Genomic DNA, 143,173 nt, shown 5'->3' with positions numbered 1-143,173 from the left:
TAAAAACATGCTTACCACCCTGTTTCTTTAGCAAAAGCAGCTCCCCTGAATTGCAATCTTTCTCTGCTTTCCACACTCACAGCCGCTGTGTGTTTTAAGTTGCAGTGTGATTGATCGATCTGAATCCCATGGCTAGAATCTTGTTCACGTTCCCTGCCCCCAGTATTTAGGCGCTGAGCTTGAAGAAAACACCCGAAATACTGAGCGAGAACCGTTGGTTAATTCATGATCCTAAATTGCTTCAGATGCAGCCCATTCACAAGTTTTCCCTATTGAGCTGAAAATGAAATATTTATTGAATCCCATGGGTCCTTTTCTGCAAAGGTGGCTGTCTCTTTACCACCACCTAGTGCTGAATAATATCATGCTTAAAAGGCAATACATGACCTAAGTAGCATTAATACTTGCTTTGGAAAGCCTCTTATCACCACAGAAGGTTTAATCCTGTTACTCCATCATGTTTACAAATGGTACGTACATTCAAACACCATGTTCACACAGTAAAATGCAGGCCAAATATGCAACGTTTAACAAGAGGCATTGTTAGCCCTATTTGATATTCAGCAAGAATAGAGTACATGGGATGTGAACAACATTTAACTGCTTATTCAGGGCCATATGAGGTGTTGGTGGAAGAGGTTGGGGGGGTTGGCCTGGTTCTCCTGACCCCAGGTCAACGCTGAGCCAGGATCGAAAGGCATTACACAAGGGAATCTTGTATAATGGGAAGGGAAGACCCAGTTAGGCAGCTTAAACAGCTCTCTGAACAGAACAATCTGGCAGACTGATGGAGAAGTGTGAGAAATGAAAGCAATTGGAAGTTTTCCTTGCTGCAACACACCCCAAGTGAAGAAAGCGATTTCACTGAATATATTATGCACTAGCACTATGGGGACTTGTCCATGATTTCACTTTTGCAAAAAGTAGCTCGCACAAGGTGTTTAACTGTGTGTTCAAGGACCTGCCTTGATTTTTTTGTCCCCTTCCTCTCCACCAAATGTATTGCAGGCAAGAACTGCTTTGCAGAATGTGATCATCATTAAGTTTCCTAAGGAAAAGAATGTGATCTTTTGTATTGACACTTCTTCCTTTTTCATGACAGTCAGACATTGGGTTTGGAAAGATCGAAACCTATGTTAAACTGGAGAAGCTAGGGGAGGTAAGAATAAGCTCTGTCATCATTCTACTCCCATGTTGTGTCTTTGTGATAGAATTTTAACTGTTGTCGTCCACTTTGGGAACCAGTCTTGATATGCTAAGAGTTTTATAGATTTAAAATGGGGCTAGGGGACCAGTGGCTCTCCAGGTGTTCCTGGGCCTTGACTCCCATCATCCCTGAACCTTGACCTTGCTTGCTGAGGCTGATGGGAGTTGGAGTCCAATAATATCTGGAGAGACACCAGGTTCCTTGCCTGCATTTAAACTTGCTCCTTGAGTTGTGAATAGAGTTTTTCAAAAGTTTTGCAAGGGATCAACAGCATAAGGAAACAATTTGGTTCTGTTCAGTGTCCTATAGTACGGACTAGGATGTGCTTCCCAAATTGAATGCTTCCTCCGTGCTGAAATAAACTTCTTTTTTAAAACTAATTTCAGATCATTTGATGCAGATTATTAAGCATATATTTACCAGCAAATGCTTCTCAAAGAAGCATGACAAGAAATAAATCTAGTTTGTCAACCCAAAAGAGACAAAGTTTTAAATCAGATGAAGCCCATCCGAAGATATTGTTTGGAAGAAGACTGCAAAGGAGTCCTTTTTAATCCAAATTAAGCAGGGGTGCTACAGAGATCTAATCTAGTTCAGCAGAACCAGAATAATGCTGTTTTGTGTAGGGAGTAATGAGTGGGGTTTGCTGTGGGATTTGTTAGTGAGCTGCTTACTTTTCTTGGCTTCTTCCTCTCAGGGCACCTATGCCACTGTCTTTAAAGGGCGCAGCAAGCTCACCAAGAACCTGGTTGCCCTGAAGGAGATCCGATTAGAGCACGAGGAAGGGGCCCCCTGCACAGCTATAAGGGAAGGTGAGGAGCAGGGTTCATTTTCCAAAATGTAAACAAACGGAGAAACATCAGGCAGTGCTATTTCCACATACACTTGCCTTGCTTATACACAAACATGATAAGGAATGGAAACATCCGATCATGTGAACCTGCAATAGTAGCAATGGAAATACTGACAGTGGGTGCCACATGCCAGTGGGGGGGGGGCTAATCCAGAGGCCAGAGTGGGTGAGGTAACAAGTGTAAATTTTACCTTGTACAATAGGGTTCTTTCTACCCCCACTCACAGACCCCCACCCTCCATCCAGGCAAGCAAGAAACATTATCAGAGTTCAAGGGCACATTCCAGACAGACAGACACACTCACTGAGTATGAGAAACAGGGCTGGTGTGGGGTCTGGCTAGGGAGTTGTGGTCTGGGGGGAGTCTTGAGGGCCACAGAGAGAGGCCTAGTGCAGTGTTTCCCAACCGGTGTTCCGCGGCACACTAGTGTGCCGCGAGACGTTGCCTGGTGTGCCGTGGGAGGGAGGCAGGCGAGTCGGGCGGCGAGAGGCGGGGCGGTGGCGGCGAGGAGAGGCCGCCCAGCGCGGGGCTCTCGCCGTCTGCCTGCCTGGCTGCCTGCGTGGCGCTGACGTCACGGGGCTGTAACGTGCCCCACATAGGCACACGCGGGGCGGCGAGCGAGCTCCCTCCCACATCCCATCGCCGCTCGCTTCGGCCGGCCTACTGGGCTGTCGCAGGCGGAAGGCCTGCGCATGCGCGAGGTTTTCGCGCCTTCGGGATTCCCTTCATGCCTTCCTCCTCCCGGGTCCTTTGAGCGCGGGAAGCGGCAGCGCAAGACCGGCGTTGAGCCTGGTAGGTATTGCGCTTGCCAAGGCAGTCATTTGGGAAATGAAAACTTGCAAAGCAAGCAACCAGTTCAATCTGAAGTATGTGTATGCTTAATATCCTGTATCTGAAACCTGTTCTGCCCCCTCCCCCACACTTGGTGCCATTTTCATCTACACATGCAGCAGAGTAAGTTGACCCAGAATAGTACCAATTCAGATGGCAGATGGGAGAATGACAGTGCTGAATGCTTTCCCATGTAGAACAGTCCCTGCAAATAAAAACCTAGCATATTTGGAAGAGGGATGCTAGCCTAACCATTACCTTCTATGCTGTTACTATTTTTTTATTTTTTTTTACATAAGTAAAAAGTGACCTTTCCCCATCTGGCATGGTGGTGTGCCTCGAGATTTTTTTCATGAAGCAAGTGTGCCTTTGCCCAAAAAAGGTTGGGAAACACTGGCCTAGTGGTCTGCCTTCAGTCCCCAGGCCTGAGATTTTAGTGCAGGGCATACACCCCACCCGCATACCCTTGTGACTGAAGTCTCTCTGCCTTGCAGTTTCCTTGCTGAAGAACCTCAAGCATGCGAACATTGTGACCCTCCATGATATCATTCACACGAAATGCTCCCTAACTCTTGTCTTTGAGTTTCTGGTGAGTCAGGACCTTCTGTCTTACGGAGAGGCTGGCTGGTCCAGGCTTGTCTGCAGCGCAAGTGTTATTTGGGCAGTAAGGGAAGGGCTGTAGTTCAGTGGTAGAGCATCTGGTTCACATGCAGAAGATCACAGGTTGTATCTCTGGCATCTCCAGGTAGGGCCAGCTATGTCCTTAACCTGAATCCCTGGGGAGCTGCTGTCAGTCAATGCAGACAGTACTGAGATAGATTGACCAAAGGTAAAAGGCAGCCTCATGTGTTCAGGGTCAGTGGTAAGTCTGAAGGTTCCCTGCCCCCCAACAGCAGCATCTTGCAGAAAATGTGGTCTCCGTGTAGTACACAGTAAAAAAAAAAAAAGAAATCATGTTCTCCGACCACAATTGCTTACCAATATTCCAGGTGGAACACCATGCAGGTCCAATTGGGTTTGGTGGGCTTGCTCCCAGCTAGGTGTGAATAGGATTTTCCCTAAACAGCAGTAGAAAAATGTGTGTGTTTTCTCAGAACAAAATGTGGTTTGAGTTCAGGGAACCTGGAAATTCTCCACAACATACGTGCCAGTTAAGGGACAAAATACTTGGACTGAATCTGACCTAGCTATGTTGATTAGGATAGTGACTTCGAATCTCTTGCTGTAGCAATCTACTAGTATGCATTCATATAACAAAACAGATACATCTGGAAAGGTTGTGTAGTTTTGATCTGTGTATGAGCCAGAGGAGACAGTTCACTTCAAGCATCTACCTTGCTTCGGAACTGCTGGGAAATACTACAGTGGTGCCCCGCAAGACGAATGCCTCGCAAGACGGAAAACCCGCTAGACGAAAGGGTTTTCCGTTTTTGAGCTGATTCGCTAGACGAATTTCCCTATGGGCTTGCTTCGCAAGACGAAAACGTCTTGCGAGTCTTGCCATTTTTTTCCGCTTCCCCCCCTTTTTCTAAGCTGCTAATAGCCTTTTAGCTGCTAAGCCGTTAAGCCGCTAATAGCCGCTAAGCCGCTAATAGCGCTAATCCGCTAAGCCGCTAATAAGGTTGCTTCGCAAGACGAAAAAACCGCTAGACGAAGAGACTCGCGGAAAGGATTATTTTCGTCTTGCGAGGCACCACTGTATTTAACTTGCATTTTTTTGTTGCCAAATATACTTCAGGGGCCTTGGTCTTCAAGGCAACTGGGGCCTCTCAGGACATGCTTGTCTTTGCAGGACAGTGACCTGAAGCAGTACCTGGATAACTGTGGGAATCTGATGAGCATGCACAATGTGAAGGTGAGTGAACAGGCTGGATAGGTACAGGGATTCCTTTTCTGTAAAATGATTGGTAGGCTTTCAAGTCAGGGCAGGGGTAGGAATCCCAAAGTGGCCAACCCCTCATGGGCCCCATTTGCAAGTGGGTAGGGTTGCCCACCCTTCAGTCACATGGTGACCTATGTCAGGCACAGGAAAGGAACAATTGAGGGTACACAGTTGAGGATGTGTTCTGCTTGTTCCTCTGTAGTCACAGCTTTACCTGTCCCACACCTGATGGCAGGTGAGTGGCAAGTGTGTGTGACTTGCCCAGAATGGCCTTGTGGGTTAGACCGGACTCGGGCAGCCCAAGGTGTTTTGGCACCTCCAGTGAAACACCCTGCTGTCACCCCCATGATGGGGTGCATACTCCATAATGAATCTCCACTGCCAGGTCCTTTCCAGATCCCCCTTCCTGCCCTGCAGTGGAACTTTGCATCAGCTCCTCCCTTAAGCAGAAGCTGGTGCAAAGCCCCCCAACCAGGTGGCAAAGCTGAGTGGCAGAACAGTGGCAGAACACTTCCCCTCTCACTGACTCAGCAGGAGGGGAGGCATTCCACAGAGCTTTGCCACTAGTCCCTCTTGACCCCTAGAGGCTGGGGAGACCAGCAACAAAGCTGGGCAGCAGAACAAAGATGACACCCCAAGAGGGATGCTGCCTGAGGTGGCTGCCTCTCCTAGCCTCATGGGTGAGCCGGCTCTGAGACTGGAGGTCTGGTGGGCCAAATTATGCAGGTTCCCCCACTACCAAGTTAGAGGATTTTCCATCTCTTTCAGGAATGATATCTCATGCCTTAATTCTCCACAGAGCAGAGTCTACCATTAAACTATCTCTAACTGCTTTCTCTCCCCTCTTCTTTCCCTGTGGTTCCAAGATCTTCATGTTCCAGCTGCTGCGTGGTTTGTCCTACTGCCACCAGCTCAAGATCCTACACAGAGATCTCAAACCACAGAATCTGCTCATTAATGGGAAAGGGGAACTGAAACTCGCAGATTTTGGTAAGTTAGGAGATAAGCTGGGGAAATGCCAGCACAAATTTCAGTTCGGTTTTGAATAGGAGGGTACTATGTCAGGGAGCAGAAGGACCAACCTGTGGCCTGCCAGATGTTTTTGGACTGCAGCTTCCATCTGCCCCAGCCAGCATGGCCTATGGTCTTGGGAGGAAGGGAGCTGTGATTCGGCAACCTCTGGAGGACACCAATTTCCTATCCCTGGCTTAGGTGCTCCTACATTTTCAGATTGTGAGGAAATTATTTTGGGGGACTTCTACCACTACTGCCCCCCACCCCACTTCTAATTTACATGCAACAAGTTTTAAACGGAGTGAAGGTGTTTGCCAAACACAGACTTTCAGTTATTTGTTCATGTGGTGCTTTATACATTGTGGCTTAGAGACCATATGAAACTCCACCACCCCACACAAGCATCTTTAGGCTGCAATCCTATACATAGTCACCTCAGAGTAAGCTCAGCTCAACTCAGTGAGACCCACTTTTTATTAGACTTGTCTAGGATTGTGCTACTGGCAACTTGTATTCCAAATATTCTGATCTGTCATGCTTTGCACCTCTGTGCAGCTCTCAACAGCGCTTGTCGAATATATGACCAACATTAGCAAAGCATTACAATTTGTGATGCTCCATGAATCCTGTTGGGCTGCTGGGTTTACTTTCCAAATCCAAGGAACAATTTCCATTATTGCTCTTATAGGTTATACAATTATGCAATGCCTGCTCAGTGAAGCAATCACAAAATTGATTTTTCCTAGCTCAGCCCACTGTATTTTTCTCTTGATTCTTTAATAAAATACTCCCAGCCACTCTCTAGGGCCACTGTTGGAGTCATGGTAGATAGTGTGGTACCTGCTAAAGCCCACGCCTTTTCTGGGGAATCACTGTCCCTCACACATACTGTCAGGATGAAACTGGTAGTCGCAAACCACAGGATTGCATCTCACTGACTTCCCTTCCACCCTCAGGTCTAGCCAGAGCCAAATCTGTCCCAACAAAAACATATTCCAATGAAGTGGTCACATTGTGGTATCGGCCTCCTGATGTCCTACTAGGATCCACAGAATACTCCACTCCCATTGACATGTGGTGAGCCAAGGGGTCTGTGTTTGGGAAAGGGTGGGTACAATAATTCTCTCCATTGTGACTTTTTTTTCTCCCGGTTTGCCTTCTCCATATTGCTTCCAGAGCCCTTTCAGTGTTTAACACTATTCAGGATGAATGTGGGACTTGGTACTTTAGAGATGTTTGGCTGGATGCCAGCACTCATCATTCCTGACCATTGGCCATGCTGGCTGGGTCTGGTGGGAGTTGGGCTCCAGTATCATTTAGAGAGCTATAGGTTCCCCATCCCAGCTACAGGCAGTTTCTCATGGCTTGTTCCTTCATGTTCCTGAAGTCCTTCTTTTCTCTACTGATTAGTTGGGGGGGGGGGAGAAAAACAGTTCCTGCCTCTCACATTGTCTTCTACAAAACATCTTGGTGGTCCTCCTGCTTTTTCTGCAGAGACTGAAGCAATGAAAGGAAGACTTGGCAGAGAATAGGATGTTCTGAAGGACCTGATTGCTTCATGTTCTTGTATCTCTTTTTGGTCTGTGGTAGGGGTGTGGGTTGCATACACTATGAAATGGTCACAGGACGGCCCATGTTCCCAGGATCGACCGTGAAAGAAGAGCTGCATTTAATATTCAGGACATTGGGTGAGTCCTTTGTAATTCTCTACTTCTTGATGTGGACTGGGGAGGAGGGTGGAATGAATAGAAGAATACAGAAAAAACTGGAGCCTTTAACAGCTACGTGTGAACTAGCAGGGTTATTTGGCTGGTGACAGAATGCACAGCCCCCACAGCAAATCTCTGTCAATGACGTTTTCATAATTTAAATATGCACCCAAGGTTTTATTTTGTTTTGTTCTGATTTCGTTTAAGAGCACATCCAGGGAGACCAGGGTTCAGATTTCCACTCAGCCATGAAGCTCACTGGATGACCTTGGTCAAATCACCTCACAAGGTTGTCCTGGTGATAAAATGTGGAGGGGGAGAAGTATGTGAAACACCTTTAGCTCCTAGGAAAGGTGGGGTGTAAATGCCCAAAGTCCCAAGTTTCTTACCCATCATTTTCAGTTTAAAAGGGTCTGAGACAGCAGGGCCAGAGAAGCCCAGTCAGATTACACAACAGTAGGCTAAATAAGTTCAGTGACTCAGCATCAGCCATCCTCCTGTGTTCTAACAGCCCAACACTCCATTTGGTTTCTGAGTCTTTTAACAGCAAGTGTGTTTCTCAGTGTTCCTCTGCCGTGAAAAGGGCTTTGTGTCTGTGGGTGGATGGATTTCCCTCCCTCTGTGTTGAGTTTTTCATGATTCTAAATTCTAAATGCCAGATATTGGATTCCATCTTGTGCAACGCTCCATGTGGATACAGTAAATGTGAAACTAAGCCTATTTCCTGCAGGAACCCCTACAGAAGAATCTTGGCCGGGCATCACATCCAATGAAGAATTCAAGGCATATAATTTCACACAGTATCGAGCCCAGCCATTGATAAACCATGCACCAAGGTAGGACAGTGGCCTTAAAAGGCAGGGCAGACTTCTTAATGGGTTTCTGCTGCTGGAAAATACTAGGGGAAGGAAAGCACCAGTTCTTGTTTTTCACTGGATAAACATGCACACAAAACAAGCAAGGGTGACAGAAGAATCTCTGTTAATTGTGTGGAATAGTATATCAATAATCTGCATTGTGATCAACATATGATCAACAGTTCTTCTTTTTCTCAGTACAGTGGTGCCTCGCAAGACGAAATTAATTCGTTCCGCAAGTTTTTTCTTCTTGCGAGTTTTTCGTCTTGCGAAGCACGGTTTCCCATAGGAACGCATTGAAAATCAATCAATGCGTTCCTATGGAGACCGTCCGGGGACAGAGGGGAAGCGCCGCGCGCCTTCCCCTCTGTCCCCTCTTTTGAAGCAAGGGGCGGAGGGGAGAAGATCGCTTCTCCCCGTTGCCGCCCCTTGGTTCAAAAGGGGTCCGGGGAGAGAGGGGAAGGCGCGAGCCTTCCCCTCTGTCCCCGGAGATTGCGGGGCTGGCAACGGGGAGAAGCGATCTTCTCCCCGCCACCCCTTGCTTCAAAAGAGGTCCGGGGACAGCGGGGAAGACGCACTGCGCTTCCCCGCTATCCCCGGAGCTTGCGAGGCAACCTTCGTTTTGCGAAGCAAGCCCATAGGGAAATTCGTCTTGCGAAGCAACTCGAAAATGAAAAAACCTTTTGTCTTGCGAGTTTTTCGTCTCACGAGGCGTTCGTCTTGCGGGGCACCACTGTATGCACCATCCCCATCTCCTTTTGGTCTTTCTGGGGCTGCCACTAGGTGGCATCAGCATTCTGCAAGCAGCATCTATGTCCAACTTGTTGAGTTGCCTCTTCCCCAGGAAAGAACCTAAATTGCCACTTGTGGTCTAGTATTTTCTAGACATTCCACAGCTTTTCTTCATATGTTCTGGTGTACACGTGTCCCAAGTGTACTGCCCTTGACAATAGCCAATTGCCTCCCAAGCTCCTTTCTTCTCTTGCAGACTGGACACAGAAGGAATCGACCTTTTGAAGAGTCTCCTCCTGGTAGGTGGCTTCAGTTGCTGAGCCAGATACCAAAGATTCCATGCTTCATCCAACATATACTTTGCTGCTGCTGCAGCTGCTTATTGTCCGGGATGGTGGTGATGGCTAAGTACCAATTTTAGTGGTTCTCCCACTTAATGGCTTAACAGGGAGTATCTAGGTGCACAGGGCAGAACCTCCCAGTGACAGCTGCAAATATTCTGCTGAGGGAATCGTTTCAAGTGTCCGTCTTCTTCTACGAGTCTTGATATTTCTGACAAAGGCATCTTTGTGCCTGCTTCTTTTCAAGGGTATAAAAGGTTACATAGGGATGGTTTTTTAAAAGCTTTAAGATACAGATTATGTCCCCTTTCTTACCTCATACAGACAATGGCTTGGAGTGATAAATGAATGAAGTCTCACATCAAAGTGTAGATCTCTTTGCCCGTGTAAATAATATTTTTGATTATTATTGAGAGAGATGTATTTACTTATTTGTTTGTTTATATGGTCATCTGTCATGGATGCTTTAGCTGAGATCCCTGCATTGCAGGGGGTTGGACTACATGACCCTCAGGGTCCCTTCCAATTCTATACTACTTTTATACCATGAGACTCTTAATCTCATGGTCATGGGCTTGAGCCCTGCGTTGGGCAAAATGATTCCTGCATTGCAGGGGCTTAGATGACCCTTTTTGCCCCGTCCAGCTCTATGATTCTTTGATTCTATTATTGTGTCTCATTTGGCATTTAAAACCCAAATGGAAATCCATATATAGTTACATGTTTTATCACAAAATACAATGTGTTTTCTCTCAATGTACACATTTCTAAATGTATTGTATCCTAAATTGGTGTGCATTTTTGGGGCATGAAATCATACTCCAAAATTTGAGCAGGTGCAGAATCATACTCACACACTCAAATGAGCACCTGGGCCCATGATGTAAATGCTGATACTTGCCTGTACATGGACACTTATGTCTAATCATATTTTGATCCGTGTATTGTCCTTAGCTTAAAATGAGGCTGATTAGCTTTAAAATGCTGACAGAACTAAATTCTCCTCCCCCTCCAGGAGAGAAACAAACCCAACTGGTACGCAAAAGCCAAGGAAATACTACAGCCATTGGCAGGACAATTCATAGCACAGAGACCTGGGAATAGTTGGACAGCCCACACCTCATCGAGTTAAAAAATAGAATCATAGAATCATAGAGTTGGAAGAGACCACAAGGGCCATCGAGTCCAACCCCCTGCCAAGCAGGAAACACCATCAGAGCACTCCTGACATATGGTTGTCAAGCCTCTGCTTAAAGACCTCCAAACAAGGAGACTCCACCACACTCCTTGGCAGCAAATTCCACTGTCGAACAGCTCTTACTGTCAGGAAGTTCTTCCTAATGTTTAGGTGTCTTCTAATGTTTAGAAGACCCTGATCAAACCTATCAGACCATTTAAATTACCCCAAACTGGCTGGCGTCACTGAATCAGTTTCAGAGGCTCCCTCTGAGAGACAGGGAGCTGCCTGGTCTTATGATTGCTGGATCCATCAGATATCTAACTTTGCTGCCCACCCACAAGTTAGTTATGGGGGAAGCCTACTGAGGACACCCTGCCCTAGCCACCCTAGAGTCAGGCACTCACAGATCAAAACTATGTCAATACCTGTTATCTGTTAGGTATGACTTACTGCCACTTCACAGACACAGAAATTACCAAAGTGGAAGTTAGTATGTAAGCCAGTCCTCAGAAAAGGATTTGCTCAAGGAAATGCAAGATGTCTGGTCATAATGTGGAACTGAGACAATGGTTCCTCCTTTCTGGACCTGAACTTTGATCTTTCCAAGCTTCCGTAATCGAAATCAATGGAAGTCCAGAGCATTGTTGATTGTTCTGGTGGCTTGGCCCTCCCTCTCCTGCCAAGATTCTTTTGCTCCTGTTCAAGCTCTCCTAGGAGAGACATTGTTTAGCTCTGCAGCAGCTGCTTGACCTATCCCAGCTGAGCCAAAACTAAAGTACAAAACGTAGAGTTCCTCAGGTACAATTGCATTTATCTTGGTCAGTGGGATATGAAGTGGCAGGGAATATTTCACTCAGGTTTGGCCTTGAAAGCCAAGGAAGCTTTCTCCCCCCCTGCTCAACTTCGATTACTGGCCTTGCTTTCCTGTATGTGCATATTTCAAAGGGGAAGCCTGCGTCATCACCTATTCTTTCCATAATCATTGAGACCATTAAAGTTCAGTCATTCTTTCCAGGTGCATTATAGCTACACACAATGATAATGCATACTCTACAATGAAGATCATATTTATCCTTCAAGGAGCTTACGACTGTAATCTTCTGCACACTTACCTGGGAATAAGCCCCACTGAACGCAATGGGTCTTGCTTCTGAGTCCACATGCATATGGCTGTGCTTTAAAGGAATGTTGTATAGCATCAGAACAGCCTTGCAAAGCAGGGTAGGCTGAAAGAGGTGGACTTGTCCAAGATCACCCAGTGCTTCCCACTTGCTTCACTATGCTGTCTCTGTGTACAGGCAGGAAAGTATAACTGCCGCATAACAAGAAATGCCACATATTATCCAGAAAGATAGGATGTGGCTGCACGCAGCCTGAGCAGCAAAAAGAAAACATGCATGGCACAGCTGCACAGGGGAGTTGAGTATTTTGCTGAATCAGTTGACCTCCATGAGCCACATAGCACCCATACTGAGCTGCACAGGAATGTAGGAGGGTTCAGGAATCAGGCATGCCTGCATACATACACACTCAAATAAGCACCTGGGCACATGAGATAAATGCCCATACTTACATGCATATGGACACTTATGTGTAAACCTTTCTGCCTCTCTCTCTTGCTAGTATGAAGCCAAAAGACGCATTTCTGCAGAATCTGCCCTGCGGCACCCTTACTTTACATCACTCGGTGAACAAGTGCACCTCCTTCCTGAGAGTAAGTGTGTGACCACTGCTGCATGGAGCAGCTATATTCTTCTCCCCGGCTTTGACTGTGCAGGTGACTCACTAAATCTACCGTATTTTTCGCTTTATAAGACACACTTTTTCCCCTCCAAAAATTAAGGGGAAATTTGTGTGCGTCTTATGGAGCAAATGCAGGCTCCATGGCTTCAGCGATAGCATTGCGAAGCCTCCGATGCGCAGTGGGAGCGCTCCCGCGCATTGCTTTTGCTGAAGCCTAGAGAGCGAGAGGGGTCGGTGTGCACCGATCCCTCTCACTCTCTTGGCTTTGCTTCACTGGAGAGGCGCTGCGCAGCTTTCCCTCTCTGCGCAGCGCCCCTTCAGCGAAGCAGGAGGAGAAATGGAAGGGGCTCCGTTTCTCCTGCCGCTTCGCTGAAGGGGCGCTGCACAGAGAGGGAGAGGGGGAAAAAAATCTTGTTCTCCCCCTCTAATACTAGGTGCGTCCTATGGTCGGGTGCGTCCTATAGAGCAAAAAATACGATAGTTCAAGGAGCACAGCCTGTTTTTCTTATTGCTGGCTTAAAAGAAAGGGGATGGGGAGTTTGAGTGCAAGGAGAGAGATAATTCCCAGAAAAGGAGAAAAGGAACTGCTGCCGGGATGAACCACCTCTGACAGATTTGGTAAAACCTAGTATAGTAGTCTCTTTGCACAGACAACACTACTTGGAAAGATTAGAAGCAATTCTAAGAGAGTCGTACAGCATCAAGGACTTTACTGGAAACCTAAGGCTTATGCTGAGACCTTTATTCCCTTCCCTTCCCTCCACCCACACACACTGGTATACCAGACAGACATTTCATATCTCTCCTGCAATCCTTGTTTTCTGTAATATAAAAATGGAGCTGGTGGCTGCTCTCCTATACACACTTACCTGAGAGCAATTCCTATTAAACTTAGTGGTCCTTGCTTCTAAGTAAATCTGCATAGGATCAGAATGGCAAGTGAACTGTGAGCAATACAGTCCATATTCTCTGCCCTTCATCTTCAACTAGGGGCACCTCTTCCTGTCTCTATGCTTCTGTCTCAGTTCTCTGCAGAAATTGTAATTTTGAGGTACGCTAATTCTCATCCCCTCTGTCCTTGTCTCCTCATCCACCCTTTTCCTCCAGCTGCCTCCATCTTTTCTCTGAAAGAAATACAACTTCAAAAGGACCCTGGCTATCGAGGCTCAAGCTTCCAGCATTCTGGTAGGTACCTGATGCTTTTTTGGTCTTATTGTCTTGTGGGGTGGGAGACGAGCAAGTTTCAGGGCCTTTCAGAAACATGTTGTCTTCTGTGCTACTGCGCCACTCAGTCGTAAGTCTCCCAAGTGCAAAGCAGCCATGTTGCAACTTGATCTCATAGCACACTCCTCTGTGTGTGCTAAAGCATTATTGAAGCCTGATTTTGCTGCCACCTATTTTGTAAGTTCCCTGGTGTAGTTAGCAAAATGAAAAGGGGGAGGGTAGTGTCCATCACATCTTTTGCCCTGCTAATAGTCGAATCCCAGTAGGCCAAACTTCCTTCCCACTTGTTCTTATGACATTCCCTGGACCAAAGATCTGACAGTGCTTCTTTACAGTAGACAATCCCACTCATATGTACACCTTGAATGGGAAGCTTTTAATGTTCCTGTCCCTGTTAAACATACCTTGCTGTGTGCACTTGCCCAATTTCCAAGTTCGTTTGTTCTGAATGTAGCCTTAGTTATGGTGACAAAGTTGATCTATAAGCATTATTCAGGTTCCTGGGCTCTATTGGCTGTCCTTTTTTAAGACTGTTTGAAATACATATTTTAACCATTATTATTATTACTACTACTACTACATCCCACCTTTCCTGCAAGAGGCTCAAGGTGCTGGAGTACATGGTTCCTGCCCTCTCCCTCTTATTTTATCCTCACAACAAGGCATGAAGCCAGTGAGCCAGTATTTGAAATATTAGCTAGCGTGCAGCACAGCATGGCCTAACTGCTTCTGAGCGATAAACTTCAATAAACCTTACAATGTCCAGAGCCGCTCTCTGGCACTTGTTGTGACTGTTGTGATAATTTAAATCATTATAAACCTTTAGAAGCTGAGGAAGAAGGGGCTGAGCAGCTTTCTCTCTCACGCACTCTCTGTCTTATCCACATATTCATCTTCACAAGGCACCCTTCCTCACGTGCAATTCAGCAAAGCCAGAAGTTTCAAATTTGGGTATTAGGATACATTGTGCAATTTTTTTTCCGCATTTATATGATTTAGGGGATCATGACTTCAGATTTTGCCTCACCTTGGCATAGAAGCTGTCAGCTTCCCGCCCCCCGCCTCCCCATCCTTTCCCCATGCTAGAGATTGTTAGAAAAAAACGTTAATCAAATACTGTGTTCATTTCTGGTCACTGTGTCTCTAAAAGGATATTGTGGAGCTAGAAAAGGAACAGAAAGGGTCTTGTGCTCTTAAGTTCCTTGGGATTTAAAAGGGCACCTTGATCTGCCCTTCCCCCTGGAACAATGAACCCCTAAAGAGAGGAAGCTGCCTTATACTAAATCAGAGTATTGATCCATCTAGCTCGACTGCTTCAATCTGCAGAATTGGCACTACTGCAGGTGCCACATAATACTCATTCCGCATTTGTAAGAACTCAATCATTTAGTGCAGACATAGGCAAACTCGCCCCTCCAGATGTTTTGAGACTGCAATTCCCATCATCCCTGATCACTGGTCCTGTTAGCTAGGGATAATGGGAGATGTAGTCCCAAAACATCTGGAGGGCCGAGTTTGCCTATGCCTGGTTTGTTGTTGTTGTTTAGTCGTGCCCGACTCTTCGTGACCCCATGGACCAGAGGAAGCCAGGCACTCCTGTCCTCCACTGCCTCCCACAGTTTGGTCAAACTCATGCTGATAGCTTCAAGAAAACTGTCCAACTATCTCGTCCTCTGTCGTCCCCTTCTCCTTGTGCCCTCAAGCAGGCACTGTATTCTTTTCAGTGCCTGCTAAATATATTCTTGTTTAGACAAGCCTCCCCAGATGCTTAGAAATGCTGGAGTGACTTTTAATCTATTTTAGTATATTTTAACTGTTGTATGTTTTATGACTGCAATTTTTTCATGATTTCTTTTTTTTCTGTTTGTAAACTGCTTTGAGGGTTGTTGTTTTTTACAATCAAGCGATGCATAAATTTTAAGAAATGAATGAATAGCTCAGCACTCCCTACACTGACTGGCAGCAGCTCTCCAAGTTTTCAGACAGGATTTTCTCCCAGTTCTACCTGGATATGTCAGGGAATGAACCTGGGATCTCCTGCATGCAAAGTCCTGTGGAACTGCAGCTCCAAGCCATGTGGGAAATCTGTGGCAGAGAAGAAATTGCATTCTGAGTTCCACCTTAGCCACTTACAGTGACACTCGGTATCTTGAGCATGAATCCTCCTCTAAAACTGGAGAAATGTAATGAACAATGCAACCTTTAGGAATCATCACATCCCTGTGATGATGTGGCTCTGTGAACAATGAAGCTCTTGATTGTTGAAGTGTCACAGATGGTCCATTATGCTAGACCATACCCCACGGGCAAAAGCTCGGGGGACAAAAGATTCCCTGCGAAGGTAGCCTGTGTGTTTGAACTGGTAGTTCTGGTGTATGGTTTGGAAATTGCACTTACATCACCTTCTGTGCAAAGGGATCGAGCAACTTTATGTTATAATTATCCCTCAAAATGTGAGTCAATGGACAATTGGAGATAAAACTGGGCTTGGGAGGCTGGTTCAGTGACCGAACCCCAATATTGTGCCAGAGATCCCTGTACAGAGGCATTGTCCTTGCATGCCTCAGTTCCCCGTACGTTGCCACCCTGTTTTGTGGAGGAAAACTCCTCTTTGAAATACCCTTTGCTGTGTAATCTTCCAGGCTTTGACCCATCGTTCTCAGGCCTTTTTAACATTTCTCATTTCCCCCCAGCTCGAGGAAAGAACAGGAGGCAGAGCATATTTTAAACCTGGTTTAACTCATTCATTGCATCACTGGGGAGATCAAAGCACTGAGAAGGGAGAGGACCACACAGATCCCATGGAGGCCACGCTCAGAATGATGAAGGCCGGTATCGATACAACCAAAGCTGCCCTGCATTACAAAGCTGCTGCATGACTGCTTTCCAGGATTCCACAACTTTCAGCAGTCCCCCACCCACAACACCCCAAAAAGACCTGGTGCCTGGCCCAGCCCCCATCCATCACACAGCAATTGGCATAATCCTACTCTCTGGATGAGGATCAAGCAATTAACTGCCCCAAGTACGCTTGCTGCTTCTTTAGAGGGAAGCAACATGGAGGCAGCAAACCAGGGCCAAGATCTCGCTGCAGAGTCAACAACTGTTTTGCTTCTTAGATGACGTGTCATGATGAATGTGCAGAATTCCATTCTTTGTTTCTCCCCCCACCCCCATCACCAGGCGACTCCTAGGACAACATGATGAGTATGATGTTAACAGCAGGAAAGCCCTTTGATCCACTTTTATGCAGAGTTCTCTGGCTTTGAACTGAAAAGGAAACCTGTTTTCTTTTGAGTTGCTTCTGCTCTCTTTATCAGGAATGAATCTCAATTCCAAATGGTACAAACATTTAAGAGAGAGGATGGGAGTGGGGAGGCCTTTTGCTGGATTTTCTTTGCCCTCTCGCTCCCTGCCTCATTCTGTTTCCCAGTGTTTGTTTTCTGAACTGAAGCTGCTATACAAGGAATCGTGATTTCTTAGATTTCTACCCAGTGTTTCTGAGAATCTCTCTGTAGCTCGTCCTGAGAATCATTCATCAGAAACCTAAATAAATAGGTGCACTTTCGCTACAAAAGAGATCCAGGATCCCAATAATTCAGGAATTGCAGAAACAGCTGAGTCCCTATAAAATGTGTCACGGTAAAATGTGAAAGAACTCAAGCCATCCTTCCACTTGCTATTCCAAGTTTCTTTTGTGGATTCTGCCTTTGTGGCCAGAGTTCAAAGATGTTCTGTCCCCTTACTTTTTTGCCCATATCACCAGGGAAAGAAACCTTATTTAATAACCACTAAATGTTTTCAAAGGACACATATGCACACAAACTGAAATCCATGCATGTTTACTCAGAAGTATATCCTGTTATATCAGTAGGGCTTACTTCCAGGTAAGTGTGCAAAGGCCTGCAGCCATATGAACCCAGTGAAATCTATAGGACCTAAGTGTGCTCTTAGGTTCCAGGGCAGGCAGTTTGTTTTTGCTGCATCAGCAGCAGTTGCTATTCAGGCAAGTCAAACAAGGCTCTTTGGGGAACATGTCTCCAAAAGGGCAGGCCAGTTCTGAAAATGTCTTGATTGTGAACGTTAAAAAACAGAATCTGAACTTCTGTCACTTTTCCTGTATTGGTCTATTTTTATTTCAACCGTCAGCTAGCCACCAGCACGGTATGTGTATGGACAGAAATGTCATGAGAAAATAGCACATTCTTATAATCAGATATGGTTTCTTGCCTGCCTGTTCTGAGGTCTTATCCTGATTATAAGATTCAATCGGTACAGCCTCATGAGAGAAATAACCCCTCAGGGTTCCAGTCACTAAAGGGAGACATTTGACTGAGTGATATTTCTGAATACTGGCAGAACTATACAGGCATCTGTATGGTGCAGTAAATCAAGCACACAGCTGGACTTACCAAGACTTACCAGATTCCATAAGGAGCACCAAGTGAACTGTCTCCTCTCTTTATCTCTCTGATTTTTCTTTTTTCAAATAAACTCCTGGCCAGGCAGGGTTTAGAGACAGAGATGGTGGCATTGCTGCCCTTTAAGTTGAAAACTTAGGTAAATAAGCTAGCATTGTAGTTCCCCTTCTTGAGGCGAGGTGTTTGGGACCAGGAAAGATTTCACTGCAAATATTGCATGTATTTCTATCCAAGGCAAATAATTGGGTGTCTAATACAAATCAATATGTGAAATTCAGCCTCTTCCCTCTTGCTGCTTTTTACCCAGCAGTGCTGCAGGGACAGTGGAATCTACAACTGACAGAATTCCCCTTCTCTGCAACTCTTAAGGGCATGACTAGGTCTGGACTCAAGATGGAGCGATCCTATGACCTCTTGACATCTTGAGCCCTTCAGACTTCCCTTGCCTGTCCATTCCTTCCTGATCATAATGCACAACCCTTCCTGCTGCGCTCTGTGTGATGTTTTACCCCAGACTTTCTTTTCTCATCCTATCTTCATGCTGTGTCACCTGCAGCTCTTGTTTCCTCAAGCCACTGCTTTTCAACCCACTTCTTGACTTCATCCTTTTGCTTTAACCATCCTTTCTCTTGGCCTACCTGTGCTGCATTCCTCATAACATAGCTCCCTGATAGTGGCTACCTTGGGGTTCATTCAAAATTCCTTTTGCAAGAAGCTGCTTGGTTTCTTGTTTCTTTTCCTCAGGCCTCCTTAATCCCTTCAAGTTCTTGTTTCTCAGTTCACAGGCTCCTTTGTACCCTTCCTTTAACCACCTTGCCTCTGAATCCTCTGTTGTTTAAGCTTCCCTACCTCCTGGAGCTTTGCACTGCCCCACAAAGTTGTTCCTATCTCTACAGCTTCCATTCAGCCTTAATCTTCAGCCAGACTGCCACCTTTCCCTTCCCTCACAGAAGTTGAACAGAAAATATTCTGACAACTTTAGTTTCCTGAACCTGCAGATAAACACATTTTACATTGACACCATTTCAGCCAAACAGTTTGGAACAAATAGGGCCTCTCAAAATAAGGTGGTCCCTGCATATTCAGAGGATGCTTATGTGTGCCAACGTATTTTCATCTGTAGATTAAGAGGTAAATAAATGTTTAGAAGAAGTTTGTCAAGGAGCTATGCCCATGGACCTCCAAGATCTATGGACTGCAGAGGGCAGTTGAGCCAGGTAATGTTGAGTGTGTCAGTTGAAGTGGGAGAAGAAAAATGGGCAGACGTATTTGCCTGCTTGAGTTTCTTAAGAATATTATTGGGGTGGGGGAAGGTTAGGGTTAACTGGATGGATCCCATAAGTTTTTAAAAAACCAACAACCCTTCAACATTCTGTATTTTTCTTTCTCACTTTCTCACTCAATGCTCAGATTCAGGGCTGGCAGCCAGCCTCAAAACTCCATCCTTAAAGCTCTGTCTTTAAAGTTTTCAGGAGGATGGCACCTTCTCTGCCACTCTACCAACCCTGAACAGTACTACAGTGGTCCTGTTCCAACCTAGAGCAGGCCCTTTTCCCACCACGATGTTTTGTTACAGGTGCCTTGTAGATTTTGCAAGAGTAAACTGTAACTGGAGGCAGGGAATGTGCATTTCAGCATGTGGACTGTGCTCTTAGAGATACAGATTTCCATTTTTGAGTCAGGTCCTGCTGTTGCTTCCACAGGAAAACATCGTGTGAGGCCCACTCATTTTGGTGGTGCTTCTTTATTAGTACCTCAAAGGTCAGATTATATATCAGGCCTTACGACTACATATTCATTTACATTTCAGAACTCTTTACATTCTTCTGTTTCTAAGCCTCAGCCTTCAGTCTTGTGCTTGCTTACATGAGAGTAAGCCCCATTGAACTCAGTGGGATTCATTTCTGAATAGACATATGTAGGGTTGCCCTATTAGTGTGGTGCAGGAAAAAGCAAAGCACTTCTATAATCAATGGAAATAAATAACCAAGCACAGCTCACCAGCTTTTCTCTTCACCATATGCAAATGAAGTAAAGTTTGAATGTTTTTGTGAAGTCGGGTTATTAGACTAATAACGTATGTCCCAATAAACACTCTGTTGAGCTGAGCTTATAATGGTATTGTTTACCTCATTCCATGCTCAGATTGGGTGCTTCAAATAATTGACTGCATGTGAATGCTTAATAGTCACTTAGTATTGACTGAGCTTCACTGGCTATAGTGGCTCAACTGACAGTCCTATTTATGAGTTAACAGCTCAGCTGCCTGTTTGATCCTTAGATGAAATTGCTCCCACAAGACACCGACTAAGCAAAGCATTTAATCGTATGCTAATGCTCAGCACCTAGGTTGCCTTATGGAGATCAATACACTAAGAATTAGGCTTGTGCCTGAGTACCTTGGTAGCTTGCTGTAATAAATCTCTTCCAAGGTAATAGGATGGTAATCCATATTTCTGCTTTAAAATAAAGGGTTGGGGGCATATGCCCCTTTCCGTAACACTTACAAATAGATTTGTACACCAAAAAGCTGCCTTTGATTTTTATCTCGCCCTTACATACTAAAGCTTGATTCCTGTAATTCACTTGCAGGGTAATCCTAAGCAACCTTACAATGAAGTCCCAATGAGTTCAGTTTTGCTTCATCCCTATTGGGTTTGTATTCAGGATCGCAGCATACGGACAGATATTTTGGCATAGTGGGGCTTACTTCTGAGTAAACATGCGTAGCATGTTAACCATATTGAGTCCAAATTCTAGCTTCAGCACTTATTATTATTCTCCCTTGGTGTTTGAAAGTCCCATTCAGGAATCTGGCAGGATTTTCTGCCTCCCCTCAGGTGGTGGCTCAACATGGAGTTCTGAGCACCTGAAGCAAAATAAACTCTATATAAATTCAAAGCCTGCTGATGTCATACTGGAGGAGGGGAGGCATCAACATAATCATACTATCAGAAACTCTAGCAAAGGGTTCCAGACCTAAACAAATATACATACCTGTGAAAAAGCATCGGCTTTAATACAATGCTTTCCTAGAGAGAGATAAGAGCATTGTAACATACATCTATCCTTTTGGGGCTGATGGGGGGTAACAAAATTAATATAGTGCAGTGTATATTGGGGCCAAAGTCAAATTAGTACAGTATTCTCCAACCATAGAATTGTAGAGTTGGAAGGGACCCTGAGGATTGTCTAGTTCAGGCTTCCTCAACCTCGGCCCTCCAGATGTTTTTGGCCTACAACTCCCATGATCCCAACTAGCAGGACCAGTGGTCAGGGATGATGGGAATTGTAGTCTCAAAACATCTGGAGGGCCGAGGTTGAGGAAGCCTGATCTAGTTCAACTAATCTCAACTAAATCATCCATTACAGACGGCTATCCAACCTCTGCTTAAAAACCTCCAATGAAGAAGAGTCCACAACCTCCCAAGGGAGTCTGTTCCACTGTCAAACAGCTCTTGCTGTCAGAAAGTTCTTCCTAATGTTTAGTCGGAATCTCCTTTCTTGTAACTGGCAAAGGAGTGGCAGTCAGTGCCACCCGGATGAAATCAGTACATCCCTCTTGACTTCTTTGAGTGTCTTCATCTACACATCTTCTAATGGCTTTGAACAAAATCCCAGAGCTTGCTTAATTGAGACTATGAAAGCGACTCTCATCTTGACCCAGCGATTTCATTGCACATGTACACCAGCAACTTTCTCATGCTGTTCCATAATTCTTATTCACTTCAGTGGGATTTTCCTGTGAAAAGAATCCCAGTGTCCTCAGTTTAAATGCCCACAGAACCTCAGCAGAATTTGTGCCTAGAACTTAATGCAAAATCATTGCAGCTGATGCATGTAACCACCTCCTACAAAACCTGACCTAAGGGATACTATAACTGTGTCTGCAAAGTCCTTGAACAGCAGGGAAAGGTTATTCTGGTATTTATATGCAATGATGCAAAAAACTCCTGCTGAACTTCCTCTTGCCAGTCCGCTGTTAAAGATCTAGGAGTTTTGCTGGGGGCGGGGAGGACGCTGGCGATCCTACATAAAACTTGGGGGTACTGTATGTAATTTTTCTGCAAGAGTGCAAACGTGTGTCACGATTCAGCAGAGGGAGTAATACACAACTCTCTTTTGTTTCTACTGACCAAAAAAGAGAAAAGAAACAAAACAATGCACTGTAAAACATGCAGAAGTTAAAATCACATGCTTTAAAAGTTCAGTATTCACAACTAACAAAGAATCCGTTTAAACTACATGGTGATTCATAGCTACAGACATTAAATCTTATTCAGAATGTTCTTCTTCAATCAACAATAAATTAATAAAAGGTATCTTTAAGCATCCTAGATATTGGTGCTGACCTTTAAAGCCCTAAACGGCCTCAGCCCAGTGTACCTGAAGGAGTGTCTCTACCCGCATCATTCAACCTGGACACTGAGGTCCAGCGCCAAGGGCCTTCTGGCAGTTCCCTCACTGTGAGAAGTGAAGTTACAGGGAACCAGGCAGAGGGCCTTCTCGGTAGTGGCGCCCACCCTGTGGAACGCCCTCCCATCAGATGTCAAAGAAATAAACAACTATTTGATGTTTAGAAGATATGTGAAGGCAGCCCTGTTTAGGGAAGTTTCTAATTACTGGTGTTTTAATATATTTTAATCTTTTCTTGGAAGCCACCCATAGTGGCTGGGGAAACCCAACCAGATGAGCAGGGTATAAATAATAATTATTATTGTTATAGCTGTTTTGCACATTCACATGCCCAACTTTTCTATTCAAATTTTGCTTCAGCCTCACTCTCTGCAATTCTTGCATGGCCAAAACTTTGAGTGACCATGGATTTGGGGCAGCTGGTCCAATAAATTTTGCTACTTGTGTTAGAGAAGCAGAAAAGGTGTTTGACCTCCCTGGCTGTAAAAATACAACAAAAAGTAAATGTAAAAACCTAACAATTTTCTGCTCTTTCATGACATCCCAAATCTGCTACCTGAGGCAGCTGCCTCAGTCTGCCCAACACCAGCGTTGGCCTCAGGAGACCTGAACAATGGTGGCTAACAACTGATGTAATATATCAGCAGGTTCTGTTTGATGCAAGACCTGTAAAGGGAAGCGGGAGCATGTGCCGGCATTGTGTAGCATGGAATGTGGCCATTCTGTAACTCCACCGAGTACATGGTGATCTATAGCATGCTGTAAAAGAGAACCAGTACAATCTAAAACTTGCCATTCCCATTAACATAAATCCTTCACCTCTTGGCACTGTTAGTACAGAGCAGATCCAGAGTCTGAAATACAAGGAAATGTCTGAGCAAAAGACCAGAGCTGAAAAGTGGTTTCCTATGGCTATTAGGGAGAGCGGAATTAGGAACCTTCTCTGAAGCTGAAAGCCTGTTCCTGTAACTTGTTCCTCTGCCTACTATTGAATAATTTAGCCAGGTTTCCCCCACAGCTCCTTCCTGAAGGATTTCTCATTGTCAGGACGCTGTTATTTATTAGGTCATGTCTGGATATCGGTGTGAGTTTGAGATAACCCCTTTTGTTCCAGTGCAGTTCAATGGCTCTTTGCTCCTATTCAGCTAAGTGATAATTGTGTGCAAATATTTGGCTCTAGGCTGTGTGAGCCTTGATTTATAATCCCGCTTTGCTTGCCCACTCATGTGGCTTGGCAGACTCTGTTCCAGTCGGTGGCTGTGTTTGTTTGTGTGCAGACACACACACTGCCTGTATGACTTTTCCTTTTCCCTTGTGCCTGAGTAAGCACTTGCAAGACAGTAAGTCTGCATAGGTATCATTCTAGCAGAGGCAGTAACAACACTGGCATGTTCCATTTTGTAAAGTCACCTAGTCCCTCTGATTGTTTATATGCACTATCTCTATTCTCTTCACTGGAGATGACCAGACTGTTATTAGAACGCAGTGGTAAGTGGCTACCCTAATTATTTTGAGACATTCGACTCCTCTGTATACACTACCTGTGTCCACTGCAAAGGAATCCAGCTACTTGGGCAATGCCCATTCCGAACTTCAGGAGGAGGGGGGGTTGCGGGCTCACGACCCCGCCCACTTTTCACTCCCGCGAGGCTGGGGCTAGCCTCGCGGGGACAGGGAATTCCCATTAATTTGCATCCCCCGCAGCGCCAGCCAATCGGCTGGCGGCAGGGGCGGGGCCTCACAGAGGCCACTTAAGGTCGGGGCAGCCCTCGGCTCGCCCCTTTCTTCCCCTAGCAGCTGACCCGGTTTCCCACCCACCCGCCCCTTAGGTTTAGCCATTGACTTTGCTATGGGCTTCGGCTGGTCGCCGCAAGGGGCCTGGTAGGAGTTTTTCCATTTGGCGAATTGGCTGGTTTTCGGTGCCACTTGGTTTTTTCGCCTACCTCGTAGCAAATCGTCACAACTTCCTTGGTTTTGGCGGTAGGCATTGGCCGGGGTATTGTAGTGTATTGTCATGCAAATGAGGTTGGGTGGGGGAGGAACGCCATCACCTCCCCCAATGCTTGAAGGGTAGTTCGTTAAAGGACTCCGAGGGGCGACGCCTCGTCCGAAACCTACGGAGGCTAGGGCCTAAAGCGCGCCCCTGAGCGGTAACCCCTCGGGGAGCGCCTAGGGATACGCATCTCGGGTGGCTCCCCCTGTTGGTGTTTAACCCTTCCCGGTCAGACCGGATAGTCGGTTAGGGGCCAATGCCTAAAGCCAATACCCTTCTTACCTGTAATCAATAAAGTTGTGGCCATTTACGCCCATTAACCTAAACTCTGTGTCCGTTGTCTTTATTTATTCCACTGTGGGGGGGGAGGGATTAGCCACGCAACTTGTGGTTCTTCAGGTGTTGTTGATCTCCAACTTCCACCAGCCCCAGGCAGTATGGCCAATGATCAAGGGTGATGGCACTTGTAGACCAGCAATGTCTGGAGGGTCAAAGCAGCCCCAGCCCTGAGCTGCAGTCCTATACATATTTTCTCTCTCTCTCCCTCCCTCTCTCTCTATATATAGCCATACCTCAGGTTGAAGTAGCTTTGGGATGAATATTTTCAGGTTGCGCTCAACGGTGACCCGGAAGTAACGGAGTGCGTTACTTCTGGGTTTCACCGTTCACGCATGCGCAGACACTCAAAGTGATGTCACACGCATGCGTGGAAGCGGCGAATCGCAGCACGCGCGGACATGGGTCGTGTTTGCTTCAGGATGCGAATGGGGCTCCAGAACAGAACCCGTTCGCATCCAGAGGTACCACTGTATATATATTTCTTTCTTTTACTCGTGCCAATTTTTCCTTTCCTTTCTTCATCCTGAAGAATTCAGTTCCTAATAACAATATTGATTCAACAACAAAAACGTAATCTGAGGGAGCCAAATGGGACCCATTTTCCAACACAGAGCTTTGCCTTCTCCACCTTCAGCCTGAACTCTTGTACTCATACTTGGGAGTAAGACCTGTTGAACTCAAAGGGGCTTACTTCTGAGTTGACATGCATGGGATTACGTGGCCAACTACCTTGCCTTCTCAGATCTTGGCAAAAACTTGAAGTGGAAAAAATACATTCTTAATGCATAATAGAAATTTTTGATTATGTTATTATTACATTTAAATCCTCCGGGGAACTCAAAGTCGCATGCCTAGCTCCCTCTCTGCAGAGAGCTAGTGCACTGTGCACAGTGTTGAACTATGACCTGGGAAACCAGGGTTCAAATCTCCAATCTGTCAACTATTCTGCTTCTCATGGGGTTGTTCTGAGGATGTTTATTCTGAGGATGTTTATTACATTTACCGGTATATTTCACCTTTTCTCTGAAGAGCTCAAGGTGCAGGTACATACTTCACCTCTCCCCTTTTATCGCCACAGCACCCTTGCAAGGTAGGTTAAGCTGAGAGTAAGTGACTGACCCAAGGTCACCCAGTGAGCTTCATGGCTGTGACTGAGAGGGGATTTGAACTCGGTTCTCTTGAGTCCTAGTCCAACAATTTAACCATTATGCCATGCTGACTCTCTCCCTTTCCTCCAGCATATACTGGGAAACTGTCGCATATTTTCTCCACCCCATCACTTCATTTCATCCCTCTCTCCCTCCCCCCTCTCTCCCTCCCTCTTTCTCTCTCCCTCTCATGCATTGCTTTCACTTTATAAACAAAACAAGACTGTTAGAACATGAACTTGAGGTGTGCTTTTTTTATTTTAAAAAATTGTTTACTTATTTAATTTAGCACAGATGTGAAGGCAGTAAAGGCAAGCAGGCAAATATGTGTTTCCAGCAGGTGCTAAGATCAGCTGACGGCAGGTTAGGGCCCTGCAATGTCATGTTTTAAAGGTCCCCTTTGAAAACGCTTTCACTGTCCAACTCAGGCTCACTGGCGCCTGCCTCACGGTCTCTTTCTGAGCCCCAGGCTGTGGTCCTGCTTTCATAATTGCTGAGACCTGGGATGGCTTCACTTTTGGTCCTTTTCCTTCCCTTGTCTGGTTATGGGTATGAATCCACGTGGCCCATTTACACTACATACTGGGTTTAAGTACAAAAGCAGTGCACTGTATTTCATGTGCACCATACTTCTTTTCCTGATGAGGCCAGGATGTGAAACAGACGAGGCTTTGGAAACCAATAGCCACAGGCTGATGCCTGATCCATACTACTCTGGATGTGTCTGTATCTACCTTAGTTCCTGTCTTGTAGAGTAATATGTGGAATGTGCCCAGATGCTCCCTTTCTTGTCTCTTGCTTACTGGTGCCCTGCAGCAAAGAGGCCCAAATGTAGCCCTGAGGTCAGAAACGCCTCCTTTGGTTTCTGCCTCACCCTCCACATCAAGTAGAGGAGGAAACTTGTGTATTCAAGACGGCACAATATATCCTACTGTGAACATTCTCTTGTGCGATTCATACTGAAAATGCAGATAATATATTTAAGTGTATTGTTATTGTACAAACAAAAGACGCATTTAAAGGGGAGATGATTGTATAAGATTTATTCCAAGTGAAGCAATGATGTTTTTAATGGAGAGTTTTGGAATAAATGGAAAAGTTACCAATATAAAAACTGTATTCATTTATCAGCGCAGTGTCTGAGTGTTTTATAAAGAATGGGTGGGTGTGGGTGTTTTGTATTGCAGACGTGACATGGATTATTGTGAATGTTGATCATTTTCTCACAGAGGCTTGTACTGCAAATATATCATAAATGCTACAAACACTGGAAATAAACTTTGCTGAGTACCAGGTTGTTCTGATCAGAGATTTTATTTTGGAAAATAGAAAGATGAAATGCCAATCTCCGTGTTGTTGTTTTTGCTTTAAAATGCAAAGGCTGGCTGTTCCAAATCCCTCCCACATGGTGTGGATAGAATCATTTTTAAAAGGAAGGTGCATTTTATGATAAAAGAACAGTTGCACCGCTTAAATTTGTTGTTGTTTAGTCGTGGACCCCATGGACTAGAGCACGCCAGGCACTCCTGTCTTCCACTGTCTCCTGCAGTTCGGTTAAACTCATGTTGGTAGCTTAAATTAAATTGACAGTTTAATGTATTTCTTTATGGTAATTATATGCCACATTTCAGGACAAAGCCCTCCTGAAGTGGCTTACAGAAAAGTACAAAGAGACGTGCCTGATACACATTGATGACATCTGTATCATCTGGACTCCTGGAAGGGAGGCATTTGAGCAGTTGCACAAGGATTTCAATAAGCTTTACTGCAATATTGACCTACGCCTCAAACAGCCCATATAAGAGATTCACATAATGAGCATGAAAACCACTACCTTATAGAGGAAGCTATGCTACGCATCCTTACATGCTTCCAGCTCCCACCACAAAACCCACTGTCTCCAGCCAAGCCATACAATGCAACCACATTTGTTCAGATTCACCAGCCAGTGATTCACAATGTAAGAATTCTCAAAGTACAATACCTGCCCAGTAAATAGGGGGAAACAACAGATCAGCAAAGCAGAATTTGTACCCAGGAACCATCATCTACAGGGCAGACAGACTTAGAGAAGAAAACAACAGAATACCATATGTCATGGTTTGTAACTAAAACCGCTTCATCATATTAGTGATCTGCAACTTCTCTTGACCAATGACACTTTGCACAGGCCTTGGGTGGTAGGGCAATACAGTGGTACCTCTGGTTATGTACTTAATTCGTTCCAGAGGTCCGTTCTTAACGTGGAACTGTTCTTAACCTGAAGCACCACTTTAGCTAATGGGGCCTCCTGCTGCCGCTGCTGCGCGATTTCTGTTCTCAACCTGAAGCAAAGTTCTTAACCCGAGGTATTATTTCTAGGTTAGCAGAGTCTGTAACCTGAAGCGTATGTAACCTACAGCATCTGTAACCCAAGGTACCACTGTACTTGCTTACTCTCTCTCTACTTAGCAGCAACAACAGACCACACATAACAACGATGCAGACACAGGGACCAGCCCCTGTGGCATGCCCAGATGCCAACACTGTCCCTGTATATGCTCTGGCAACATTATTACAAGAACTAATGCCATCCACAACATTGAGCTCATTCACTTGCTTGTCTTCCAATTTGATACCTGCCAGCAGTGCCTTTCTGCAGTCCATGTAGGAAAAACAGGCCAGCCCACATGTATAATTAGGCCCAGTAGGCCATTTTGGCACAAGCCATGCCCACCTGCCATTCACCTGGTGTCAAGTGGCAGGCAAAAAGGTTGGCTGGCTTGGGTCAACAGGGTGCACCATGCAGGGCTCTTTGCAAGGGGCAAAAATGCTTTGGAGTCCCCCAATTGGCACCTTCAAAGCATTATGAAAGGCTCTGTTGCTCAAAGTTCCAGGTCACTTTATGTCATTGTGATGTCAAGTGCCGGACCTGTCAAAATTTACCCACTGGGCAACTCAAGTTCCACACACTTGCTCTACACAAAAGAATGACAATTATATATATATATATATATATATATATATATATATATATATACTGAAGTAGCAATTTTCGAAAGCTAGAGGGAGAATATTTCAACCTCCCAGGGCACTCTGTGACATTAGAGTGACCTTCCTAAGGCAAAGGAGTTTCAATGGGAAACTATCACTTGTGGTCTGAAGCAAGAAACAGGGAATTTTAGCACATTAATCATGTTAACTGGCTTACCAAGACCAGGATGCCTTTGTTATCAACACCTGCTTTGTGAATTACCAGTTAATTATATTATTCTCTGCATTTTTCTGCAATTCACTTCCCTCTAATCCCACTGTTCACATTCCCCGCCCTAAAAAAACCAAACCCACCAGGTATACTTGCAATTTAGGAGGACGCTTCATGCATATGATGAAGTGGCCTGTAGTCCACCGAAACTTATCCTGTTTGTGAGTCTTTATCGTGCAACAGGACTTGCATGCTTACCCCCCTGGGCATATCCAGGATTTTGTTGGGGGGGCAGCCAAAGTTCTGCTTCTGTCGGGAGGGCAGGCTTCCGCTGGGGGGGGGTGGACCTCAGATAACTGAGTAATTTCAATGCCTCTCAATAATCTTTGTGGATATTGAAAATTTGTGACCCCCCCCCCGGTCCCCGCTAACCCATGGTTACCCCATGAAAGTAGTAACATCATAATTAGCTTCATAGGCAGAACAGAATAACAGTGTCATACACAGAAAAACAATCTCTCAAAGAACCTGTTGATGGCATTTTACCATTGTACTGTTGAGAGTGTATTAACTTATGCTCTCTGTGTGTGGTTTGGGAGCTGCACGGTCAGGGGAAAAACAATGCTGTCCAGGGTTGTAAAGACTGTGGAGAGAATAACTGGGTGCACTCTTCCCACCTTGGATCAAATCTATGCCTCCAGGTGCTATAAGAAAGCTGCAGAGATAGCGCAGGTTAGTGCACACCCCCCGGAAATGATCTCTTTCAGCTTCTGCCTTCTGGAAGAAGGTACAGAGTTATAAAGACTAGGACTAGCCACCTGAGAAACAGTTTCTATCCAAATGCAATTTTGGTTTTAAACGCAGTGTAAGGAGTCTCTATGGGAGTATATTGCATTTTTAAAATGGGGTGTCAGAGTTTTTAGGGGGCTAACCAGGTTGGGATAGCTGGGATAGCAGGCTTGTTGGTTTTGAATGTCTTATTTGGTTGGTTTCCCCCCCCCCCCAATTTCGTTGTTCTGTATGGGACAATGACAATAAAGATTATTGTATCATATCGTATCGAGCAGGAACATTGTACTGTTTACAACTTGCAATGGTTCTAATCCTGCCCCCCTTCCTTTTGCCCATTGGCATGTGTAATCCAGAAAATGTGCACATCCCTTTAACATTTTTTAGTCACTTCCAGCCTCTTTGGTTCTCTCCCTTTCCCCCAAATGTCTCTGGGCCCCTCCTTCTCCTAGGCCTGCCTGTTGAAGACTTACCCTGCATATGGGAGAGAAGGATTGCCAAAGGAATTGAGAGGAGTACAGAGAAAGGCAGAGAAGCTCCCAGTTAATTCAGAATGTTTAACAGCTCTCTGGCTTGCAGCACAGCAGTAAGAATGTGTTTTGACTGATAGCCCTTTAAAAAATCTAAGCACTGTTCCGAAGTTAAGAAAAAAGAAACCTTCCCACAGGCTCACAATCTAATAAAAAGAACCCCTATATATATTTGGGACAAGTTCGCTACCACTTACTTCCTGACATCCCTGCTGATGAACACCAATACAATTTTATAGATGCTGTGTGCCATCAACAGAGAAGAAACCAGTTTATTGGGCTTGCACTCACTCCATCATCTGTTGGTGTCATTATGCCTGCTATCCAAATACTGAAATAGGAACAGCTGTACTTGGCAATATGTTTCTCCTCTGGGACACTGCACAAGCAACAAGCCAATCACAAACTGGGCCCATCTGTTGGGAGACGCAGCTCAGCTCAGAAGAATACTTGAAGCCCGGGAGAGAACCATGCAAGAGCGATAGGTGAAATACAAGCGCTGTATGTTATTATGCAATGGTTGGAGTTGCCACCAAAACTAATTAAAACAAAGTGTGCAGTTTTGTTAAAAGCACCACAGTGCTTCATGTTTACAGCGCTCTCATTGAATCTGCTGCATCAAGCGCACTAGTATTTTTGACATCAAACCAACAAGTATTAGCGGATGCAAGTGGCTGAGATGGCTCAGTACTGTGTAAACCCCACACAAGGGGGACCCAGACTGCATGCAATGCAACCCTAAGCATGTCAATTCATCAATGGAGATTGATGGATTGGATCCAGACTAAGCAAGGTCCCTTTGGGGGCGGGGGACAAGGTGAAAAGTTGGCCACAGCTAACTTTAAAGTCCCATTGATTTCAGTGGGAACAAAATAGCATCGTCTGGATCCAGCCCAATGAAACTAACTCCCAGTATGTTTGCAGCCTTAGGCCCATCACTTTACCTGGTTTTAGAAGGCAAATCAGATTACCGGAGTCAGAAAAGTGTTTTAAAATGGCCACAACATGGACATGAGTTTCTACAGCTACTTGAAGAGCACCCTTGCCTCCCACATTTCAAGATGGGAAAGACTGATGCTCAGTGGCAGAGCAAGTGCTTTTCATGCAGCAGGTCTCGGGTTCAATCTCCAGCATATATATATATGTATTTTTCGCCCTATAGGACACACTTTCCCCCCTCCAAAAATGAAGGGGAAATGTGTGTGCGTCCTATGGGGTGAATGCAGGCTTTCGCTGAAGCCTGGAGAGCGAGAGGGGTTGGTGCGCTCCAGGCTTCAGTAAGCTCTGTGCAAGCCGCGGGAGCCCTCCCCCGGCTTGTGCAGAGCCGCCTCTTATCCCGAAGCCCCGGCGTGCTGAGCAGTCACGCCGGGGATTCGGGTAGCTCTGCGCAAGCTGCGGGAGGGCTCCCGCGGCTTGCGCAGAGCAGCCTGTTCTGGGGGGTGGGGTCGGGGGAAGCTCGGGCTTCCCCCACCCCAGCCCCATGCCTGGGGGGGGAGGATATTTTTTTTTCTTTATTTCCCCCCCAAAAAAACTAGGTGCGCCTTATGGGCCAGTGCATCCTATGGGGCGCAAAATACGGTGTGTGTGTGTGTGTGTGTGTGTGTGTGTGTATATATATGCAGGTTTTGGTGTCTTCGGGTGTCTTCCCGTGTAAGAGTTGGGGTGTCTAGGCGACGTTTTGACGAGGTCTCACTCGTCATCTTCAGGCTGGTGCTTTCGGCTTTCGGCTTTCCAGTAACAAGAAGCCGAAAGCACCAGCCTGAAGATGACGAGTGAGACCTCGTCGAAACGTCGCCTAGACACCCCAACTCTTACACGGAAAGACACCCGAAGACACCAAAACCTGCATTCCTGTACCCGTGAAAATCTACGAAAGCATATATATATATATATATATATATATATATATATATATATATATATATATATATATGGTGTGTGGGTGTATTGTTGGCATCCATCTGTCTCTTTTTTGTTTTTGTATATTTATTGAATTTTATAACAATTAACGATACAAATCTCATTCATCATGTTATTTACAATTTATTCTCCCTCCTCTGGACTTCCCCCAACTCCCCCTCTGCTGAGTTATTTGTTTTATTTATCATATCCTGCTTTTCCTACACAAAAATAAAATCCCTTATCATTTCTCTGAAATATCTTTTCCTCAAATGGAATCATTGAAGTTTATTCAAATCCTGCCAGTGAATCCAGTCCATTCTGTTGTTTCTGCAAATAAACTGTAAATGGTTCCCAGACTCTTTTGAAGTCCTTTTTGTCCTTCTCTCGTAGTTAGTCTGTTAGTTTAGCCAATTCTGCATAATTCATCAGCTTTTCTTGCCATTGTTCTTTTGATGGTATTTCTTCCATCTTCCAATATTGTGCAATCAAGATTCTTGCCGCTGTTGTAGCATACATAAATAATGTCCATTTTTCTTTTGGTAGCTCTTGATTTGAGATACCTAATAAAAAGGCTTCAGGGTGTTTAACAAAATTCATTTAAAACATCTTTTTCAATTCATTGTATATCATTTCCCAATATTTTTAATGCATTTGCATTCCCACCACATATGAGAAAATGTTCCTTCCTTTTCCTTACATCTTCAACATATGTTCTTTTCTTTCCTAAACATCTTTGCCATTTTCACTGGTGTGATATACTATCTATACATCATTTTCATGTAATTCTCTCTTAATAGTATGCAATCTGTCAATTTTATATCAACTTTCCATAATTTTTCCCAGCTTTCAAATTGGATGTTGTGACCCACATCCTGAGCCCATTTAATCATAAATGATTTAATCTCTTCCTCTTTGGTTTCCCACTCTAATAAAATACCCAATGCTTTTTTTAACAATTTAAAATTCTCTTCCACTATTTCTTTTTGAAACCTGAAGATTGTATAACTGAACACTTTTTTATTGTCTTCCTTAAAAATTTCATTTAATTGCCCATGGTGTAACCAACTTTGTGAATAACCTTTCAGCTCATCATACTCTTTTAGTTTGAGTTTAACTTCTTCTGTTAACAACTCTCTATATATCAACCAGCTTACTTTTTTGGTTGACTTAAGTGAAATGCTTCAGTGGATGACAGCCACCGTGGTGTTTCCCGCTCTAACAAGTCTTTATATTTTTCCCACACTCTTAATGACTTTCTTATTATATGGTTTGAAAAGCCTTTGTGTATTTTCCCTTTCCCATACCATAAGTATGAGTGCCAGCCAAATCTATTGTCGTGGCCTTCTAATTCTAACTCTTCTTCTTTTTCTAATTTTATCCAATCCCGTATCCAAACAATTCATGCTGCTTCAAAATACAATTTCAAATCTGGGAGAGAAAAACCTCCTCTATCTCTTAAGTCTGTTAGTATCTCATGTTTTATCCTTGGTCTTTCCCCATTCCAGATAAATTTTGAAATATCTTTTTGCCATTTTTTGAAGACTATATTGTTATTTATCACCGGGATCATCTGAAATAGAAGTAGTATCTTTGGCAAAGCACTCATCTTTATTGCTGCAATTTTCCCTAACAGGGAAAGATTCATCCTTCCCCAGATTTCTAGGTTTCTTTTAATTTCATTCCATATTTTCTCATAATCTTTTTATATATTTATGTTTCTCGTTGTTAACCATATTCCTAGGTACTTAACTTTTTAATGAATTTCAATTCCTAACTATTGGGGTAGTTCTTTCTTCTCTTCTTCTTTTTGATTTGTAAGAAGTAGCTTAGTTTTCTTCTTGTTAACTTAACTTAACTTGGCATCCATCTGTCTCGAGAGACAATGGCGTGCGCCTCCAGGGGTGAAATCAAAGTGTGTGTTAGGAGCTGTGGATGAGAGCTGAGTGCAGGGTAGGGACCAAAGATGGGCAAAGTATCCCAGAAGGACTACAACATGTCCTCCACCAGAGGTACTACCCCTCCCCTAACACCCCATACACCCTCTGTGTGTGTGGAGGGATGATAGATAAATAGATTACTAAGCTATTTCTCATGGAATCTAATACATCTTCATATGTCCTTCCTTTAGGATATGTTATGCAATTCAGATCCTGCTTACACTTTGACATCAATTTCAGCCATACCCCCTTGTTTCTCCTGTCTACCTGCTTCCCACATAGCCAGGTACCTTGCACTCTCTGAAAGCAATAATTTGATACCTGGGCTGCCATGTTTACACTGAGAGACTCTATGACAAAGGTTGGAGCAGACTGCAAGCTACCAACATTGCAGGCTGGGTTTAATATGTAACGTGAACTTCCACTGAATGTTGGAAGGAATGTTGGTGTCTTGCCAGCTGTGCTCATGTTCAAACAAGGATGCAGCCTGGAACAGGTATGAGTCATACATACGAATGAAATGTGGGTGACAATTGTTCACCAAACAGGTTTCCTCCATTTGCCATTCCTTTAATGTTGCTTCAGATTTGGCACCCTGGCATGGCACCTGCAACATTCCCATGGAGAAGCAAAGGGAGCAGAGATGTTACCAAGTCCAAAGGCAGGGGTAATCCAGGCTTAGAGGTGTCGAGGGCAGTCTCCCAGACACCCAGTCAACTTACTGGATGAGTCACCCACTTGTGTTCATCATGCAGCTGTCATAGGATAGCAGTTTTCCAAAATCATGAAAGTGGAGATTCACAAGCTAAGAGCTTTCTTATCGTGTGAATATGTTTTATCCTATCAATGGGAGGCATGCTTATTGCTGCCACGTTGGTCAATCATAACCCACAGCCTGTTGTGGCCACTCTTGGCTGAACCATCTCTTTACAAAGCTTCAGCTTCTAACGGCAGCCAAAAACACCAATGATCCTTATAGCTGCTGCCTTGTCAGGATTGAAGGGAGTTTTATGTTGCTCAGCTGAGTTTTTAACTTAACCTCATTTCTAGCCGATGAGTCATTTCAAAGTGTGCAAAATAAGCTGCCTGTTCTCCCAGCTCTGTCGCATCACTTGGAAAATGGATGTGCTGCATAGGACTTAATGGGGAATGGGGGCAGTCAGGACAGGGCAGGATAGGCTAGGAAAGACTCTCTACTAAGTCCTGGCTTTGCAGCAAGATAACCTTCTACCTCCCCAAACTGCCCAAGGTAGAGACACACACACTTTCAGCATTTTGGGAATGCCCCCTTCACTGCTGAAAGGATGCGGGGTGGAAATCAGCTGCTGATCATGTGACCACAGACCTGCATCCTTCAAGGCCAATTCTAACCAGATTGGTTAGGATTTATTAGTAAAACAAAAAACAAGACCAAATGATCAGTTAATAGGTTATAGAAGGGATAGTAACCCCCCTGCCTCTTCACCAAAAGGATGGGAGTTAATTGGACTCTCTCTGTTACTCAAAGGGATCTGGGGAGATTTCTCTAGATCAGTGATGGGGAACATGTGGGCCTCCAGATGTTGTTGGATTTTAACTCCTTTCACCCATGATGTCCATTGGCCATGCTAGGTGGGATTGAGGGGAGCTGGAGCCCAAATACATCTGAAGAGCCACAGCTTCCCCATCCTGTAGTAAATGAAAATATTACTGCTCTTCATAAAAAAACACACACCTAGAGGTGCTGGTGTTAAAAATGTCCTGACCCGAAACCATTGATCTGCCAGGTGATGAACCAAGAACATACAACCTACTTTTTCCAGCTGCTGGCTCCTTCTTAATGTGTTCAGCTTTTTACGATCAGCAGGATTTAAAAATGGAGCTTCTTTCAAATAACCAAGCCCCTATGTGCAGGCACTTCCAAAGATGTAACATGTGCCCCCTCCATTACATTTGAATCCATCCTTTGGCTGCCATGCACAGGCGATTTGCAGGTGAGCCACAGCTCTTTGGTCCTTCAGCGGTGTGTTCACCTCTGACGAGAAGCCATGCTCTAAACAGAAAAATCCTCTCACTGTGTCATCCAGATTCCCCAGCTCCTTCACTCTTTCACAGCTGACTCACTGAAAAGAACTACCTGGTTTGTGGTGTGGGGCTTTTGTAAGCATTGTTGCTGCCTCACACCCTTAACAAGTTCCTGCTTTCTCTTTGCTTTGGGCATGTGTGCAAGCATACAAACACACACCGAGTGTGACCTAGAAAATGCTTATTAATTATCCACAGGGTGGAGATAGCAGGGAAATGAGGCGGGCAGTTGCTCAGAGTTGTTTGTGTGAAATAGTTACGTAATATCTCCCTCTTGACTCCACAGAAGTTTCAGAGACCATTAACTAAATTCTCTGCTATGAGAGAGAGAGGGAGGGAGGGAGGGAGGGAGAGAAATAGAGTAATTTGTCCAGTGCCATAGGTTTGTGGTAGAGATGGGGACAAGCGTTCGAAGCTGAGATGCTCAACTATACAAGCACCCCTGCTTGCTTGATTGATTGCAAATGGACTATTGTGCCTGCCTTGAGCAGGTCCCCTGCCTTGATTCTGCTTACACCTCATCTCTGGCTAAGTGGTCCAGACTGCTTTTTGCAGCCCAACACCATAGCTATTGTCAGTGGTGCAACTGGCACTGGACCTTGGGGCCAAAATCCAGAGCCTCGCATTGCAGGGAGCCCCCAAAGGACATCCGTAGAGTGCCTATGGCAGTGGCAAACAGGCTTCACATCACCAACTGGGCTGGCCTAGGAACGTCAAGGCCCATTAGGTATGATGCTTGTCACTGCAGCAGCATTTTTTATTTTCTTAGAAAAGATATATAGCCAGGAGGACAACCAGGTAGGCATCTACAGGATTTCAGATGCTCATTTTATTACTTCTACATTATATAACTACTACCCTTTTCTGCAACAAAATGGAGCTTATTCCCTAGTAAATGTGTGCATCAGGGCAGCAGAAGCAGACCCCATTTTAATTCTGTAGTCATGATGGTGCTATGATTTTGAGTGGGTTTAAAATGCTCAGAATATATACACTTGTTTAATTGGGACTTGGCAACTCTGTTTGTTTGTTTGTTTGTTTGTTTGTTTGTTTGTTTGTTTGTTTTTTCTCTAACATATCAGGAATTAGAAGCAGTTGTAAAGCATGGAACAGCAGAGGAAAGTCCTCTTGAGTGTGCGCTTCTCATCTGCATCAATACACATGGCTATCTAAAGGGTCCAGGGTCTAAATTACCTAGCTGCATCACCGGCTGCTATGAGCATCCATGATCTTGGGTTGCAAAGCTTGCAGCTCTGAAAATGGCTGCAGCAGGATGAAAAGCTGAAGATCCACTACTGAAGATCCTCTTGGCCCAAGCAGGAGGCTGAGTTAAGCCCTACTCCAGCCATTGTTGGAGCTGCAGCATTTTTAACTCTACCCATTCAAGTAAACTGAGACATGAAGCTTAAATTATCTAAATTCATGTTAATAGGCAGAGTTAATAGGCAGAGAGTGTTGTGTTTTTTAAAAAGTCAAATTTGCCCATATTTGTGCATCCCTACTTTGTGGAGACCATTACTGGATGGCCAGATATTCTGCTACAAATCCTTTACTACATTTATACCATACCTTTTGACTCCAGATGGGTCCACAAATAAATTTACAACAACTAAAAATAATAAGGAATTATTTGCATTGTTAAAGCAAATAAAAACAATGAAACCCAAGAGTCTGGCAAAAGCAGCAGCAGCAGCTAACATAAATCCGTAGCTCAATCGATCCTGAAAGCTCTCTAAAACTAAATTGCCATGTTCAGATGTCTAAAACTTACCAAAGAAGGAGCAAGGTAAGCTATCCTGTGGAACAAGTTGCATAAGCTTGGTGTCACAGGCAAAAAGGACCAGTTTTGCATGTTTATCCTTTGCACCACCATCAGAGAAGAAGCAAAGAGCAGGAGCATTTGTATGATATAGTGGTATACAGTTGTACCTTGGTTCTTGAACAGAATGCATTCCGGGAGTCCATTCAACTCCTGGAACTGTTCGAAAATCAAGGCGTGGCTTCCGAATCGGAAGCCACAGAAGCCACACCAGACATTTGGCTTCCAAAAATCATTCAAAAACCGGAACACTCACTTCCTGTTTTCAATTGTTCAGGAGCCAAAACGTACGAGTTCCAAGGCGTTCGGCAACCAAGGTACTACTGTATAATGACTTTTTTTATAACTAACTAAGTAAGAAAACCATAGGCACATAAGAAGAGGTCTGCTGGATCAGACCAAGGGCCTATCCGGTCTAGCATCAACCAGATGATACTACCTTGAGTTGGGATGGGAAACCTCCTGGAAGCCAGAGAGGTTGTTTTGAAATTGAAGATAGATGTTACATGTAGTTTGTCCCTAGCAGCCAGGGCCAGCTGCAGTTTTAGGGCATAAGGAAAACAAATGTTGTCAACATTGATCAATAGGTGAGCTGAGGAAATAACAGCAAGGCTTTTTTTTTTTTTTCAAAGGAGGGGAGGATGCCCACCACCCTTTGCTGCCATTAAGTGACACCTCTGTTGTCAGACATCCTGGCTGTGTGGTGCTCCATCTTCATGGATGGTTTCTACCACCTCAGAATGTATGTGGGAATTTGCTTGTTTAAAAACCGCCCCTGCATCAGGTTAAACTATGGAACTCTCTCCCACAGGAGGCAGCGATGGCCATCAAATTAGATGCCTTTAAAAAAGTATTGAACCAATTCATGGAGGATAAGTCTATCCGTGGCTACTAGCCTAAATGGCTATACTTCAGGGACAGTAACACTTCTGAATTGCTGGAAACCACTGTGAGAATAGGATTCCTGACTAGATGGCCCATTGGCCTGATCTTATTATATTATTATGTAATTCTCTCTGCATAAGAAAGCTTAGCACCTCAGGTTTAGATCCTGAGATATAAGTACCTCAGAACACGTACATATGACTGTGCAGCAGTGATTCAGGGAGAAGGCTGCTTCTTTGGTCAAGGTTGCATAAGAAGTCTGAGGAAAACAGAAACCCAAATTCAACCTTTCCCAGCCAACACCCTTACTCTCAGGCCAATACTGCTCCTTCGCTGTTGAAGTAGAACACCTCACTGCTAACTGTAAAGGTTTCTGAGGCCGAGGCATTTTTATTTGGCCAACGAACTGGGCCTTTGAGCCCAAGATTCAGGATCTGGAACAAATCCTGACTTTCTAGACAGGGTGTGCTCAGAGTGCATTTCAAGTACAGGGCAGGCTTCAAGAACAGGGAGTTTCCATTTCCACACCAACTTGTTAAGTGAGTCTTAGCCTAGCCACAAATGTTGAAAGGCTTTGATTTTGAAGTTCACACCCCTAAGTAGGAAAAGCAGAAGCTTAGGCATCTATTGTGTAAATAGTCCCATTGTATAAAGATATCCGTCTGTTGCCTCAACTAGGAAAAACTGGTTTATTTTTGTGGCTATACTGGACTAGATGGAGCAAGAAGACTTCCCCTTCAGCAATGCATTCCCCTGGCTGGAAATCTCTTGAGTGCTCAAAGGAAGCACCAAATTAATAATTTTCAGCAGGGTGGTTTCCCCCCCAAAATGTCTTGCCTTGAACACTCAGAAATGTAAGTGTTCTTGTCACCGAGTAAATGAACCTATCACAAAACAAGGAGTAATAACTTCCCACTACTCCAGACAGACCGGTTATTTTCCCTTTTGCTGCCCCTAAGCGTTTAGAAGTACCTCAGATTCTCAAATAAAATCAAAATATACATTTATCAGTAAGGTACAGCACGCAGAGCAGGGAGCAGTTAAATGTGAGTGGGTGTGCTATAAATATAGGGAACACAGTACAGATTCAGAAGAAAACAGAGATCATAATCGAAATTCATATAATGGGGATTCTGCTCTATAATAAATATGTAGCTGCTACCTGTGAAGTCTGAACATGTTATTAAATAATATCTCTGAAGTTTCCCTGCTCCAAAATTCCTTTTCTGTCTTCCAAGGTGAGTTATCCTCAATGGTGGAGAATTCTTATTCTGTAGCACTGCAAGGTCCTAATTCATTTTCTTTTAAAGCTACCATTTCCTTTCTCCTTTAGAAAATGGTCCGGTGAGAGAGGTAGCAACAGAAACCACACCATAATCACATTATGCTGAATGCGAGCATCTGGCTTCCTGCTGAGAGCACTATTAAAATGCAGTCATTGTAAGTCACGTCCCATTACATTAAACAGGCTTTGGCTTGCGCCAACTGCGAAAAAGGCAACCATCTTGCAATAATGAAAGACTTTTAATAAGAGAGACTTTTGTGTTCTTGCAAAAGAAAGGATCATGTTCTGGGTAGTGGAAGGTGTAACTGCAATACCCACCTGAATGTATCAGACAGGTCCTGGTAGCTCCCTGCGAAATGGGGAGCTGGGTGATTTTTAGCATTTAAAATGGGAGAAGAGGAGGAGAAAGCTGATCCCTTCCTACCTGTCCTGTTCTCTTACTATCCACCATCTCCATGTCCAGCACTTACAGAATAAGGCAGTGGACCTTTAAAAGAGCAGTCTGCTCCTCAGAGGGGGCGGGGCCAGTCGGAGGGTTCAAGCCAGCCTTTAGAAAGCTTCAGCATACTGCTGAGGTAACAGCTCCCTCTGAGTGAGTGCTACGCTTCTGTGAGCTCTCCGGGGTGCTGATAAGGTATTTCATGCTCTGCCTGGCCCTGTCTGAGCTGTGGTACCATCTAGTCTTACTGGAGTTGCCTTGCTGTGATTCCTGCTCTTTGGGATGTTACCTTTGTTCTATGAGTAAATGCCCTGCTCCCTTTGCCAGGGAGAAAGCAGGGCACCGTGGCGCTTTCCCTCCCCAAACCACTTTTTCGGTCTCATTTTCTTTCAGCTGGGATTATGTCTGCCAGAGCAGAAAATGGCTTAAATGTAGGTTTGGGGGAGAAGTACAGGTGTACCTTTGCTGCTACATGGGGTTCAGGAGCAGTCCTGACCTTTCATATCTAGTTTAGCCCCAGTGGTGCTAATCTCAAACCCACTGAAGTATATACCAGCTTACATTATCTCGATTTTGTGAACAGAGAAGCAGGCACAGTAAGGTTCCATTAGCTAGTCCATGTTGTTTTAAACATCAATAAGAGTTTCAGCAGTTAGAGACAGGCCTTTTCAATGCCTTAGTCCAGTCCTGGCATCAGCTCCTGACATCCTACAGCTGCTGCCAGGGCCCCAGTAGGGTCCACCTGCAATGGCATCTTGTCCTAGGCTTTGTATGTTATGCCTGTGAGCTTCATGATGCCCAGAGTGACACTATGTTGGGACACTGTGGGAAATGTAAATGGCAGCTTCCAGCCTCCCTTGGGCAATGTTGTTTCTGCCACCACTACTGCCATGTAAACCTGAGGGGACTCACCAATGTAAGAGGGGGCCCGCCAGAGTACATGTACTCCAGAAGTCCCTCAGACCTGGAGCTGAACCTGACTTAGCTACCCTGGTCACCCAAAGTAGCATTTCCCTACTTTTTTGCTTATCAGTGGTGCAGCGATTCTAATTTGCAATGTGAACCACAAGTTGTACTTATTCTGTTAATCAACCTGGAGTAAATGGATAAGATCTGATGAATGTGCCTTCTGGGTTTCCAGTCACTTGACATTAAATTGCCAAAAAGGCCTGAGTGACATGGCAATCTATAATTTTCAAAAGTGAAACATGATATCATTGATACCCCACTTAAAACTTGCATGCTGTTCAGTCCTTCAAGGACTTCAGTGTCACTGAGGCTACTGAAACAGCAAGGGTGAACCATATTATTGTTTGCCAGTTGCAGCTTTATACATTGTTAGATAGATTTACACCACAAGCATACTGAGGGAGAGAAGCTGCTTTCAGGGGGAACTGAAATGTTCTTCCCCACCCCTCTCCATTCCAAATGTTCATCTTTTTCATTCCTGTTTGCAGCCTAATCTGCTACTATTTTGGCACAATTCCCACCTGCCCCTTGGTTAGGGAACTTACTTGCAACCTTCAACTTACCTGCCCCTTGATTAGGGAACTTACCCACAAGAAATGTGATGGCATCGTAGTGTGAAGTAGCCAATCCTCTCTGGCTCTGTGATGCTGTAATGGGGGCAAATGAAGCCGGTTGAGAATAGGGTCAAAGAATGAGGTTGCACAGAGAACTCCAGGGAATCAGAACCATCCCTTGCCTTTATTCTAAAGCAGCTTCATAGAGAAATGCATCTGCAGCCTTTTGAAACATACCCAAAGGGTTTAAAGGGTGACAGCATGACCAGTACATTAACTAATGATACTTTGCTCTGCTTCGCTTCATCCTTAAAAAATTGCTGTTAAAACAACAAGGCTAAGCACTAAAGTAACTCTGCTCAAAGCATGCCCATAAAGAACGATACACATTGCAAGTAGATACAGGAATGGGACTATTTGGTATCTGTTTCCATTCTTTAAGCTGCCTGCTATGGTAGCACAAGCAAAAGGTTCCAAGTTCAATCCCTGATGTCTCTAGGTAGGACTGGGAAAGGCTCCTCTCTGAAACCCCGGAGAGCAACTACAGCTAGTGTAGACCAGTCTTTCTCCAGCCTGACACTCTCCAGATGCTTTGGGCTACAGAGGCTGTGCTGACAGGGTCTGATGGGGAGCTGTAGTTCAAAGCATCTAAAGGTACCAGCTTGGGGGGGGGGGCTTGTGTAGACGATGCTGAAGTCTGGCTCGGTATAAGGCAACTGCCTATGGTCCTATCTGCAAATTGCATCTAGTAGCAATTCTCACTATTGGCTTAGATCGATCAAATACCAGTTGCTGATTGGTGGCGAGAAAAATTCATACAACTTCTGACTGAATCCCATACTCTGCTTGGAATATCTCAACAACATTTCAGCTTGAGACTGGCCTGCTGTCTCTTTCCCTTTGGCTCTGCTTGGTTAAGTCCATTAAACCTTCTACCGCTTTGCTTTTAAAGATAAACTTCTATCTTTTCCGATTTTGAATCTGGCCTTCATCCTCCCTGGGAGAAAACAAGCCAGAGATAGTTTTGTTACCTGGAGATGAGAGGGTACTTGGAAGGCCGAATGTTGCGGATGTATTCTCTGCGGACAGATTGTTCTTAATTAGGCCAGATGGTGTATGACAAAGCACATTTTCATGCTTGTACTCGTTTTCATGCAGTGATCTGTTCTGTGCAGCAAAGCATGTTAGTGACTTCAGGATATGGTGCGAAAAGAGCTGGACAAGGGCGGCTCACAAACATTTGGACTTCAACCTGTGATGGGATATATAAAAACCAATATAAAATCAGCAGACACATTGGTTCAGTTACAAAGAGCCTCACCCATCAAGTCCTGGTTCTCCCAGTTGCCAGCCAGGTGCCTCTGGGAAGCCCACAAGCGATTGTCCCTCCTGCAACTGATATACAGTGGCACGCCGCCTCTGAACACTTAGCCATCTTTCAAAGTGGGCTTCCCTTGCTTTTTAGAAGCCTGATTTTCCAGGGAACCTCCAGAACTCATTCAGGGCAACAGGAATAGCAATGGGAAGTGGAACTAGCTAACATGCTTGTCCCCATGCACACACACAAACACACACCCTTGCAGATTTACGAAATGAAATGAAGAACAACTCTAGAGGGCCACACCTCTCTTCTGAAATGATAATGTCCCATGAGGCAATTGAAAGGCATCAAGGTCATTGGTGAACAGCAGAGAGAGAGAGAGAGAGAGAGGTATTTCTGACTGTGTCATTAATGTATAAAGGACTTGCCCAAGGCTGTCATTCTGCCTCCAGCCATTATTCCTCTAGTAACTTGGTAGATGACTTATGATCCAATGTTGTTGAGATACCTCCTCAGTTCAGCCTCTGAGTTCAAAGTTGTTTATCAACTTGGCCTGTTTACCTCCTTTGTTCCGCATGCTAATCAATGCTATAAAATCTTTTACAACGAGGCCTGATCTACACTTTAAGAATCCAACATACTCTCCTACCTCCCACTGCACCCTATTAGCTGCAGAGGCTGTCATAAGCATAAGAATGTTTTGTAACATGCACACCACTTCTAGAGCATGAGTCAAAACCAGCCACACACTCTTCACCCGGCTAGCGCATTAACCTAAATGCAACGATCCTTCCTTTAATGATGGTTCCCTTTGAAATTACTGTTTTGCACTAGTGACATGTTCTTGGCACTCCTCTTAATTAGCACTAATATAAATTGGATCTATCTAGATGTTTTGATTCTTAAATTTATTTACTTGCTTCATTTATCTAACATCTTTCTGCCAACGCACTCCCAAAGTTGTTTGCCGTTTAATACCACAGCTTACAGTCTAGGAGGCATGCTACTAGAGGGAAAAGGGGTGAAGAAAATAAGCAAATTAAAGTCACCAACTATTTCACAATGTTGTATTGTGGAGTTGCCTAAGCAGAACTACTGGAGGCAGTTCTGGGGAGGAAGAAGCTAATTGTCAGCTGGTCCTGGCTGAGCCAGTGGAGGAGGCCTTGTTTTATCTCTCACTCTGGTGCAGCTGGAGGAATGACCACTGAGAGACAATTGAATAACAGAATCAAAGAACTGTAGAGTTGGAAGAGACCTCGAGGGTCATCTAGTCCAACCCCCTGCAGTGCAGGAATCTCAACTAGATCATACATGACAAATGGCCTCTGTCTTAAAAGCTTCCAAGGAAGGAGAGTCCACCACCTCTCGTGGGAGTCCATTCCACTGTTGAACAGCTCTTCCTGGCAAAAAGCTTCTTCTCAGATCTTATGTTTAGTCAGATTCTCCTTTCAACTAAATCGAACTAAAACAGGCCAAACAGATAGAGAACCTTTCACACTCCAGATGTTGCTGAACTACAATTCCCATCAGCCCCAGCAAGCATGGCCAGTGACCAAGGATGATGGGGGCTGTAGTTCAGCAACATCTGTAGGGCCAAAGGTTTCCTACACACATAATGGCTTTCTAGTTTGATTTTCTGAAACCTCCCATTCCCTACTCAATTTCCACTATTCATTTTGAGAATGCATACTAACTTTTTGCAAAAGAGAATGTTTTTTAAGACATATTTTAAAGATGACTGATACATAGTTTTTATTTTGCTGCATATGTTTGCCTACTTATGCACTTGTTACATTTTATGTGAGTCATGCTAGGAGACCCTCCTGGTACTAGAAAGTGTCCTTCAAATTTTAGTATAAACCAGGGTGGGAAACCCTGTGGATTTTGTTGAACTACAACTCCCTTAATCTCTTGACCATTGGTCATGCTGGCTGTGGCTGATGGGAGTTGCGGTCCAACATCTGAAAGGCCAGTTTCCCTGCTCTTGGTATAAACATGGACACCACAAGGAACTGCAAGATTAATGCTATGTTTGCACAAGCCTCCAGATAACTATTGCCAGGCATGCTGCCCTTGAGACAGGGGGCAGGGGGTTGGACTCGATGGCCCTTGTGGTCTCTTCCAACTCTATGATTCTATGATTCTATGATTCTATGATTCTAGGGATAGCTAGCTGGAAGTGTGTTTGTATATGTGTTTTTGTCAATTTGTGTGATTTTGAGGAGACACGTGTTCAGCTGTAGCACCCTAACTATCTCAATACTGAAGGAGTTTGAGCCTGCTTTGCTACTAGCCTTGTTGCAAGGGTGCATTTATATTGCTGGTTTTAGCTTCTTCTAACATGATTTGAAGGTGCCATGCACTGAAGTGCTGAAGAGCCTGAGCACAGTGATCTACTTCCAAAAACTGGACAACCATCATATATACTAATATCTATGGGAATGTTATGGGATGCGGGTGGTGCTGTGGGTTAAACCACAGAGCCTAGGGCTTGCGGTTCAGAAGGTCGGCAGTTTGAATCCCCACGATGGGGTGAGCTCCCGTTGCTCAGTCCCAGCTCCAGCCAACCTAGCAGTTCGAAAGCACGTCAAAGTGCAAGTAGATAAATAGGTACCGCTCCGGTAGGAAGGTAAATGGCGTTTCCGTGTGCTGCTCTGGTTCGCCAGAAGCAGCTTAGTCATGCTGGCCACATGACCCGGAAGCTGTACGCCGGCTCCCTCAGCCAATAAAGCGAGATGAGCGGTGCAACCCCAGAGTCGTTCGCAACTGGACCTAATGGTCAGGGGTACTTTTACCTTTACCTAAGGGAATGTTATGCATGTTTAGGAAAGGGCTGTGGCTCAGTGGTAAAGCATTTGCTCTGCAGCCAGATTCAGTCCCTGGCATCTGCAGGTAGGCTGGAGAAAGACTCCCTTCCTGAATCCCTGGAGGTAACTGAACCGTTTCGCAGATCTGGGAACCTCTCACCCACAGATCCTCTGTCCATGTGGAGAAGTATTTCTAGCCAGCATTAGCCTACATTCAGTCAAACTGAAGCATGTTCTCTAGATTATATAATCTGGATTCTGGGACACACACAAAAAATGTGGGGGTGTTGGCAGCAAAACCGCCTCCCACACATTGCTTGGATGCCTGGCAAAGGAACAGGCTGAGGTAGATACTGTTTAGATAAGATGAGATTTAAAACAACAATTGCGTCGCACAAATTGGCACCTTCAACCTGTCAAAACACACATCTCAGGAGTGGGCAATGACATTACGTGCCTCCCCAGAGCACTCAGGCACAGGAAGAGGAAAGAAACCGCAAGACGCTCCAGCATGCACTTGAATCAGCTGAACACGTCTGTGTATTGCTTTGCCTTGGAGAAGAGAGAGGAAGCAAAGCAAGAGCGTTCTAAAAATTGCCAGTTAGCGTCTCAAATGCAGCAGGTGAAATATTTATAAACTCAGCCTCCTCCAGAGGGAGTTTTCTGCGTAAGCATAAGCATCAACCACTCCAACCCAGCCCCAGATTTGACAGTCATAGTAGTTACATATATCCCTTAAGCAAACAAATGAAAAAGCCATGGAGAATCGACAAAAGGAAAAAATATTTTTCTGCCTATATTGCAAGTGTGCTAATTACAGTATTAATATTCAGAGGTTGCCGTGTGTGTGTGTGTGTGTGTGTGTGTGTGCACTTTCTGCCTCCTTTCTGCACTTTGTGGTACAGAAAGGCACAAGATTCCTTATTACCATTTCAAGGAAGTCAAGCAGAGCTGAGGTTTTTTAGTGATGCTGGATCCCAAAAAGTCCTTCAAGGAAGGCACATGGCCTGCTGTATAAATACCCTTGCCCCAGAACATTATGCATCACCGGAAGTGATACATAATGTTCATGGCTGTCTTTTTTGTTACTCTTTACATCAAGTACAGTATTGCACATCAGACTCATCATCAGGTGAGCCCATTTATGTTGTTGTTGTTTAGTTGTGTCCGGCTCTTCGTGACCCCATGGACCAGAGCACACCAGGCACTTCTGTCTTCCACTGCCTCCCACAGTTTGGTCAAACTCATGCTGGTAGCTTCAAGAACACTATCCAACCCATTTATATCTTATTGCTATTTTCTGATATCGCACTCAGCTAACAGACTGGGTGGAAAGGCCCAAGATTAAGGGAAGTCAGAATCCCCAAGCAGGATCAGTAAAGGGTTCAACTGAACTCAGGTGAAAGACTGGTCTTTGACTAAGTGTAGCTTCTGCAGGCTTAGGGCTAAACTAGACCCAGTGAGTGCAAGTATCAGTATGCTGCCCCTTTGGGTTTGTTATGTACACAGCAGCATACCCTCCAACATTTCTATATTAATAATAATAGCAATAATTTTATTATGTATACCCCTCTCCTGACTGGGTTGCTCATGTCACTAGGGGCAACTTCCAACACAATAAAACATTAAACATTACATAGACTTCCCTATATAGGGCTGCCTTCAGATGTCTTCTGAATTTGTATAGTTACTTATCTGCTTGTCTGGGGGGGGGGTGTCACATAGCTCCATACCCTCTGACATTTCTCTGATGAAAATAGGGAAGTCCTAAGGAAAAGTGGGACATTCCAGAATCAAATCAGAAATCGGGACAGCTTCTGTAAATCCAGGACTTGGGAAACAGGGACACTTGGAGGGTCTGCAGGGGAAACCTCTGTATTCTCAGAATTGTGAGTTTAGGAGTCACCTCCTTGGCGCCCAGGCATCTTCACCCCCCAATAAAACATTTAAGGGGGCCAGCCCCCCCATACTTGATGGGCATTGCCATTTAAATAGTGTGCATGCACAATGTCATGTGATTGATTATGCGGGGCGGGGCTTACCAGCCCCCTCCCCAATCTTTTATTCAAGTTGGCACCCCTGTTTGCAGGGGTGGGAGTGGAGAGGAAATATAACAATTTTGCCGCCCTGGTCTCCACAACCATCTCCTCTCCTAAGCTTCTATGTGCATTTCAAGGGACGTTTCCACGACCTTTACCCACGTGTTCAACTTCCCTGTGAAGCGAATGGTAAGTAAGCTACTCGTGTCAGTAGCACTGACTTCAATAAGGGAATGATGATGGTGTGGATGAGAGACTGAGGTCACCTGCGAGTCTCACTTACGGGTGGGGGGAGGGAGAGAGAGAGAGAGAATAAAGGAGGGAAAAGAAACCAGCGCAAAAAAGTTGTTTCAGACGTTACGATTTACTTCCATCCCGTGTACGACAAATGATCGTCGCGTGTAATTACTGCGGGTATTTTCAACTGCCTGCAAAACGAGATAAAGGCAGGTAGCTGCGCTGGGCCACGCCAGCCCTCTCGCAGGCGGGCCGCGTTTCCGAAGTGATGGAGACGCGTGTGCAGTGATCACACCTGGCGATGGGCAGCCGCGCAGGTGTTTTCGGTTGTAGGGAAACCACTTGCAGCTGCTTCCTCGCCCGGAAGGTTTTGCTAGCTGGCGGCGCCCCTTTTGCAAAGCTGACCCCGCCGGGGCTTCGCCTGGGAGCTGGCCGGGGGGGGGAGAACCAGAGCTCCCCGTCCGGCGAGCGCAGCTTGGGACCCTCGCCGCTCCGCTGGCCCGGGAGGCGGGCGTTGCTGGCGCCTGTGCGCGGCTCCCCGGGCCGAAGGGGAGGAGCCAGTCCCCGCCCCGCGCGCGGCACTCCGCCTGCTGCTGCTGCTGCTGCTGCCTGCAAGCCCGGCGAGCGGGACGCGGGCAAGGCTGCAGCGCCCGCGGAAGGAGGCGAGCGCCAGATCCTCGGGGCGGAGGCTCCTCGCATGTGATCGACGACGGGCTCGCCCAGGGCGGGACGCGGTAGATCCGACGGGCAGGTGTTGCTCTCCTAGGGGATTCCGGCGCGAAGACCGGGGCAGCAGCGAAGACTCGGCTCTCCCTCTCTGCCGCGGCGCGGCTAGGGGGCGCCACTCGCCCGTTCCGGATTCTCTCTCGGTCTTAGCCCAGGGACTTGCTCTCGAGGGCAGGCAGGCAGTGGCGGGAGAGCGAGCTGCCGCGGACGCTGCTTTCTGGCGGGCCGCGGGAGCCGAGGATGTGGTGGTGGGATGCGCGGGTGACGACGCTCTTCAAGAGGAACCTGCAGCCCACGCTGACCTACTGGAGCGTCTTCTTCAGCTTCGGCCTCTGCATCGCCTTCCTGGGGCCCACCCTGCTGGACCTGCGCTGCCAGACCCAGAGCTCCCTCTCGCAGATCACCTGGGTCTTCTTCTCGCAACAGTTCTGCCTGCTGCTCGGCAGCTGCTTGGGAGGCATTTTCAAGAGAACGTAAGGCGGACCCCCCCCCCTCCCCGAATCTCCTTCTCTCTCCTCTCCTAGTTGCGGGCGCTTCGCTCTCCGGCCATTAGCATCGCCTGCCTCCCTACCTACTCCCCCCACCCCCAGCCCGCTTTCCTTCTGGAATGAGAAGGGTCCTGATGCCCCTGAGAAGCTGCCTCCCCCCCCCCCATCTCTCACCTCGTCCCCCTTTCAAAGCCTCCAGATAGGTCTACTTTGCAACGTGGTCTGTGCCAGGCTTTGCCCTGCAAATCAGCACCCCATCCTTACAGTGATCTATTCCTATCACCCTCTGTGACGCTCTAGCCTCTCTCTTGGGTCTCTAACCCTTCTTACTTAGGGATCCCGGGCAAAGTTAGGTGTGCCTGAACCCAGTGGGAGCAGTGCCCAGCTCCTCGTAGAACCGGGATGCTCAGCTGCATTTCTGCCAGCGCTTGGGTGAATGAACTCAGCTGGGTTTGTTTCAGAACAAATGGATGTGCATAGGAACCATTGAGCTTGAAGCAGCCTGGGGGGAAATGTAGTCTGTGTAAGTGACCTGGTGCCTGTTTATAATGTGGGCACCTGAAGGTCTCTTGATGGTTGCTACACATTCATCACTGTGGCTTGGGGAATTTGATTGAAGTCTCCAGGGACAGGGAGTTCTGCTGTTGTTGGGCAGCCATGCAGAAAGCCAAACGGTGTGGCTGCTCAGACCTTGTGCATGGATGGTAAGATGAGATGCACTGTGCCTGGGTTAATTTTGAGTGTGTGCATTGGCAATGGGACAGAAAAAATGGGAGATATTGTAGAATGGTGGTCATGTAGAGCTTTGGTGGTGAACAGCACTAGTTCAGTGATGTTTACTCAGTACACCTCTAACCAGTTCTAGAGACAGAGTGGCCAAATTTATTTTTTGCCAGACATGCTTCTGTGCCTGTAGTAGCAGCCTCACATGTCAAAATCTCGCAGCTCCAGCAGTACATGTTTATCTGTGTTAACCACTGTGTTAACCACTTTCATCACAAGAATGAGGCATATTTGCAGTACAATTGCAGAAGAAGTAAAAATTCAGTTGCCCTAGGAACAATTAACCACTTAAGCTTCCCCCAAGACCTTCTTGTGATTGTCAATACAATGGAGGCTATCTTTTTCCATTATGTTGCTTTTTTGCTTCTGGCTAGCAAGTCCAGGTTCTTGCAGACGGGTCCTGTTCAGTGAGCATGTTGTCATCGTCCAAGCAGTGGCATAGTGTGGGTTGCTGGTGCCTGGGGCAGGGCAAGTGTTGCACCCCCTGGTGGACTGGGCAGCTGGGGTGGAGGTGTGCACCCAAGCCTTGAAGGCCTGGACACAGCTTGCCTTCCAGTGCCTCCGCAAGGTGGCAGGAGCTCAGCCACGTGGTCTTGATAAGGGAGCCTGTCATGGGGGAACCTGTTTGCGCCTCTCTCCGAATTTTACACCCAGGGCCACTTCCCCTCTGTCCATCCCCCCCATGCTACGCCACTGCATCCAAGTCTTTGCTTCTGAATTCTTTATACAGCTGGCATTGGGATAAGCAATGTGGCAGGTCTTGTACAATGTCTCAGATTTTAAAGGAATATTACTGTAACTACTATCCTGGGACTGTGCCAGGCATCTGCTGAATTGCACGAGGGTCAGAGGTTTCCTGGTTGGGTATTTTTGGAAGAGCTGGTAGCTTTCTCATCCAAAATGTGTGTGAGCATATGATTCCAGGAGGCAGCCTTGACTGAACTTGGTTTTAACATCTCTGGTTGTGTATGTGTGAATGCATCTCTCCCTCTGTCTTAACTAGAGATTTTGCTACTGCAGACCTTCACAGAAGGAACCTTATGAACATGGTCTTGTGAAACCAAGAAAGCCCTCTTTTTAAAAAGACAAAGCTTACAATACTCTTGACCATAATGTTGTGTCTCCTATGTCTAATATTTGTATCCTCAACAATGGACACCCATTTCAATGAGTAACAGTTCAGTCATAAGAAGTAGGAAGAATGCATTTTGGAGAGTTCCTATTATTGATCAAAGGGGGGTTGTATTCTGAGTACTTTTCAAGATTTGATAGCTCATAATGGCAATACATTCCATCCTTGTTGTAGGAGTAAATTGGCAGGTAATACCTGCTATTCCACATTGAAAAGTTGGAGGTTTTCCTGGCAAGCGTTCCACCATCAGGTTGTTTAAAGGCAGCAGAGGCAGTAAAACAAAAGTTGACTAGTGTTGGTAGCAGCGTCATGGAATTTGTTCACCTATTGTGAGCTAAATTCACATTTAGCTCAATACTCTTCTTTGCTCCTCTCCTGCTACTTTCCCGTCTTTCTTTCCCCATTGGCCTGAGCCCATCACCAGTGTCTCTGTTCCAATAGCATCCTAGAAACCTTTCCCACCACCCCCATTCCTTTCTGTCTTCCTTTTTTGCCTGTGTTTATCTCCTCTCTTGAATTATTTAAGGGCATATCTTCAAAAGCATTCAAAGGGCTCATCTAAATAAGATCAAAGTAATCTGGGTGCTTCTTGATCGATCCAAAAATAATTTAGACAGGTTTGACACAGAAGCCATGCAGAATGAGCTTTATATAACTTCTAGAGCCCTGAGTCACTTGAGTGACTCCCCTGAAATCACCACGGCTGCAGGATTTTTGCTCTGTGGGACCCTGGCTCTGTTGCAGAGCCTACGCAGGCAGACTCTCGGATCTGCTTGCTGTTCCTGTGATGTCAGCATGGATATCTGAGGTCTCTTCCCACATGGAGCTGGTTTCAGAATTTGGGAAACGGGGGGCATATGGCATGATCATGCAAAAACATATGTCGTTGAGGAAACAGAACATTGCTGTACATTGACAAGGAATCCTTAGGCTGCAGAAATCGGCTCAGGGATTTCTCAATGTGTTTTTCTGTAACCCAGTGGTTCTCTTGTAAAGGACCTGTTTTAATAACCTTGATGTCAAAACTCAAGCTGGCCTCCCATTCTCCAGAAAGTTGGCAAGCAACATCCAGTGTCAAACAAGCACTTAAAGGTTGACGTAGGATAAAACAGGCACAGTAAAGATTCCATTGTCACACAGCGTTGCTGGAAAGAACAGTGTTATGCTTGACAATTCATCAATGATACCATCAATGAGGAATTAGTGTCTCTCGCATAGAGATCACTTTAAAACAAACAGCTTGTGTGTGGTGACTCCTCTCTCTCTCTCTCTCTCTCTCTCTCTCTCTCTCTCTCACACACACACACACACACACACACACACCAATCTTCCTTTGCTGTAACTCCTTAGCTGCTGTCGAGCACCAATCTTGCTTGGATTTGTTTTAGGACTGAAACTTCATGCTAATATTTAAGTGCTACTTTTGAGGCATTTAACTTATGAACATCTTCAAACTACTGTTTAATTGGTCTGCAGATATATTGGCTTTCTCAGGATTATAAATTTGAGAATTGAACCCAGGCTAAAGTCTGCTGCTCTAGGCAAGCCTCAGGGGACACAATGGATTTTACTTATCTGTAAACATTCATAGGATTTTGCTGTAAAGTTATCAGCACTTAGATCCCTTTGGAATATGTAAAATTAATCCCGATTTAGTTCTCATTTATTTCAGTGGGAACAAATTCATGGTTAGTTTTGCATAGATTCTAAAGGGACCCAAGTGCAACTTACTTATCCTGGATCTAATCTTGAGCATTTTAAAGACTGGAGTTATAGTTGATTAAACCAGTCAGCTGATTATTAAGCAAGGCATGAAACTCACTGAGGGACCTTGGGCCAGTCACTCACTCTCAGCCTAACCTACGTCACAAGGCTATGAGCATCTGTGTCACCTTGAGCACATTGGAGGAGAGGCAGACTATAAATGTAAAATAAATGAATCAAGCAGAAAACCCTTATCTTGCTTATAAATATTATATTTACATTATATTTAAAGAGCTGTTTCCTTACTGATTCATGCTTTAAAGATCCCTCTGAAAACACATTGCTCCAATCAGGGCAAGCATGTAGAGTAATCAGAATAGTGTTCTAGATAGAGAGCACAGTTCAACAGGGAACAGTTCTGATTAAAATTAATTACACCGATTATTATTTTTCAGCCCTACAATTATGGACTGGGTTACTCAGCTATCATGGCTTACTAGCCTATATAATTTTACGTTGTTTGCACAGCACATTAGAAGTACAAGGCCAGCTCTTTTAACTGTTGATATGCCCAGGTTTGCTTTATCCCTTATAACAACTTGGCATAAACATGACGGTGTTTATGGGAGTTTCTGTCCAAAACATCAACACCAGGTTGACGTTGGCTGCTATCATACACACATACTGACCTGCTGCAACATGGGGCTGTAGTAGTCCAGGACACTGTTTGGAAACAGAGGCAGAAAACTGCTCCCTAAGCTGCAACCATAGAATCATAGAGTTCGAAGGGACCCTGAGGGTCATGTAGTCTAACCCCCTGCAATGCAGGAAGCTCAGCTAAAGCATCCATGACAGATGGCCATCCAACTTCTGCTTTAAAACCTCCAAGAAGGGAGAATCTTCAGCCTCCCGAGGGAGATGGCTCCACTGCCGAACAGCTCTTACTGTCAGAAGGTTGTTGGAAATTTAGTGCAGAAGACCCCTTGCTTCTGCCAACTAAATGCTCGATTGTGCTACCTGCACTGCTCTCCTCTGATGCAGTCATGCCAGATACGTGGGCTTCTGGTCTAATAGATACTTAATGTCTTCTGTGGATCTGTGGATCTGGTGACCTGGTGAGCAGCATACCTTTGAACTCCTCGTGAGAGCTGGTGATGCGCTGACAGTGGGTCGTAAGCGTGCTCCTTCCATCTGAGGTCACTGAGAAAACATTGAACACAGGCCTGTCTCTGCAGAGCATCTGGAAAGTGCATGACTCCTTAATTTCCTTCGACTCCAGTTACTGCCCAAGATACTATGTGTTCAGAAGCTGGCTTCATCAGCAACATTTCTTCTAAGCAGAAAGTATTTCCATGATGCAGGAAGTAATTCACCACCTCCTGTGTGCAGTTTGGCAGCAAGAAGAGTGTGTGTGTGTGTGTGTGTGTGTGTGTGTGTGTGTGTGTGTGTTGCTTCATACAGATGTACTGTGACACAGCTCCTTACCATACACACACCATAAATACACCCAGAGAACTCTGTTTTTGTGCATGTCCTATTTACACATGGATTTTGTGCATGAGCAGCTTGACATAGGAAGTAGGCACTCGGTAGGCAAACTTATCTATGGACTCATGAGCAAAAATATCAAGCTTTCAAAATCAGGGATGTGGCAACCTGTAGTCTTCCAGCTTCTCCTGGACAATAGCTCTCCTCATCCTTGCTGGCTGGGGCTGATGGGAGTCAGGATCTGACAAGATAGAGAACCACACACATTCACCATCCATGTTTTAAATCTACACATTCACAGCAGTTCCTATTGAGAGGGGGAAGCCAGTTCCCTAACATTTAAAAGCTGTAGCAGAGATTAATTCTTTGGCTGCAATCAGGCTGTGGTCATTATTTCCTATTCTGTGATGTGCTTTCTTGATCTTGAGCTGGGATTCTCCAGCCTGTCTGCACAGTAGAACTAATTAGAACGCATATTTTAGACTGATGCCATTGACGAATTTGTATCCCATTTACTGATTCTCAGAGGTTTGTACAAAACTTACAAGACAGAAGGCAGCTAATTACTTGCCATCCTACAAAAATGGTTCTAGGGGGCTTTTCTGCCCATCCTATGTAACAGTGCCAGCTCTCAGCATGGGAATATATGAATTGGTACTTATTTATTTCATAATGTAAATTCCATTCGGCTAATACTTGTTTAAAGGAGCTTTAAAATGTAGCTCAGTTATGTAAATGATCAAGCACACAATCATTAAGCTTAAAACAAATAAGCTGTGTCCCATCCTAATAAAAACTATTAGTCACTAAAAAAAAAACATCTCTCAAAGCATGCTGAGAGGAAGTTGCATAGTCTGAATGGATATGCACTCTTTCCCCTCACATCCCATTGGAATAATAGTACTTGTATATGGTCCTGCCAACCTAGCAGTTCGAAAGCACATCAAAGTGCAAGTAGATAAATAGGTACCGCTCCGGCGGGAAGGTAAATGGCATTTCTGTGCGCTGCTCTGGTTCGCCAGAAGCGGCTTAGTCATGCTGGCCACATGACCCGGAAGCTGTACGCCAGCTCCCTTGGCCAATAAAGCGAGATGAGTGCTGCAACCCCAGAGTCGGTCACGACTGGACCTAATGGTCAGGGGTCCCTTTACCTTTATATATGGACACAACTGATCAGTCCCCAGCTCTTCCAAGCAGGACGGGGAAATACTTGGTTTCTGAAACCCATGGAGGAAAGCTATATCTAGTATAGGCAATAGGGAGCCAAATGAACCATTGACCTGGCTCTGTGCAGGGCGGTTTCCTGTGTTCTTCACTATATTTTCAGTGACTCTTTCATATAATCATAAGCATTGGAAGATACCTCAAAGGTCCTCTAGTCCAACTGCCTGACAGTGTAGGAAATCTGGTGCTACAGCCTCACTGATAGGCAGCTATCTAGTCTCTTATTAAACCTCTAACAAAGGAGAGTCCTGTCACCTTCCACAGCACTGTGCTTCACTCAGTGTTTGAAACTCCCATTGTTCTAGGCGCATTTTGCGACAGGGGAAACTGCCACTGCTGGAAGGAAAGGAGGACCTGTTTCTGCCTCCCCACTTCCAGCTACTCTCTGAAGACTGCAGAAGAGACCCTCTTAAGAATATTAGGGGGTGGGCAGGGGAAGGACTAGACCACGTGAAAAATGAACATTTTAGTTTAGTTTAGCTGCAGTTCATTCATTTTCAGCTTTGTATTCTTGTTATTAAAAAAAAGTGCCTAGACATTCTGTTGTTGCACCCATAACCTAGGATTAAGGTGCCATTTAGCTCCGAGCTTTCATATCTCAGTTTCTAACACTGGTTTCACTGTTAAACAAGTTGAACTGTTAGCAGATTCTTCTCATGTTTAATCAAAATTCACTTTCTTGAAATTTGAACCCATTAATTTAGATCTTACTCTCTGCTTCATCTCAGTAACAGCCCTTTGAAGAAGCTTTAATGTCTATGTATAGAAACACAGCCAAACCATGATGGGTCTTTTTAGACCCCAAAACAGCGTGAATCTTTGTTTCTGGAACTTTTCTTCTTCTGCAATAAATGCAGCATAGGTGAGAGGCTTCTGTACGTCTTGGTCCCCCTACTGGGGAGATCTAATTTGTGAGTCTTGTAATCAGTTAGCTTATGCTAATACACACAATGGCCTGCTGTGTCTCAAAAATTATCAGTCCATCCATCATCTAAATTACAGTAAATGAGCAAGCTAGCACATTGGGCTATGGTGAATCCTGTTCTTACTATATTTGGAGAGAGAATTTCAGTCGCCCCTTGCTTCAAGTGTACTGCTGGAAGAAGACACTGCATTTTTGGCCTTAGCAGCTGCAGACCCCAAGCACGCCAAAGTGACAACAACCCAAACTCAGGGAAATGTTGGCTTGCAGTTCAGGTTTAGATCATCACAAAAGTTTTTTATTATTTTTAGAAGTCTCTATGTTTTTGACCAAGTCCAACTCCCAAGACTCTTTGAAGCTGGATTGGCTCGTTGCGGGTGGGGAAACACAACGAAATGCAATAAGGCTTGAGATGCTATCACAAGACCTGGCAATGCTATTTTGCTGCTCTTGTCTGTCTCACTGCACACCCCTCTTGTGCTGATCAACAGGATGTTGCTAAAAGCAAAGCATCTCAAGTTGGAAGAAACTGACCAGTTAATAGCTCCAGCTCCACCCCAACATGACACATGCATAGATTTGTACTGCATCCACCCCATGGTAATATTTCCTTCCATATGTTAGTAAGTGTTAAGGGATGTTGCTCTCTGTATTGTCAGCTCTTAATGCCCTGTTGTTGAGATGATGGGGGAAGTGTGTGGTGATCTGAACTTCTTTAATCATGCAAGGAAGGGCTGGCCAGCCTGTACATCGCTATTGGCTGCTGCCTTGTAAGTGGCTCTGTGGTTTTACTGAAGGTTGGCAAGACGTATTAAAGAGCTCTGTTTTGCAATATTCCCTGAGCCAGGTTTCTAAGAGAGCTTAATATGGAGTCTTCCTATGTGTTCTGATTTGGGATGCTGCAAAGGACGAAATAGCTCTGAACACTAGTCCTGTTTTTGTGCATATAGCATCTCCCCCCCCCCCCTTTGCAAATAGAAGGGAGTCTGCTGCTGTTCTGCCTGCTATTTCCTCTGTGTTTTTCATGCACACAAAAACATACACACATATATATTTTCTCACTGCTCCTTCACATCTGCCTTCCATCCTACCTAGGTTTTCTTAAAGTGCTTTCCTAGTTTACACATTATGCTTTTTGAGGCTCATTCTTTTTCCCACTGAAAAGCCTCCTTTAGCACAATCTGAGAAGAAGAGATGTTGGAAACATTCAGCATGTTTTGGAACGGCTGCACTTGCTTGTTTTAGTTCTTTCCCCACCCCTGATTATTAAAAGCAGGGGTTTTTTTCTTTATGATTGCATTTTGAGCCATTTCTGAAAGCAGAAGTTTCTGTTGAGTTTTCTAGGCAAGTTTGTCCAGAATGTACATTTATAAAAACATGAGAGAGAGAGAGAGAGAGAAACATGGGAGGATCAGAAGAATCTTGTTCAATAGGACCAAAGATCCACCTAGTTTAATACTTTGTTGCCAGAGGTGCTGGATGCCTGTGAAGACCCTACAACAGGGGTCTGCAACCCGTGGCTCCAGAGCCGCATGTGGCTCTTTTACACCTTTGCCGCGGCTCCGGGGCGGATACTAGCGAGGGGAGGAGGCGCATTGTGCGCCCCGACACTCCCCACTGTTGCGGGCGCTGTACTGGCTGTGACGTCGCATGTTAGTCACGCACCGTCCCGACGTCACCTTCCCGCCCGCCCACTACATTGTAAGGGGCATGTACCCTGGTCACTGCATTGAAAGGGGGCATGTACGCTGGTCACTGTTTTGAAGGGGAGTGAAGAGCACACACCCAAAAAAAAGGTAACTTGTTAATTTAACGTTTATTTCTATGAGGAGGAGTAATTCTGAGGGGTCAAACAAAGAAATAATTTTAAAAAGTGACAAAAAAGTTATTTTTATAATGACGAGTTTTGCGGCTCCCAGTTTTTTTTTCTTCGGAAACGGGTCCAAGTGGCTCTTTTTGTCTTAAAGGTTGCAGACCCCTGGCCTACAAGGAGGACACTGGTGCAACAGCCCTCCCCATTTGTATACAAAGCACCTGGTGTTCAAGGTACACTGCCTTTGAACATGGAGGCTCAGTAACATGGTTTGAGTGTTCAAAATTCCATTTAGAAAGCTTTACTTTGATCGTATCCTCTAGAGACCTTTTGCTAGCCTTAATGGCTTTCATAAAAAGCACTTTCAACCCCCTCTTGCAGTGCTAGTGGGAAGCAAGAGTTCTAAGGGGAGGAACGGACATAATAGTGAACAGAGTTTTTATATTTGCAGCACAGACACAGGAAAATACAATACGTTTATTTAGCAATATGTGTGAAGGAGCCTATACTATTCTCACTTATTCCTGGATTCCAACTTACAGTGGGGAATGTAAGTGGGAAAACATGCCCTTCTTCAACTCAGAGCAGTTTTATTGTGTGGCGACACTGTGTTGATGCACATGGCCAGGTTTTGATGCTAAGCCACTGAGCAGCCACCAAGAGCCACTATGTCTGCATCATCAAGTTAGAATAGTCTCTAAACACTGCTGCCCTGGTGCTCCACAGTGAATGGTGCTGTTCCAAAATCTGGGGCCACCACAGAAAAGGCCCTCTCGCATGCTTCCACCTTGCAGACCTCCAAGGGCACTGGAGTTGCCAGCATTGCGTCTCTTGTGGATCTTAACTCCTGAGCTAGTGTATAAAGGAGGAAGTAATCTTTCAGGTATTTGGAAATCAAGCCATTTGGGGCTTTATAGATCAAAGATATTAAAGTGGCTAGGCAGCCAATACAATTATATCAGAAGCAGTGTGATAGGAGTGCCAGTCATTAGTCCAGATGCTGTTTTGCACTAGCTGCAGCCTCTGAGCTGTCTGCTGCCCCTGTTGACCCTGCTGCCCAAAGCAGTTGCCTCACCTTGCCTTGTGGCTGGGCCGGCACTGCAAGCAAGTGGTATAGAGAGGACTGTTTTGTGTTCCTGGTGCCTCCAGTGGGCCCTGATCGATACTTAGCATCTGCCCCAGAGAATCCTAAAAATCTCAAAAGAATTTGTGGCTCTCCAATTGAGGTGGCGTCTTGCTCTTAAGACAAACAGGCAATTGAATTCCAGATACAATATTAGGAGGCATGCAGTTCCTCCATCTTCCTCATGGGCAGGCCCAGGGGATCGATGCAGTGGAGCAAAAAGCAGGCTATTGCGATGGTTGCAGGCAGTGCATAACAAAGCTTTTTCATAATCTCTGTTATAGATTAGGGAACGAAACTTGGTCTTTACTCCCCAATTGCCACCATCGCCACACACACTCTTTTAAGTAGCACAGATCTTTATGCTGCTGCCCACAAGCAATGATTGATTGTTTAACTGCTCTGTGTGCTCTTAAGCCAGGCGAAGATAGAGGGGGAAGCTGTTCCTGTTAATTCTACAGAGCACGCATTGAGTTCCAGTCTTGGCGCAGTTCCCATCTCCAGCGTATCTGCTGCTTGCACCTGCATCTTTATCCCCTGGTGTGCTATTTTGTCTCCCAGAGGTGTCATTCTGCAGTTCTGGACCTGTTGCTGAGGCAGCATTAGCATTTGGCAGTTGTTTGTCGTCTGGCGATCCTAAATTTTGTTCTCATGGCTGTGTGTTTTTACGTTAAGCACCAACTTAGGCTGCTTACATGATGCCCTCCTTTGTAAGAAATTGCATGTGTGGAGTACATCCATGTAGCTGCAAACACAGCAAGTCTTTCCTATGTAGGAAATCTGTTTCATTTGGACAAGTCTTGAGGACATTTGCTATTTCAGAGTGGGGTGGGTTTTTTTGTTTTTTGTTTTGCTTTACTAGGTTCATCTCAAGTGTTGTGAGTAAACTGGTACAGTTTGCTGATTCATCACTTGTATCAAATTCATAATTAGGCCCAATATTTATTTATTTGTGTAAAATGCTTAAATGCAGTTTACAGGATGGAAACATGCCACAATGCATTAATAAAGGCAACAATAGACAATAAAATCATCCAGAAACAGTATCAAATGACATTCAGTAACAAAATGCAACTAAAACCAATTGTGGCTCAATTGGTCTTCCTGGGGAAGGCCAAGAACATCAGGTGTCCCTACAGAGCTTTTGAGTAGGTCTGCTGGCCTCCAGGTGTCAGGGCATTCCAAAGGCATTGGGACCACAGTTTGACTGACTTCAATGGGAGAAAGTGGAAAGATGTCTCCCTCTGGTATCATGATCGCAGCAGCTGGAGACAGAGCTGTTGCAATCTGCTAGCGGCATTGGACCTAGTGTGCAGTCCTTGTATGGGATTGCAGGCACATAATGTGGCCATAACTGCATAGGTAAACAGGTTTTTAAGTATGAATTGCATTTCCTATCCAGTATGGGAGCTGTAGCCCTTATTTCTTTATTTGTAAGAATACTTTTCTACTGCAATTTCATACACACAGAGAGAGAGCTTTTTATTTTTTTAAAATGAGGTGCTATTACCCATCTTGATTAAAGTGGCATGGGTTCTGGCACAAAATGGCTACTGCAGGCAGCAGGAAAAACGTGATGGTACTCCACATCGTGTGTGTGTGTGTGTGTGTGTGTGAGAGAGAGAGAGAGAGAGAGAGAGAGAGAGAGGTCACAAAAACATACATATTCTCCCTGCCCCCCCCTCCCCCTGGCAATCCTTTCTCTCTGTATATAAATATAGATATGTGTGAATTGTTGCCCCTTTGAAATTTGACCTGTGCTCAAGGGAAGCCTTGTAAAAAAACAAACCCACCAAACCGTTCTCCAAAATGTGCTCCCTACATCTGACGGCCAACACACAGGTTCACATGCTTGAGGCATTGCTGCCACCCACCACCCATTGTACCTGGCCCCTCCCTTCCCTAGCTGCCACTACACGGGCTTCTGCAGAGCTATCCTGCCCTGAGGGACACAGAAAGAAGCAGTCAGTTTCTTCTAAACAAAGAAGTTTCTTTTCCATTTTATTGTAACTTTTTTTTAAAAAAAGTGGTGTTTATTGCTGCAATAAGCTTATGTAAACTGCTTTTTTATGTCGACCTGAGAAGCATTATATAAATACCTCAAATAAATGAATAAACGCACACTCACAACCCCATGTGAAAACAACCAGAATTGCAGATCACCACCTAGCTGTGAAAAAGAGGCATGTCCACATAAGCCATGGCAGTGTAAAGTTTTCAACCAACACCTAAAATTTAGTATTAAAAGATGCCTAGTGAATCTCTGTCAGAAGAGCGTTCCATAAGACTGGGTCAGCGATACTGGAGGCTCTATTTCATGTTCATATCAATGAGCCTCACCAACACAGGGCAGAGGGGATGGGCACAGCCAGAGATGCTCCTGCAAATGATCTCAGGGAGGGTTCAGGTGGTTGCTGAGGCCCAAGCTTATGCAACCCTTAAGCATTCCATTTTGTCCCAAGTCATTCTGAGCCCATATAGTGCACTTGCAGAACTGCTGCTAAAAAGAACTGTTAAGAATTTCACCTTCCATTGTTCTTTTAAAGTTTCTGGTCCTTAACATTACAAAGGTAAGCTTTAAAGTGTGAGTGATCTCTGGCTCCTTTGCGCCAGAGGGATGCTGAGCAGAATTCCTCCCATCTGCTGCCTCTCACTTCCTGCTCCTTCCCGGGTCTAGCAGAAGCCGAACGTTGACCTGACAGATGCATGTCCCTGTTCAAAGCAGCAGTGTGCCCTAGAAGCCACCGAGAATGAAGACATCACTCTTCCTGTCTAAGGGAGATTTATATGCGGCTGCTTCTGCTCCCTGACTCCACACTGATTTTGCTTCTCCCAGCCTTCCGCTGCCTGGTATCTTATTGCCTGCCTGTTTTCAGTCTTCAGCAGCTTCCTCCTTAGCAGTGGGCTGATCAGCTCCTTGGCCGTAGTGTGAGGTGTTCTGCTTGCAGGAGGGAGCTGGACCAGGAAGCGCCAGTCTGGGTTGTTGTCAGCATTGCTCTTTCCTTCATTGTGATTTATTCGTTGTTATATTTATAGGCAAAGGCGCCATCTTCTCCGGATGATTGAGGGGGCCCAACGCGACGTCTTGACACCACGCGTGTGATGTCACAGGACATCCTGACGTCACGTGCGTGATGTCATGAGGAGCCAGAGGGTGGAGCCAAATCACTCTGAGCATTTTGTGTGTGTGCACAGCCCTCGAAGTCCCCCCTTCCTGGGGACCCAACTAGGCCTGCCTCCCTCCCTCTCTCCCTGCATGTAGCTCTTGTGTGGGGCTTTCTCGGCTGGTGGCTGGTGGGTAAAGTGATGGGGAGTTGCCATTGCAGCTCCTTGCCAGGGACTCAAGGGGCCCTAGATATTCCTCTGTTCAGATCAGCTCTCCTCATAGTATCTTGTGATTACATATAATTATTTTTCCATGTCTTTCTTAATTAAGACTTTGAGTAATTTTCCTGTTCATTAAATTTTTCCCAGCACCCTCTTTCATCCGTCTACAAAACAATGCAAGACGAAGCAAAATTGCCACACCTAGCTGATTTTCTTTTAATGCATACAGTGTTTTATGCATTCCATCAGTCTATTCTTTCAGCATTCCAGATAGAACAGGCATCACATAACAGTACTGTCCTGGAAAGCATTTAGTTGGTTCTGCACAGTAAAAGTTAGGCACGAGCCTTTCCAATTTAGCTAGACCACAGGCTCAAAAGAAAAAGGAATCTTTAAAATGATACAGTTTTAGAAAATTATTATTTTATCCATCATGCCTACTAGTTAGGAAGGTTGTAGCACTGCTTTCAGGATATGAGGCCACATTGAAAGCCCAAGTGAATAGAGATCTACACAAGCGTCATGCCAGATCCAGAGACAGGTTCTGCCCCCCCCCCCCCATTCTAAATGCAGTTCTTCCTGCAGTGTATGAACTTCTTCCTGAGTATATTTAGGCTTTTTTCTTTATTCAAGTGACAATTGTATAATTCAGAATGTGAGGCCAGTTTCTTCAATTGGAGCCTCTTTTGCAAGCAGGCAACTTACATGGGGGTTATGTTTTGGGGGTCGCACTTAAAGCCAAAATTGTGTATAGTGAAAACACACTGGGTTCAATAGGGGGTGGGATTACAAAAGTATTTTCCCCAAGTTTCCACCCCCTTTTTATTTATTTATTTATTTATTTAGCCAAGCACGTAAAGCTGAAAGCACAAGTTAAATGCGCATGAATTGTGGGATTACTGTAACAAACATAGGAAGACCTTTTTTTTCCTGTTGAAAGCTGCTATTATGTTAGCTTTAACAAGTCCGTCCGTCCCCCTCTTCTAGACATTGGCTGCAATTCTAACCTCATCTACATAGAAGCAAATCATACTGAATTCAGTGGGTCTTACTCCTAGGCAAGTGGGATTGGGATTGCAGTCACATTCAAACTTATTCTTTTTAAAAAAGGATGGTTTGGCCTGGTTCTCTATGCAGAATTAATTGCATGTCTTGAATCACTAGATTCTACAAGTGTTACAGTCAAAATGCACCCACTCCACCAGCTGCTATCCAGTTTTATTGATGCCTCTTATAGCTGTCCTTCCTGGTTTTTCTGCATTTTGCTAACTGATTATAGCCTTTTATGAGGTTAGCAAGATTATCGTCTCACCTCTGTAACACAAAACCATAGAACACAACAAGGCTTCCTTTATTTTACCTAAAGGCATTTCACTTGAAGTTGTTTTTTATTTTTATTTTTAAAGATTTTATCCTACTCTTTCTTGAAGGAGCTTAGGCAAATATACATTGCTGTCCTTACAGTAGGTTAGGCAGAAATACTGATTTGCCCAAAAGATACCCCAGTTGAGCTTTAAGGCCAAGCTAAAATCTCCATGTGAAATTTGAACATGGTTCTAGTCTAAGGGCAGAGCCATACCATGGGTATTTGGAAAGCTCCGAGGGAGGTTATTTGAGGATTTGGAGCTAGGTGTCATCAGCATAGTGGGGGTGGACAGTTCTGTTCCTTTTTTTATATCAAATACAGGTGAGGTGATGTGTTGAAAAGGTGGCTGAAATCAGTAATGGGCTCAATGGGGTGCCAGTAAACTGGGTCATCCTATTGGATGGTGATATAGTTGGTCAAAGACTTGGGATACAGCCTGTTCTAGGCTGGGTTGCACTGCCCCCAAAGCAGCCTTCGTCAGCCCTCCAGCGCCTTTGGACCACAGCTCCCATTTGCTCCGACCAGCACAGCTGTCAATGGCAGATATAGTCTAAGACAGCTGGAAGGTGTCAAGTGCCAAGGCTGCCCTAAAGAATCAAACTTGGTTCTATTAGTTCCAGCCCTGCGGAACCTCACGTGTCATTCGTAGCATAAAGCACCTCTAGGCAAAGTTGATTGGTTTATAGCTGTGACTCATACTCTGTTAGCATTCAGGTGTGACTACAGTAATGCACTATATGAGGAAGTGCTCATGAAAGTTTAGTAACTTTGATTGGTCCCAAATACAGCTGCTACTGTGCAGATTGGTAGAAATAGGAGGCAGTATGTCTGGTCCCATATTAACATCACCAATATTTTTAAGATTGGGATGGTAAACCTGGTGATCTCCAGAAGTTGATGGACTCCAGCTCCCAACATCTCCAGCCAGAATGGCCAAGGGTCCAGGATAACGGGAGCTGTGGCCCTCTGGGTATTGCTGGAGTGCAGGTTCCCCACCCCTGGATGGTTGTTTTTTTTAAAAAAATGGAAACCCACCTTTACTTTTGGAGGTAAAGTAGTGGCAACCAGAGACGGGGCCTTCTCTGTGGTGGTGCCTCAGCTGTATCTCCTTTATACACTATTCTGATTCCTACACTGATTGTTTTCAGGTACTATGTAAACATCTTGTTGTACCGGAGGTCCAAGTGTTCAACTCTGCTGCTGTTTTTAATCTGCAGAAAACTGTACATTTCTGTTTACAATATATGTGTGTGTGATATAGTTTTTCTTTTAATGCACAATGCCTCAAAGGCTACAGTTGGACGGTGGGCTGTCTATATTTTAAATAACGAAACTGCTTTTCTCTCTCTCTCTTTTTGTTCCAGGTTGGCTCAGTCTCTGTTCGCCCTCTTTGTGTCATCACTTGCGATCTCTGTGGTTTTTGCCATCATCCCAGTCTGCCACAATGTGGTGGTGCTTGCAGTGGTCATGGCCGTGGCTGGCCTGGCCATGGGCTGCATCGACACCCTCTCCAATATGCAGCTGGTGAAGATTTATCAGAAGGACTCTGCTGTCTTCCTGCAGGTTAGACAAGTAACAGGGGGAGGTTGGCCCCTTTTTTAACTCTCTCTAGATCCTTGGAGTTTTTTCCCCATCTTGAGCCCTTGTTAGGGACCCACACATGTTGGCTGGCCTGGTATCCTTGCGCCCTCCCACCAAGGAAGGGGTTGCCATCTCCTCTGATTTGCCACACTGAATGAGACCATTAGTGAGTAACTCCTGCCAGCGCTGCCATTTTTTAGCAGGAGAGGAGGATGAGGGGTATGTTTCTGTTTTGCTGAACACCAGAGGCACTTGGAAAAACTGGCCAGTCTTGCTGCTTTCTTGAGTGGCTCTGGAATCAATGCAGCCAGAAGAAAAGTCCCTACCCTGTCTTTAAACTTGGTGGAAAGGTAGGACTCTCCCTAATTCAGGACTAGTGGCCAGAACAATCTGCAGTCACCAATGGCAGGTGCATTTGTGGACCTTTGATCTTTCCTTGTGTCCCAAATCCTTGTTCCTCTCTGTCTACACACACTGTATTTTGTAAGGTTGAATGCTATCCCTATTGTACAGCTAGAATCGTTGAGTCACAGCAGGACAGAACCTCTCCTGCTTTCAGCTTAGCATTTAATTGTGAAACTGGAAACAGTTTCCAGGCATCACTTTCCAAAAGAAGGTACAATTTAGCATCAGAATCTAACTCACGGAGTGTTCCTTAGTTGCTTGGATTGTTCCTTCGTTGCTGTGCTGCCTCCATGTTCTGCCCATCTTTCACATAGACAGTGAAGATCACCAGAGCATATGTCTTTTGAGAACACAGGGACTGAATGCCCTCTGTAAGCACATCCAGTTACCTCACACATGCACAACGTCCTGTGCACTGAAGATGGTGGTGTAGCCACACTTGCATCACCATTGTCTTCCTGAAGTTATTTGCACCATTAATAATCTCACTCTAAATAAGCAGGTTCAGATATAACTACTCAATGTGTGTGGTGTGGTGTAGTGGTTAAGAGCGGTAGTCACGTAATCTAGGAAACCGGGTTCGTGTCTCCGCTCCTCCACATGCAGCTGCTGGGTGACCTTGGGCCAGTCACACTTCTGTGAAGTCTCTCAGCCCCACTCACCTCACAGAGTGTTTGTTGTGGGGGAGGAAGGGAAAGGAGAATGTTAGCCGCTTTGAGACTCCTGAAGGGGAGTGAAAGGCGGGATATCAAATCCAAACTCCTCTTCTTCTTCTTCTTCTTTTGGAAGAGTTCATGGTAACATTGAATAGCTGCACAGAAGCTGGTGTGTGTAGGTATGGCCAATTTTGTGTGTCTTGGGGCATCTCTGCACAGCCCATGCCCCCATCCAGGTGCTTTGACATGGACTCGAAGTGGAAGAAGCAGCGCTTTTTTTCTTAAAAAATGCTTAAGGGTACTCTCATTTTCCTACTCATATTGAAATACTGCCCCTCAATGAGGTCAAACATAGATCCACAAAATGTTTAGGGGTATGCGTACCCCTGCGTCCCCCCAGCAAAAAAGCATGGGAAGAAGTAACCTTGTGGTGTAAAGCTGGCTCCCTTCACACTCACCCAATACTATTGCAGCACTGACGCCGTCTTAATTGTGCTAGCTGGAGCCCTAGTTCATACTGTTTGCAGCACATCATATGTCTGCACCTGATAGACGCACAATACGCCAGTCACTTGTATCACAGCAGCAAGAGCACTTCAGTTGCTGAGGATCACATATAAAACCCTTTGCAGACCTAATGAAATAACACATTCTAACCCACAAAGGATTTGTGGGCCATTAAAAGTTGCATGTTGGGAGTTTTTTTTGGAGATAATGCACCAGTAGTGATGGGAGAAGGCTTGTCCCAGGAAGGATGCTAGAGGGTTCTTACTTGAGGGTTCTTACTGTTAAGGGTTCTAATGTGCTGTCAGAGGTGTTGTGTGTGCCTTGTTGCTGGACATCATAAGGATATTTTCTCATTCCTTTGTGTAGGCCCTTCATTTCTTTGTGGGCTTTGGTGCCCTGCTGAGCCCTCTGATAGCCGACCCTTTTCTCTCGGACACCAACTGCATCCTGACAAACAGCACAGCCACTGGCAGCAGCAACCTCCCTCACATCCGGAAGTCGCTCGTCCCCCATCAACCTGGAAACTTGTCACACTACGACCTGCCAACAAAAGGGCTGGTGGTGACGCGGGTGTCTTACGCCTTCTGGATTATGGCTTTGATCAACGTAAGTAGTGACACCCTCCTCCTGGCTGATCGTTCCAGCCCAGCACGTAAAGTGGTTTGACCAGCAGGGCAGTGGGGGGGCGGGATGTGTCTCTTGGCCGTCTTCTTCAGAGGAGCCCGCATAAGGCAGTGTGTCAGGGAAAGTAACTTGATTCCACTTTGCCCGTCTAAAACCGTTTTTGGTTTTATGTTGGCACCAAATCAGCTCTTCTGTCTTCCTGCCTTCATTGTTCTCTCATTAAAGTGAAATAGTATTGAAAGAAATGGTAACTGCAACAGAATGTGGCAGTGTGGGATGCTGCTGTCCAGGATTTCAGCCACTGCGTTTCATCATTCGTCGTTCTTTCCATTATCCTTTCCCACATCTACCCACACACCCCATGCAGCCAGTCAGCATTCTCATGCCTCTGGGCTTGTAGTTCTCATTGGGCCATTTTGAAAGTCCACACCAGGTTTATTTCTAAAAAAAAAAAAAATTATACTTCTGCAAATCTTTGGGCTTTAATATTTTATATTTTTTGTATTATGGTCAATTAAAAACCACTTTGATACCACCTTTCATTCAAAAATATCAAGGTGGTTTACAGCCATCTGAAATACAAGTTTATTAAGATCAATACTTTTAAAACCACAAACACAATATAGTCAATACCCGGCTAATATCCACCTATTACCAAGCAACACACAGCTACGTTGCCCCCATTAGCATTTTTGACTTCATTTCAGTGGCTAATGGAGGTCCAAAGAGCAAAGAACTGATCAGCCACTTTTGAGTGGCAGCACAGGCAGTGATAACCTTGGCCTGGAAAACACTAGAAGGAATTTATTTAGACAGGTGGCACAGACAGGCATGGCAAATCACCCTCCTGGGAAAGTTGACCCTTGTTATGAAGGTCTCTAGGACAAAATGAGCATGACAAACCTATGGCATGATTTTATTGTGTACATATACCATAGGAAACACAGGCAATCACCCCCCTTAGCATATAGAAGGCTTTGGGCATACTGATATCAGGGGCATTGTTGCCTTTCTGCTTTTCTTCCTGCTTTTGGAATTGCCTGTGTGTAGCTTCCAGTCTTCCTGCTGGTTAGCATGAATCAAAGGGGTCTGTGTTGCTTTGGACGTATGGTTGTGTTTCTGTTGGGGTGTGAATGATCTGCACATAGATGCATGTGCAAAAGCAGTTGACGTGAAACTCGAGTGCAGCCTTCCCCATCCTGCTGTAGCCTCCAGACGGTGTTGAATGCCATCTCCTGTCAACCCCAGCCAGCATGGCTCATGGTCAGGAATGGTGGGATCTGTAGTTCAGCAAACTTTGGGGACAAATACTCTAGAGAGGGGGCACTACAGCCCTGTTCACCAAACTCCTGCCGAGATTCCTCACAAGCCATAAGTGTGGCAAGCTTTTGTCTGGGAATCAAATGGAGAAGTGGAAGGTTTTCACTGTCTCTGTAAAAGTAGGGATTCTCACAAGTTCCCTTCTCCAGGAAAATTTGGTACTGCAGGCAGAGCCACCCCATACATTTAAGCACACCCAATGCAAGTTAAAAACATGTGATTTCCCCCAAAGAATCTGGGGAATTAAGAGTTTTCCCCTCACAGAGCTACAGATCCTAGTACCCTAAACAAATTACGGTTCCCAGGCTCTTTTGGGGCAAGTCATGTGCTTTACATGTTTGTTAGGTGTACTTTAAATGTATGGTGTGGATCTGCATCATTGAGCCTCAGCAAATGTGCTTAGTGCAGCCTGGCTAAGCTGGGTGGTAGGAACGCCTCCATCTTGAACATTGTCTTGTATGGTACAGCCTCCACTGTGAGCATTATGCATGGTACAGCTGTCACACATGCCTCTTGGTTTCCAAGATTATAATACTCACTATGCTTGGTTCATGATGAGAGGTAGGAAAGACTTGGGAGACAAATGGGAGTATTGAAGGAAATGGAAATGCTTTTTTAAAGCATCTCTGTTATTAAGGTTCTTGCTGGTTTTTGAGTGTCAAGTTCAAGCAGAGGCTCTCTCTTCTCTTCTCTTCTCTTCTCTTCTCTTCTCTTCTCTTCTCTTCTCTCCATCCCTCTCTCTATCTCTTTTCCCTATCTCTCTTCTCTCTAGCCTCATACCCTGTGCTTTGCAGTTAGTTATGAACTAAACCAGTTATTCGAGCTCTGTGAGAAGCAGGGCAAGATTCAGAAATATTACTGCCACGTTACTGAGAAAATATAGGTGTAAACTAAGCAAACAGGACAAGAGTTCACATTTAGCGAAAGGCTTTGTTTTCTTACATCATTGATTTGTCCTCACCTTGCCAGCTTCTCCTTGCCAGCTCTGGCACTGAACCTAACCTGGCTGGCTCCCTAAGCTGCCTGGATGGGAGACTGTTTGGGAAATAATATAAGCCACACTGAGCTTCTTGGATGAACAGAAGGATGCAAAAATGGCATGCCAGAGTTTTAAACTAACTGTGGCTTATCAGGATAGAGTAAGGTCCCTGGTGCTCACTACCCAAATTGTCCCCTCCTCCTTCTGTCACACTGGGAAGGGGAAAGCTACAAGAATGAGCTAAGAATAAGCCATGGTTTGTTCTTGGCTTGTCCCTGTTGTTTGTTTGAGAAGAGCAAGCAAGGAATACTGGTTTGCCTGTAACAATTTGTTCCCAGCACAGCAAAGGAAGGGTGGGCATCAGTGATCTGTGCAGTGTTCACCAGCATGTTTGCTGGTAAGATGCAGATTAACTGTGCCTTATGCTTATGTGTGTCCTTGGGTTATTGCGCACTTCCCATTTCCTTGACTGCTGAGAAGATCCAGGGACAGGGCTGCCTGGTTTGGATGAAAAAGCATCTGAAGACACGGGGTGTCTTTGCCTCTATAGTTTTACCTAGAGAAAAAATTACAAACAGCAGGTGTTCCTATGAGGCAGCTGATCTGCTGGCCCACATCGCATCTTCAGGGTGAGACTCACTAAATAAAAAATGGGGTTCCAGCTGTTGCCAAACTACAACTCCCATCATCTCTGGCCATTGTCCATAGCAACTGGGGCTGGTGGGACTTTGAGTCCAACAGTGTGGAGGGCCACAGGTTCCCCATGTCTGCCCTATATCCCAGCTATAGTGAACTTGTAGTTCATTTTCTTCTCCATGCGAACACACACCCAGTTTCTCTTGCAAACTGATATCTGTTCATGTATGTGCAGACACACTTCTGCCTTTTTCTCTTAGCCTGGATGGGGACAGGTGAAGTCTCTTTCTCCAAGACCTGGTAGGTATCTCATTCAACCCAGATTTCTAACCGTCTTTTGACCATTCACTTGCAGGAGCTAACTGTTCTGGGCAGAGAGCCAGCAATCTCTGGCTAGTAGCCATACCAATCTTGCATTATTAGGTAATTAGTGTCAGTCCCGTCCCCCGAATACATTCAGAATATGTTTCTGAAATGTATTCTGAATACATTTTGGAAGTATTCTAAAACAGCATTTTGGTACCAAATTATGACCGAACTTCAGAAGCCAAAGTATTTTTTTCTGGGTAGCATCTCCATAAGTTCTGTTGCTAAAGGGACAGTTGGTTATATTTATTTCCTCCTGATATCATAAGCCTCATCTTTTTAAAGATATCCCATACAATATGCTTGCATAATTTTTTAACACTTCGCAGCCTCTGCAAGGATTTCTAGCCCTTGGGTGGGCGTTGAAACTTCTATTTTCTGCCTCGCCTGTGAAATATTAGAACCACCTGCTTGTATGCCAGATCTGATGTAGTCAAGCTAAACATATGGAGCTGGTTGGATAAGGAGGACATGAATGTTCTCTGCTTAAAGAGGAGGCTGGCGAAAAGCTCCAGCCTGAGATTCTTCAAAATGCAACAGAAGCACTATAACCAGGTTCAGTAAAAAGTGCAAAATCTCTGGTCACAGAGGAAAGAACAGGTGAAAAATGGGCATCAACAGTCAACATATTACATGGAATTTATTAAAATGATGTGAATTATGTAGCTTCTCTTTAGTAGCGGAATACAGGGCAGTTTACAATATATAAAACATAAAAATATGTAAAATAGTGACAAACAAAAACAATTTAGAAGGCCGGCCACTGATTGCTTAATTAGCCCATGGCCTGGTTGTAGAGGAATGTTTTTGCCTGACACCTAAAGATATGTAACGCAGGTGCCAGGTGAGTCTGCCTGGGGAGAGCATCCCACAAGCAGGAAGCTACCACAGAAAAGGCCTGTTCTCATATTGCCGCCCTTTGTGGAGGAGGCACATGAAGAAGAGCCTCAGATGATGGTTGCAAGGTCCGGTTAGGCTCAAGACACAGGAACTACCGTATTTTTCGCCCTATAGGATGCACTTTTTCCCCTCCAAAAATAAAGGGGAAATCTGGGTGCGTCCTATGGGGCAAATGCAGGCTTTCGCTGAAGCTTGGAGAGCGAGAGGGGTCGGTGCGTACCGACCCCTCTTGCTCTCCAGGCTTCAGGAAGACATCCGCAGCCTAGGCAGCCCTGCGGGAGGTCCCGCAGGGCTGCCTAGGCTGCGGATAGCAGCCTGCCACCCAGCGTGAGGGGCGCCCTGAAGCAGAGCGCTCCTCGCGCCGGGCAGACATCGGCCAGCCCCACAAGCTTGGGGGACAGCAGGGAGGCGCAGTGCTGCCATCCCGCTGTTCCTCAACCTGGTTCGGTTTCCCCGACCTGGTTTTGGGGGGGAAGTAAAGGGAATTTTTCCCCCTTTATTTTCCCCCCAAAAAACTAGGTGCGTCCTATGGGACGGAGCGTCCTATGGGACGAAAAATACGGTACTGAATACCATTGCTCAGGGAAGACAATATTGCATTGGATAGCTCCTGCATCTAGCATAGCACAGCAGCTTTTGAGACAGAGCAGTTGTATCTGATAAGTGGGAACTTAAAATTTCAGCAGTGGTACTTTTAAAGGTCCACAGTCATTCTTAAATTGCCTGAGCGTTGGTTTTGGGCAAGGTTTGTGTGTAAGTTCATGAACCCTCTCCCCTGGTTATAGAAACGAGCAGTTGCAGCACTCTTAAAACAGGAGAACCTCCCGCCCCATGAACTCAGAGACTTTGTCATAGTTGGCACCTGAGCACGGAAACACTTGACAGCTCTGCTGAAAATGGTTACGTTTTGCTTCCTGTTACACCAACCTGTTGAGTAATAGAACCTGGAGGTGAATGCAGCAGGTGACAGCAAAAAGAGCAACTGGGCTCATCTCAATGTGTTGCATGAACAAGCAAGTCCTCCTCTGTTCTGCCTGATGTGCAATTCAAGGCGAGCCTTTGGGGGCCTTTCTAAAAATGGACCCTTGTCCCAAAGGCTTTTGTTTGTTGAAGCAATGGATATGGCCATATGTTGGTAATGAAGTAATGAAGAAAACAAGGGACTTTTAAAAACTGGGATGATAGTCCATAGAAATCTCTGTGTTTGGGGAACTCAGAAGCTTGGTCATAGCTTGGTTGTTGAACGCCCTGGAACTCAGACATTTTTGCTCCTGAATGCCACAAACCTGGAAGTGATTGTTCCAGTTTGTAAATGTTCTTTTGGAACCCAAAGGTCTGATGGGACTTCTGCAGCTTCTGATTGGCTACAGGAGCTTCCTACAGCCAATCAGAAGCCACGATTTGGTTTTCAAACATTTTGGAAGTCGAACGGACTTCCAGAATGGATTCCATTCAACTTCCATGGTATGACTGTATCTATATCTATAACCTCACTTCTTACGGGGATATACCATATCTGGGCTATTTTCCTGAAGGCCAAACACACTAATAAACTTGGTGCATTGTGCTGAAAAGTATGCCCACATATTGGTAGAGGCACCTTGAAATGGGATCATGACTTTTTAAGAATTGGGACAGAGGGCAGGAGGTACTAAGTGAGGGTGGGGGTGCTAGTCTTCTGCTTACAGTAGACAAACGAGGCAAGATTTGTACTTTTTTATACAGTGGACGCTTGGGTTGCGAACGTGATCTGTACGGGATGCACGTTCGCAACCTGCAGCATTCGCAACCTGCGTCTGCGCATCTGCAGGTTGCGATTCGGCGCGTCTGCACATGCGCAAAGCACAATTTAGCACTTCTGTGCATGCACGACCGCCGAAACTTGGAAGTAACCCGTTCCAGTACTTCTGGGTTTCAGCGGTCCGTAACCCCCAAAAAATGTAAGCTGAAGCGGCTGTAACCGAGGTATGACTGTACTAGCAGCAAGCTTTTTCTTGAGCAAGCTTGGAGGTAGAGCACTAAATAAAAACAAATGGGTGATGGGTCAAAGGATATAATGGGAGAGGACCATAGCTCAGTGTGAGAGCATCTGCTTTGCATGCAGAAGGTCTCAGGTTCAATCCCTGGCTTCTCCTTTCCTCTAATAGTTGTTTGATATGCAGAGATTTATCAAATGAAGATATTCCAGAGCTGGCTGTAGGAAAAGGTTCACCTGCCAAATTTTCCGTGACAGACTGCTGTAAATAGCACAGGAGCAGGGCCAGAAGAAAAAGCTGGCAACTGAAGTTGCATCACTCAGCCCCTGGTGATCACCTGAAAATTACCCAGATTTGTGTGTTTATCATGTCCAATGTGCATGGCTGAACACCACTAGTGTTTTTAAAAATATGGTGTGTGATTTACTCCTAGCGGCAGATGTGTGACCAACAGAACCCTTGATGTTCAGAAGAGCAATGTCACCCAAGTGTGAAACTGCTAGTTTTGTTAGGCAAAGACCTACTTACTTAAATACTGTTACACTTTTCAGATCAGATCAAATTAGTTGTTTGGACCATATGCCAGCAATAACAATAAATACTTGTTATATGCCATACCGAATGTGAATTCATAATTAAGCCAACCCACTGCAGCCACAGGATAGCAAAACCTCTTAGATGAGCATTCTCTGCCGCAAAGACATATGATAGGTAGAGCCACCTTTTCCGTGACCTTTTCCATCAATGCGCAGGCTGGGTTTTGCTTCGCATTGTGGGCAGAGCATTTAGCCATGAAATGATTTTGCTGTTTGTTTAGGCTGGTGAGGCCTGTGCCAAGGCCTCGCATTAAACAGTGTACCAGGAGGTCTAGTATATTACCCCAAAGCAAGCATGCCGAGTTGTGAGATCCTGTAATAAAATGCCTTGGCCCTGCCTGTGTGTATCTTGGCAGATGAACCCAGCTGTGGAAGCCAAACAGGCTCATCAGCACCATTCAGCCTACCCTCCCCCCCCCCTTTTTCTTAAAGGTGAAAAACACAAGCAGATATCGAAAAGGGGTCGTTGTTCCTGTGAAACACTTGGATGGACTTGGAAGAGGGATTTCACCCAAGCATAGTATTCAGTTGTCCATCTGAGACTGTGCTACAATAAATCTGTTAAGTCTTTCAGGGGCCACAATATTATTTTATTTTCCTTTTTTTAACAAAGAAAAAGAAAGAGTTGCCTGCATGGAAGCTTCACTCCCTCCAAGTGGAGGCCCTTGCCCCAGATGTTTTGAGTGGGGGTTGTGCTTATTCAGGAGGGGAGAGGAAAGCACAGCACTCTGCCCATGCTCAATAACATTTGTTGCTTTTTCTTAACATTTGGATGCCTTCCTACCAAGTCTGAGCTCAACTTCGCAAGCTGCATTTTTGCACCTGGAACTTTGCAAAATAAAAATTGCATTTGCAAAACTGATCCTTCCACCTGTGTGTTTCCAATTTGGTTGATCTGTGGATTGTTTCTCCTCACCTGCAACATGGCTGCCCCAGCACCACTATTGCAGAAGGCAATGGTGCTCCCACTATCTGGGAGGCAGAATGCCACCTTCACATTTCCCCTTGAGTTCAGGATAGAAATTGGCTGAAGCCATGTGCTCCTTATCCTGCCATGTGGCATGGCAGTTCAAATGCTGGACTAGATGTGACCCCTGGGCGGTTAAGTCCAGTCAAAGGCAACTATGGGGTTGCGGCGCTCATTATGGAGTTGCGGCGCTCATCTCACTTCAGGCCGAGGGAACCAGAGTTTACCCACAGAAAGCTATCCAGGTCATGTGACCAGCATGACTAAACTGCTTCTGGCGGAACGGAACACCGTGACAAGTGCTAGAGTGCACAGAAATGCTGTTTACCTTCCCTATTTATCTACTTGCACTGGTGTGCTTTCAAACTGCTAGGTTGGCAGGAGCAGGGACAGAGCAAAGGGAGCTCACCCCATCACACAGATTCGAACTGCCGACCTTCTGATTGACAAGCCCCAGAGGCTCAGTTGTTTAGACCACAGCACCACCTGCATCCCAGATGACACCCATATTCAAATCTTCATTTGTTAATGAGGCTGGGTGGAGGGGCAGGGAGATCTTGAGCCTATCAGCCAAACCTACCAAGCAGGTCTGTTGGAGGCTAAATTGAGAGGGGAAAAGAACAGTGCACAGTGTTCTTGGAGGCAGGGTAGGATGGAAATGAAATAAATACATAAATCACAGCCCTCTGCATTATAAAATTGCTTTGGGCATAGTTTTATGGAAAAGCAGGACCAAACAACTGCTCCTCTTGACTAAATATTGATTTCTCAATAAATACATGATAAGTACCCACACTCTTCTGAGAGAAGCTGTCTGTGCAGGTATGCAGGCTTTAGATCTCATTTGTTCTCATAGCTCTACCAGCAACATCCCCAAATTTCTCTTTAAATTTTAATTCCTGGGAAAGGAGGATATATGGCAACCATAGAATGCATTCTGCAGCTTTGCTGATACTTCTGAAGTTCTGGTACAGTAAGCCCACAACCTACGGACATTGAACATGTGCATTCAGTTTTATGTGCGTGGCAAAAATAAATTTAAAAGGGTTGGGGTTCCGCGGGAAATGACGTTGGCAATCAGAGCTGCCATTGCACCCAATGAATTTTGACTCCACACAATTTTGGCTTTAGGCGCGATCCACAGAATGTAACCTCTGTGTAAGTTGCGGGCTTACTGTAATTGTGGATCAGGATCAAAGTTCTGAGTGGGGTTTTCAGCGTCCTGACTATTGGCTGATACTGGGAACTTTCCAGGGGTGTGTGCAGAAACTTTCACCCCAAGGAATTCTGGCAGTTGCAGCTTCAGGGCTCAGAATGTGGCTTGCATGGGCAAAAGTCGTGCCAGGTGCCACCTGTGAAATGAACCATGCAGATCTAGCAGACAGTAGTCCTGAAGGTTCCATTGGGGTCACCTTTTTCCCCTAAGAGCAGCATCCAATATTTCAGCATAGCCAATATGGCTCGGATTCCCAGTAGTGTTTGCTGCTCTATAGGCAGAAAAGGAGCTTGGGCCGACAACAGATTAGCAGACATTGGAGGTGCATCACAAGCTAATGAATGCTACCTTTAAAAATTATCATTTCAGCTTTACTGCTCCAACACTTAAACCAGAAGCAGGAGACAGTTGTGCATGTAGGGTTTGGATGTGTGTGATATCTGTAGACTGTAATATCTGAAGGCAGTGCTGCATGTGTTCTCTCTAATTTGGCTTTGTTTATTTTTAGAGGAGCTAACAGAAGAAAAGCTGCAGCAAAGATTCTAATTACCATTTTCTTGCTTTTGAACTGGACTAACATGCTGACCCAGTTAAGCAAATCACGGCAATTCTGGGGTAATCTTCCAACCTTTGCTCACAGAGGTGACACTCTAGATGAGATTCCTCTTCACATATTTAATTATCTGTGTTCATTAAAAATCCAAGCCTTCCATTTGTCTTGAGTTTTCCATTCTTGGGAGCCTGAGATTGATTTCCTCATTTTATTCTGGAGCATTGCAACAACTTGTGTGCAATTCAGAGACCAAATCTTAGTTATATCCACAGGGATCCCACAAGAAGATTAATAGGGATATTTTGTATGCTACTTCAATGTTTGATAGTGCTTTCTCCTGGCTAGAACTCACCTTTGCAGCATTTGCAAACAAAGTCACTATTGCCATTTCGCAGAGGGCAAAGTAAAGGCTGAGACAGTAGGGGAAATACAGGATACCGGCCTTATACATGTCTAGCCTGCTGTTCTCCCAAAGGGCAGCGTGAGGTCTGTTTATTCTGCTCTGATTTTCGTGGCCATTAACGCAAACTGCTCCTGACCTCCGGAAGGATTCTAACTATTAGGGGAAAACGTTTTTCTTCCATGGGACCGAACTGGCTGTTCTTGTTCCTATTGTTCTGTGAACAATGGAGGGCTCTTAAATGAATTCAGCTGAGGAGGGGGAATCAAGAGGGAGCAAATGCTCCATACATTGAAAGAATACCTCCAGCCAACAAAAACCAGGAAATGTGCACTTGCAGCTCCTGCTCATTCACAGAGGAGAGCAAAAACAATATATGTGAAACCAGCTGTTAATGACAGACGACCTGGCTTCTGCCATCAGTCTGGTGGGGAGAGGAGGAAGACGGCTTCATTTATTCCTTTCATACCCCACCACCATCCCACACATGAAAGAATACACCCCAGCAGATATTAACTAAAAGTAAGCACTGTGACATTTCAGTTTTAAATTCATATGTTCTGTTTTGGAACCTCAGAGGAACAGCAGAGGGCGCTGCTTCTGTGTACCTGAACACAGAATTACACAGCGGTCTCTACAGTAAAGCAGGACTGAATTGTCCCATGTGAAAGCTTAGGCAACGCCTGTTCAGATTTGTGGGGAGAGAGGCGAGGAGACACCGTGGCTTGTAAGCCCCTCCTTTCTAAATGTGTAGCTTCTCAAGGCAGTTTGGGTTGGACACAAACGCCGTGGGCATCTATGCTGCTCGCCTACCATCTGCTGGCAGAGCAAGAAATGGCACTGCATTCTCGACGTCAATATATCAACTGAAAACGGGTGTGTTCTTTATAACTCACAGGGAAAGTTAGGTTTTAAAAAAGGGAATGAGCCATTTAGTGGTGGTGAGCTGTGGGAGGAGGTTTTTCCAGAAGATGTCTGAAATGTTATGTTCTAGGTTAAGTTTTTGGCAGCTTGGCTTGCTGGGAGTCCCAGTATACCAGGGCATTTCTTTCTTTCTTTCTTTCTTTCTTTCTCTCTCTCTCTCTCTCTCTCTCTCTCTCTCTCTCTCTCTCTTCTTACGCAGTGGGTGGGGGGTGTTATTGTTACAAAACTGTTGATTTTAAAGATTTATAGCCCACATTTCATCAATCCAGCTACAAGTAATGTTGCTGAACTCGCAGCTCCAGTGTGAAACAGAGTGCCAGACTTGGACCTGGGAGGCCTGGGTTCAAGTCCTTGCTCAGCGATGAAACTCACTGGGTGGCCTTGGGCCAGTCACTGCCTCTCAGCCTCACCTACCTCACAGGATAGATAAAACAGGGAGAGGAGAGCCATTTACATCACCTTGAGCCTCCTTGGAGGGAAAAAGTGATATCTAAACACAACAGATAAATAACTCCAATCATTCCTGACCATTGGCCATGCCAGCTGGGACTGGCGGGAGCTCAATGGCATTTGGAGGTGCAAAGGTTTACAAGCTCTGGCTTTTAAGATGTGCCCTGCATAAATAAAAAATCTGAGCCAACAGCAGCCCCCTCCAGGGAGAAGGGCAGGTATGAACCCTAGAGGTTGAAAATTGTTATAAGGCACACAACTGACTTTTCTTTTTGCCTGTTCTTCTGCAGCTGCCAGTCCCCTTTGCGGTCTTCCTGCTGCTCTACAAGGAGAGGCTGGTGCCTTGGTGTCAAAGCGGCAGCCCCCCACTACTGCCTGCGGATGAGCTGGCACTGGAAACGCGGATAGCTGACCGGGATGACTCTTCCACCTCCTCGCCAAGAACTCAGCCAGAAATAGGTGAGAGCTGCCAATCCGGGCTGTGCATGCAGAGCCCATTACCATGGTATCAGAGCCCTCTTCTCTCCACAGGTTGTAGCGAGAGGGTGTGTTGTTTTGCTGCGGGAAAGGGATGAAGCAAAGCACAGAGTGAAATATTCTGCATTAAGCTTCCCAGAGACAGTGTGCTTCTGGCCAGAAGCTGCAAGAGGGCAAAGGGCTGTCAAGCTCAGGTCCTACATGGGTGGCCACTGAGACAGCGGCGTAGCAAACCCTGCTGGCGCCTGGGGCGGAACATTTTAAGAGAGCGCCCAAAGTGGTTGAGGTTTTCTAAGGACACCGGTAAAAGCCGTCAAGCTTTTTTGGGAGAACATTGCCAAAAGTTGCTCAGCCGGCTTTTTGAGGGACGGACACTGGCTCCACGGGCCCCCATGGCACCCTGCAACCCCGACCCCCCCACACACACACACCTGGTGCAAACGCTGAGCAGCATCAACAAGGCTCCCACTGCCCCTCCGGTCTCTTTGGGGCTTCCTCCACCCTCACTGAGGTCCTCTCCAGGCTCTCTCTCCTCATGAGCCACAAGGACTTTTCAGCTCTCTCCTGCCATTTCTGGGTTTGAATTGGATCATTTAATTCTTTCCTGGCACTACATGTATACACGGTTGTGCGCAAGTCGATCGCACATAAGTTGAGTGACTGTCTATACATGGACTAAATGGGCCACTGGACCTGATCCACCAGGCTCTTCTTATCCTCTTATCTTCTGAAATGTTCATGGACAAATGAGTCAAACACATGGAAACAGTATTTTGGAAACTGAAAAGGCTTGAGTACTAGGCTAGAACCCTATTTGTGCTATCAGCTACATAGGTCTGGTTATGTTCCCAGAACACACATAAAACTAAGGAAGCCAAACCAGTCCAAATAGGTTGAATCCTATTGATCCTATAATATCGTACATTATTTGTCCTTGGCTTCTGTTTAGTATTAGTTCTGTAGGCAATGAATTGAAATCCCTGGGGGCAGGTTTCTCTGCTGGCGTTTACCCAGGACTCAGCTATACAGCTGCAAATAAAACATTTTAAATCTGTTTTAAGTGCAATATAAAATGTGACACTAGATGGCGATTGTGAGCCTTATAGAAAATTCAATATATTTTTAAAAATGCTTTTTAAAAAAAGCATTTTCAGAATGATTTTTATATGTTTGTAGATTCCACCCCAGTTTGTAGCAGAGAAGGAATGTCGGTGTGATTGCAAAAGCTCCTCTCCTGTCCAAATACCAGCATTTGTTCCAGTCCATGTTAAGGCCTTTGCCAAATTGGGAATGATGTTTTATGCCCACTCTGCCCTCCTAGCAAGGAAGGTGTTTCCTTCTGGGCCAAGGCATCTGTTTCCCTGCATTGCAATAACTCCCATGAGCAAAAGGGAGGCAATTATCTCACACACAGAGTGGTTTGAAGATGAAAAGCAGCCTGTCTTTCTGCCAGGAAGGTTATTACTGGAACTCTGAAAGAAGCAATTTCTGTGCACCTTCTAAAAATGTCTCATTTATTTATTTGGTGGCTTTTGCTGTGGCGTGTAGCAGCTTACAGATGCATTTGCCCATGTGCATCAAGAATGCCAGGTGTTGCATATTTCTGTCGTTTTCTATGCACACACACTGGGATGCATTTATGTACATGCAAACATTTCTGGCTGCTCTTAACCCCACAAGCCATGCAGCAATGACATGGAACACATTCTTATTCTTATTCTTATTATTATTATTATTATTATTATTATTATTATTATTATTTATTAAATTTGTATACTGCCCTTCATCTGAATATCACAGGACATTTTACAACGTAAAAAAAACAAAATGAAAACACAAATTACATAATAAAAGCAAAAGCAAAATAAACCAATAGCCCGTCTCCCACAGACACATTTTTAAAGGCCATAGAATATTAATGCCCATTCCACTTTGGTGTATGTAGAAAACCAGTAAAATGGTGGTATCTGCCTTGGGGCCTCAGCTCCCATAGTGCCAGCTGCATCAGACCAAAGGTCCATCTAGTCTAATTATGGGCAGCCTTTCTCCTGCCAAGGACTGCATTCCTTCAGGGCTTCATTCCTTCAGAAGTAACCTGTCAGAATAGAAGACATCTTTACCCTGATATGGCTCCCCTTTGTCACATACACAGCCCAAAAACACAACGACAAAAATCCACCAACAGCATATGAATCAATATGGCTAACCTGATCCAAAAACACCCCCCACCTCCACTTAAACATGAAAACAAAGTTCACCACAGCCAATCACAAACGAACAACCACACGCTAGGCCAACCCCAACTTCTCTCACCACCAAAGGAACACAAGCAATTAGTAAAGAGAACCCACACAAGCGATGCTGACACAAAACCCCACACATACACTAAGGAGAATAGAAACATCGCCTCCTGAGCCCACCACCACCCACCATAGCCCCCTCCACCTCTTTCCCCCTTTTCTTCCTAATGTAACCTTAATGTCTCAACAAATGAAACTGACCTATGGAAAATGTAACTTGAAAAAAGAGACATTGCACATACTTTTGTAAATCAAGGAATCTCAAATAACTAAATAAATAAATGTCTGTCAGGAGCCATATTCCAGTGGTGGATGGGGCTGAAGCCATCAATGAATGTGGGGCGATCCATTTCCTGCTTTCTTTTTTCCACCCTCTTCTCTTCCCTCTTCCTCCCTGTCCAGTAGGCTGTTGAGGGAGGAATTGTTCTTGCTGGAGGTGTTAACCAATTGCTTTCAGGGGGCTTTTTAAGTTAAACTGAGGGCCACATGAAATTAAGCCCAAGGACCATGCTCGGTTCTAGGGCTGCAGGCTGCCCACCTACGATCTAGTCCCAGCATTCTGTTTCCAGCACCATCTAGCCAGACAACTCCTGGCCACAAAAGCAACAACCCCCCTCTGCTACCCAAATTAATTTTGTGTGACATTCCTGAATGTGTTTTTTCAGTTGGACCACTCTGAATTCAGAAGCACTTCTATAGACAAAGAGCCGAGACAGCAGGAAGAGAGTCCCAAGTCAGGCCTCCCAAGGCTCACAGACCTCAGCCCTGTGTGTTTGTGTGCTTCACTTGTGTGCTTATATAGTGTCAGGCCAGCCTCTCCCCTGTCTGTGTTCACCACAATTTGGTGGAGTTGGGGAGTGACAGGGATGTAGTCTACTCATTTTAACCATAATGCCACATTTCCCAGCCTTCAGTTGTGGGAAGTGAGTTGCAGGAGTGATAACCCCTCCTTATTATTTACCAGAGGAGACCTCTTCAGTGGTTTGGAAGGTAGACACAATACTTTAGCCATAAACTTGTTGCTGAACTCTGGAGCCTGTTCTGGGGCAAATCTTTGCTACAGAGAGAGAGAGAGAGAGACCCCATTTGGGTCATTTGGGTACCCAAGAAGCTTCACTACTCTTGTGTGCTACTCTTGTGTACTACTCTTGTTTTCTCTACCCAGGGCATGAGGACCTCTTCGGATGCTGCCAAAGCAAGAACTTCATAGGAGCTCCTTGCTCTTACTTTGCTGTCCATGTGATGGGTGCCCTTCTCCTCTTTATGACCGATGGGATCCTGGTAAGAGCAACAATTGAGGAGTCAGTGTCAGACCCACCCAATTTGCACTACTGGGGCACTCCAGATTCCCTAGAATGGGCTGAACAAGTGTTTTCAAGACTGTCTTTTACTTGATCTGTGTAGCTTGGCTTCAGTGCTCATGGAGAGCCTTTAGCTAAAAACTTGTCTCCCTCCAGTAGTAGATAGGTAGCCGTTTTGGTCTGCCATAGTCAAAATAAAAAATTCCTTCCAGTAGCACCTTAAAGACCAACTAAGTTAGTTCTTGGTATGAGCTTTCGTGTGCATGCACACTTCTTCAGATACACACTCATTCCTGATAAGAGAGGTGTGCTGTGTGGGTCAGCAGTTTGTCTGCCCAGGGAGGTGGTGTTCAACCAACTTTGCTGAGGATTGTACTCTCTGTGAAGCATAAGGTGCCAGTGTGGGAGTGCTGTTAGATTAATCTTTATCTCTTGGGCCTCCAGGATCACGAGTTCCTTCTGTTGGTTGTGGCTAATCCACCAACTGCAGTCCTTCCTGAGTAGATACAATCTTGACCGGTGCCCATGCCCTGGTAACTTTGAGGGTGGGCTGCATGGGGCTGCCTTTGAAAACTGTTCAGAAATTGCAGCTAGCCCAGCACACTAACTTTGTTTCCTAACACGGACTGAGTGAAGAGCTCACATCTGGCTGCACTGAAACACCACCCCTGGCTTCCAGTGAGATTCAAGGTGCTGGTCTTAACTCTCAAAGCCCTTCATGGCTTAGGACTCAAATATTTTGTGGCATTGCCTTGTCCCATCTGAATCTGTTCATTCGCTGACATCCCCATCACAGACCCCTGCTGTCTGAAGTGTGTTGCGTGGTTACTGCACAGTTGGAGGGCCTTTTTTGTGGTGGCTCCTCATCCTTGGAATGCCCTTTTCAAGGAATCCCACCCAGAGACCTAATGTCTAGAACTTAGGTGCCAGGCAAAAGCATTTCTGTTTCCCCCAGACTTTTCAGAACTGCTAAGGCAAGCATTCTCAAACGCTAAAAAGTAAAATAAATTTAAATGCACTATTGTGATTTCAGTTTCTTTTAATTTTGTATATTGGTTCACATATGTTAGTAAACCAATTATTTTACATTATGCTTTTTCATTTCTTACTACTGTGTGTGTGTCCTGGGAATATAGATCTCGATTGAAGATTTGTGTGGTATACAGATTATGTACGTAAGTAAATCTGATGTGGGTTGGTCTCTCCTGCAGGGCGAGTATTCTGGGTTTGTGTACAGCTACGCCGTGGAGGAACCACTCTCCGTGGGACACAAGGTGGCTGGTTACTTGCCCAGCCTCTTCTGGGGATTCATCACTCTGGGCCGGCTCATCTCCATCCCTGTGTCCTACAGAATGAAGCCAGCAACTATGGTTTTCATCAATGTGGTATGGCGATATCTTCTTCTTCTCCCTCTCTTCCGAGGTAGCAGACAGGCTTATTCTGGCTATGGCGTGTCTGGCAGACCAGTAACATGGATATAACCAGCGACTGGCACCCTCATTTGGAAGCAAGAGTGTATTATTCCTGCAGCTGAGAGCAATGCAAGCAAGTTGGTTAGAGCAGGAATGGGAAACCTGTGGCCCTTCAGACATCATTGGCCAGCAGCTCCAAGCAGCTGAACAACCTCTGGGTGGCCCCAGGCTCCCTATTCCTGGGACATTTCATTCAGAGAACCCTGGAAGTTGTGCTGAAGGGGGGGGGGCGACTGGAGATCTCTAGCAAAGCAGTCTCCTTATCCTTGCATGCCTTCCAATTCCAGGGTTTCTTGAGGGAATTGTTATTAGGGTTGGGCGATATATCAATATACTGTCTTATATCGATATTAAGAGTAGTTTGCGACCCGTGGCGACCCGGAAGTACCGGAAAGGGTTACTTCTGGGTTTCGCCACTTGTGCATGCGCACAAATGCCAAATCGCGCCGCGCACCCACGCAGATACGGCGCTTCAGGTTGCCGGCCTTTCATGTTGCGCATGGGCCTCCGGAATGGATCCCGTTTGCAAGCAGAGGTACCACTGTATATCGTGAATCGTGTGTGTGTGTGTGCTTGTGTGCAATAGTCAAAAAACACGAAACAGTGGTACCTTGGGATGTAAACAGGATCAGTTCCGGAGCCCTGTTTGCATCCTGAATAGAACGTAAGATGTGACTGTGCGTCTGCGCATGTGCAGGTTGCGTTTTGCTGTTTCTGCGCATGCGGCGGCGCATACGCGAGCGGCGAAACCCAGAAGTAATGCGCTCCATTATTTCCGGGTCACCACGGAGCGCAACCCAAAAATACTTATCCTGAAGTATATTTATCCTGAGGTATGACTGTATTGCAAAAACTGGGAAGCTGGTGCTGCTTCCTGTCCTGTGCGGCCATTGCTATTGCTAACTCTGCCTTAGCTACATTTCCGTGCATCCTGTAGCAGCAGCAGCAAACTGACGCAAAAATTGCTCTTTGAGAAATTGTGTGTGCACTGCAGGGTCACTCTTTGCCATCTCCCCTGCCTGCCTCCCTCCTCAGCGCTCTTGTCTCCCAAGCAGGTGGAGCTTGACAGCCTCCAAGTGGGAGCTTCCCTCCCTCAGAGACCCCAGGTTGTTGTTGAAAGGCAGGCACCAGGCTGGTAGGCGGCTTAGGTAGAAGCATGGCTTCTGGAACCAAGCCCCTTCTCTCCTCCTGTTCTCACGTAAAAATATAAACTGGGGTAATAATAAAAAGAAATAGACACTGCTCTAGCATAAAAGCCGATTCCCTCTTTCCCCTGTTGTGTTTGTGGGTGTGCGATTGTCTGTGTGCATGCCTCCCTCCCACCCCATGTTTGTGTTTGTGTGTTTTGTGAAGAAGCAGAACACTTAAATGAATTAAACCAGCCCCTCTCTGCTGGCAGGCAGCAGGTCGTCTTAACTTTACTCTAAAGTAGTTATCTCCCCCCCTCCCCGCTTCCCGTGTCCCAAGCAACCTGCAGAGAACCTGCAGCCACCAACAAACACGTTTATTATGCCTTAATCTTATATTAGGCAGGAATGGATTTATGCCACAGTGACTGTGTAGGCTCTTACCCATGCTCACCCCTGAATTCCATGTGGCTTACTCCCTGACAAGCGTGTATAAAAATGCAGCCTAAATTGCTTGGTCTCAAAGGCCCTAACTATGCAGGTCTGTCAGCAAGGGAAGTAATAAGCTTCTAGTCCTTAAGGAAAAGAGTATCTGCCCCCCTCCAACTTCTTGTCTTCTGCATCTTCTTTTCAAGAGTGTGGAGTAAGGTGGAAGGATATTATGTGGACTAGGACCTTGGAGACGTAAGTCCACTTGGACATGAAGCTCACTGGGTGGCCCTGAGCCTAACCCACCTCAACAGATGGTTGTGAGGATAAAATGCAGAGAAAGGAAACCATTAATGCCACCTTGAGCTCACTGGAGGGAAGGTAGAATGTATTAAATATATATATATACAAATAAGGAGTACAGCCAGTGGTGCAGACATGCAGAGTAGAAGCAATTTGCTGTGTCCTGGGTTAGTGAAATGAGCCTGCTCTTTGCTTCCGCTGTGATATCTGCTGGGGACATCAGATACAGTAGTTGAGCTTGGTGGCCATATCTGTAAAATCAAAGGGGGATTTTTGATGTGCTACACTAGTAGCATCAAGTGGTGATTTTCATGCATGAAATGGCTCAGATCAGCCACCTTCTGCTAAAGCTCTCTTATCTAAATTCTGAAGCAGTTTCCATGTTCAGCTGGGCATTATCGGGAGATGAGATACCAAATGATGCCCACGTGTCTGTGAATCTCTCCAGAGGCAAGGCTCATACAGTCAGGGTTGTGTGTCTCTCCCCCCCCCCCCCCCGGTGGCAGTGGTGGTTACTCAAGTCTTTTTAGCTGAGCGCAAAAAAATTCTTACTCCATATTTAATTTAATTTTTCCTCCCATTCCTTTTATGTCATTGCAGCTTGGAGTGCTTGTAACATTCTTCCTGCTCCTGATCTTTTCCTACAGCGTTGTCTTTTTGTTTGTGGGGACTGCCTCCCTGGGCCTGTTCCTCAGCAGCACTTTCCCTAGTGTCCTGGCCTACACTGAAGACATTCTCCAGTACAAAGGTAAACCAGATCTCTCCTTGTTCTTTCTTTCTACCAAGAAAGAATAGCTTCAACAACCACAATCAAAACAGAGCCCTTTAAATGAGGGCCATGCTTTTAACTTTCCAATTAAAGGTAATCCCTGGTTTGTTTTTAATTTTTTTTTTTTTGTCACAAGCTAAGCAAACAACTAAATCCTCTGCGTATTTGTTTAACTGTAGGCATAGTCTGTGAAGTGCTGCCGGACTACAACTCCCATCAGTCCTGACCACTGGTCTTGCTTGCTGGGACTCATGGGACTTGTAGTCCAACAGCATCTGGAAGGCAACAAGATGGTGACCATTGACCTGTTATGTTCACTGGAGCTTACTGCCAGGGGAATGTGCAAGGACGACTGCTTTAAGCACTTGGTTTATCATTAAAGAGCAACATTCATGTATCTTACTCGCTTGCATAGGAAAGCCTTCGTCCTTTCCATCAGCATAGCATTTGTACCACAGACGTCTGCCATTTACATTTGGGTGCCCTCTTCTGTTTCATACTTTATCACACACCCCCAGGGGGGAATATGTGTATATTTAAAATAATAAATAATAATAAATTTTATTTATATCCCGCCCTCCCCAGCCGAAGCTGGGCTCAGGGGGGCTAACAACAATAAAATAGTGCAACATTCTAAAAACATTTCATTATAAAAATTAATTAAAATCCAATTGATGGCAACTTACAGCTTAAGTTCTGTAAAGATTGCCAAAGGACGGAGTCAGGCTGTGCCCTGACCAAAGGCCTGGTGGAACAGCTCTGTCTGCGGAAAGATGTCAAGTCCCGCAGGGCCCTAGTCTCTTGTGACAGAGGGTTCCACCAGATTGGAGCCGCAGCCAAAAAAGCCCTGGCTCTAGTTGAGGCCAGCCTAACCTCTCTGTGGCCTGGGACCTTCAGGATGTTTTTTTTTTTAAGATTGTAGTTCTTCTGTGGGGCATACCAGGAGAGGCGGTCCCGTAGGTACAAGGGTTCTAAGCTGTATAGGGCTTTAAAGGTTAAAACCAGCACCTTAAACCTGATCCTGTACTCCACCAGGAGCCAGTGCAGCTGGTATAGTAGCGGGTGAATGTGATCTCGCAGCGAAGACCCCGTAAGGAGTCTCACCGCGGCATTCTTCACCCGCTGGAGTTTAAAAGCATTTCTATACCACGTAACATTTCAAAAATCTCCAAGAATCCTTTGTATCTTGCTCTTAAAGATGGGACATGTGCATCTTGCTGCATCTGTTCAGTCTCCTTTATCTGCTTCTTGCAAAAAGTGTAACATGGTGCCACTTTCATTCCAGGCTGTGCCACTACTGTGCTGGTGACAGGAGCAGGTGTTGGAGAGATGGTTCTGCAGTTGCTGGTAGGGTCGGTAAGTGTGCAGAATCCATCAACGCCCTGCTGGGCGTAAGCTTTCTGTTGGTTAGTGCTTAGGAGACTGATTCTCATGGCCATCAGCTGGAGCACCAGTTCAGTATTGTCTACAACAGGGCAGAGAACCTGCTTGCTGGTTTCCCATGGGCATCTGGTGGGCCACTGTGGGGAAAGAGGATTTTGGATTTGATGGTGCATCGGTCTGATCCAACAGGCTTCTGATGCTCTGTGGCCCTCCAACTATGGTTGGATTCTAGTTCCCATAATTTCTGACCATGTTCAGTTATTCCTAGCCAGCACGGCTGGTGGCCAGGAATTATGGGAGTTGGGAGTCCAGAATATCTGAAGGTCTGCAGGTTCCCCATCCATGGTCCAGCAGCTCAACCTGAGACTTTCCTAGCCTTATCTACAGAAGCCAGCAATTGACTCTGGGACCTTCTGCATGCAAAGCATGGATGATATCCTGTGTACTTGTTTCATTAGTGCAAGGATTTATACTTGTGCAATGCAACTTCTCTTCTTCTCCTCCCTCTGTCTGCACCCCATGCCCTCCCCAAATCTTTACCAGAGGTTTGGGGGGAAAACTCAGCGCAGATTGGGGGTGGACCTGGGGAGGTAAGCAGGAGAAGCTCCATTGTGCTAATGGAATACATTGCTTAGCATTGCTTTGGCTACAACCCTGTGTGTCCCACCACATGCTTCATAATGTTAATGACTGTCTCCATCCAAATACTCCTGCAAGAAGGAACTCACCATGTATGGAAATGCTGCTCATTGTTTTCTGGAGTTTTTAGAAAGTCAAGCTTATTCTGAAGCTAAGACTGAAGCAAAGGGCAATTGATCTGTTTCTAATAAAGTGTGAAAGGAACAGAGGAAGCAACCTTCTGCCAAGGCAATTTGTCTACCTAGGCCAGGACTGTTTGCAGCTCTCTGGGGTCTCCTTAAGAATTAGTCCACACCCCTTGCCACTTTTAACTGGATTGAATCTCTTATCTCCTGTATGCAAAGTGTATGCAGTACCACTCATGATGGCTATCACCTGGCGGCCTCTGGTGCCAGAACATGCAACCTGCAGCTCTCCTCATGTCATCAGTCCTGCAGCATAGCCCCTTGGGTGGTATTTAGTCTTGCCTTCTTTCAAACCCTTGAGGAAGGTACCATGATGTGTGCTCAAATCCCTCAGTGGCATTTGGGGTGGGGGCAGTCTTCCTCGCTCAGCCTAACCTACTTTGCAGGGTGGTTGTGAGGATAAAGCTGGGGGGGTAGGACAGAGGCGAAGCTAGCTGCTCCAGCACCCGGACCAGCCCACTTGCTATGCACCCGGGGTGGGGCAAGCGTCCCACGGGGCTGCGGCGGCTATCTCCACCTCTGTCCCACCGGGGGGGGGGTGCCACCTGCGATGATGTAACCCCATCTCAAGGATGACACCTGGGGCAGACCACACACCCCTTCCTCCGCCAGTGGGGTAGGAGAAGAATGGCGTGTATTACCTTGAGCCACTAGGAGGAAGGGCAGGATAGCAAATTAAGAAATAACACAGAGGTTTAACTCGAGCAAATTTCTTGACAGAGAGCCTCCTCATCGAGTGGGTGAAAAGTTTTTCTGTTTTGAGTCAAGGCGTTGCATGGAGTGGCTTGAGACACCTTTGCAGTTGAAAGCTGGGCAGTACATTTCTTGAACTCCTGCTCTTTCCCTTCTGAGATAGGTTTTCTGGCAGGTAGACACCCTAGGGAAACAGATGGCATCTGCTGCTTTCTCTGAAGGTCAGACAATCTGTCTGAAACAGCCCACTCATGGGAAATGGATCCTATCCAACCCCCGTCAGCACGGCTGGTGCACTCTGACGTTATTCCTCTGGCTCCCAGGCCCATTCAAGGCAATGTGTGGCTCTCATGAGGTGCGAAGGCTGCCCTGAACCTTGCTGTTTTTCTTTTGCAACAGATCATTCATGACCAGGGCAGTTACAGTTTCCTAGTGTGTGGGACCATCTTTGGAGCCTTTGCCTTCGTTTTCTACATCTTCCTTCTGTTTTCCCACAGGATGCACCCTCAACCCCAATCAGGTAAGGGCTGCCAGCCCATTATCCCAACCTCTCCCCCTTCCTTCCACACTTCTGAAAAGAATGGAAGAGGGGGGTACGGCATTAGTGCAAAGCAAGCCAGGGTGTCTTGCTCCAAGGAGAAAATGCAAGGAAGTGTTTGCTTTACAGCTGCTTCCTGCCTGTTCTTCCTGCCTGGCTTGGCCTACAATGATCTGTCTGGCACCCCAAACTTTACTTTCTTTACTGTTGGACAAAGAGGCTAGGGGGTGAAATAAAGCACTTTTTAAAAACAATATAGCAGGAAAGTGGGGGTGGAGGAAGAGCTTAAAAGGTGCTCAATCAATTTTTAAAAACAAGCATGAGTCAGCTTTCCTTGCTTAAGCTGCAAACAGACTTCAACATTTCAAAGCCAGGAGTAGCCAATGTAGGAAATGTTGGGAATTCAACTCCCAACAGCCCCAGCCAGCATGGCGGACACTGGGGGGTGATGGGAGGTGTAGTCCCAACACCATCTTGAAGGCCACAGATTAGCCAGCCTGCTCTTAAATCCTAAGCTGGGAGGTAGTGGTTAAGGTGCTGCACTTGCACATGAGAGACCAGGGTTCAAATCCCCCATTCAGCCATGAAGTTCACTGAGTGGGTGACCTTGGGCCCATGATCAACTCTCAGCCCAGCCTACCTCTCAGGGTTCTTGGGAGGCTAACATGGCGAGGGGGAGAGCCATCTACACCACCCTCCGGCTCTTTTGGAGGAGAAGTAGGATATAAATGCAATAACAGTTAAATAAGCATGGTTTGTTTTACCTACCCATGTTACAGGCTGGTGCACACAACTCACCCTGTAGAATGGGGAAAACAGGCCACAAAGCTGTCAACTCACCAATAGAGAATACAAGATTACAGTCTCAGTAGAACCAATAATTTAAAAATGACAATCTAAGTCATGGCAAAAGACAGCTGGTGTAGCTTTGCATCTGTACCAACACTTGTAGCATGGAGAGAGAAAAATAAGCCATGATCTGAAGCCAAGGCTTGTTCCTGCCTTCCCAGTCGTGGTTTTATTCTCCCCAAAACAAACCAGAGTTTGGGCTGCAGCCAGTGGTTCCATGAACTTTCCCTGCTTGGTTAAGGGAGGAGCAGAGCAGGTGTGCTTTGAGCTTTGTGCAAAGGATGGTTAAACTAATCCTGTTTCCACTTCTTGTTGCATCTGCTGCTATCAACATGAGCATCTTACTGCGGTGTATTAAGTCCATTGTTTTTCCAGATAAATAGAGATATGAGCTCAACTGAGTTAGGTGTAGAATGTATTATGCAAGTACTAGCAAATGTCCCATTATGAGCTGAAGTGGCTCACCAGGTGGGGCAGAGCCACTGGCTAGCAGGAGGGTTGCTATTGCTTACCAGGAGAGAGATGGATGAGGCAGTGGACACAGTGCAAATGCACTGGTCGGAGCACCAGATGGACTCCACTGGTGCGTTCATGCCACGCCGATTTCCGCACAATCTCACCACCCTCCCGCAGTAAACAAGAGTGACCCACCTGCTGGGAAGCTAATGGCGCAGCTTCACCCTGCTACCCGATTAAGAGCCAGTTGTAGGCAAGACTCAGAACCACCCAGTGCAGTGCCATGAAGACACAGTGAACCAAGAAAAGTGAAATGGAAATGCATGTCTTAGAACATGCAGAGAGCTAAACGTAGCTCTCTTTGATGTGTGCACATGGCTGTGTTTGGAAAGGGCAGAAGGTATGTAGCCTGCCAATGACTTCTACCTTAAAAGTCAAAGCTCATCCACCGGCTGTTTCGTTTCTGAATGGCTGCTGAGAGGAATCTTGTTTTGCAGATCTGGATCTGTCACCGGACAAGCCGCCACCATCAATGGAAGAACCTGGACTTTATCAGAGCTAAAGGAAGCCGTGAGTTTGTATTTGGATCAAGCACACCGTCACACCAACCAAAAGAAAGATTTGCTCTTACCGTCTGGTTTAAAACTACCTGGATTTTCTATTCTCTGACTTGTCGGTTCCAACTCATTCACATCAGCCAGTCGGTCCGTCGCTAGAGAAGAATCACTGTAGCAAGAATGAAGACTAGAAGGGCTGGAATCTTGACATGTGAAAGTTTAACTCCTCTGGTAACCTCCCATATCCCTTCAGGAACACAGGCAGTGAAAGGTGTATTCCTGTCACTTTAGAACCTTGGGGGTGGCGGGAGGCCTCCTAAAGTTCATTCACTGCAAACCAAGAGGCAGCTGTAGATATTTCTAATTTGATCAAGTTGCAAAACGTTTGCTGCAGCATTATGAACTCTATTCACTGATGCTGTACAACAGGCATCCAGAATTTTATTTTATTTTTTAAAAAATACTGCATCACCCAGGTTGAAGTATTCAAGTTTTGTGCGTCTCCAGATGGGATTTCACATGGCGGAAATGCCAGGGCAGTGGGAAAGGTACAGTGAAACTAATGGTGGGTTGAGTTCAGTAGAACTAGAATATACTGACGGTTCACAATTAGTACAGTAGAAGGAACAGGAGAGCTGTAGGCTACTTCTGTGGATGGGACAGCTTTACCCATGAAGTATGAAAATTTTGAAGTACATGAAGCCAAACATCAAGTCTCTTCCATTTGTGCAATATAATGAGGTGCCTTCCGGAAGCAGAACTTGAGAGGTACTGAATATTAAGAAGGCAGCCATGTTCTTGACTGTTCTAAAGAGAGAAGGTATTGGGATAGTTTAAAACTTAGCTTTAGCAAACTTGAGCTGGCTTTGTTGCAATTTCTGTCCCACAGATAGATATACATGTGTGTGTGTATATATAAAGGAATGTTTAATGTGATTGCTCTTGTCGCATGAACTCGTGGAGTAACTAAGATGGGACCCAGCAACCTCACTCAAGTAGAGCTATTTCCCCCTAGAGGCTTGTTGCACTGCTCATTTCAAAATTGTGCATTATACTGAATTTTTCTGTTGTCATTTGACTTCAATTGCTATGTTGCATGGGTATGCGCCCTCATCTTTGATTTCCATGTTGTCCAATCCTTAAAATATACCCGCCTTGATTACAGAGCTTGTGTCATCTTGTGCTCTAAGTTTATATATGTGTGTTGGACCACAGCCTTTTCCAGTGGACTACCTACAGCAACTGCTCCCTAGGATTCTTGGACAAGGCGGCAGAACCAGGTAGACCTTAATCCGATTAAGCAAAACGTTGTATTTCTCATGTGAACCTGAGCAACAATATAATTTGTCTTTAACAGAATGTTAGCATTGCAAGAATATTGAGTTCTCATGCTGGTTTACAGCAAGTCATGGTTTACCAGGTGTGGGTGAAACATTTGCCATAAACTAGAAGTGGGGACTTTTAATTTCATTCCATTGTGCACATGAAGAACATGCTTGAGCAAAAATTACACCTGCTTGTTTATGGCAAACCATGCTTTGCTGTTGCATCTGATAGCAACCATTGTGTTAACAGCTGGAGTAAAAGTTGCATTCCTGATTTGGCTTATTTTGAGGTTACACCTCACATGCAATTAATCCATACCTACTTCATTACTTATTTAACAAGCATATTCACTTTACATGTACTGCAGCATCACTGTTCATCCCAGTAGCTAGCAGCCTTTATAGAAAGTTAATTCTTTAGTGTCGCTTTCAAGTGTAGAGAGAAAGACAAACAAGCATAATTTTACAATTATTCTACTAAATAGGTATAGCTTCTGTAACTGAAAAGGTGTATGAACTACATAAGTATACGTTTTAATCTCAATTTTGAAAAAATATTGCTGTAATAGCTAAAAATAACTACAAAAACAACACATGTGCCTGCTCAGGAAATATCAGTTAGAAAACTGGAACCTTGATAAATTCTCTTGAACTGTTTCAGATGCACCACGGGTGCAAGGCAAGAGACATGAATGCAGAAAGTCTGAATGAGTTAAAGCTTTAAGGTATTGGGATCTAAGAGAAAGGAATCTTGGGGGGGGGGGTAATTTAATTCAAGCAGAAAACTGTCGTAAACTGGCACTGAACAGCTGTATACACATCATCCCTTTAAAGCACCCCAAAATCCTAGGCACTGTGGTTTACCCCTCAAACTACAGTTTCCATTATTATTTGGGGGAGGTGTTTTAAATGTATGGTTTGTAAATAGCCTTGGTCTTCCTAAATTTGCTTCTCCAGTCTGATTTCCTTGCCATTCGTGTTCTTCAAACCACAAATATTTCAAATGCCAGAAAGCAAAAAGAAAGTAGGAGGTTCAGTCTGTTTCTTCCAAGGCAGGTTTCTCAAATTGCACCACGATGCCACCAATCTATTTTTGCTTACAGCGCTACAGCTGTGGCTGAGAAACCTAGAACAGTACTTAGTAATGAATAGGCATCATTTGAATACATTCAGATCTTTGAGAATGGTACCATCACTACTGATAGAGAAGAGGCACATCTACATTTATATATTACATGGTTCAGACAATGCTTGGTGATTACACTGCTGCTACCTCTATTTTAAGAATCCAGCGTGAGATGGCTATTATAACTGAACTGCAGTGACAACTTCTTTCCACTGCAGAAGAGTAACACTCCAAATAATGACATTTGTTAAAAAATATTTATTTAAAAAAATACAATTATTTTGCAAGTCTGGTTGCACATATTAACATGATTTGCTACACTGTTTAAAGCCATCTTGCATTATTATACAAAACATATCCCTCTGTCAGTTCTTAAACAAAATAAGCAATGCTTCCTCCAAACTTTACTTTTTTTAAAAAAAGATTACCCTAAACCTTTTTTGCACAAAAGTCTAAGCAATAGAAAATAGTCACCTGATTTTGCAGCAAAGACCTTCATTATGTTTGGATGTGCAACAGCCAATATATACCGACTTTTAATAGCAAACTAATCCACAAAAATGGCATCACTGTACAGTTTCTTGAAGACTTTTAAGACTAGCTTTTGACCGAGAATTATACTCCTGTAATAAAATTGTTTCTTAAGAGGCAGATTTTTCTTCCTTTTCTAACCAACCTATTAACATTTTGAAGGCCTCCCTCATATCTTACCCAGAGGTGCTTATATAGTCAAAACAATAACACTGAGAACATACTTAGAACTTTGGCTATTATGCAATTGCATTACATATCAGCAATATTTTACAGAATGGCATTAACATACTGGATATATATCAAATGGTACAGATTTTCAGTTTTAAAAAAAAATGGGAACAAAACATCAACAACCTACTCTCCCCCAGCTAAATTCACTTATTTTCCAAATAAATCCTGTTTAGCCAGCCAAACCTTCCACACATGGAGATTCATATATTGAATCCATTCTAAGATGCACCAACACAGTCCCTTCCATGTTTGAGACTGCATGTATATTGCAGAACACACATGCAGCCCAAGGTCCTCTGTACTAGAATGAGTACTTGCCTGATAGAAGCTAGAGCCAATTTTATTTTCTCTACAACCAGACGCACAAAGGCCTTGGGAGAAGAACGGGGACTTTATTCCCAAAGGGAGCTAAAATAAGAAAGCCCTTTCCCTTCTGTAAACCTGCTCTGTTACTTCTTGTAAGTAACAATAACCTGAGGACCTAGCGTAATCCACTGCCAGTGCTCTGCCCTGCATTGATCAGCTTGGGGGATAACCAATTGGAGCCCTTAAGTTGAAGATTCAAGACAGTTCTACTTTTGACGCCAGAACTGAGCAAAAGCAGAGACTTTGCTCTAGGAACAGCAGTTATTTAGAAAGGGGGGGGGAGAAATCAACAGTGCATGAGCTTATAAGTAAAATGACAACTGCAGGAACATGCTCTGCCATCTTAAAACAGGTGTAACTCAAACAAAAAGAGATGGAAGGCTCAGATCTGAACAGTAATGTCCCAGAGCCACCACTTGAAACTCATCAGGAGCCTCCAAACTTGCTCCTCCTGCCACAAAATGGTGCCTATAAATGCACTAGGACCAGGAGTCCTCAAGCCTTTTCAGACATAGCATTACCTCAAACATGCATTTGGAAACCGATCCCCTTGGGTGGCATCCAATGAAGTAATTGTTTGTGCAAGGACTTCCAGTTGTGCTACAGAACTTCTCCTCTGATGCCCCCTAAATCTGTTTGGGGGTTCCCCCAAGTCCTCTGAGAGGTAAGGGAGAGGAAGCTCCATGGCACTAACAGAACTAATTCGATGGATACCGTCCTTAATTTTTACCATATATTTGTATAGTGGTAGAGGTGCTGCTGCAGCCAGCTTCAGATCAAGTCTCCCATCATGGTAATGACTCTCAACCCACCAACTGAAAACCAATGCACTAGATAGTGTCCTGCTGAACAATATAACACAACACAACGGCCAATAACAATGGCACTAAACACTATTTATAGACTAATACAAATAATCAGAAATTACAACCAAAGTCTCTAAATCTTCTTCACCAGTCGCAGTAGAATAATTCAAAAGTTCAATACACAGTGATACCTTGGGTTACATATGCTTCAGGTTACAGACTCCACTAACCCAGAAATAGTGCTTCAGGTTAAGAACTTTGCTTCAGGATGGGAACAGAAATCGTGCTCCGGCGGCGCGGCAGCCCCATTAGCTAAAGTGGTGCTTCAAGTTAAGAACAGTTTCAGGTTAAGAACAGACCTCTGGAACGAATTAAGTACTTAACCTGCGGTACCACTGTATACGTAACCTGTCACCAAATATCACCGGAACAGAGTTTCCGGATAACCAATCTGTTTCGTTCAATGCTTCATCAGCCAAGACAGTACCATATGAGCACTGATCCAGAGCATATTATCTACAGCATTTATATTTGCTTACATGTAAGATTGGCTCGTTAAGAAATTGAACTGCATCCTTCTCATATTAATTCTTACAAGTCTGGCTGATGAAGCATTGAACAAAACAGATTGGTTATCCGGAAACTCTGTTCCGCTGATATTTGGCGACAGATTATGTATATATCAAACTTTTGAATTATTCCACCGTGACTGGTGAAGAAGATTTAGAGACTTTGGTTGTAATTTCTGATCATTTGTATTAGTCTGTAAATAGTGTTTAGTGCCATTGTTATTGGCCATCGTGTTGTGTTATATTGTTCAACTTGTCTATATTGCGACACAGGGGTCTGTTTACAGACTAGATAGTGTCCTGACAGAAAGACAGAACACTGAAGCATTTTGGAGTCCTGGAATTTATGTAAAGTCAGCGGCTCCTTCACAATATTAATTCAGGCTTTTTTCATTTGCCAAGTATTTCATGCTAGAGCACTATGTTCTAGCTTCTCTCATTAGCTCCCAAGCCTCTACCTTTTGCGTATTCTTAGATACACATGAGCATACTATTTACGAATACAAATATGGGGGGGGGGGAATGCATGAATTATGCTACTGTACCCACACTGTGATGTACATAAGGCCATCTGGTAACACTGCTATAAAAAATACAAACACTATTTTAAAAATACTTTAGAACAAGACTTTTCTATACAAGTTTGAAAGAGTAGATAAAAAACCAACAAAAAACTTCTAGTATGGAGCATTTAAAAGTGGCGCAACTGAACAGCAAGACCAAAAGTCAACACCAAGCCACAGTTTCAAAACATTTCCCCAAAGAAACCTCACCACTCAAGAAGGACCAGCTAGAAAACCTGTGCATTCAACTCACTACTTGCTCCTCTGATCACACAAAGCTTCCCAAAGAGAGACTCCCACATGGGAAAAGAAAAGCTTCCAGTTATTAATACAGTGCTCCACTTACGTTACGGAGCTCACGGTGACAAGATGCTCTGATGGCCGATGGCTTTAAAGCGGGGATCGAATCAATTCATGAAACAGAGGGAGGGTCTTCTCCTTTCAGGGAAAATCTGTCACCAAATATCAGTTGTTAGAAGCAACACTAAGTTCCTGCTTTTGGACTTTCTGCAGTACCCATTTAGCTATGCAGGGGGAGATAAGATGTTGGATTATATAGACCTTTTAGCAGGATTCAGCAGGATTTTGGCTACTCACTGATCTTCTGTGAGAAGCTCTGAGACCAAAATGGTTAGCCAGCCCTGATCATTTCTGCATAATTCCTATTGTGGCACTGCCCAGCCCTGAATTAAAGGGAAGAAAGCATTAATATATATATCAAAACAGATACTGGCCCATTTTGGATGCTGAGTTTGCAGCTTGCTTAAACCACTGTTCAGTAGCTGGCCACAACAAGCTGCTATGTCAAAAATGGGGAATTGTGGTTTAATGTTGATTTACTAGCCAGGATATTAAACTAGAGCTTGAAGATGGTTTAAGATCGGGGTGAACATTCAGTTCCCCATTTGGGATGCAACAGCTAAACATCGCTTTATTAAACCAAGAAGCAAGCAGTGAAATAGTCAAGCTGCTCGATTCCACCCACTAAGCTATGGTTTAGCAAGCTGGGAATTAGCACTGTTTAAGATTATTAGTAACTTTACCCAAGCATCTCCAAGCAACTACCAAATATGATACACAACATGTGAAAAGCAAAATAAAGCAACGCACAATACAAGGTAATCAAATAATATCCATCCATCTTTTAAGATAGGTCTAACCACTACAGTCCCTGTGAAGGAGGGGGGGGCGAAGATGTGTAACCAAATCAGGCCACAACCCATTAATTGTATTTCAGTTTCACAAATGACTGTGTTAAATACTCTCCTCTACCCTTGAGCCCTTTAAGGACCACATCACACTTTTCTCCAGGGCCACAGACATCAGCCTAATGCTTTCTCCACAAGAAATAAAGGCTGCACACACTGGCAAGATTAGGAGCTGTTGTGTTCAGCGGCACTAGATTAGGTCATTCCCTTGTGGCTTACTGATACTATTTATGTTCCCGTTAACAGCCGTGGAGAATTTAAAGTTCTCTGGCATTTCTTAGAATCACAGAATTTAAGGTCTTCTAGTCCAAGCCCGTGCAATGCATAGAATCAAAGATAATAATGGGTTCGTTGCGCCCTCTCGCAATCTGTTTCAACCTCAACTGCTGTAAAACTTGGTGGGATGACTGTGAATGGCGGCTGAAATCCAATACACGTGCTTGGGGGAACTGACACAAAGTAAGAGAAGGAAGTCCTTTCTGCTTACTTAGAACTTGAAAAACAACATTTAGTTTCTTGGGCATCCCTTAATCACTCTTTCTGTTTTAAAAACAAACAACAGCCCTCTTGCTACAATACAAAGATGTGCTGTGTGAACAAGTGCTTACATGCAATTAGATACTTCAAAAGGCAATAAAACAGTTGGCAACGATATAACTCTAGCAGATACAATGAATGATTTAGGCTACCCCAAAGACTGCCAAAACTGAGCGAATGAGGTAAAGAGCAATCGGACACCAATTCATGCCAACATAGTATGCAGAATACAAATCAGGATTGCTCTTCTCTCCCAAATAACTCCCAAATAAAAAACAGTTAACTCCCTTAACTCGGTGACACACCTGGTTATTTTCTTTTCCGCATACATACACACACACACACAAATATAACATCCAGCATTTAAAGTTAGATCAGACTCTAACTTAAGTTTGCACACAGTTGAAAGCATAAGAAAAACTTCTTCTGTAAATTAAAATGTTTTCAACACATCCAAAAAAAAAACTAAAAGAGAACATGCATGAAAGTAAAAAGACCTGTCCAACCTTGGAACTGGCTGAAACACAAATACAAAATATCTATATTAGCTGGTTATCTCTTTTGAAACCTTGCAGCATGAAATCCCAATTCTGCTAGCACTTGGATCACTGACAGAATAGAGCTGCACCAATTCCACCCTTCAAAGGTGGCACTGGGGTGGAGGGAGGGTGCTGTAGCATAGTGGCTAAAAGCACGAGACAGTTGTTCGCTGTAAGCCCTCCAACAACCTGCCATGTCAAGGTTGAAGCAGAGAGCTGGTCAAGACAAAATAGAAAAGCAAAGCCTCCACAAAATGAAGCCACGGAGCTCTATCAAATCACTCGAAACAGACGAGCAATAGGTGTATGTATACCTCAGCCCAGTATAACAAGCCAGCTTACAACAGTGCATCTTTTTGAGACTGGTGGGGCTAGATTGTGAAACCTGGGTAAACAAAACTGCTACCAAGATGGCCCAACTTTGGTTCACTTACATGTTTTTAAATATACATGCGGCACAGGTGCACCATATACCACACAAGAAATATTTGACGAAAGATACCCTGCCTGTTTTCTTTGGTGATGGGAGAAAGAAGACAAAAGAACAAATAGTTTGATTGCATTCCTTTAGTGCTCAAGAAGAAATGTAAAGCAAAACAAAACCTCGCTCTGACTTCTCTCCTACCCCCCAATACATATGCCAAAAGCAGCCAGCCTAGATTGGCTGCTATTAAAAAGTGCTGTCATTACTTTAGCCCATGAGGCAGAATACCAACCCCCTGTGCAAACTCGGGGACGCAGGTTGCCTCCTCTCACTTACTACTTTGCAGCTATTTTTCTGCATGTCTGCATTAAACAGAATATATGGAAATATTGCACATTCAATTTAGGCACAACAGACATGGACCTTTCAAATGACTTAGCTGATCACGTCTGGAAAATGAATGACAGCAATGTACCTTCAGTAACAGACAAGAACACACCTTCTGCTGTCTCTTTGGGTTCTAAGATATATTACACCATTCCTTTCCTCTTACCAGAAGTGGTTTTGGAAGGGTAGTCCAAGAAATTAACTTCTGACTGTTCTTGTGAATGGTGCATCACAAACTCTATGGGAGAAGGAGAAATTTAGTTTATCTATTTCAGTGGGCGTGGGGGGGGACGACCAGCTAATGTCTTCTTCTTTAGCATGGTACTCAGCCCTAGGGGACTCTCATACATAGGTACATATTTTGAAATTAACAGAGATTTTGCAGAAGCGCCTGGATGACTGTGCTCAAGTCCCCAGCTGATCTTAAAGAATGGGATGGATGCAAAACACAGCATTTCAAGCTTCTCTCAAATCCAGTAGGTTTAATCTTGCACTGGAGGTACCATTTCAAATAGTTGCTTGCTTTTCACGCTCTCTGCTTCTGCAGACTGCTAAAAGTCATCATTAAAATTGTGGTGGGAAATTGCATTTAGTCCTTAATAAGTAGCTGGTCAACACTTCCCAATTTAAAAAAAAAGCAAAACCCTGCCAAACACCATTCCTGGTATTTATCTTACCTTTCCATCAAATAGCTATGTGACGCTACAGGTCTTGTGGTACTTTCGGGACTTTGGCCCAAATCTAGAAGATAAGGGTAGCACTTATGCAGAAATACTATGCCTCTCAATGCACCTCTTTCTATGGAGAGATAACAACTAATGTTGTAAACATCTATCCAGGTTCCCATCATACTTTCAATTTCCAGTCATATAAGCCAGACCGCCACATCAGGAAGCCAGCATAACATGACCACCAAATTACCTCTAAACTATCCTCATAGTGGAGACATCCAAGGACAGTTCAAGTATGGTTTAACCACTCCCTTGCCGCAAGATTAAGTGCAGTCTGAAAACAGCTTTTAGCTCTTTCAGGCTATAAAGCAGCCCACACCACCTTGCCCTTTCCCACTCACACCCTCCTCATCAACAGGAACACTTTCAAATAACCACACATTATTTCTACTTTTAGGAGCATCAACATGCTCAAACTTTAACTCCAAGTGAGAGTGTGGCCAAAAAGAAAAGTGGATCACCCAGAGGTATTGGGGCCAAGAGCAGCACTGACTGTTCTTTGGATACCTTATTTGTTGAAAGGGGACAGGGGAGAATAAAATAATAGAATACAAGCAAACATTCACTGCTCAAATGTCAGATCTACATACGACCTTATCAAGCATCAAGACAACATCACACACAGCATATCAGATATATGGTTACCCCAATGCCACAAAACATCAGTTGCCAGGATCTGCAGTTAAAATGGTGTGCTTCTTTAAATATCAGGGTTTTGTTTTTTAAACCTACCAAGCAATATCAGACGTAAAACATCCAAATATTTCTAAAGACCAAAACGATTCATTCATTCCATGTGCTATGCATTTCTCTGGAGATGAATCAACAATTTTGGCTAAAGGATACACAACTAGATCTTCTCTATTTACAGGCAACACCCTTAAAATTTTGCCCAGTTCTTCTATATCACCATAAAATGCTCCTGAAAAGTTTCCTCTTACAAAGAGATAATATATTTTCGTACAGCATTCCTGCATTACTAATAGAGAAATTATCAACCCTAAAGCAAGCCTTAAAAAAAAATATTTTCCAAGTATTTCTTGGAATGCCAGCTTCCAATGGAGATTAATATTTTGATAGGTTATACAAGAAGCAAAGGGGCAAAAGGTTACCAGTCAAAAAGGAAAGTTGTGACTGGTATCAGCTGCTGCAGAATCAATCATTGCATTCCACCCCCCTCAAGAAAAATCGCTTTACCAAGAGAAGCCTTCTTAAATCAGAAGAACCAGGTGAGAAAAGTGATCTTGGAGAACAGTCTCCAATTAAGGCGTTTCCATAAAAATTCCCTTATGTCTTGAAAGGAATTTTTGAAAAGGCATTTAAACTGGGAATAGCAAAAAAACCCCAAGCCTGTTCATATTGTCTCTGTGGAATTGCAAACCCCATATTGAAAAACAGATTTCATCATTTCGATGAAACCTCTTTATCTTGATTTCCACCTGTCCTTTTTCCAGAAGGCCATACCCTATGTCTTCTGCAAATCTGGGGAGAAAGGCCCAGGAGTGGAGGGGCCGTCCATTCCGGACATCGTAAATGGTCCATGAGTACTCAGCACCGATGGAAACTGAAAAACAGAAACAGATACCAAGATTGCACCAGTGTAAAAGGCTTTCTGTGCAGTAGCATTTATCTTTTCCACTGATAGCTGGTGTGTTGAGACTATTCATTTCAGCAGAATAATTAACAATTTAACATTACCATTTCTAAGAAGCTCGTCTGTTCATACTTGCCTTTTCAGTTCACTACTCACACTGCAAAATGATCTTACAGAAACAAACCAGGGGAGCAAAGCCACCAGAGATGACGTGGCGACAAATGCCTCCGTTTTTCTAACCTGGTACTATAACAGTTTGTCACTAGAGGGCGTTTTCACTGGGCCACTTTTGACTACAGTACATGACTGAGATAAAAGGCTATCCTGGGTTGAATTCTTTTACTCCAAAATGCTTGTGAGATTGTTATTTTTTTATTCTGCCAATTAACCGATCAACTGGAAAACCTTTTTAAAAAGCAGCTTTGGACAGCTGTTCTTAGCTCCTGCCAGCACATAATATATAAATGCTACTTCAAGCTTCAAAGTTTGCTGTAGATTACGTTGAGAATTCTCTCTCTCTCTCTCTCTCTATATATATATATCTCTCATACGCATACCTTAACCTGCATATCACAACCTTGGTTCTCTCATCTCAGCATCCATATACAAGCACTGAGTAATTTACTTACGCCATTTTGATGTACACACCGCGTCACACAAATTAAAGATACAAGCTGTAACTTAATTTTTCTGAAAGGCTTGAATAATAGTGAAAAATTGTACACTACCCTTCATCCAAAGATCACAGGGCGGTTACAACAAAAAAATTTACTCTTATGTACAGTGGTACATCGGGTTACATATGCTTCAGGTTACATACTCCGCTAACCCAGAAATAGTACCTCGGATTAAGAACTTTGCTTCAGGATGAGAACAGAAATTGTGCTTTGGCAGCAGCAGGAGGCCCCATTAGCTAAAGTGGTGCTTCAGGTTAAGAACAGTTTCAGGTTAAGAACGGACCTCCGGAAAGAATTAAGTACTTAACTCAAGGTACCACTGTACACAACATAACAACATACTCAATGTGTTCCTATTCAATCACTAAACGGTATCCTTCACCTGGAATCGGGTGCGGCACTCAAAGCGAACGATTATTTGCTCATCTTACCATTGGATTATCTCAATGACAAAACTATGCTTACTCTTCGGGATTAACACAAGGTCTCCACTGTGCTCAAGTTCCATGTTTCATTAAGGATTTTCCATTAAAAGAACAAAGCTAAAAAGAACACATTAAAAGAATATTTTCCAATCCATTGTGCTTAAACTGGAAGGCTTCCAGAACTAAGGGTACTACAAAGTCTGGATTACATGGACTATTGTTAGCACTCACCCTCCAAGTCAGAATTGGAAAAGCATGCTTTTTAAAAATTCTGCTTTGCAGTGCAAGTGTTAACCACAGTTTTCTGATTCACTGTCACAGCATCTAAAGTCAGCAGTAAGCTGCAAAGTGAAAGTGAAAGTGTGCAGAAGAGGAGGGAGCAGAGAAGCGGAGCCCATGGCTTGTTTCTCAAATGGAGAACCATCTGAATTGAGATGAACTTCTAAATGAACCTATAAGAAGAGGAGATATTTCTATTTTTGCAAATCTTGTTGGCTCTTTTACATAAGTCATCCACTGGTGGAGTAAGGGGGGTGCGGTGGGTGCGGCTGTTATCCCTGAAGGGGGGGGTGATATCGCCCCCCGCCCCCCATCCCCCTGGGATGCTTGCCCCGCCCCCGAGTACACAGCAGGTGGGGCACTCCAAGTGCCAGAGCAGCTAGCTCCACCTCTGAAGTCATCCACTGGAACTTACCTGGAAAAGGGTGTTAGCACCTTGCAATCTTGCTGGGCTGAGAGGGGCAACTGGACTGAGAGTGCTCCAGAAATGGATACTGGAGAGCAAGGGGCTTGGGGTCAGCAAAATAGGCGTCTGTGAGACATACAAAACAATGTCACAACACCAGTTTAATATAGGAACTTAACATAATAAACCATTTAACACCTGAACTTCCATTACCAGCAGTATAACTAGCAAGCATTTAACACTTCCAAGCCACCGAGGTCACCTGGGCTTAGAATCGTCGAATTGTAGAGTTGGAAGGGATCCTGAAGATCATCTATGCCAACCCCCTGCAATGCAGGAATGTGCAGCATACGGGGAACGAACTTGAAACCTTGGCATTATCAGCACCATGCTCTAAGGAAGCCAAGGCAGTTGTTTCAGCATCAGTTGATGGCACCAGACACCCAAAATAGCAGGTGATCAAGTTTGGAAAGTCACTACTTCAGTTTAATAGCTTTTGGTGAATGTGTGCAAACCTACAATTGAGCATGAGCTAGATAGAACAGATTCAAGCAAAGATGGTCACTTTTAACAGTGATCTGAACTAATTTCTGACATCTAAGCTTTGTTCATGCTGTACTCACACGGCTAGTATTTTTTTTAAAAAAAACCAAACCATGCACCTAAACCTTGCTGTATACTTTCTCTCTTTGAAATTAAGCTAGCACAGAAATTTCTCTCTTTGAAATTAAGCTAGCAAAAAGAGCATGACATTTGCATTGGCTTTTCGTGTATCCAAACATGAAAAATCAGCTTAGGATGTTTGGATCTCTCAAATGATTTTCATGCCACCCTTGCCAAAAAGTTCCAGAAACGTGAGGCATTCTAAACTGACTCTATGCTCTACCTCCATCATGTAAAGATCAGTGCATATTACACTAAACACACCTTGGTCTGGTTGGCTATGTACCTGATCACAGGCAACAGGTTAGATTTCCATCCAGCTTAGAAAAATCCCTGTCTGCTCACTCATAACCTTTAGAAAAGTTAGCACACCACTTCTGAAGAGGTCATCTCTCTGCCATGCTTCTTGCACACATACAGGATTTGGTTTAGAAGTAACGGAAGACAGGATTACCTGTGAAAAAAGTGCTGGTGTAAGAGAAGCAGTAGGGAGAGAAGGGCTTAGTATCCCCAGCGGACTTGGGTCACTGCCAGTAATGACCAGAGTGGGAGCAATTTCCAGCCCTTTAGGCTTTCTAGTTCGGCTATGACGAAACTCCTTTTCTAGCATGGAAGAACCCTGCTCTTTGAACTCCAAGACTTGGTTCTGAGAATGTTCCAGCTGCTGGCACGACACAGGCTCAGGATCTGTGTCTATAGCCAGATCAGAACTTAAAGGTGGCAAAGGAGACCTGGGAGGAACCTGGAGAGGAGGAGAAACGGAGGCTGCAGGAGGAGTAGGGGCGAAATTGGCGGTCAAGCACGGCAAGGATGTGGACGTCTCAGCTTTCGGTGTTACCAGGGACTCCAAAGCCTGGAGACTCTCATCTGAGCCAGAAGGGAGAGTGGAAGCAGCTGACAGAGTAGAGGGTGGCTGAGCGGTAGAGGCAAGGGGGGAGATCGAAAGCTTTTTGGAGGACACGGTCACAAATTTTATGACCGACGGTGTCGGATCCTGAGGACCCTTTTTCTCCACCAGTTTCTCAGTCGGGTTCTCCATATTGATTGGCTTAAAGAGTTTTACACAAGAGGAAGAGTTCAGGGAGTTCAAAGTGAATGAAGAATATAGGCCTGAGTGGATGTAATCGTTGCGGCTGGAGGACTTTGCACAGGGCTGAGGCTTCTCCTTCCCACAGTTCTCCACGTCCTTTGCAGCATTGCTAACGTCTATCAAGCCCGCCTGAGACTCGGCATCACCCTCAATCCTGCCAACCGCTAAGGGGTCCATATTCAAAATCTCCGGGTAAGACACAAACTTGTAAACAAACTTCTGGCCATTCACTTTTTTGATGATGTTCTGTGGAAACATCAAACAATAAGAAGGCGTCAGGCACTCCTCTCATTTGAATTCTTGCTTCGGCGCCTCAACCCAAGGACGCCCCACTTCAATAAGAAAATTACTTACATTTGAGGACAAGCTTAGTTACAGAGTTGTTATGTGTTAGATCCAGGCTAAGTTGCTAACACTTCATCAGCAACGACCAAGCCCCATTGATTTTAATGGAAATGAAGTACAACTAGCTTAGCCTGGATTCTGCCTACATTTATATCCCAGCCTTCCATTTAGAAACTCAGAGTGGCTTAAGGGGGTGGGGGGGAGTCCAAGGTACTGTTCATCCCTGCAGTAATTAGGTCACACCCAAAGTTAGCTTCAACAAGGCTACAGCACTGGCTGAATCCAGAACATTCACCGATCATGAAAAGTTTTGCCATTTTTCTCCTGTCTGGCCACCCACACACTAAAAAGCCCATCCGCAATGTGCATTAAATCATAATGGCCCTGAACTTATTGTCACACATAATAGGCCCAGACTCAGTCTACTACCTACACATTTTATGGCCTTGATTTAAAAGGCAAGGAAGCTTAAGCCCAAATACTGAAGATGGGCACTGTGTTTGCATCTGTGGGCGCACTGTGTTACAGCACCAAGGTTAAGTACTCAAATGAGAGAAGATTTATGTAACTTTTATGTAGCTGATGGGAAATAAGCAGCTGACATTCAGCAAAACAGCATGAACTGCAGCCACTTCAATGCCTCTAAGCCGTATTCAGCAACACTTATTTCCTTCTGTACTTACTGAAGTACTGAATTGTAAGTTTAATGAGCAAGCCAATGTTATCTCAACTTTAAGTTCTAATCTGCAGGCCTCCGGAACATTTATTTTCTTATCCCATGCACCCACACAAGGACAGTTTGAAAAATAAGATCATATGAAAAGATCCCTCTTCCTTCTACTTGGGTAGCACTGAATAGGCTCCTTCTAGGGGGGGGAGCAATGTACTTGCACAGGAGGTGGGGCAGCTTCCTATGTCGTTCACTATTCTGGAAAAGGCAATGCATATATATGTGAAGTAAAAGGGTGGGGGAGATTAAAGTCTATTTGAATTCAGACTTACCGTATTTTTCGCCCTATAGGACGCACCGGCCCATAGGACGCACCTAGTTTTTTTGGGGGGGGGGGGGAAATGAAGGGGAAAAAATTTATTTCCCCCCCAGGTTTGCGCAGCCATCCCCAAGCTAGAAGAGGGAGACGGAGCGCTCCGTCTCCCTCTTCTGCCTTCAGGGACAGCTTGCCCCGCTGTCCCCCCCAGCTTGTGGGGCTGGTGGGGGGGGAGAAGCAAGCTTGCTTCTCCCCCCCCCCCCCGCCAGCCTCCAGATTAGGTCGGGGAATAGCAGGGTGGCGGCGCTCCGCCACCCGCTATCCCCCGAGCTTGTGGGGCTGGCGGGGGGGAGAAGCAAGCTTGCTTCTCCCCCCCGCCAGCCTCCAGATCAGGTCACGGAATAGCGGGGTGGTGGCGCTGCGCCTCCCCGCTGTCCCCAGCTTTTGGGCTGCAGGCTGCTGCCCGCAAGCCTTGCGAGCCCGCGGGACATCCCGCCAGGCTTGCAAGACTTGCGGATAGCTTCCTGAAGCCTGGAGAGCGAGAGGGGTCGGTGCGTACCGACCCCTCTCGCTCTCCAGGCTTCAGCGAAAGCCTGCATTCGCCCCATAGGACGCACACACATTTCCCCTTCATTTTTGGAGGGGGAAAAGTGTGTCCTATAGGGCGAAAAATACGGTAAAACAAAATATTTTAGGACAGTGCCAAATACAAAATGGCATCACAGGAGTATAGCAAGTTGTAATTACTTTGTGTTTTTAGGGCTTCCATTTCCCTGAAATTTGTACTCATTTTTGGCAACCTGACAGGTGATTTTCTTGGAAAGCCTCACTTAAACGTCTAAGACACTTAATAACTCTTTAGAAGTACTTCAGGGCCTGAAAATCTAAACTCTCAGCCACAGAAAACAGCTCTCATGATACCCAAGCTTGTACAGTGGTACCTCGGGTTACATACGCTTCAGGTTACAGACTCCGCTAACCCAAAAATAAAGCTTCAGGGTAAGAACTTTGCTTCAGGATGAGAACAGAAATCGTGCTCCGGCGGGGCGGCAGCAGTAGGAGGCATCATTAGCTAAAGTGGTGCTTCAGGTTAAGAACAGTTTCAGGTTAAGAACAGACCTCCAGAACGAATTAAGTACTTCACTCGAGGTACCACTGTATAGCATTGCATTACCCTTGGAAAACAGAAAAGCTCATTAGGCTGAGGCAGAAGGAAAGGAGGGTTCCACATCTGATACAAACTAAATGCTGGAGTTACCTTCACATAGTAATATCTGAGAGCACGACTGAGTTTGTCGTAGTTCATACTGGGCTTGTTTTTACGGATCCCCCATAGGCGGGCCACCTCTTCTGCCTGCAGCAGCTTGAACTCTCCGTCATTGGAGGTCCAGCAGATGACATCCTTGTTCCGAGGCTCCTGGAGGAGTTGTAAAAGGAACTGCCACAACGTGATCGCACTGTCCATAGCAGTGAGCTGAAATGCAGAAGAAGAGAAGCTGAGAAGATTCTCACAGGGGTCATGCACAATGCTTGGGGGGTGGGGGTGGGCACATGCACATCTCTCATAAAATAAACGATATGTTTGCAATAATCAGTACTGCCAGAGGAGAAACACGAGTTACCAACAAAAACAAAAGACAAAAGTTTAGGAGGGCCACATTCTCTACACTGGGACTATTTAGAGTCTCATTTAGTTAAATCAGAACAGTTTGGAGAGCCACACTAACTCATTACATTTATCTATGAAAAGTCCCTCCATAAGTCTAGCTTTGCTCATCAGAAACTGTGCCAGTGCAGCAGCCAGATCAGACTCTTTGCAGAACGTTCAAAACAAAAATAGCGCAAATAGCACACAAAGCAAAACAGCCACAATTACAATTTACATTTTTTTTCTCTTAAGAAAATGCATTACTACTGATGCTGGAGGGGCAAAGGTTGCCGTCTTGTTCAAGGATTGGCCACCATGTTGCTTTTAATTTTAGCACTCAAATTCTACTTCTGAATGAAATCTGAGTTATAAAATATAACACATTGGAGAAGGGATAGTCAGTGTGGTGCCCTCCAGATGCTGTTGATCTCCATCTCTCATCAACCTCTCTTAGCACAGCTAATAGTCAGGGATAAAGGGAGCTGTAATCAAACAACATTGGCCAGCTCTGGATTAGAGAATGAAAGGAGCCCAGGCCAATTTTCATATTATGCAAACAAATATACCCTTCATAAGCAACCACCAATCCTGGCTCTCTGATGAATGTTCAAGTAAATCCACACATTTGCAAACATGTGTTGGGTCATATTCACATGTTACCACCTTACATGTACACCTGAAAAACTGTAGTGTCTGAACAGACAGAAACCTGCTACCACATCCCTGTTCAAAGAAGGAGAGATGAGCAGCCAGGCTACCCGCTGGTGCAGGCACCTTGCAAGTTCTAGCTTTAATATTATAGTGTCCTCCAAACTCCTACAACTGAAGAAAGCAGGAGAGGTACCCAGTTAGATATACAGCACACTGAAATAAAGAGGTTCTTCAGTGGTGGAAATATTCATCTCACCTAGCTCTTATTTCACCTGAGTGAAATTCACCATTGGCAAACAGTGTGCAAAGTCCAGTCTAATGGGGGCTATCTTTTCCTCTCACACAGGCCAAAGCGAGATGTAGACACAGCAGAGGCTGTAGCAGCAGGACTTATTGGAAGGTCACTATGAGGATGGAGCTGAAGTCTTGGCCCACCACTATCCTCAAGGTCCTTTCACTAAACTAAGTACTGAGATATACAAACTGCCAGTTGCAGGGCAGGTGGTGCAAATTGATACCCAGAATAACTTTGGTAGCATGTACATATTACAGAATCAACACAAAAAGTAAGAAATAATTCTGTAGAAGAAACTCTTTGGCCTATTCAAAGGAGATGATGGAATGTAGTTGGCTCTATAAAAGGATTCACAGGACAATCTAGCATGACAAAACAGGGTTACACATTCCTAATTAAATTTTGCCTTGGGGCAGGTACTTCTCCCTGCTCCCCCTTTAGGTAGAGTCTGTCATTCCGTCTGTTTTTAATGGGACCTTGCCAAGGAAAGGAGTCATTTAAAGAACTCAAGACACGCACTACACAGATATGCAACACTAGCAGACTGTACTGTTAAAAGAACAGGCCTGTGTTGAGTCTTTTAATCTGTTTCTTGCTGGATATTCAGAAGCAGCAGATCACAACCCCCCTCAACTCCACTTCTGACTAGAACCAACAGGATTCTCTGCCTCAAGACACAACCAGGTAAGATAACTGAGGAAACCCCAGTTTTACATGCAAAGGATCAACTCTGTCACTTTGCACTAATCCAGCTAAGAAACTATGATTTGGTGTTTACTTTTCAGTATAGAAGCCACCTTTCTAAGGAACTGCTTACTGTTTTGCTTCTGTTCAGGCATTTTGCTAGCAAATAATGATGTCATATAGGTAAAAAAACAACCTATAGTTATGCCACTATCCTATAGCTAGGACAAAAATACACATGCATCCTCACTACAGGGATGGGCGGGAGCTTTGTGCACTAGTACACTTTCCTTTTCATCCCTCAACAACTCTGATTCTACTCCAGCACAGCTGCAAAGGTATTCTTACTTACTAGACCTATTAGTTGCTTGTTACTTAAAAGGTCTCCAGGTGGTTTACATTGAAAATGGAAGCATAAATTCAACTCAGTTGTTGCATATGCCATGGAACAAGGTCTACTCATGCAACTAAACTTTCCTCCCCTCACACACACCCCACCAGCTCTGGAGGGTTAGGGGGCATGGATGTCCTATTATGCAAGCATACCCCAGTCAGAGCTACGTTCAATTCCACCCCACATTACAATGACATTTTCCTTCAACACCTGGTGCCAAAAGGATGTCAGTATGGGCTTACTTCAAATGGTGCCTGCACATTTTGCTTCATGACTTTCATTCTGCAAGGTTTAGAGTCTAGGTCCCCTGCTGGGGACAAATACAGCAGCAGCTCCTGTATCCCACCCCCTTTGATGGCTCTGTCCTTGAATATGCCAAAACTATTCTCCCTGGGTGGCCCCATTTCAATGCCATCTTTTTTAGGCACAGAGCCATTCACTTTGTTATTATACAGGGGAATATTTATAAATGCATCCTTATTGTAGTTCAGATATTTTTGTTTTAAGAAAATGCTGTGATCTCAGTAAGCATTTCCGGGGAGGAAATCAAAGTTCACAGGAGAAAGGGTAGGCTTGCAGAGCTGATTACAAATAGCTACCATAACCTTACAGAGATCAAAGTCCTGAACAGAACTGCAAGATTTCAATGCTTTTAGCAGTTGCTTTCATTTTCCAAGTTCCTGGCTTGTATATGCGCGCACGCACACACACCAGACTTCACACCACAAAAATTAAGCCCAAGGATTTTCATACAAATAACTCAGACACTGACAGAGCATCCCATCTCACTGATTGCTTTCAGAAGCATTTCTAAGGGATCTTGCACACTAAATGAAAAGAGTTCTCAATATACTTTTTGCGACTTTTTCCAATGGAAGAGAGGTAGAAAGATCCCCATAATAAGCAAATTCAAGTGTTTGCAGCAGTTTGCAAACATGAACCCCTCTGCCAGTTTAAGTTTTCAAAAATATACATTTGTTTATTTTTCTAGTTTGCTCCTACCAACCACAAAAACATCCCGCTATGTCTCCCTGCTCCAGTTCCTGCCCACAACTGCTGTCCCATCTCTTGGCCAGGTTAGCAGCAGCAAACCAAACACAACACAAAGCAGGGCAGCTGGGTATAAAGCAAGCAAAGTGGAGCAAGGGGTACAGTGGTACCTCAGGTTACATATGCTTCAGGTTACATACGCTTCAGGTTGCAGACTCCACTAACCCAGAAAGTGCTTCAGGTTAAGAACTTTGCTTCAGGATGAGAAAAGAAATCGTGTTCCAGTGGCGCAGCGGCAGCAGGAGGCCCCATTAGCTAAAGTAGTGCTTCAGGTTGAGAACAGTTTCAGGTTAAGAACGGACCTCCAGAACGAATTAAGTACTTAACCCGAGGTACCACTGTATTTTGCCACAATGGCAATAAGAAGAAAGTGACAATGGATGAGGGTCACATGCAATGAAGCAAATGCGGATACTTAAGGAAAGATAGGACTCCCTTAGAACAGAAGCAGACTAGTTGCTGCAGGAGTAGATTAAAGTAAACTTAAAGGGAACAAGAATGTGAGGAAATGCTAACAGATTCTGAAAATCTGAATGGGGCAGAAAAGAGTAAGCATGTTGTGTAAGAGGGGGGAAATTAGGAAGGGGTCCAGAAAAAAGTAGCAATCTTTGGGCTGAATGGATTTTACTATGGGGCAGTGGGAAGAAAAGACAATAGAGATTACAGGACACCAGGAGAGTCAAATGGTAACAGAGGGACATGTCTGGGATGCAGAACTCAGATCACATAACACAGTTCAATTATTATCTCTTCTAACTGGTTTTAGGAACCACGGGATTGTTATAGAAAAAGGTAATAGGCCAGAGTTTACCCATATATCCAAGTGCCTTGTTTATAGGTAAACAATGCTAATTTGTGTTAACGACTGGAAACCAGAGGCATACCCTAGTTATCTGCGTAAGGTTGTGAGTTTAGCCATGAATTTCATTGCTGAGCAGGAGGAGAAATGGCAAAGCGATATGAAGGCAGACCATGGGAGACTATGGAGTGTATGGCATATATGTGTGTGGCGACATGATGCCACTGTCGTGGCAAGACCAAACACAGAAGTGATTTATTTATTTTTATTTTTTACCGGGGGGGAACTGATACAGCTCCTTGCCAAGCCCTAAGTATGCCTCTGCTAGAAACACAGAACTAGGCTTAGGGTATAATTCAACCCCCACTGCCCACACTGGGGTATGTGTTTGGATTGCATCACTCCACTGGTACAGAGCTCCTTTTCCCCTCGCAGCAGCTGGTATGGGTGACAGGGCTATGGATGCAGAGGTGTCTCTTCCACACTGTGCAACTGCCAGGCCACAGTTCAGATTCTTTTGCCAGTCAATGTGATCTTGTATAATGGCAGGCTCTGCAGGGGTGATTAACCTGTATTTGGCCTACAACTCACATCATTTGTGACTACTGGCCACACACGCTGGAGCTGATAGGAATCCAACAGCTTCTGATAAGCCACAGATTAGCCACCTTGATACAAGTCCAGATCATATTTCCATTAGGAATTTCAACTAACAAATTATTTTTAAAGTCACAACGTCTTGAAACATGCAAAAAGAGAAGCTAAAGTGAGCACAGACTCTTCTTTAAAGAGGTGTTTGTTCACATGAGCATTACAAGAGAAGGGCTTATTCTTTCCACTCCCAAACTGTAAGTTACAGAGTGTATTTTAGGAAGGACATAACTCTGGGATAGCTGTGTATGACATCCTGTTGTTATGACACACACAACCAGTATAGAAGCTGTGTCCTCCTGAATAAACCCTGCAGAAATACCCAACACAGTTTACTCACATTCATGCAAATGCAGCCTCGGGTAACAAGAAACTGACTGTCATAAGTGCTAGAAACCAGAAGAAACAGACAACACAAAATAGGGAGACATGAACTCCAGGAAAGCCATGATGAAAGATTCTGAAAAGCGAGGCAGCTGGGAAGATAACAACATATTTGAGGAACCACATTTTAAGATTTCTGCAGAAACCAGAAGACAAAACTGAGATTAAATTCCATAGGCTGGGTCTGTAGTTAAGCCCCAGGGGATGCAGGACAATGTACAAACATCAGTTATAAAGAAAAACTAATGGGCTTCTGCCAGTATAGTCCAGCAGACATATTTCAGCTGCTCGAGCCAGGAAGGCATTTCCGAATTATTGCATAGCCAGAACTCTCACACCAATTCCCTCCTTCCTTCACCTGTGAAAAAAATGGCAGTAGTTTGGGCAGGGCTGCTTGAAAGAAGCCAGCGAGATAACATGCTGTAGAGAAGCACCTATGCACCAGCAAGTGAAACTAATGTAACTGGCAGCAAATGCTGACCAATTTGATTTTACTAATTACAGAAGCGAGTGGGTACAACACAGCCAAGTCTGTGAGCAGAGTTGAGAGAAGGAATGGGAAGAAACCCATAAAGCAGCTGCAAGAGAGAACGGGGGAAACTGGTTAGCAGCCCCACATGGAACCACAAGGGCGGGCGATGGGGGGGATGAGCTTAATCTTGTACTGAAGCCCTAGTTTAGCCCCTGGATTAATAACAAAGCGGTTCCCCAGAGCATGGGCAGAGAGCACTTCTGCCAGCCTTCGAGGACGCAGCCGTCCGTCCCACCTAGGGAAGCAGAGGCCACCGCGCGGGCTGAGCGTCTTCCAGGGCGATCCTGGCCGCGCCGGGGGTGTGGCGCCGGGGCCCGGGGCGGGACGGAGGTCGACGGGGAAGGGGTCCCGGCCCGGCACTCACCTAGGCGGAGCCCGCCCGCCCGCGCCAAGCGGTCCCCGTGCGGCGGCAGGTGCTGAGCTCCCTGCCGAGTCCCTGCCTTTCATGGCCGGGAGTCCCCGCGGAGACTCCGAGTGCGAGTCCCCATCCCTTCGCGGCCGACGCGGAAGCAGCGAGCCGCGTCGCGAAAGGGGGCTGACGGGGCAGCAGCTTCACTCCCTAGCAGGCGGACTCCGCGGTCTCATTACGGCCGCCGTACCCGCCACTTCCGCCCCTCCACCCTCCCGGGAAAGGGAGGAATGGAAATTTGAGGGCCAAGCCAATCGTAAGCAGGCGCAGTCGGAGGGTGGGCCAATGAAAACGCTCGGCCCACCTCCCGCCCGCAGGGCACTGTGGGGATTGAAGTTTTTTTTCCCTTCTAATAAGTGGTTGCTGGCTGCCTCTACAGGCCAGAGAGAGACAGAGAGGGAGTGTATGCTTGTGTTTTGTCATTTTGTATTATTTATTGCATGGACTCGAAGTAAGTGGCCAGGACGCCCGTGGAGGCACGCCCACTTTCTTGTGGATAATCTGTTTAGTTTGCTTTTATTCACGTTTAATGCCACGATCATTTTGCAGAGCTTTAAAGCGATAGACCCACAGACCAAAACCCATACGAAGCATAGGAGCCAGCTCCTGGGGGCCGAGGTACTTTGCACACACACTCCAATAAAATATTTGAGGGGCCAGCCCCCTCCCTTCCCAAGTTGTTGGGCATTCCATTCAAATAGTGTCTTGTGATTGATTATGTGATAGAAGGGCTTACCTGCCCCCCCAAAAAATATTTTATTTAAGTGTGCACCCCGGATAGAGGCCAGTGGTTTCTAAGCCAGAGGATGTGATTGCAGGATGAATAGGTAATGATTTAAGAGGAGAGATGGTGTTCTGCCAATTGTCTGATGTTAGAGAACAAGCAGGAGATAACTTTCAATAGGGAAAAGGCAAGGATTCAGAGACAAAGGAGCATGGGTGGACATACTCTTTCTAAAGTAAAATTCATGTTCTGAACAAACTTTGCCCCCCACCTGCCGCAGTAAAAGCTGCCCTGTGGACACTTTGCCAAAGTCTGTGGCTGCAATAAAACACTGAAACCTGTGGTGTTTTTCGATTTATTTTTCTCAGTTTATTTAATTGGTTTACAAATGATGATGTGCCTTCCTCAAAGGCAGAGGTAGGATGAGTAGAGGGAGAACATTGGGTGTCTTGCTGTAAAACTAGAAAGGTAAAGATTGATTCTGCTATATTGGATTATATAGCACAAGTGTCCATAAAGGCAGCCCAATTATCAAATAGCTAAAGTGAAAATTCTAAGAGTTACAGAGATTGCACAAAGTAGGCAAAGAGTAACTTGTTTCACAATTATTTGGTAACCCTGCTCACAATAAAGATAAAAGGCACAAGATGCAGCCATGAAAAGCCACTTTTTTGAACTCTCCTCTGGGCTGCTTTGCTTAGCACTTTAACCTCTAGGTGCAATCTAGATGAAGTCAGATGAGACACAATTCAGATGAGGCTACATGCTGTTGGAGCTGTTTCATGCTTCGCACGCTAGAGCATCTGCCACTGCGTGCCAGTTTTTGCTGCAGGAAACACCGTAAACTATAAAGGAAAGGCACACAGTGTCGGCATACGTGCAGTGGGAATGCTCTGGAAGTTAAAATTGTGGTTAGACTCCTGGTACATGCCAATTGTGCATTTACAAGCTTGCCATCTTCACACTTTACTGCTACAAACACCAGTGTGCAAGCACATAAAGAGCCTGAATTATATGTTGCTATGTTTGCATCCCACCTTTCTTCCAAGGAATTGAGGGTGCTAGGCATGGTGATTTTATCCTCACAACCACCCTAGGAGGCAAGCGTACAAGAAGAGAAAGTGGCTGACCCACAGCCGCAGAATTAGGTTCATAGCAGAATAGGAATTTTAACACGGGTCCAACTAGTATCATTTAAGCTGTGCTTAAGGATTTATTTATTTAGCTTTGGCTTCGCTGACTGGAAACGGCCGAATCAAAGCACGCAGATAACCAAGTAGCCCCATGTCATTCAGTGAAGCGGGCTAAATAAATAAATACTTAAGTACAATCCTGCATATAAAATGGGACAATATCTTCTAAACCAGGGGTCAGCAAACTTTTTCAGCAGGGGGCCAGTCCACTGTCCCTCAGACCTTGTGGGGGGCCGGACTATATGGGGGGGGGGTGATGCAAGAGCACCATGAGCCCCGGTGGCTGCTTACCTATGTCTTGCGAGCAGCAGGGGCTGGCGGTGGCAGTGGAGGAACGATGAGTAGCATGCGAAAGGGCTCCAGAGAGGGGCTGCTTAAAATGGCGGTGCTCGAGCGCTGCTGCTGCTGGCATCAACAAAGCCCACAAGGTCTCCTTCCTCCTCTAGGCAGGGCGGGGAGAAGCCGGGAGGAGGGAGGGAGGAGGCAGCGCCTTGTGAGGTAGAGGGAAAGCATGTGCGTGCTGGCGATCCACACAGTGATTCCTGGACCGTCTGCAGGCTGGATCCAGAAGACAGTTGGGCCTGATCCGGCCCGCAGACCTTAGTTTGCCTACCCATGTTCTAAACAGTCAACAGTACAGTGCATGTGTGTATTATGTGCCTCACTTGCCTTGTATTCTGCCTGTGGTACATTTGCAGTGCCACACCTTCCTGAGCTGCCTTTATATGCCAAGTCACACCCCAGGGCCCACCCAAAGACATATTCACAGGTCTAGGCCTATTTTCCCCTATGAAATGGTGGAGGATATGAGGAAAATTGTGACATGTGAGTTCCAAGTAATTCTGTCGGACAAAATTGCTTATAGCTGACCCATACTTTATTGTAGGTAGCTGGAAACCACACAGCGGTAGGTTTTTGTATTGCCTCCTCCTCCAGCACTTGTATAAATACACTCAGAGCTCTCTTGCATCATGTAGCAGTCCAAGTGCAAGACGTCTCTCACACAGGAGCAGGCTACAGCTACTGTGTGAAGCCATACTCTGTCCTCCCTATCCAACATGTATTAATGTAAATATTAAAAAAAAAAAAAACCAGGCAATTTAAACAGACCTCAAGAATTCCAGCCTTGACAAGTCTGACACAGATAGCCAAGCGTGCACCACATCTCTTGCCCTTGCCTGTAAAACTATTGCTGTCAGCCAGACATTCCTTTCTTTGAAGCCCAACTTGCAGTCTTCTTTGAGAAAGTAAGAATTCACTCCCACCAACGCCAAAAAAGGTCATCATGCCAGTTTTATCACAGTTCTTTGTCCCTTTAAATCAGGGTCCAGGAACCTTTTTTCCCCTGCAATGGGTTGTATTCCTGTGAAGATAATATCACAACATGCCAGCACCTTGATGAAGTTAAAGCAGAGTTCTTTAATGAGTGCCTCCCTGGAAACCAGATGTACACTGCCTAGGGCTCCATGATGGAAGAAAGACAAATTATAAGCGTCATGAACAAACATAGAACATATTGGCAGCTGAATGTTGGTAGTGGGTAGGGCTAGAGTTAAAAGTAGGAAGGAGTACCCTTCCTCTGTGGCTCTTCCCCTCCCCTCTCTCCCTCTTTCATTCAATGTTCTCTGTCTGTAAACCCCTCCCCCCCCCTTGTCTCCCAAAGTGAAATTGGGCTGAGGGCGTGTTGCTTGCCCCTGATTGAACTTATGTTATATCTGAAGATACTTGGGTTAGCCCATCTATAGGTTGATTCAGGCAATGGTACCTGCTATCTCAGGGTTGTTAGCCCAAGGTTGTTATCCTGAGCTAACCACCCATCTGCCTAAATTGATAGTCCAGTCTGTTTTCCAGCCAACCCTCCTTGTGGACTGAATTTAGAAAATCACTGTGATTGGCAATCAACCTATGAAACTGTGAACTGTTAATGACCCTGGTAGTATTGACACGATGGTGTCATGCTAGGATGAAAAGGAAGGAAATGGGGATTCCAGTATTGCCATGGATTGTGGACTCTCTCAACTTTCAGCAACCTCTGATTGACCTTTAGAACATGTACTTTATTTACACAGCCAAGAAGTTAATCTGAGGCCAATGTGAGATAAAGGGCTTTTATCACAGATGACTGATGGATGCCTAAAAAGAGATATTTATATGAAAACTAAGAAAAGAGTGAGGGCGAGGAAGAATCACACACATTGCCAAAACTCATTTTCCTTTCCGAGAGGGAATGCAGCAGTTGACAAGTAACTCTGTCAGCTATGACGACTGATTCAGTTTGTTTTTCTTTACTGTGACATATGCAAATATATCTGTCTGCATGGCTGGGCATGAATCCTGGATTTCTGCACCTGTGAGCACAAGTTCTTTTTCAGGGCTTTAAATAGCTAGAATTGTCATAGCACAGTTTCCCGTAGGAGGTGCTTTTCAAACATTCTTTTAGACTAAGTCGATATTGCCAACAAAAGCTCATTCTGTGGGAGGAATAATGGTGACAGAGCTTCTTTAGATGTTCATTTAGAGCCCAGTTCAGAGCCTGAACATTAGTACATGCTCTACCTTGAAAGCACATTCAAAACACATTCTTTCCCTCAAAGAATTCTGGGCACTGTAGTTGACCTCTCTCAGAGTTAGAATTCCCAGCAATCCTTAAACTACAGTGCCTACGTTTATTTTATTTTTTTGAGAGAAAGAATGTGCTTAGAATGTGCTTTCAAGGTATAGTGTGTGCAGATCCAAAGAACGTAATGTGAGATAATGAAGCTGGAGAAAGGAAAGTTATTTTTATGTATAAGGAAGCTGGAGCAAGGAAAAGAGAAAGAGGTGGTGTATGAGTCACTCAGGCTGGCACAGACTGGGAAAAAGAAGGTGCCCGCAGGGGAAGGAGGCTTGAATAACCAAGGCAGGTAACAACAAGAAGCACACTCAACATATGTATCGCAGAATCAAAACACTTCCAAGTAAACATGTTTGAGAGCAGGCTACTAGACTTGCACTTGGTAAGCTATTGTTCTCAACTTCTGGCAAGAACCATTGCATCAAAACAGGGTGGAGACACATAACAAACAAGGCATCTTGCCACATAGGTTCAAGACACATGAGCATTGGAAGCTATTTTATACAGGGTGAGGCTATGAGTCCACTTAGCTCAGAAATGTCTACACTATCTGTGGCTCTCTGGGGTCTCCTCCCCTACCAGGAGATGCCAGGGATTGAACCTGCAACCTTATGCATAACAACGACATAAGAAAAGCCCTGCTGGGTCAGTCCAAAGGTCCGTCTAGTCCAGCATCCAGTTCTCACAGTGGCTAACCAGATGCCTGTGGGAAGCCCACAAGCATGGCCCGTACACAACAGCAACCCTCCACCTTGTGATTCCCAGCAGCCGGCATTCATAGGTAATACTGCGTCCAATAGTGGGGGTAGAATGTACCCATCATGGCTAGCAGTTACCACCCCTGGCCACTGAGTATGCTGGCTGGGACTGATGAGAGTTGGGAGCCCAGCAAGTGGAGCACTGCAGCTTGCCCACTCCTGCTTTAAGGTGCTGCACAACTCTTCGTCGTTTTAACTAAAGAAACAAATCATCAGGTGGAAGTTGTCATAATGGCTACCACAGGGAACCTGGTAAAGGTAAAGGGACCCCTGACTATTAAGTCCAGTTGCGGACGACTCTGGGGTTGCAGCGCTCATCTCGCTTTATTGGCTGAGGGAGCCGGCGTACAGCTTCCGGGTCATGTGGCCAGCATGACTAAGCCGCTTCTGGTAAACCAGAGCAGCGCACAGAAATGCCATGGTAGACCTGTGTTAAATCCCCACCCAGTCATGAGACTGACTGTGTTGGGACTTGCATCAATCACTCTCTCTCTCTCTAACCAGCCCTGAATTCCATGGGTGCAAGGTAAGTTAAGCAACCTGAATAATAAAAGCAAAACAAACCATAATGACAGCTCTGGTGGATTAACAATGCTCAAAATAAGTTCAAACAAAAGGCATGTGAGGCATTTACAGTGCAATGCTATAAATGTCTTCTCAGAAACAAGTCCATTGTATTCAGTGGGGCTCACTTTCAACAAAGTGGCATAGAATTGTAACCATAGGCAATGTGTGCAATACTTAAGGCTGTACCACCAAACTTCATAGCAAGGATGGGGAATCTGTGGCCCTCTGGCTTTTATTGCACTTCAACTCCCATCAGCCCCAGCTAGCATGACTAATGGCTAGGGATAATGGGAGCTGTAGTCCAGCAATCTGGAGGTTCCTCATTTCTGCTTTACAGTCTGGGGCAGACTCAGGACACTCTTGTTTGTCTTATTTCAGAGACAAATCAGATGACATTTCCCACCATGGATTAACATGTGTACAGGTTAGGTCTTGGACCCCAAGTCCCATTCTCAGGCACAAGCAGTGTACAGCTCACAGAATAAACATTTAAATTGGGGCTATAGAATAACAACTCACAGTAATCCATAATGCAATTCATTTTCCTAAAGACAAACCATTACGCATCACACAAATTACACTGAATGCCATGAAACCAATTTGGCTTTAGAGAGGTATAGTCTGAAAATAAAGACTTGGGAAAATATGATTTCCTGGTACTGATATTCAAGCTCTGAACTTTGAGATTTGCCATTTTAGTGAATATTTCACCTGTAATTTCATTGCATTGGTTATAGTTTCAGAATCAGTGGCTGAGTGATCAAGCAGGATGCTAACTCAGAAAGAAATGCAAAAGAACCCACACCCTCCCATTCAAATACTGTTCTATGTGTACACCACAGGAAAAAGCATTAGAAATGCCTAAACCACAGGTGGAGAACCTGTGGCCTTCCAGATGTTGTTGGATTCCACCTCCCATCAATCTCACCGAGCATGGCCAATGGTCAGAAATAACGGAAGCTGTAGCCCAACACAATCTACAAGCCCAAAGGTTCTTCCATCCTTGGCCTAAACAGTCCATATTCTAAAATTCAGATCTAAACAGTGAATCTCACCCTGCCCACCCCAACATCCTTTATTGTCACATATTTCCCACAAACTTAATTACAAGTTTTACAAGACTTCACAAGTATCAGGGACCTGTTTGGAGGCAGGTCCTGATTGAAAGGCATGTTCAGGTAGAAGTAGGCTTTGGTCTTTCCAAGAGACTCTACACAAGTCAATTCCTTTCCTCTCTTACAAACAAAGCCGTCTTTTATATTTGCATTTGTCATCTCACTTGAGCAGGAACTATTTTCTTGGCAAGGCAGCAAAAGCAGAGTCAGCTATGACCACAACCTTGAGCTGTCTGGATTCCCAAACTGAATGACCCTTTGTGGATCTTCATGTGTTTGGATAAGTGGTCACTGCGGGCAAATTTCTTCTCACACACTTGGCACTGGTAAGGCTTGAGTCCAGAATGGGAGCGCTTGTGGCGAGAGAGCTCATCCGAGCGGGAAAACCTACCAGACAGAAGAAGAGATGTTTACTGCACAGTTGTGTGAACCAAGGAGGTTGTTCTCACCAAATGGCTTCTCACACAGTCAAAGCAAACTACAAGAGAGGATTCTGGGATATAAAGCAGATTTGTCTAGCAGATGCTGCTCTAGTGTGACTCTCAAGAATATAGTGTCTATTTCAGAAATAGAAAACATGGACCCTACTCACATTTTGAAACCGCAAGATGCTAGAAAGCAGCTTCTCTAGACATGAATCTTTGCCACTTGGAAACAGGCAGGTGCAATTCATTGGCTTCTGGTGCATTGGGACTATAGGTCATGAACCACTCTTGGGTTCAGGCAGGGCAGGGATGGCACAACCTGATGGTCCTTCAGATGTTGTTCATCTTCCACTCCCAGCAGCCCCAGCCAGCATGGCCAATGATCAAGGTTGATGGCAGCTATAGTCCCAACAGCTTGTGAAGGGTCACAGATTTACCATCTCAGGTGAAAAGGATAATGTAGTAGAGTGAGATGACTAGGACTTGGGAGCCCAGGGTTCAAAATTCCCATTCAGTCATAAAGCTGACTGGGTGAGCTTGGGCCAGCCACAGTCCCTCAGCTTAACCAAACTCACAAGGTTGCTTTGAGGACAGGCAGGGGTCAGGGAGAACTATGTATGTCACCTTGAGCTCCTTGCTGGGATATAAAGGTGATAATAAATAAAATATAACCTCTCAAAGGTGCACAAAGACAGAGGTTTAATTGCCCATTCTTGACCCTTTATTCTTGTGTACCACTGACATTCTGTCTGTCTCTCTCCTTCCCACCCCTTATTGGTTCCTTCATTTCTTTTCACGTATGAACCAAGGCTGACATGATGTAGAAGAAAATCAGCCTTCGACAAGAGCAGTAAGCCTTAAAACAAGTTCAAGGAGTGCCTTCCAACAAAGGAACTCAAAGACCTTGACAAATATTAACAAAGTCATCAAGCTTCTGTGAAATACTGTCTCTCTGTTTGGAGTGAGGAAAACAAAGACGAAGAAGGAAGCACAACTTGTCCAATGTTACATAATAATTCAGGAACAGACCAGACATGATCTCACTGACAACCCACTCAGAGTCACATCAGAAACAACCCTGGACAATTTTTTTATTATTTTTTTAATTGTCAAGGGGCCCTGATTGAACCAAAGTGGTGCCATTGAGTGGGGAAATGTAAGGGAATAACTTTGTCTCTTTTTCTAATCTCAAAAAGACTTATGGGCAGACAAGAACCCCTGCAACTTCAGATCGTGAGAAATAGCTCGTGACTAAGGATGATTAGAAATCTGTAACTAGGAAATAGTGCCTGAAATCATCCCATTCCCCCCCCCCCACATCTTCTCTCCCAATCCCTTTTCTTTCTAGAAGTCTTTTTTGGATGAAGAGCAGAATAAAACGCTTTCAATGAATATGTCACATATTAAAGATTTTGTACACGTACATACAACATACATTCTTGTATTTGAAATGGTATGTTTCCATCTCACCCATGACTGCATGCCACTGAGTTTGGCAATTGGCAACAGATCTTCAGGGCACATATGCATACAGGTTATATGTTTCAAATATGCCAGTACATGTGCAGCCTTTAAAAGCAGTTCAGAAATCCCAACTGGTACACTGCCCTTTCATAACTTTCTGCACCTTGTAAAGGCAAATATATAATTACAAAGGAGATCTCACAGTCACCAACCCTAGAAAGAAGGAATCCAGTTGGATCATCTGCTTTTTCAGATTCCCTGGATGATATTGGGTAATCTACTCAGTGGCAGTTATGAGATCTACTCTAACCCACTGCGCTACTGAAAACTTATTTAATAAAAATAAAATAAAATAATAATTTATTTATACCCCAACCACCTGGCTGGGTTTCCCCAGCCACTCTGGGTGGCTCCCAACAGAATATTAAAAACACAATAAAACATCAAACATTAAAAACTTCCCTAAACAGGGCTGCCTTCAGATCTGAAGGGAGGGCATTTCACAGGGCAGGTGCCACAACCGAGAAGGCCCTCTGCCTGGTTCACTGTAACCTCACTTCTCACAGTGAGGGAACTGCCAGGAGGCCCTCAGAGCTGGACCTCAGTGCCTGGGCTGAACAATGGGGGTGGAGATGCCGGGGTGGCTAACCTATAACAGCCCTCCAGATGTTGCTGGACTACAACTCCCATCATCCCTACCATCCACCATTGTAGCTGAGCCTATTAGGAGTTGTAGTCCAGTAACATATGCAGAGCCACAGGTTCCCCATCGCTGATATAGGAGACGCATACATGCTGCAGCAAAGAACTAAAAACTGCATTCTCAGTGACCCAGACATATGGTAGAGTCATTAGATGGGCCCATCCATAATGTCCACAAAAGAATGTGGAGTCAGAAGCTTGTTATGCTCACTGACTCCTCCTCCATTTGCAGCTCATATCTAATGTAGCGGAGAAGTTTGGTTTTATAGAGCACTGCAGAGATCAAACAGATTCCTAATACATTTACCAGAGCTACAAGGGGGAGAAAGAAGCCCCCCTGACTTCACTTTCTGCAGTTAAGCAGGAATACATTCCAAAGTCTCAGGTCATTACAGCCAAAGAAGCTGGAAGGAAGCAGATCAGCCAAGATCACACAGGACCCCCTTGAGAATGATTCTCAAGGAAACAGCAAATTCAACCCTATATGTTGTCAGGGATTTCAGGAGCAAATATGTGCAACCCTTGCCTGGGGGCCTGTTCCAGTCCCTGCCCTTCTCCCCTGTTTGGTAAGCTTGGAAACTGCACATGCCCTCCGTATTTTGGAAACAATATCGATATTTTACTGAGCTCCTCTTGTCACAAGATGCCCTGAGCAATGGCTGCAAAGCCCCTGCAAAGTCTGGCAGCTGCAGGTTCCCTAGGAGCAGCCTCTCCACATTTGGAAAGTCCCTGCCACCAATGCCATGACAGCTGGAGGCTTTTAAGTTTTAAACAAAACCATCTGCTTGAGGAAAAGGTACAAGGGGCAGCATGGGCAGACACAAATGCAATCCCAGAAGACTTTGCGACTTCAGTACATCATATGTATGGGAAGGATCAGAAAAAAGGAACCTATTAAAAGAAGGAACTCCTTGCCACATGACTGTCTTGAGCTTGTACCTGGACTATCAGCTACACCCCAGCAGGTCACAGAAGTCTGTAAACTGCAGCTAATCTACTCATGGAATTAATTCTGGGAAATGCAGAACGATTAAGGTGAAATTATTCACAAAGCTGTTGAAAAAGAATGGTGGGTTGCACAATTATAGTGCATGGGGAGGCTAGTGCAAGGACCCTTTTATTTTTCTCTCCCATCAGGGAAGAGGTCCTATGCCCTTGAACAGTTGCAAGATTAGCAAAAATGCAACACACGAACATTCAGTGCCAACATTCAGTTTTATTGGAGGTCCACAAGCTCCAGTGTTAGGAGAAAAGAAGAAAAACTTTTCTCGAGCCACTTTCTCCACGACATGCATCATTTTATGAATGTCTATTACATCACCTTTACTCACTTTTTTTTCTGTGGTTCCATATTCTGCAACCTTTCCTCATAGATAAGTTGCTCCGCCCCCTTGACCAGTTTTGGTTGCCCTTTTCTGAACCTTTACCAGCTCTACAATGTCCTGTTCAAGGAGAGGCCACCAGAACCATATGGAACAGTATTCCAAATGCAGTTGTACCATAGATATGTATAACGGCATTATGGTATCGGCAGTTTTATTTTCAATTCCTCTCCTAATGAAGCCTAGCATTATCATTTGTGCGCTGCCTGGCAGTCAAAGGAGGAACAGAAACCTTGCTGAGGAAATAAAAGAATAAAATATGGCAACAGTGCTGTGTATGTATCAATCATTATCTGACCAGGGATGGAAAAATAACAATTTCTAATTGAATCCCATCAGTGAAAGATTCATTCACTGTTGACCAAATATGAGATTTGTTTGTTTTCATTGGAGTTGTTTCCTTAAAAAAGACACAGATGGTAATATTAAAAAGCACCAATGATCATCACCAATGTTCTTGAACAGCTCCAATCCATTTCAGCAGAGCTTATAGAGAAATGTCTAGTGGGTTGTGTCCAGGACGCATGTATACTTCAGTTCAGGCAATACATTTTAAATTATTTCTCAACCAATACATAACCTTGCAGTCCTAAACACACTTCTACAGGATTTGGTAGTAGGCCTCGCTGAAAACAATGAGACTGGTGCCTGAGAAATATACACGATTGCACTGTTGGCTGGAAGTACTAGTTTATTCTAGTAGTTACCGTAAGTGAGCCTATCTGATCCCACAAAGCTTTCATTGAGCAACGAAGTCAACTGTCAACTTTCAAAAAAATAATCAAATAACCAGGCCGTTTTTTTATTGCCACACACTTACCTCCAGCCACAGTTGGGCCAAGTACAGGTGTAAGGCTTTTCTCCAGTATGGCGTCGGAAGTGTGCCTTGAGGTGAGAACTCTTAGTGTACATCTTTGTGCAACCGGGATGTGTGCACTTGTGGACTCGGATGACAGGAGGGAAGGCTTTGGGGGCCTTGGCCTCCACATTCTTCACGCTTCCAAGAACTCCAGGCCTCAGCGTCACAGGCAAAGGGGCTATCCGTACATATTTTTGTTCTGTGCCTGTTGAAGGGCTTTGGATGACCTGGGGAAGAACAGTCAGGCTCTGCCCTTGCATTCTGATGACCAACTGAGCCACCCTAATACCACCAACAGGGCTCTGGGTTGGCGAGTTGCCTTCACTCGCTTGGTTGGGCTGGATCTGAAGGACAACTGGGACAGTCCCTGCAGTCCCTAGGATGCCTGTACCACCAGAAACCACCACTCCTGACTGAGCAGAGCAGGAAAGGCCTTCATCCGGAACAGCTACAGGAACAGACTGTTCCCCGGGGCTACCCAAGCTGATCTCAGACTTTTTCTTAAGCTGTCCTCCTGCCTGCTGCTTGTCATTCAGCTCATCTTTGAGAATTGCCATTTTCTCATTCAGGAACTCCTCAATCTCCTCCAGTGTAGGGCTAAAGTCCCTGGAGAGTTCCGGGCAAAAATCAGGAAGTCTGAGGTAGGCTTCGTAGATAGTGGTCTGTGGTTTCTCCCCATCCTTCTTTACCTTGGACTGCGAAACACCCGTCTCTGATGTGCAGATTAAGTTGGAGATAGCTGATGGGTTAGAAGCCTGCTCTCCGCTGCAATCCTGCAGCAAATTCAACGGTGGCATCTCATGCTTGAGAGCAACTGAAGCGTTGGCTAACTGAATGGGAGCTGAAGCAGTCAGCTGACTTGAAGCAGACACCAGTTTGCTATGATTTACTGAGACCATTGGTTTGCCGCCTCCTCATAAAAAGATGTATTGATAGCTGTATATAATATATTATGCCAACGAGCTGAAAATTATGAATATTGGTTATAGATCCACCTGCAGGAAGACAACCACAAGGAGGTTCCTTAATTTAAAAATAGTAATACAGGGAATACAGAACACCTGAAGGGATCTATATACTACTTTGATTTACTACTATAAACAGATTCAGTATTAAAAACAAAACAAAACCACTTCTCCTCCCCCTTTTAAAATCCTTATTTTGGAAAAAAAAGATAATACAAATTCAAATTTACAAGAATCTGTTTGAGAATCCACCCATTGTTTGAACTCTAGCCAACACAGTGCATTGAATGCACTCATTCAGAACCATCTGGAAGGATGTGCCCTAAGGGTTTAACAGACTGAAGAACAGAGGCAATTTCTTTAATGGGGTCCAACTCAAGGCTTATCTGCCAGGGCTCTTTCCTACTTGAAAGCAAGAATGTAGTTCTTTGAAACAAAATAAGGCCTGCATCTGATAACCGAATCAAAAGAAATATTGGTTAACCTCAAACAGGTCATACTATGGATTACAAAACTATGTGGTAATGATAGACAGGTTTGCCTAGGAAAAATCACATTTGTCCCATTAGTGGTTTCTCAATTACACCCAAAGTTAGAAAGGGTCAATGTGAAAAGCATTTCAAAAAAAAAACTATGGTTACCTCAGATTCTGTTCCATGTCTCTGTTCACACTTACATCAATATTAGTTTTAATGGGCTCGTATTGGTACACAGTGCTTTTCTCTGGGGGTATGCAGGGGTACTCATACCCCTAAACATTTTGTGAATCTAACAGGAGAAGAAACTTCAAAAAATTAAATTTTTAGTTTCTTCTCTAGCATGGTTAATTGTCAGTTCCATTCTTACCACCCTTGGCAGCTTCCTTTCCTTTCCTGGTGTTTCCGAAGTCTCAGACGGAAGTGAGAGTACCCCAAAACATTTTTTTTAGGAAAAAAAGCACTGGGTACACCCTATATGTTTAAGGCAGATGGCTTTCAGCAAATCATCCTGGGAGCTGCAGTTTCCCCACTGGGAGCTGTAGTTCATCCTGGGAGATGTAGTTTCTTAACATATTGCAGTTCCCAGGATTCTTGGGCTTTAAACATATGATGTGTACATAGCCAAAGGGGTGCATGGGATGTTAGGGAAGGATTGTAAAATCTGGTGGGGCGTACGTTTGCTCCTTCTTGGGCAGTTTCTCCATCTTTGGTCCCCACCCTGCACTCAGCATTCACCTGGGCTCCTGAAAGCTGGCAGCATGTGACAGTGGCTCCACCCCAGGAAGTGGTTTCAGCTGGCTGTCTAAACCAGGTGTGGGTAGCCGATGGGTCTCAAACCCTTGATGTGTCAGGGACTTCCCCTACATGAGAAGACAGGCTCCAGGGGACTAAATGGATGAGAGCTGTCCATTCAACTGTCAGGAAGGCAGGTTCTGCACGTGCTGCAGAGGGGAGTGAGAGGCAGATGGTCAACATGGGAAGGAGGTTTCCATCTAGGAGAAGGAAAACTCTCACCCAAACCTCCACTGCCTTGCAGGATATCTTTGAGAGAAGAAAGGGCTAAGGAGTAAACCCTACACAAATCGGGAGTGAAGTCCCTACAATGGTTGGATGATGCCCTCTGGTAACTCCTGCAGCCCAGCTGGTGCCAAACATACTGCTCTGCTTTCCTTTGGACTACATCAGCAAGGTAGTTTGCTGTATTAGCAAGGTGCCAACAACATAGCCAAAGTGGGGAGGAGGTAACCCAGACTGGATCAAGAGAACCCACAGCCTCTGAGAGTGTGAAGGCATGAAATTCCTTCAGCTTTGTCCATGCTGCTCTTTGCCACTGCTATCTTCTCATATTGCTGAAAGCCCTGCTGGAGATTGGGGAAGCATTCTTCAATAAACACACCCAGCCTTTAAGGGAGCAGCATTTAAAGTATTTCAAGGTCTGCCAGCAGCAACACAGGGTCAAAGACCTGATGTTGCTCAATGCATTTCATAACCCCATTCACAAGATTGGAAGTGCCTCTTGTCTTGCTCCCACACTAGATCAACACCTACTCCAGGTGTTTACAAAGGACAGAATGGGAGGAACCAGCCACATTCTTAGTTTCCCCTCCCTCTAGGAGTGTTTGGTAGCAGGCTTTGATTAAAATTAAGTCCAGAGGTTGTTGAATCTTGATCATTCCATGTGTGTTTCCCCTACAAATCCACAACAAAGAAATAGTAAGAGCTAGAGACCTGACCATTAGTTTTATACAGGCCAGTTTTCAGTCGAAACCATTCATTTTTCACTGACAAAATGTTTCCTGTTTGTAATTACATGCCTCTTCCTTCCTTCCTTTTTTCCTTAAAAAGGTGTTTGTTAGGGCTTTTCGCGTATTAATGTTCTGGCAGGTGGTAAAGAAAATTAACACTGTCAAGGCTCAGTCCCACTTTATTTTTAGTAGGCAGGAAAGGTACATTTTGTATTTGTGGGAATTTTGCTACAATCCATTTTTAAAATCTCACCTGTGTTTTAAAGCATCCTCACTTTATCTTTAATGGGGCACACAATTATTTTGGCACTGTAATGGCCTTTGCCTATATAGACAAAGTTGTGTACAATTATTTTGGATGTTTGTGTGCATTCCCAAGAACAAACAGTCAAGTGAAAACTGGATGTGTGAACTGGGTTTAGATACAGGTATAAGTAAAGTTTTGTGAGCAGAGTTAAGGTGTGCTTTGCCTATTTTTGTCAACAAACATAAATTATTATTTTTTTATTCCCAACTTACCAAACTAAACACTGAAAAACAAAATAGCCAGTTACATATTTTAATTACTGTCATGTCTCTATCATATTTTTCCTCTAACGTGTATGTAAGCATATATCTAAGATCCTCTAGCAACCTGAAGATTTTCTGTATACTTCATCATAATATTACAGTTCATACTTTAGTAATCTGATGAACATCTTTGATAAATGTTTCTGCATATGTCACTGATTTGTGAATGTGATAAAATTACACCGCACTATATACAAGATCAAATATCTTATCCCTGCCTTTAGCTAATTTAAGCTGTTGGTCAATTTTTCTGCCATAGCTATTTGCCACAGCTCACTGTACCAAGCACTCAAGGCCAAAAGTTCTGTAGCTTCCCAATTCCGTGGTTATCTCTGTTGCATAAGGCACATAAAGGAATGGAGAGCTATAACCAAGATCACTACAATATGACCTCAGTTTTTAAGTTTTGGGGTTTTTCCACATTCCATTTAGGAGAATAACCACAGCTCAGTGGTAGAGCACATCGCTTTGCATGTTAAAATTCTTGCAATGTTTTTAAATGTTTTACTTATGTTTATTATTTTACTTGCATAATTGTTCCACTTTAGTGTCTGCCACCCTGGGCTCCTTTGAGGGGACAAGTAGGATAGGAACATATTTTTCACTCTGTAAGACGCACCAGACCATAAGACGCACCTAGTTTTTGGAGGAGGAAAACAAGAAAAAAAATATTCTGAATCCCAGAAACCAGAACAGCAAAAGGGATCTGGCTTCTGGGATAGCTGCGCGAAGCCTCTTCAGGGCAGCGGGATGAAGGCTCCCCCTGCCCAGAAGAGGCTGCGTGGCTAAGGCAGAAGCCAGGACAGCAAGTGGGATCACCGCGCAGCGATCACTCTTGCTGTCCTGGTTTATTGGCTAGCTGCATGAGAAGGGCAGCCTTTTCCCCATATTTTATGGGGGGCCTCTGCACCTCAGTTGGATCCTCTGACTGCTGAGAGATTTCGAGAGAGGTGGTTGTTTGCACCCTGCCCTTGCCCTGCACCCCCAATGGAGGCAGGTTTCGCCAGCGTCTAGATATGCCTCTGGCCTGGGCAATGGTTAAACACGGGGTGGGGGAGGTAGAAACCCTATGAAAAGTGTCTCTCACTCCAGCAACCACCGGACTTGGGGAATGGAGAAGGCGGGGCCGAGCTTCTCGTCTACCTATTTGTCCCGATCAGATCCTTAAGGGCATAAATAGGAACCGCGCAGGCCACGCGCACCCTGCTCAGTCGGAAATCATGCGTTTGCCCGGCGCAGACCACCCGCTGCAATCGGGCAGCGCTCTTGGCAGCGCCGAGCTCATGCGACTTGCCCTACGGAGAGGTGACGACGGCACACTCCCCTTCTGCCCTCCCCATTCAGGGCAACCTGGACTCCCGCCCTCCAATCAAGCAGCAGGGGGCAGGCTTGCCGTCAATCAAGGGGTCCTCGCGCTTCCCATAGGGCGGCGCAAGGCCGCATCCCGCCCCGTTGCCACTGTTTGTTGAGGGACGAGCGCGTCGAGTTTCTCGAGTCCGCCAGGCAGACTTTTTTTCGCTCCACGCGATTGCAACACGTCTCCCTTGCCCTAGAAGTTGAGCGTGCTTGGCCGGATTCCCGCACTTAAAACCCGATTACATCTGTCAGCGGGGAGGGAGCGACGCGCATAGTCTGCATTTCTGGAGTAGCGCTTTCGCAGGGCGAAGATCGGCTGGAAAATCCGCTCGTCGTCCAGATTTCCCTCCGAAGGTCATGGGACTCAACAGCAAGCCCGAAGTTAACTTGGCGCGCGAGATTCCACCCCCCGCCTTTCCCCCCGGGCTCCAAATAAACTCAAGAAGGGCGGATAAAAATGAGAATAAATCTACAGGAAGATGCGCCTCCTGAACTCGTAAGATTTCAGTGGGAGCGATTGGGCAACGTCTTTTATCACATTCATCAACAAACACATCACAGACCTCGATTAGCCGGGCAGGTGAGCCCAAATTTCCATCCCCGCCACTTAGCCAGTTGTGATCAAACTTCTTAGCTTGGGAAAGGGCGCGTGCGCTGAACAGTATGGGGCAAGTCGCGCGCGCCCCAGCGATCCCGACACTTAGTGCCCCTTCCCCACCAGGTCTCTAACTCGGGGACAGAACTCCGCCGCTGGCTCGCTCCAGGCGCGCGCGCACCCCTGCGACCCCATCCCTTTTCACGGGCCATATCCGGGGGGCGGGCCGCTTATCTTGCACCCCCGCACCGGCTCGGCTGCTCCGCTCGCCCTTACCAACCATTGTCCTGGTTTATTGGCTAGCTGCATGAGAAGGGCAGCCTTTGATGGGACTTCCGGTTCAGCGCGACTCTAGTACGGGCGGGGATCTCTTCCTCGCGGAGGATCCTGAGCTTTTCGGAGAAAATAGGGGTTCCACAGGGCGCCGTGGTCCCCTGAAAAGTGTCTGGAGGGTGTTCAGACACACAGGTTCCCGCAGAGCCCAAACGCGGACCTCTCGGCCGTCAGGTAACTCCGGTAACTTCGGTTTCGGAGCGAAGAGTACGGCGGGGGGGAGAAGCGGGCGAGGGAAGCCATAGCTGTCTCCGGGAAAGCGAAGCCCCGAGCCTGCATGAGAAGGGCTGGATTCTCAAAAAAAAGAAACTCGAGCCCGACAAGAAGATAAATAATTTGGACATTATAAAAGGAAAGGCTCGAAAAAAAAAGGCAGTGAAAAAAAGGGCTCAACTCTTATCTGGAGTCGTTACAAACGCAAGGAGCTAGACAAAGCGGAGAGAAATGTGAGTGACGCTGGCGGTTAAAGTTCTTTTCTCCTTTCCAACTTTCTTTGTTTGCATGGGAGGATACTAAATAACCAATAGAAGAGGAACTTGGAAGGGGAACAAAGAGATAACTTTTCGTTACTTTTGGCTACCCTTTAGCCCTCCCGGTGAAGGGGGAAAGAGGCGAAACCAAACCTATCTTTCTTTTTGAAATTCTGCGCAGCTGGAGATTCCATTTTGTAAGGTTTGGGCTCCATTACAAACTTTTTGAATTGCTTTTGGAAGAGAGGAAGAAGAAGGCACTCTTTCTTAAGTGCCAACTTACACCTCCGAGAGCCTATGTTTAATTAATCTTAAAAAACTTTAGCTAAGTTCAGAAACTTGATATACGCTACTGCTTTTTGTGAGCAAAATTAAAAGAGAAGCTGGATAGTTTTCTTTTCCCTCCCTCCTCCCCTTTTTCGCGCTCTCTTTTCCTGGCTCCCTCCTCATTCGTCAGGTATTAGACCTCTGGTGGACGGGGGAGAAACTACAACCTGTTTCCCCTCCTGCCCCTTTTCTTTTGTCTTTTTATATATATTTTGTGGATGGTTTGAAGCTTTTGTTATCTTCTTCGCGGTTGGGATTTAGCCCAATTGAGGGCAAGAAGAATAAGAAACGGCTTTTTTTTAAAAAAAAGAAAACAACTTATGGAATAAACAGCTTTATGAGGATTAGCCCGTTTGAGGGCAGGAAGAACTGAGAGTTGTCTACTTGCTGGAGTACAGTTCACCATCCCCTAGCATTGGTAAAGCTGTCTGGAGCTGTTGGGAGAGTTGTCTACTTATTAGTTAAAATATTTGAAGACTTTGGGAGGTCGATAAACTATATTTTTCTTCTTTTTTCTTTTTCCTTTCTCACGGTTATCCCCTGGGCCTCTCTTCCTGTTTGTTGGAATACCCTACTTGGTGGACTAGCCTAAGTGGTGGCATTAAGAAGTGAACATCAGACCCCTACCCAACCATAACCAAGACTATTTAATACACTCCATTACATAACCAACCACAAACCTAACAGAACTGAGTGCATGGAACTTTAGTGGACTTGAAAGAACCAATAGGACTCCTGTTAAATACTGTTAAACTGATGGTTACGCCCTGACTGAGAAAGGGCAATTAGGATACTGCAAATAGGTTTATTATTTTACTCAGCCAGTGTATTAAGTTATACTTATACAAAATGTCTCATGTACCAAAGAAAGGCGGGAATGGGGGGACACCAGTAGAAAGAAAGGGATCTAAACAAGAGACAGATTTCAGATCGGAAATATTAAAGATGTTCGCAGAGATCAGGCAAAGTGAAAAAAATCTGGAAACAAAAATAGAACAGGTAGACGCTAAAATTGGGAAAATGGATAAAAAAATAGATGAAACAGTGAATGAGCTGAAGGGGCAGATCAAAGAGGTATCCAAAAGAACCCATGTGCTAGAAGAAGGGATGAAAAGGACAAAATTGGAAATGAAGGACTTAAAACGGGAAGATGACAAATTTAGGATAGGACTCTTGGAAACCAATAAGATACAAGAGGAAATGTGGGATGCGATCTCCATGGGTGAACTCCGGCAACGGGAAGTAAACTTAAGGTTGAGGGGGATACCAGAAAACCAAGGTGAAAATATTAGACAAAAACTAACAATAGAATTGGCACAATGGCTGGGGTTACAAGCTGAGGAGGTGGCGAGTACTATACAAAATGCCTTTAGACTAAAAGTGAAGACGACCAAGGCGAAGAAATTCCCAGGGGACTGTCTTATAACTTTTAAGGATAGAGATATGAGGAATTTGGTACTTCAAAAAAACAGAGAAAAAAGATTATATGTTGATGGTAGTTACATAATTGTTTTCAAAGATATACCAATTAGACTGTTGAAACGGAGAGATCCCTACAAGCCACAGGCGCAAATTCTCAAAAAGAACAATATAGAATTTAAATGGGAATTCCCAGAGGGAATCTCATTTACTTATAAAAATAAGAGGCACAAATTAACTAGCCCAGAAGAAATAGGGAAATTCCAAAGAAAATATAAAGAGTTGTTAACGGAAGAGGAAGAAGAGGTCAGGGGAGCAGTAGGAGGGGTAGAGGTAAAGGGTCTGAAAGACGCGGGGGAGAGGAGGAAGGTTGAGGAGGGGCTGGAGGAGGAGGAGGGGGAGGAGGGGGAGGAGGAGGGAGAGGAGGAAGAGGAGAGATTATAAGGAATTTAAGCTGAGAAAAAAATACTTTTGTCAATGGAGAATAAAATGGCATTAAAATTATGGAACTGGAATATAAATGGACTAAATGAAAGGAAAAAAAGGAATAAAGTGGAACAATTCTTAAAGAAAAAAAACTTAGATATCATCTGTTTGCAAGAAACGCATGTAGCAAAAAGGCACAGGAGAATTTTGATAAATAAAAGACTTGGAAACGAATTTATATCTTCGGATAAAGGGAAGAAAAGAGGAGTAATTTTGTATATCAAAAATAACATAGAAGCTCACCAAATCTTCAAGGATGAAGAAGGGAGAATTATTGCTGTTCAAATTAATTGGCAAGGTGAAAAAATAATAATTGTCGGAATCTATGCCCCTAATGGAAATAAAACTGATTTTTACAAAAACTTGGAGGAAAGATTAATGGAATATGTGGACCAAAAAATAATTATGATGGGAGATATGAATGGGGTAGTTTCAATCGACATGGATAGACTGAGAGAGAGTGGTTCAAAAGAAGGTAAACTACCCAAATCATTTTTCGAAATGATTAAAAACTGCAACTTAATAGATATTTGGAGGTTAAAACACCCATTGGAAAAACAATACACATATTATTCAGAACCAAACCAATCGTTGTCGAGAATCGATCAAATTTGGATGTCGAACGAGCTGACTTTAAGAACCCTCCAGGTAGAAATAGAACCAAGAGTAATTTCAGACCATAATCCGATTAAGTTAGAGATTAAAAGTTTTGAAGAACGAACGTATAGATGGAAGATGAACGATTACCTTTTCGATGATCAAAAATTTGTACAACAGGCACAGAAGAAAATGAAGGAATACTTTGTGGACAACTGTAATAAAGGGACAAAAATGAATATAGTGTGGGATGCAAGCAAGGCAGTGATGCGTGGACTTTATATACAACAAAATTCAATTAAAAGAAAGAATAGAGAGAAAGAAAAGAAAGGAATTCTAAAACAAATTATGGAATACGAGCAAAAGTTAATTAAAAAACCCAATAATATGAAAATCAAACAAAGCATTAAGGCCTTGCAAACCCAATTTGCTATGATAATAAATAAGGAGGTGGAATGGAACATTAAAAGAATAAGACAAAAGAACTTCGAATTTGCGAATAAATCAGGAAAATGGTTAGCCTGGCAGATCAAGAAGAGAAAAGAGCAAAGTACAATAAGCAAAATTAGAATGAAGGAAGAAGAGATTACCAACCCTAAAGGTATTAGGAAAGGATTTTTGGACTTCTACAGCCAATTGTATAGGAAAAAAGAGAAGAACAATATAAGGAAAATAGAGAGATACCTAAAAGAGAAAAAGGTGCAAAAGATTCCGACAGAGGCAAGAGATAGATTGAATGCCCCGATAGAAGAAGAAGAAATTAAGGTGGTTATATCAGAATTGAAAAATGGGAAGGCCCCAGGACCAGATGGTTTTACAGCAAGGTACTATAAAGAACTGAAAACAATTTTGGTAACACCGTTGAAAGAAACAATGAATAATATATTAAAAGAAAGAGATATTCCAGAGACCTGGAAGGAAGCATATATAACTTTTATTCCGAAAGAAGGTGCGGATTTAACACAAGTAAAGAATTATAGGCCAATCTCTCTGCTTAATACTGACTATAAAATTTTCGCAGGAATAATAGCAAAGAGATTAAAAAAAGTGTTGCAAGAAATTATCCATGAAGACCAAACGGGTTTCCTTCCGCGAAGACAGATAAGAGACAACGTGAGGAATATAATAAACATTTTGGAGTACCTGACAGCGAGTAATGAGAGAAGAGCTATGTTAATGTTTGTAGATGCCGAAAAGGCATTCGACAATATATCATGGGACTTTATGTTAAAAAATATGGAATATATGGAGATGGGGAATGAGTTTTTTAATGGAATTAAGGCAATATATACAGAACAAAGGGCAAAGCTGATAGTAAATAACGTAACAACAGAAGAAATTAAAATATCAAAAGGAACTAGGCAGGGCTGCCCGCTCTCGCCATTGCTATTTATTATGGTTTTGGAGATCCTCCTGAATTCGATCAGAGAAAATAAAAAGATAAAGGGGGTGACAATAGGAAAAAATGAATACAAGGTGAGAGCTTTTGCGGACGATTTGGTTATAATGGTGGAGGAACCGATGAACAATGCAACTGAAGTCTTAGAGGAAATTGAAAAATTTGGTGAGGTGGCTGGCTTCATATTGAATAGGGGGAAGACAAAAATTTTGACAAAAAATATCGATCAAACAATGATAGAGGTGCTACAACAACAAATAGGTATTGAAATTGTTAAAAAGGTTAAATACTTGGGCATATGGTTAACAACTAAAAATATTGACCTATTCCAAAATAATTATGTACCGGTATGGCACGGAATTAAGAAAGATTTGGAGAGATGGGGAAGGTTAAAATTATCCTTTTGGGGCAGGATAGCAATGATCAAGATGAACGTGTTGCCAAAGATGATATTTTTGTTTCAGATGATCCCAGTATTAAGAGGAGTTAAGATCTTTAAGGAATGGCAAAGAATGATATCAAGATATATCTGGCAGGGCAAAAAACCAAGAATTAAATATAAACTGTTAACGGATGTAAAGGAAAGAGGAGGTTTTGCCCTGCCAGACTTGAAGTTATACTATGAGGCATCATGTCTTTGCTGGGTAAAAGAATGGATAAGATTAAAAGACACAAAATTGTTGGACTTGGAGGGATTCGATAATCGATTCGGGTGGCATGTTTATCTATGGAGAGAAAAGAAAAAAGGCCACAAATCGTTTGAAAATCATATCTTCCGGAAATCTTTAATTGAAGTTTGGGACAGATATAAAAATATATTGGAAAGGGGAGTGCCACACTGGTTATCTCCACTAGAGACCATAGCAATTAAGAAAATTAATATGAGGAGTAATTGGATTACATATGATGACTTGGTCATGAAAGAAGGGGATAAATGGAAAATAAAACCATATGAGCAAGTAAAAGAACAAGTATATGACTGGTTGCAATACCTTCAGATAAGGGACATGTTTAATAAGGAGGTCAAAGAAAGAAGATACAATGAAAAAGAATCGAGATTCCAATTAGAAATTATTAATAATGACTGTAAGATAATATCCAAAATGTATAAAATCCTATTGGAATGGCAAACAATGGATGAAGAGGTGAAAGAGGTAATGATCCATTGGGCCAGGGACTTGGGATATAGTATAGAACTGGAGGAGTGGCAAAAAATATGGACTGAAAATTTGAAATTCACGGCATGTATAACGTTGAAAGAAAACACTATGAAGATGGTGTACAGATGGTATATGACACCGGCTAGGCTTGCTAAAATGTATAAAGTTTGTAACAAATGTTGGAGGTGTAAGGAGAAGGAGGGCACATTTATGCACATGTGGTGGGAATGTAAAAGGGTGAAGGGGTTCTGGGAAACAATATATATTGAGTTAAAGAAAATATTGAAGTATAACTTTGTAAAGAGACCAGAGACTTTTTTACTGGGAGTAACTAGAAATGAAATAAATAAGAGGGATAAAAAGCTTTTTCAATATGCAATAACAGCTGCGAGAACCCTATTGGCTCAGAGATGGAAAAACGAAGAAACACCGACTTTGGAAGAATGGAGAGCAAAATTAACAGATTACGCAGAATTGGACAAATTAACCGGGAAAATCAGATTTCAAAGAGACCATAAGTTCCTGGAGGACTGGGTAAAATTTAGAGAATATTTGAAAACTGTATGTGAGGATCATACAACGCTAGTGTGTTTTAAAGAAGCTTTGTGAAAAAATAAGGAATATTGCAAGAAAGAAAATGAAGATAGGAAAATGTATCTAAAGGTAATATCATAATTAAGGAATGCGTAGGTAGAGGAACAACTATGGAAGACTACTAGAGGAATTGAGGGAGGTCCAATAAGTGTAACTATGTGATGTGGAAATTGATTCTTTGAAGATATTAAGAAAACTTTCAATAAAAAATATATCTGAAAAAAAAAAGAGAAGGGCAGCCTTTTCCCCATATTTTATGGGGGGCCTCTGCACCTCAGTTGGATCCTCTGACTGCTGAGAGATTTCGAGAGAGGTGGTTGTTTGCACCCTGCCCTTGCCCTGCACCCCCAATGGAGGCAGGTTTCGCCAGCGTCTAGATATGCCTCTGGCCTGGGCAATGGTTAAACACGGGGTGGGGGAGGTAGAAACCCTATGAAAAGTGTCTCTCACTCCAGCAACCACCGGACTTGGGGAATGGAGAAGGCGGGGCCGAGCTTCTCGTCTACCTATTTGTCCCGATCAGATCCTTAAGGGCATAAATAGGAACCGCGCAGGCCACGCGCACCCTGCTCAGTCGGAAATCATGCGTTTGCCCGGCGCAGACCACCCGCTGCAATCGGGCAGCGCTCTTGGCAGCGCCGAGCTCATGCGACTTGCCCTACGGAGAGGTGACGACAGCACACTCCCCTTCTGCCCTCCCCATTCAGGGCAACCTGGACTCCCGCCCTCCAATCAAGCAGCAGGGGGCAGGCTTGCCGTCAATCAAGGGGTCCTCGCGCTTCCCATAGGGCGGCGCAAGGCCGCATCCCGCCCCGTTGCCACTGTTTGTTGAGGGACGAGCGCGTCGAGTTTCTCGAGTCCGCCAGGCAGACTTTTTTTCGCTCCACGCGATTGCAACACGTCTCCCTTGCCCTAGAAGTTGAGCGTGCTTGGCCGGATTCCCGCACTTAAAACCCGATTACATCTGTCAGCGGGGAGGGAGCGACGCGCATAGTCTGCATTTCTGGAGTAGCGCTTTCGCAGGGCGAAGATCGGCTGGAAAATCCGCTCGTCGTCCAGATTTCCCTCCGAAGGTCATGGGACTCAACAGCAAGCCCGAAGTTAACTTGGCGCGCGAGATTCCACCCCCCGCCTTTCCCCCCGGGCTCCAAATAAACTCAAGAAGGGCGGATAAAAATGAGAATAAATCTACAGGAAGATGCGCCTCCTGAACTCGTAAGATTTCAGTGGGAGCGATTGGGCAACGTCTTTTATCACATTCATCAACAAACACATCACAGACCTCGATTAGCCGGGCAGGTGAGCCCAAATTTCCATCCCCGCCACTTAGCCAGTTGTGATCAAACTTCTTAGCTTGGGAAAGGGCGCGTGCGCTGAACAGTATGGGGCAAGTCGCGCGCGCCCCAGCGATCCCGACACTTAGTGCCCCTTCCCCACCAGGTCTCTAACTCGGGGACAGAACTCCGCCGCTGGCTCGCTCCAGGCGCGCGCGCACCCCTGCGACCCCATCCCTTTTCACGGGCCGTATCCGGGGGGCGGGCCGCTTATCTTGCACCCCCGCACCGGCTCGGCTGCTCCGCTCGCCCTTACCATCGCCCAGCTGCCAGCGATGTCGCGCTCCTTTCCCTGCTGGCGCTCGGTCTGCCTCTAGCGCTCTTGCCGCTCACATGACGCGGGGAAAGTGCCAGCTGGAGCTAAGGGCGCCGCCCCCTCGAAGGCTTGGCTCCATCCTAGCTGCCCCATTGGGCAGGCCGTCGCAGGGGCTCGCCTGCGTCCCGGGGAACCACGTGGCGGCCGCTCGTGGAGAACACGGCCCGGCGGCGCGTGGCTGCAGAAAGGGGAGCAGGTAGCTAATTGGACTTAATGCGCGCATGTGTGCGCACACACAACGTCACCTGATTGTGTATTAGGTCATTTACTTCAAAATGCGATAAGCTGTCCATCTTGAGGCCTGAGACCGAGCTTATTTGGCTTATTTGAACTGCTTTTAAGCTTATAATGCCGTAATTAAAAGTTGTGCAGCTGTTGGGTCACACAACTTGGCATTAATTAAGGAACACATCTGTGGACACATATGCAAGAGCTGTCGGTATGGGTTTCATTGGGGGAAGTCCTTCCCTTGCTCAGCTATGCTGAAATCCCATCAGAGAATGAAGTCTGATAGCATGCAAACCTTCTGAATCAAGGCAATATATTCTTCAATTTAGTTATATCTGTATTTCTCAACCAGGTGTGTGTGCCTCCCCAGACCTAGGTATGTGAAGATCAGGGGTGCATGTGTTTCC

At 44.8% G+C, this 143,173-nt stretch overlaps 4 protein-coding genes and 1 long non-coding RNA gene across 10 annotated transcripts in view; 2 read left to right on the top strand and 3 right to left on the bottom strand.

The window, feature by feature from the left end:
- Window positions 1-17,151, top strand: part of CDK18 (cyclin dependent kinase 18) — a 93,312-nt gene extending 76,161 nt beyond the window's left edge. For all 4 annotated transcript variants that reach the window (XM_083509011.1, XM_083509013.1, XM_083509012.1 and 1 more), the window contains 12 exons: window positions 1,103-1,159; window positions 1,905-2,019; window positions 3,387-3,481; window positions 4,685-4,747; window positions 5,641-5,764; window positions 6,745-6,865; window positions 7,379-7,476; window positions 8,228-8,333; window positions 9,343-9,385; window positions 12,231-12,321; window positions 13,458-13,535; window positions 16,268-17,151. In XM_083509011.1, coding sequence (XP_083365137.1) covers window positions 1,103-1,159; window positions 1,905-2,019; window positions 3,387-3,481; window positions 4,685-4,747; window positions 5,641-5,764; window positions 6,745-6,865; window positions 7,379-7,476; window positions 8,228-8,333; window positions 9,343-9,385; window positions 12,231-12,321; window positions 13,458-13,535; window positions 16,268-16,302 — 1,026 coding nt within the window. In that variant the 3' untranslated portion in view covers window positions 16,303-17,151. The remainder of the gene's footprint in view (window positions 1-1,102; window positions 1,160-1,904; window positions 2,020-3,386; window positions 3,482-4,684; window positions 4,748-5,640; window positions 5,765-6,744; window positions 6,866-7,378; window positions 7,477-8,227; window positions 8,334-9,342; window positions 9,386-12,230; window positions 12,322-13,457; window positions 13,536-16,267) is intronic.
- A 614-nt stretch (window positions 17,152-17,765) lies between these two features.
- On the bottom strand, window positions 17,766-23,983 carry LOC310709471. Its single transcript, XR_014527546.1, has 2 exons — window positions 21,326-23,983; window positions 17,766-21,176 (listed from the first exon to the last, which is right to left on the bottom strand). It is a non-coding gene; the product is annotated as an uncharacterized lncRNA (long non-coding RNA).
- Window positions 23,984-49,211: 25,228 nt separating this feature from the next.
- On the top strand, window positions 49,212-94,446 carry MFSD4A (major facilitator superfamily domain containing 4A). Its single transcript, XM_083509001.1, has 10 exons — window positions 49,212-49,851; window positions 66,113-66,311; window positions 68,264-68,503; window positions 80,095-80,263; window positions 83,747-83,862; window positions 85,094-85,267; window positions 87,814-87,961; window positions 89,268-89,338; window positions 91,282-91,402; window positions 93,223-94,446. Exons 1-10 carry the CDS (start codon window positions 49,619-49,621, stop codon window positions 93,285-93,287), a joined length of 1,536 nt encoding a protein of 511 aa, XP_083365127.1. The 5' UTR covers window positions 49,212-49,618; the 3' UTR covers window positions 93,288-94,446.
- On the bottom strand, window positions 89,345-116,767 carry ELK4 (ETS transcription factor ELK4). 2 transcript variants are annotated; one of them, XM_083509037.1, is made up of 6 exons: window positions 116,546-116,767; window positions 110,352-110,567; window positions 107,127-108,008; window positions 106,019-106,135; window positions 104,093-104,192; window positions 89,345-89,502 (listed from the first exon to the last, which is right to left on the bottom strand). In XM_083509037.1, exons 2-5 carry the CDS (start codon window positions 110,556-110,558, stop codon window positions 104,094-104,096), a joined length of 1,305 nt encoding a protein of 434 aa, XP_083365163.1. In that variant the 5' UTR covers window positions 110,559-110,567; window positions 116,546-116,767; the 3' UTR covers window positions 89,345-89,502; window position 104,093. The 2 variants fall into 2 exon arrangements, with proteins under 2 accessions (XP_083365163.1, XP_083365164.1); XM_083509038.1 differs by lacking the exon at window positions 89,345-89,502 and adding an exon at window positions 93,741-95,033.
- An 891-nt stretch (window positions 116,768-117,658) lies between these two features.
- On the bottom strand, window positions 117,659-142,675 carry LOC310709409 (Krueppel-like factor 15). 2 transcript variants are annotated; one of them, XR_014527501.1, is made up of 4 exons: window positions 142,479-142,597; window positions 128,355-129,388; window positions 121,971-123,948; window positions 117,659-121,759 (listed from the first exon to the last, which is right to left on the bottom strand). XR_014527501.1 is itself a non-coding variant. In XM_083509047.1 (3 exons), exons 2-3 carry the CDS (start codon window positions 129,290-129,292, stop codon window positions 123,768-123,770), a joined length of 1,119 nt encoding a protein of 372 aa, XP_083365173.1. In that variant the 5' UTR covers window positions 129,293-129,388; window positions 142,479-142,675; the 3' UTR covers window positions 117,659-123,767. The 2 variants fall into 2 exon arrangements, 1 of the variants encoding a protein (XP_083365173.1); XM_083509047.1 differs by having other exon boundaries at window positions 117,659-123,948; window positions 142,479-142,675.
- Window positions 142,676-143,173: the final 498 nt, after the last annotated feature.

The sequence above is a fragment of the Podarcis liolepis genome (assembly GCF_965112155.1).
Source record: "Podarcis liolepis genome assembly, chromosome: 6".
Taxonomy (NCBI): domain Eukaryota; kingdom Metazoa; phylum Chordata; class Lepidosauria; order Squamata; family Lacertidae; genus Podarcis; species Podarcis liolepis.
Note: the sequence above shows the minus strand (reverse complement) of the source record. Positions and strands in the feature narration are given on the sequence as shown.

What these genes read in the sequence shown, in the direction of transcription:
- MFSD4A (XM_083509001.1), top strand. Translation starts at nt 49,619, where the DNA reads ATGTGGTGGTGGGATGCGCGGGTGACGACGCTCTTCAAGAGGAACCTG. An exon ending in GGATTATGGCTTTGATCAAC is followed by an intron (nt 68,504 to 80,094) that starts GTAAGTAGTGAC and finishes GTTCTTCTGCAG; the next exon opens with CTGCCAGTCCCCTTTGCGGT. An exon ending in CTATGGTTTTCATCAATGTG is followed by an intron (nt 85,268 to 87,813) that starts GTATGGCGATAT and finishes ATGTCATTGCAG; the next exon opens with CTTGGAGTGCTTGTAACATT.
- ELK4 (XM_083509037.1), bottom strand. Translation starts at nt 110,558, where the DNA reads ATGGACAGTGCGATCACGTTGTGGCAGTTCCTTTTACAACTCCTCCAG. An exon ending in TCAGATATTACTATGTGAAG is followed by an intron (nt 108,009 to 110,351) that starts GTAACTCCAGCA and finishes ATGTTTCCACAG; the next exon opens with AACATCATCAAAAAAGTGAA. An exon ending in CACCAGCACTTTTTTCACAG is followed by an intron (nt 106,136 to 107,126) that starts GTAATCCTGTCT and finishes TATGTCTCACAG; the next exon opens with ACGCCTATTTTGCTGACCCC.
- LOC310709409 (XM_083509047.1), bottom strand. Translation starts at nt 129,292, where the DNA reads ATGGTCTCAGTAAATCATAGCAAACTGGTGTCTGCTTCAAGTCAGCTG. An exon ending in TGGCCCAACTGTGGCTGGAG is followed by an intron (nt 123,949 to 128,354) that starts GTAAGTGTGTGG and finishes TCTGTCTGGTAG; the next exon opens with GTTTTCCCGCTCGGATGAGC.